General features: G+C 36.0%; 5 protein-coding genes and 2 long non-coding RNA genes across 7 annotated transcripts; 6 read left to right on the forward strand and 1 right to left on the reverse strand.

Annotated features, from left to right (window-relative positions):
- Positions 1-620: 620 nt before the first annotated feature.
- On the reverse strand, positions 621-1,788 carry LOC114360277 (uncharacterized). Its single transcript, XM_028314906.1, has 2 exons — positions 1,530-1,788; positions 621-748 (listed from the first exon to the last, which is right to left on the reverse strand). The coding sequence occupies exons 1-2, from the start codon at positions 1,767-1,769 to the stop codon at positions 644-646; spliced, it is 345 nt and encodes a 114-aa protein (XP_028170707.1). The 5' UTR covers positions 1,770-1,788; the 3' UTR covers positions 621-643.
- Positions 1,789-2,119: 331 nt separating this feature from the next.
- LOC114360278 (uncharacterized) lies at positions 2,120-2,865 on the forward strand. The gene is made up of 2 exons (XR_003656499.1): positions 2,120-2,210; positions 2,359-2,865. It is a non-coding gene; the product is annotated as an uncharacterized LOC114360278 (long non-coding RNA).
- Positions 2,866-6,719: 3,854 nt separating this feature from the next.
- LOC114360253 (homeobox protein Hox-D4a-like) lies at positions 6,720-8,842 on the forward strand. Its single transcript, XM_028314872.1, has 5 exons — positions 6,720-7,603; positions 7,713-7,784; positions 7,868-7,954; positions 8,065-8,146; positions 8,265-8,842. Exons 1-5 carry the CDS (start codon positions 7,535-7,537, stop codon positions 8,840-8,842), a joined length of 888 nt encoding a protein of 295 aa, XP_028170673.1. The 5' UTR covers positions 6,720-7,534.
- Positions 8,843-21,639: 12,797 nt separating this feature from the next.
- LOC114360209 (homeobox protein Nkx-3.1-like) lies at positions 21,640-24,259 on the forward strand. The gene is made up of 5 exons (XM_028314817.1): positions 21,640-21,980; positions 22,569-22,688; positions 22,881-23,000; positions 23,086-23,158; positions 23,301-24,259. Exons 1-5 carry the CDS (start codon positions 21,915-21,917, stop codon positions 23,813-23,815), a joined length of 894 nt encoding a protein of 297 aa, XP_028170618.1. The 5' UTR covers positions 21,640-21,914; the 3' UTR covers positions 23,816-24,259.
- A 3,500-nt stretch (positions 24,260-27,759) lies between these two features.
- LOC114360275 (uncharacterized) lies at positions 27,760-68,214 on the forward strand. The gene is made up of 4 exons (XR_003656498.1): positions 27,760-27,934; positions 47,616-47,676; positions 53,447-53,488; positions 68,161-68,214. It is a non-coding gene; the product is annotated as an uncharacterized LOC114360275 (long non-coding RNA).
- A 5,052-nt stretch (positions 68,215-73,266) lies between these two features.
- Positions 73,267-78,026, forward strand: LOC114360254 (homeobox protein ceh-2-like). Its single transcript, XM_028314873.1, has 2 exons — positions 73,267-73,315; positions 77,614-78,026. The coding sequence occupies exons 1-2, from the start codon at positions 73,267-73,269 to the stop codon at positions 78,024-78,026; spliced, it is 462 nt and encodes a 153-aa protein (XP_028170674.1).
- A 13,359-nt stretch (positions 78,027-91,385) lies between these two features.
- Dfd (transcription factor deformed) lies at positions 91,386-102,311 on the forward strand. The gene is made up of 2 exons (XM_028314880.1): positions 91,386-92,390; positions 100,741-102,311. Exons 1-2 carry the CDS (start codon positions 91,856-91,858, stop codon positions 101,382-101,384), a joined length of 1,179 nt encoding a protein of 392 aa, XP_028170681.1. The 5' UTR covers positions 91,386-91,855; the 3' UTR covers positions 101,385-102,311.
- The last annotated feature ends 41,868 nt before the right edge of the window (positions 102,312-144,179 follow it).

The following is a 144,179-nucleotide window of genomic DNA, read 5'->3' on the forward strand; positions in this document are numbered from 1 at the left end:
AATCAATAAATACTACAATAATCAATATTAAGTAGGTAACCTTGAAACTGTTGACATCTAGTAATCATTGAAGAGATTGTGTGGGATCAATATTTTCTGTTTGCCAATGATACTGCACGCAGCTCGAAGCATGTGATGCGCCAACCTCTGGTGGAGAGATCGGCTCATAAAAGTCCGAGTCGCTGTCAGTAAGATCGACAAACGGCACAGGCTTTTCAGACTCACACAAGGCAGACAAGTCAAGATATTCTGGCAGGCACCTGTCGATCGCATTGACCAGTTCGCTTATTGCAGGCTGGTCAAGTGTCACAATCCCGTCTTCGGCTACGCGTTCCATGAGCGACTCCGTGTGGAACATGTTGTCTTCTGGAGCTGGTTCAAATACCTTTGTGAAAAGCAGCCGGTGGTTTTGAAACCATACCTTAATAATGGCCTGCTCCTTCTCATTTCATCTTCCAGCTCTATGATCCTTTCGTCGGTCTTCAACGTGCGTACATTGTGCGTTATCTGGGCCAGTTTTCGTTGGTGGTGGTAGCTGTTCCGCCTCCGGGTATTCTTAGCACCCCTCGCCCAGCCGTCACTCTGACCGCTACCGCTTAAATAATCAATATTAAGTAACATTGAAACTGTTGACATCCAATAATCATTGAAGATATTGTGTGGGGTCAATATTTTGTGTTTGCCAATGATACTGCACGTGCACGCAGCCCGAAGCATGTGACGCGCCAACCTCTGGTGGAGAGATCGGCTCGTAAAAGTCCGAATCGCTGTCGGTAGGATCGACAAACGACACAGGCTTTTCAGACTCACACAAGGCGGACAAGTCAAGATATTCTGGCAGGCACCTGTCGCTTGCATTGACTTAAATGAAACAATAAAGTTACATCATACATGAATTTATTGCAATCAAGAATAATGTAACATTGTACGACGTACGCAGTATCCTACTAGGACTCATCTATCTGACTAACAATAACACTTAATTATAAAAGAAATACATAAACACTTCATTTTTAAAATATATAAAAAGTAACTAACCTAAGAATGTTCAGTATTTACAACTATTTACAATTTAAACAACACATCAGAATTAATAGATACAAATACACAACACTGAAGACACAACAATAAAGTTACATCATACATGAATTTATTGCAATCAAGAATAATGTAAGTACAGTACATTGTAGGTACGTACGCAGCGCGCAGTATCCTACTAGGACTCATCTATCTGTCTAAAAAAAGCAATACATAAACACTTATTTTTAAACTATATAAAACTAACTAACCTAAGAATGTACAGTATTTACAACTATTTACAATATAAACAACACACTAGAAATACAAATTTTATACACAACACTGACAAATATTAAAAAATGACCTTAAAATTTACTNAATTTACTATGAATATCGAACAATCTTTATAAAGATTGCTTGGGATCAATTGGTTCCGTTTGCCAATCATACTGCAGGCAACTCGAATTATTTGACGCGCCAACCTCTGGTGGAGAGATCGCGAGCGCGACCTCGTAAAAGTCCGAGTCGCTGTCGGTAAGATCGACAAACGGCACAGGCTTTTCAGACTCACACAAGGCGGACAAGTCAAGATCTTCTGGCAGGCACCTATCGATCGCATTGACCAGCCCGCTTGTTACCTGCTGGTTAAATGTCCTAATCCTGTCTTTGCCCCCGGGTTCTATGAGCGACTCCGTGTGGGCGAACACGTTGTGTTCTGTAGCTGGATCAAATGAAATGGAGGAGGCCATTTCGTTTTAGAAACGCAGCCGGTGGTTTTGAAACCATACCATAATGGCCTGTTCATTAATTGTGAGCCGCTGCTTCAGCACGCTCCGCTCTTCCCTGGTGACGTATTGTTGGGTCTAGAATACCTGTTCCAGCGCTATGATGCGTGTGTGATGCGCGTCACCACCTGATTCAGTCCATCGGCTGAAGTTTCAGATTTTAACAAACTTCTCAAAATTGTTTGTACAATGCAGTCAATTACACTGTTCATTGAAAAATAAAGGTGGGAGATAAAACTTTTCTGTTTGCCAATGATATTGCATGCAGCTCGACGTGATGCGCCAACCTCTGGTGGAGACTCGGAACAGTTTTTTCTGAGTGGCACAAGTCGATCAAATCAAGGCTTTTTGGCAAGCACCTAATTTCCTGCTGGTCAAGTGTCACAATCCCGTCTTCGCCCACGCGTTACTTGAGAGACTCCATGTGAGCGAACACATTATGTTATGGAGCTGGTTCTAATACCTCCTCCTCCATTCCCTTTTTGAAACGCAGCCGGTGGTTTTGAAACAATACCTTAATGGCCTGTTCGTTGATTGTGAGCCGCTGCTAAAGCACGCTCCGCTCCTCCTTGGTACTTCCGGGTTTGGAATTCCTGTTCCAGCACCATGACCTGCTCTGTGGTGAACGCAGTGCGTCTGCGTTTGCGCATCACCACCGGATTCAGTCCATCGGCTGAAAGAACGACTGAAAAGAATATTATAGGTAATCAGATTAAAAATATATATTAAAAAATTAACGCTTTTTATTAAAAATAAAGATGAAACACTTTTATTTTGATATGGTGACATGCTGTTTTGGAGGTAAAAGAGGCCCCACCGCTGATGCCGCTAATGTCGTATAGAAGTCCGGAGTCTGAAATAACATAAATCAGTATTTAATTGAGATTTTGAAAATTTAAGACTTGAATAAATAGTATTATGGAGAAGATGACGAAGAAGATTTTTTCAAGTTATTTATAAAATATTATGAAGAAGGTATATTTTACTGTTGTCTTGGCAGGCGTTGATAAATTGAAGAGAAAAACTTCCCAGTAGACCAAATCAAGGTTTTTTGGCAAACACCTATCAATTGCATTAACCACTTCCATATTATACCGTCTTCGGCTACGCGTTCCATGAGCGACTCCGTGTGGCCGAACATGTTTTGTTCTGGAGCTGGTTCTAATAATATCTCGTCTTACATTTCCTTTTTGAAACGCAGCCGACGGTTTTGAAACCAGACCGCAATGGCCTGCTCGAATCTTCTCATTTCTGATTCGATCACAAAAAGGTATAGCCCAACGTAAAGAAACACAGAGCATAGCCATAGCCCTCTTCACACTGTGCAATTTTGAGCTTCTTTATAGGACTGTGCGGAGCCCACGTTTAACGACTACTTACACAAACCGATTATAGACCATTGTTTTAGGGCTAGTTATCTATGGTAGGTATTTTTTTATTTATTTAGTGTAGTGTATGTAAGTCTATGTAATTATTATGGTTATTTATTTATAGTTATTTTTCTTTTCTTAAATTAGCTTACTTATATTTTATTTTCTCTTTGTTTGTTAGTTTCCCTAGCTTAGTTTGTAAAATGTATGTTTAATAATAGTAAGAAGAATTAGACGTTTTGTAAGTATTACATGTTGTAAGGTTTCAAATAGATCTGTTATAATATTATACCTGCTGTTATTTGAATCGTATATGTTTACCAGTAATACACACATAATATTATGTAAAGTACACACTTAAAATTAAGGTTCAGAAACGTGAACTCTTTTTATGGATTTTTTATTGAAGCTCATAGTTTGACTGAAATCTTTATGATGTTCAATGGTGGTTTTGTATTTTATTAATGTGATGATTAAATGGAATAAAATAAAGTTTCAAAATTACTTTACAAGTTGTCATTATCAGTATCCGAATACAGGTATTTTGTCATAATAATTATGTGAAAACATGCCTATTTCACAGAATGTTACCAAAACTTCCTTATAATAACTGTAACATCTGATCAATAATAAATATGTGGGTGTATAGGTAAGGTCATTTTTAAAAATACAAGTTACTTGTATTTGCCCATTTTACCCTAAGTGAGCTACTTTTTTTTAATTGATACTTATTTTTGTTTTTATTTATTTTTTTCCGAAATTTGACCTGAAAACTGCTTCAATTTTTTTTTCTCGCGTGTTTTCAACCGCTTTTTTATTTGACATTAAAATCGAATGTCTTTAGTAGAATAAAATATATTTCAGAGCCAGATAATGATTGGATAGCTAGTTACGAACCGCCAAAGTTTAACCAAGGTAACTACATAACTTTTTTGTGAAATCAATAGTTTAGGCGTAGGAGTGCCGCATAGTATACTTCTGTATGCGTTTTGACCGAAAAATTTATTTCCACCTTACCTTGAGTAAAGTTTAAGTAACCGATACGGTGTTTATAATTAGACACCTGGTAGCTGGTATGTTCAGCCCAGTTCAAAGAAAATGAAAATGGCAATGCGTNTAAACTTTTTAAAAGCTCACTGCTTAGTGCCGAATTGATGAATGTGCCAGTGAATATTCCTTTTGGCCCTGTATACTCGTAAATCGTCAGTTTAGTAACGTACTACTGATTGCAACAGCGTAACTTATTGTTATTGGAGATTCTTATTTTATTGATTTTATGAGTGTCATATGGATAAAATTAGCCCAGAATTATAAAGAAGGGTAACAACGGTGATTCCTTATTTTTTTTTGCAAAAATGTGAAAAATTGATGACTTAGGTTACTCATTTGTAAAAACTTTGTATACCAACATGGACAATAAAGAATTTGAATTTGAAAAATGAAAACGTTGTTTAGTAAATATTTATACGATTATAATTAAATTTTATTCAAAATATTGAAACATGGCCGATTTTTGTGATGACTAGTGTATTTTAGTATAGTGCCATCCCAATAAGATAACAAGGACACAAACGAAATAATTAGCTAATTATAATCCCTCGATTACTAAGTGGTTACCTGAATGGCGATAAGAGACAATGCAAGTTTGGAGTCACCGGGTCTGCTGAGAGAAAGGGTGAGTCATTAAGGGTTTGCTGAAAGACCTAAAGGTCGTTGTAAGCTCAAGTCGGGCTTAGCAGAGCATCAGTCGTGCCTAGTGCTTTGACGTGAACGAACACCAGTAATCCATAAACTTTTTACAATGAGCTCTATCGACATCATGTCATGCTCAGTAGATGAGTTGCTAGCGGATATAGAACAGCAGTACCAGGTATGTTCTTTATTTTATATAATAAAATATTTGTTACAAGGTTGCAATAATCATGGCGTGATTGAAAATTGTGTTTCATTTTTTTAATGATTTTTTGTTTTATTTACAGAACGTGAGCGCTCCGCAATTTACTCCCGGCTATGCTGCTGAAAATGCAAGCCCTTCCAATACTATTTCTAATGTAAGGTTTTTGTTGTTATTACACTTTTATACCATTTAATGTTGCATAGAAACTCTGTTACTTATAAATTTTGTTTTCCACAGGCCCAGCCTCCTTGTCCGAACCTGTTCCACGAGGGCGCCACTCACGCCGACTGGGATCTCTTCAATAATTTATCAACGGCCGCCAATGTAAGACTCAATGCCTGAAGACTAGAGTGTATAACCAATGTGTGTTACCAGTGATAACTTATGGCTCGGAAACGTGGCCTCTCACTATAGGCCTTATACAGAAGCTCAAAGTTGCACAGCGTGCTATGGAGAGGGCTATGCTTGGTGTTTCTTTGCGAGATCGAATCAGAAATGAGGAGATCCGTAAACGAACCAAAGTCGCTGACATAGCCCGACGGATTAGCAAGCTGAAGTGGCAATGGGCAGGGCACATAGTACGCAGAACTGACGGCCGATGGGTCAGAAAGGTTCTGGAATGGAGGCCGCGTACCGGAAAACGCAGCGTGAGACGTCCGCCTACAAGGTGGACCGACGACATCGTAAAGGTAGCAGGGAAGCGCTGGACGCAGGCCGCTACCAATCGATCAACATGGAAAGCATTGGGGGAGGCCTATGTTCAGCAGTGGACGTCCTGTGGCTGAAATGATGATTGGAAATAAGCTAAGGCGCTTGCCGTGGTAGGTGGGATAAATACCTCCCTTACTGGTAATGTATTATTCTTTTTATACATAAATATAACGTCACTTTTGCCTGCAACTTGTAAGTATTTTCAAGAACTCATGGTTATAACTTCCATCATCAAGCTGTATCTCTGGTCAAAATTTGTGACTGGCAATTTAACAATAATTTAACTACTTTTGTGCTGCGATAATGCCATTAATTAAAATTAGTGCAAAAATTTGATTAGATGTACTTAAAGTGTTTTAATATTTATAAGTAGGTACTTACTAAGTATTCTTATTTGTATAACCTGTCGAATAAGTCGGATAATTAGTTAATTATCACATTATAACCTTGGTGGTTATAGTGCTGTGTGCTATTATTACCAAATAAATAAATTTTGAATTTGAATTTGAATTTGAATTTTTTNGTATGTATCTCTGGTCAAAATTTGTGGGTGGCAATTTTTTTCACGTTGTTTATCTAACAATATTAGAAGCAATTAATAATGTCATCACAAAAAGTTGATCCACCCTATTTTTACACTGTTGCTCTCAAGTATTTCAAATCAAATCAAATCAAAGCAAAATTATTTTTATTTGTACCTATAGACTAATTAAATTAGTACTTACACATACATCGTCAAATGCTCTTAAGGAGCCTATACATTTCATGTCTCATTCTTTTTTTTTGCCCTGCCAGATTTCAAAGATGAGCGTTTACAAGGTAGGTATGTTTTGTTTTTGTCTAGCGTTGGATATTATGATGTTTGACATTTAATTCTCATCAGTCTTAACGCAGATGAACTTCGCAAACTTTTANAAGGAGCCTATACATTTCATGTCTCATTCTTTTTTTTTGCCCTGCCAGATTTCAAAGATGAGCGTTTACAAGGTAGGTATGTTTTGTTTTTGTCTAGCGTTGGATATTATGATGTTTGACATTTAATTCTCATCAGTCTTAACGCAGATGAACTTCGCAAACTTTTAAAAGCTCACTGCTTAGTGCCGAATTGATGAATGTGCCAGTGAATATTCCTTTTGGCCCTGTATACTCGTAAATCGTCAGTTTAGTAACGTACTGATTGCAACAGTGTAACTTATTGTTATTGGAGATTCTTATTGTATTGATTTTATGAGTGTCATATGGATTAAATTAGCCCAGAATTATAAAAAAGGGTAACAACGGTCATTCCTTATTTTTTTTGTAAAAATGTGAAAAATTGATGATTTAGGTTACTCATTTGTAAAAACTTTGTATACCAACATGGACAATAAAGAATTTGAATTTGAAAAATGAAGACGTTGTTTAGTTAATATTTATACGATTATAATTAAATTTTATTCAAAATATTGAAACATGTCCGGTTTTTGTGATGACTAGTGTATTTTAGTATAGTGCCATCCCAATAAGATAACAAGGACACAAACGAAATAATTAGCTAATTATAATCCCTCGATTACTAAGTGGTTACCTGAATGGCGATAAGAGACAATGCAAGTTTGGAGTCACCGGGTCTGCTGAGAGAAAGGGTGAGTCATTAAGGGTTTGCTGAAAGACCTAAAGGTCGTTGTAAGCTCAAGTCGGGCTTAGCAGAGCATCAGTCGTGCCTAGTGCTTTGACGTGAACGAACACCAGTAATCCATAAACTTTTTACAATGAGCTCTATCGACATCATGTCATGCTCAGTAGATGAGTTGCTAGCGGATATAGAACAGCAGTACCAGGTATGTTCTTTATTTTATATAATAAAATATTTGTTACAAGGTTGCAATAATCATGGCGTGATTGAAAATTGTGTTTCATTTTTTTAATGATTTTTTGTTTTATTTACAGAACGTGAGCGCTCCGCAATTTACTCCCGGCTATGCTGCTGAAAATGCAAGCCCTTCCAATACCATTTCTAATGTAAGGTTTTTGTTGTTATTACACTTTTATACCATTTAATGTTGCATAGAAACTCTGTTACTTATAAATTTTGTTTTCCACAGGCCCAGCCTCCTTGTCCGAACCTGTTCCACGAGGGCGCCACTCACGCCGACTGGGATCTCTTCAATAATTTATCAACGGCCGCCAATGTAAGAAGATTTTTTACAGCCACCTTTTTCATATTAGTTAATATGATTTGAATTTGAATTATTTCAAAAATCTAGGATAAAATACTGATTTATAATTTGTGTTGTTTCAGACTCCAGACTTCTCTGCGCCATCGGCGGCGCCAGGTTTGGGGCCTGCTTTGCCTCCAAAGCAGCATGTCGCCCAAATTACATGTAGGTTACAAAATAAAAGTGTTTTACTTTTTTTTTTTGCATAAAAGTGTGATTGATTGTTTCGCAACACTTGTGTACAATAAATAACCAACTAAACTGATTTTAATATTCTTTTCAGTTGTTCCTTCGGCTGATGGTCTTAAGCCTCTGGTGACTCGCAAACGCAAACGCACCGCGTTCTCCACCGAGCAGGCCTTGGCGCTGGAACAGCTGTTCCAGGCGCAGCAGTTCGTGACCAAGGAGGAGCGGTGCACGCTGGAGCAGCGGCTGGGGGTCAATGAGCAGGCTATTAAGGTCTGGTTCCAAAACCGCCGCCTACGTTTCAAGAAAGAAACGGAGGAGGTGGCATTGGAACCAACTCCAAAAAACAACATCTTCGCCCACACGGAGTGGCTCATGGGACGTGCGGGCGAAGATGGGACGGTAACACTTGACCAGGTGGCAATAAGCGAGCTGGTCAGCGCGATCGACAAGTGCCTGCCAAAAGATCTGGACTTGTCCACCTTGTCCGAGTGTCAAAAGCCTGTGCCGTTTGTCGACCTTACCGACAGCGACTCGGACTTTTACGAGCCGATCTCTCCACCAGAGGTTGGCGCGTCAAATAGTTCGAGTTGCCTGCAGTATGATTGGAAAACGGAACCAATTGATCCCAAGCAATCTTTGCAAAGATTGTTTGATGTACATAGTAAATATTAAGGTATTTTTTAAATATTTGTCAGTGTTTTATGTGTATTTCTATTTATTAATTCTGGTGTGTCGTTTATATTGTAAATAGTTGTAAATACTGTACATTCTTAGGTTAGTTAGTTTTATATCGTTTAAAAATTAAGTGTTTATGTATTGCTTTTATAATTAAGTGTTATTGTTAGACAGATAGATGAGTCCTAGTAGGATACTGCGCGCTGCGTACGTACCTACAATGTACATTATTCTTGATTGCAATAAATTCATGTATGATGTAACTTTTTTGTTTCATTTAAAACTTCAAATACAAAATAGAAACAAGTCACACACTAAATAAATAAGGTACCTACACCGTAAAATACCCACACGCATTCAAAAGCTTCAAAACATCTTAATTTCAATGAAAAGAAAATGGAAAAGCAAAAATTTTTTTTTTTTTTCATTTTAGCATCTACTTACTCGATTTTTATAATAGGTGAAATTTCATTTCATTTCATTTATTCATTTCAAAAACAAAATACATTGATTGATACAATGATTTGAACTTATAACTTTTACTTATTGAAAATTTGTAGCGGATTCGATTCCCGCACAGTACAAACATTATGAACATACTAGCAGCCGCCCGCGACTTCGTACGCGTGGATCCCGTTTTACCCGTCTTCATCTATCTTACGCGGTTTAGATTTTTTCATACAAATGTTTTTTCCCGCTAACTCCCGTTCCCGTAAGAATTTTGCAATATCCTGTTGTATCTAAGCTTTAAGTTTACTAAGGTACCTACATACATGCCAAATTTCAAGCGTCTAACTTAAACGGTTTAGATTTTTCATACAAAAGGATTTTCCCGCTAATTCCCTTTCCCGTGGAAATTTCGGGAATTCCTTTCTTAGTGCACCTCTACGGTACCTAAGCTACGTCCCTTCCAAATTTCAAGTGCCTACGTTTAGCCGTTTAGGCTGTGCGTTAATATGTCAGTCAGTCAGTCAGTTTCTCCTTTTATACAGGGTGTCCCGTAATGTAACGTCAAGCCGGAACTGGGTGTTGAGGCAAGTTGTGCTGGTTATCAGAAAAATATAAAAAAAAATCTATGTGGCATATTTTAAAAATAATAGGCATTTAAAAAAAATCTAAAAATTCTACTCCAGGTGACGGTCCTTTTGCTCGTGTTGCCACAAATCTTCACTTTTTCCAAATTTTTTTTTTGTTATGTAACCCTGAATAATGCTTCTCTAAATTGTTATCAAAATTACAAAACCAGCTGCTCCAGCTTGAATGTAAAAAATAAATTTTTCCCAAAAAAATTTTCAAAATAAAAATGTTGCCTAGTTTAAACTGACTGTACTGAAAAAAAATTGTACTACGCGAGTGTGGCAAGTGACGTCACAATTTGGCGCATTTAGTAAGGATTCCAAAATGGTATAACACTTGGTAAATTCTTGCCACAGTATATATATGAGCTAAAGCAGTACGGAAACTAGGCCCTTTCGGCGAGTTAAATACCTACACTTCAATTGAGTGTGAGGGTTGTCGCGCGGAGTCGTCCGCGCGCGTCCCTTTATCTGAAGTTTTTAGAGTGACTAGATATTCAGCTCATTGGCTATAACGATACCGTTTTTTAACGTTTTAGATTTTTCTCCATTAACAGTACTTAGTTTTTAAAAAAATGTGTAAGGTAATAAAAAAAACGTCCAACAATTCAACATAAATACGATGTCTTTATTTTTTGTTAGTTAGGTATAAGAAGTTACATAAACTAGCAAATCAAAATCGAATCAAATTACTTATCAAATAGAACAGGTAAATTGTTAAGAAGCGTAATTACGTAATTAATTAAGCATTTTATTTAAAAAGTAATTCCAAACTATTTTCACGCAATACACTCCATGCTCGGCTCGTGGCATGTTTTTAAAAATACAGCGGACAGCGCATGCAATACAATTATTATTAAATTAAAAACACAACGCGCGCGACACTCGCGACGGATGGACTGCGAGGTTCGCTTAGAGCTCGTGTAAAGCGTGCGTCTGTGTGCGTGAGTCTGATTTCGAGCGTTTGTATGAAGCTTCCGTACTGTTTGATTTATCTACTGTGTTATAACTGTCACGTTTTTGCCACTTGTCTAGAGAGGCTGTTCTAAATGATAAAGGTTAGTGCTTTTTTTTAAACTCTAGCATCAAAAATGTCCTATGGTTTGCTACTGTTTCATTTTTATAAGCATTTTTCTTACAAACTGTAGAATCAAACGATTAATAACCGATTCTTCAAATTATGTTAATCTACATCGACACTAATATTGTAAAGTGGAAAGATTGGATTGTTTGCACTGAATTAGCTCTGTAACTACTGGAACGATTTGTAAAATCTATTACCATTTATTACAATTCTACATTATTGGGATGAACAGAGGATGGCATCAAGTTCACCGAGTCAGCTTAATAGCTTAACTATAATTAGTTATCAATAACTCTAAACAAAAAGTTTACGAAGATTTTCATTTGATGAAAGTGTTACTTTAATCCATACATTACCTAAGCATAAAATGCTTACGTATAATTAGAAATGCTATTTTCTTAATTACCTTGTTAAAATTGGAGTAAACTAAATTAATCTAAAGATACAAGCCTACGATGGACTCCCTGCCCGTCAGTCTGAATTTCCCACCCAGTTTGAATGGAACGTTTCACTTAAAACTTTGTAAGAAAGTACTTTGTTACGTAAAGGAGGTTCGATATCGGCAAAGATGAACATTACAGAATGGTCACTCGATTAGGTGCAGTATTGGAACAGAGTGTTACCTATAAATGTAAATATTTTACCCAATTATTTAGGTAACTAATAAGAAAGAGTTAATGGATATAACCTGGTTGCGGGCAGCGCAGAATTGATGATTTGTGGAAAACCTTGGGGGAGGCCTTTTTCCAGCAGTGGACGTCATTTGGCTGAAACGAACGAACGAACGAATCGATATGAATGTGTGTATGTACAGGCTAATAATAAAAATCCCAATGGAGATCATAAATGCATCCACTGCTCGCTACAAGAAAGTACATCGGAAAAGCTAAATTGAAAAATTTTGTATCCTAAGATTGAATTTACCAAAAAATAGGTACCAAAAGTGTCAACTAAGAAAAATAGGTACCAAAAGTGTCAACTAAGCACGCGTAGGTAAAAAACGAAATCTTTCAAAGACTAAAAGCTGCTTTCTTTTATTCTTCTTGAACCTGTTTCATATCTGGATTGCTTTAATAACTTTTCAATGCGAATGAAAATTCGCAACACTTAAAATTCTCTGATTGATGCCGCCCATTTATCACTCCCCTCGTTTCGCGAGCAAAACTTTTAAAATGGGTCACAAGGTCCCATCTTGATTGCTCGAGGCACTTACTCTTTGTGTAATTAAAATCCGAAAATCGATACCGGGAATGCGAATGAGAATAAGGAATATTTTATTGCTGCTGATGATGGAAGATTGGATTTTGGTCCATTTTTGCTTTAAACAGTCTTGGTTCTTGGTAAAAATGAGCCTCACGAAACTGACTAGAAAGGTGGTTAGATATTTCATAAGTGTATCACTAGCATTGTCATCTGGTCCATTCGTAATCGTAGCAGTCATCTACAGTTGCGTTATGAGGTCTATGGTCTACTTCGAACTCTCACCTGCATATTGCATGCAGCTTATGGACATGACGTTTTATTTATAGAAAGAAAGGCTTAACTATAAGGTTTAAGTATAAGAGACTAATTAGTTGAGACTTTGTGGTGAGAACTATTGAGCTGAATGAAACTACGAGCACGCGGATATCAGAGCTTAAAATAACTAGAAAGGGCGTTTATCCGAACTCAAAATCTAAGTTCGAATTGAAACAAATGAAATAGCTATCAAAATTTTATTCTGTGCCTCTACCATGAGTTTACCTACCGAGCATCTCGCTATCGAGGACGTAAAAAAATGTATGGCAAATTGTACAGCGCCTCTAGCGGTTAGTAGCTGAACCACAGCAAAACTAAAAACACTACCATGAGTTCATCTCAAATCGTTAGGTAAAAAACCTATCTAAATGAATACGATAGCGACTAAAGTTTTTATTAAGTTTCATACAAATAACTTACCATGAGTTGCAATTTTCAAAGATGTCATCGAAAAATACCTTAGCTGTCACAGTAACGTAACTCACTGGCTTATTGACGTGTGAAAAGCAAAATAAAATTGTGGTTTTAGGTCATTTTAGGTGTTTTCTTTATTAAATTATGTCGGAAAGAAGTTTATTACGATGGAACATGTTATCAGCATGTGGGCAGACCTCCCACTAGGTGGACCGACGATCTGGTGAAGGTCGCGGGAAGAACCTGGATGCGGGCACATTGTGGAGATCCTTGGGGGAGGGAGAGGATGCTGCGTTTCCCAGAGATATGCGAGGGAATTGTGTCGTGCGAAGATGTCTAGCTGTCATTTCTTTTTGTATTTTGTAGACAGCAGTTATGTATCTAGAAAACTGGACCGAAATTGAAAAATTTTACTCGACTTGGCGGTTGCACTACCGTGCCCCCAAATATTTTAGTTTTTCCTTGATTCATACACCAAACACTACTTATATTCCAAATTTGAAGCTTCTAGGTCTGCTAGAAGTGCCTTAGAGTTTTGATGATCGGTGAGTCAGTGAGTCAGTCAGTGAGTGACAAAATTAAGTAACTTTGACCCGTTATAATTCTTAAACTACTGGTTCAAATTGAATGAAATTTTAAATATACCGTGTCTTTACAATGCCTGCATAGCTAATGAAAATTCAGCCTTCTAGTTTTATCCACAACGAAGTTACAGGCGGTCGAAAATGGCCTGAATTGCTTTGAGAAAAGGATGGTACGGCCGTGCCGCTTTTTTGCTCGACTTGGTGGGGGCACTGCCGTGCCCCCAGATATTTCAGAGCCAGATAATGATTGGATAGCTAGTTACGAACCGCCAAAGTTTAACCAAGGTAACTACATACATAACCTTTTTGTGAAATCAATAGTTTAGGCGTAGGAGTGCCGCATAGTATACTTCTGTATGCGTTTTGACCGAAAAATTTATTTCCACCTCCCTTGAGTAAAGTTTAAGTAACCGATACGGTGTTTATAATTAGACACCTGGTAGCTGGTATGTTCAGCCCAGTTCAAAGAAAAAGAAAATCGCAATGCGTCAGCTGTGTGTAATATTCAACAATTTCGAGCTATTTTTGACCCCTTCACAACTATAAACCTTTTATTGTCCTTAGAATAATAGTTACCAAGCCGATGACAAGTTAGTCAAAAATGGTATAGTCTCTTATCTCTTTAGGTGCGCCTCCATTTGCCAGTAGGTAAGCATTGTATTTTCCATAATCCCTTCTAAGATGGCGATACAATAGCTTTGTTTATGTTTTCAATGTGTTTCCATGAAAACAATATTGTAAAAGATTAAAAAAATGATAATACGTTCTCACGAGCAAAAAAGATTGTCTTGTGGCTTTATGATTGGGCGATTGGAAATAAGCTAAGGCGCTTGCCGTGGTAGGTGGGATAAATACCTCCCTTACTGGTAATGTATTATTCTTTTTATACATAAATATAACGTCACTTTTGCCTGCAACTTGTAAGTATTTTCAAGAACTCATGGTTATAACTTCCATCATCAAGCTGTATCTCTGGTCAAAATTTGTGACTGGCAATTTTTTTCACATTGTTTATCTAACAATATTAGAAGAAAATAATGTCATCACAAAAAGTTGACTGTTGCTCTCAAGTATTTCAAATCAAATCAAATCAAAGCAAAATTATTTTTATTTGTACCTATAGACTAATTAAATTAGTACTTTTGTTTGTATTGGACTGGGTGTTTTCTATGCATAATTAAGTATGTATTTACAAAAAAAAAGTATTTAAGTATGTTTATATCCGTTGTCTAGTACCCATAGTACAAGCTTTGCTTAGTTTGGGACTAGAAGCGCAGTGTAAAATGTCCAAGGATATTTATTTATTTATTCAAAGTATTTTCTATGTATAGGTGCAAAAGGTACACAACATAAAAAAGTCGATAAAAAGTCTTGCTGCATTTTTTGGTAGCTCGTGCTAAACTTGTTTTTCTATTGTCCTTAGAATAATAGTTACCAAGCTGATAACAAGTTAGTCAAAAATGGTATAGTCTCTTATCTCTTTAGGTGCGCCTCCATTTGCCAGTAGGTAAGCATTGTATTTTCCATAATCCCTTCTAAGTGGCGATACAATGGCTTTGTTTATGTTTTCAACAATGTGTTTTCATGAAAACAATATTGTAAAAGATTAAAAAAATAATAATACGTTCTCACGAGCAAAAAAGCTTGTCTTGTGGCTTTATGATTGGGCGATTGGAAATAAGCTTAGGCGCTTGCAGTCGTAGGTGGGATAAATACCTCCCTCACTGGTAATGTATTATTCTTTTTATACAAAAATGTAATGTAACTTTTGCCCGTAACTTGTATTTTAAAGAACTCATGGTTAGTACTTCCATCATCCGCGCTCCTGCACACGATGCCGCCACCGCGCCGCCGCCGCGCTGACGCCGCGCCCCTACACTGTTCATACGCGCCGCGTAAAGCCGGGTTGAACTTGATACGATAAGAGTCAGTTCGGACCGAGTGGACTCGGATGGACTCGGATTACTACTCGGACGCTACTCGTATCGTGTAAACATGTAATCCGAGCGCACTCGTACGAATGTACTATGACAGAGCGGACTAGGACGCTACTCTATTTTTTCTATCACTCGGATCTGAGCTCGGACAATTTTAATTAAAAATAATGGCGGCGTCAAGGAAAAAGTGGTCGGAACGTGATACTGTCAGGTTCGTGGAACTGTATGAAGAAGAAGAAGTGCTGTGGAACGTGCGTGAGACTTAAAGAGTATAAAATCAAAGATGCCCGAAATGCCGCTATTGAGCGCATTATATTGTTCAATTCTTTTATTAGTATATCTGCAACAACTGTGATACCTTGCAACAGCAGATCAGTCTGTTCCATGTTGAGCAGATCAGTGTTTTCCGAGAGTTGACACAAAAATGGTGCAAAATTGAATGAGCTTTGATAAGAGTACACTATGAACGTGTAAACCACTATAGGAGTACACTCGTATGACGCTGACTCGTACGAGTGTACTCGGACGTGACTCGGTCCGAGCTGTCTCGTAACGTGTCAACCCGGCTTTAAGCCCGCCTATTCATTCACGCTGCGCGTATGAACAGTGCAAAGGCGCGGCGCGCCGCGGCGCGGCTGCATCATGACGTGCAGGAGCGCTTCAAGCTGTATCTCTGGTCAAAATTTGTGAGAGGCAATTTTTTCACATTGTTAATAATTTCATTTTCTGCCATTAACAGAAGTCGTCGCGCCGCAAAATAAATATTTAATTTTGGTCATCAAAAAAATCGACCTACCTACCCTGTTTTTGCACTATTATATTGCTTGCTGACTTCAAAGATAAGCATTTAAATGTATTCAACTTACCTATGTTTTTTACCCCCGACGAAAAAACGACGGGGTGTTATAAAGTTTAACTAATAGTGTGTCTGTCTGTGGCATCATAGCTCTCAAACGGGTGAACCGATTTTGATTGTGTTTTTTTTTGTTTGAAAGGTGAATTAGTCGGGAGTGTGATATTTTATTTGGTAATATCCATTATTGTGGGAGTTGTTAAACAACTCCCACAATAATGGATATTACCAAATGAAAGGTCTTGATTAGTAGAATAATGTGACAATGTAGAATTAAGGATTACCAATTACCTACAAAAAGTAGGTACGAAATTAAATTGAAAATGTTAAAAACCCCCGACACAAAATAAAATAAACTCTGAAATAAAAACTAACAAATAATAATGGCACTGAAAAATCTGACTTACGCGGCACCCCGACGCGACATTATAGCGCCATTATTATTTGTTAGTTTTTAGAGTATTTTCTTGTATCGGGGGTTTTTTAAATTTAAAATTTTGTTTATTATGGTCGGATGAGAAGTTTGAAATTAATTTGATCCGTATCTAAAAATCTTAACACACACAATTACATGTTAGCGCCATCTATGAGCGCAAGAAATCAACGCATGACGTCAAAGGCTCGGAACCAGAGTGAAGATCGCAGCTAACTTCGCGTCGCGCGGCCCTTCTGTCAACGTGAAATGGAACGTTTTTAGGGTTCCGTAGCCAAATGGCAAAAAACGGAACCCTTATAGATTCGTCAAGGATTCGTCATGTCTGTCCGTCTGTCCGTCCATATGTCACAGCCATTTTTTTCCGAAACTATAAGAGCTATACCGTTGAAACTTGGTAGGTAGATGTATTCTGTGAACAGCATTAAGATTTTGATGCAAAAATAAAAAAATAATAATAACTATTGGGGGATCCCCATACTTAGAACTGAAACTCAAAAATTTTTTTTTCATCAAACGCATACGTGTGGGGTATCTATGGATATTTCTTCAAAAATGATATCGAGGTTTCTAAAATATTTTTTTCTAAACCGAATAGTTTGCGTGACAGACGCTTTCAAAGTGGAAAAAAGTTGCTCCCCCCCCCCCTCTAACTTTTAAAATAAGAAAATGAAAAATCTAAAAAAAACTAAATCTAAAAATCTAAAAAACTACCAACAAAATTGTTTTGAACGAGATCTAGTGAGTAGTTTTTTTTAATACCTCGTAAATCGTAAACCGCTTATTACCGCGTTATCTTTCATACAAATAACTTAAATTAAAAAAATAAAAATTAATTTCATAAATCAATGGTACGGAACCCTTTGTGCGTGAGTCCGACACGCACTTCACCGGTTTTTTTTCTCACCATTTTGATCTTGTTGCAGTTTGTAAACCTACTACGAAAAACTTAAAATCAAATAATAAATTGTCATTGAAGAGACCTTTACTCCAAATATACTCGAAAGTCTGAGCTCCAAACAACGCACAGATGAGGGTACATTTTTTTTTTTAAGTACACTGTGCACTGCAATGCCGGTTTTATTATGAATGTGTCAGTCAGTATTCACTTTGGCCCTGTTTAATTGATTAGTAAGTTTCGTAACCTAGTGTTTGCAACAGTGTAATATACTTAGGTACCTATCTAGGGGCACGGTCAAATCGAGCGCGTTTGTTATTGAGGATTCTTATTTATTTTATTGGTAATCACTGTAATTTGGATTTTATTAGCCTCTAATTAAAAAAAGGGTGAAAGAGGTGATTTCTTTTTTTTTTCTTTTTTGTGAAAATGTTAAAATTTCTAAAAAACTGACTAATTTGTAAAAATAAAGACGTTCCTATATTTACAGAACTTGACTGTGTGCTCCGCAAAATGAAAATTTTGCTATTACTCCCGGCTGTGCTGCTGCAAATGCTAGCTATTGCAATACCGTTTCTAATGTAAGTTTTTTGCAGTCATTATACTTTGTACCATTTATTCTTCCATAGAAACTCAACCCTCTGTTTATACATTTTGTTTGCCACAGACCCAGTTTCTTTGGCCGAGCCTTAGCGAGGGCGACTTCAATTTATCAACGCTTGCCAAGGTAAGGAGGTTTTTTTAAAGCCACCTATCTCATAATTACCTACTATTATTTGAATCTCAATCATTTAAAAAATCTGGGATAGCATACTGATTTACAATTTCTGTTGTTTTAGACTCTGGACTTCTCGACGACATTAGCGGCACCAGGTTTGGGGCCTATTTTGCCTCCAAATGTCGCCCATATTGTCGTGTTGTCGGCCGTTTGGTGTAGTGGTTCGAAACGGACTACTATTCCGGAGGTTGCGGGTTCGATTCCCGCACAGTACAAACATTTGTGTGCATGAACATATTTGTTTGTATTGGACTGGGTGTTTTCTATGTATAATAAGTATGTATTTACAAAAAAAAAAAAGTATTTAAGTATGTTTATATCCGTTCTCTAGTACCCATAGTACAAGCTTTGCTTAGTTTGGGACTAGAAGCGCAGTGTAAAATGTCCAAGGATATTTTTATATTATTATTAGATGTACGTTTCAAAATAAAAGTGATTTTTCTCTTTTTACATAACAAGTGTAATTAATTGCATTGTTTTTCAACACTTGTGTGTAATAACCAACTAACCTGATTTTAACATTATTTTCAGTTATTTCTTCGGCCGATGGTCTGAAGCCGGTGGTGTCTCGCAAACGCAGTCGCACCGCGTTCTCTCAAGAGTCGTGACAGAACCAACAGTATCTTACCAGGGAAGAGCGGAATATGCTAGAGCAGCGGCTGACGGTCAACAAGCAAGCCAGTAAGGGCTGGTTCCAAGACCTCCGCCTGCGTTTTAAAAAGGAAATGGAGGAGGAGGTTGGAACCACCTCCAAATCTCCATGTTCGCCTACACGGAGTGGCTCATGGGACGTGTGGGCGAAGATGGGATTGTAACACTTGACCAGCTGGCAACGAGCGAGCTGGTCAATGCAATCGATAGGTGCTTGCTAACTGAATCTTAATTTCGTTGACTTATGGCGAGTAGACAGTAGGCTACACTGGAGTTACAGCGCGGCGGTGGGAATTAGAGGTCTGGTTACACTGGAGTTGCAGCTGAACGAGAGGTGGGAATAGTCCCGTAAATTTGTGCGAGTCAAAAAGAGTTGTGCTGATCACCGTCGATCATACTGACAGCGACTCAGATGTTTAATTTTACGAGCCGATTTTTCCACCAGAGATTGGCGCATTCACAGTTTCAATATTGCCATTGTTACGTAATTTTGTAAATATTTAAATAATGATTCTGGTTTTGTTGTTGTTATTATTTTGTATTTTCTTAGGATAATCATTTGAGTTTTGTGTCTTCTAGTAGATAATAGTTTGAAGACAAGTACGTAATAAGCGACCTGGTCAATGCAATCGATAGGTGCTTGCTGCTAACTGATCTTAATTTGGTCGACTTATGCGAGTCGACAGTAGATCCTAGCTACACTGCAATGGGGATGTTGCCTGGGTCAAAAAGCAAGAGTTTTAATTAGTCCGTCAGTTAACTTATCAAAAAATACTCTACACGTATTTTTCACTTTTTCAAACTAATGAAAATTTAAAGAGATAAAGCGCCCCAAAGTTCATAAGAAGAGGCCCGTGACGTCAACGCTTGCTTAAAAATGCCGCACGTTGTGACGTCGTGCGCAACTTCAACGCACCATAACTATGTAATTATTTGTTAGATTGACAAATAAAATTATACGTGTCCAATATTTTTTGATATTAAACATTACGGACTAAAAAAATTTTTTTAGGCAACTAGCCTATTGCAGCAGTGGGAATGGGAGGTGGGAATAGTCCCGTAAAGTGCGAATCAGAAAGGTTGTGCTGTGCTGTCGATCTTACTGACGGCGACTCGGACATTTAATTTTACGAGCCGTCTTCTCCATCAGAGGTTGACGCATTCACAGTTTTAGGTCATTCTTTAAATGACCTTAAACTAGCAATTTTGCCATTGTTATGTTAATTTGTATTTATTATTGATTCTGGATTTGTTAATTATTTGTGTTTTTTTTGTCTTCCGGTAGTTATTTATGTATTTAGTCAGTAAGTCAAGTTATTTTTTTGTTCTTTTTCTGTGTGTGGTTTATAATTAAGTGTTAATATTATTGTATAAAGTTTAAAAGATAAGTGTTTTTACTTTGATAATTAATTTATTTTTTATTTTTAGTATGATGGATTTGTACATATGTAATTATTTTTTACAAATATTTTTTGATTGCAATACATTTATGTACTTATCATATAACTATTTTGTTTCATTCATTATTCAGCTTTTGTATGCAAATGGAAAAGTAAAAAAGTATTAAGAATATTGTATTTCAAACATTTTATTATTATTACAAGCACCTACTCGATTGTTAGGTATAATTGAATAAATCATTAAAACGTATAATAATCTTAATGTATTGGCAGTACAATAATATTTTTTTATCGATAGTATTCTCCGTTCCGCAGTATTATTTACTTGTGTAACATACAACGTTCAAAACATTAAGTATTGGTGAAAAAGTAGTCTTGCATTTTTGGAAGGCACTAAAGCCGATTACGAGTTGGTGAAAACAGGAACCTAGTCTCTTATCTCCCCTTTTTCCAATTATTAGTACTTAAGTATTATACATAATCTCTTCTAAGATGACGATAAGCTATTGTATCGCTATATTTGTTCATGTTTTCAATGTGTTTCCATGAAAACAATGAAAAGGATTAAAAATGATAATTTTCTCTTGCTCGCAACTTCATAACGAATGTTTATGATAGTTTAACTTAGGTATCAAGGCAGGTGTACCTAACCTAAACTTTACTAGGTATTATATGTATTATTAAGATCTCATTGTACGAAGGTTAGCATTACGGTGAGATTAACCACTAATTGCAATAAGCAATTTGAATTTGAAGCTTTATTTCTGGTTTTAAACACCTGAAAGAGGGCTTAAATTTTATTTCGGCCCTAAGCCACTACATAATGGATTCAAAATATATTCAGCAGTTTTGCTTAACTTTACTTTTCCCACCTCTTTCTTTATTATTTATTAACTTCAAAATCGGCATCGCAAAGCTATTTGCAAAAGTTCGCATACAAGAAGATTTGGTAGGTATAGACGTGTTTATAAAAAAAATATCATTTTTTACTGATGATTCATCACCATTCAAGACACCAACAAAGTGATTAGATAAGGACCTCCTTACAAAATGCATTTATTGTTTACCAGAATCGCCTAGAAAAATGGTATTTTTGTTAAAAAGGTGTAATCAGGAAAAGAGTTCATTAAGGATCACTTACCTAAGCTGCACCATTTACAATACAGTGAAACCGGATTCATTACTTCATTTCTGTCATTCACTTAGCACGTTACATTCTCGCATAAGTATTTGTTGAACCTTATTAATACTTATACCCTGAAGTGAACAAGACGTAGTGTGTGCAGGCCCCCCCACTAGGTGGATCGACGATCGGAAGGTCGTGGGAGGTGCCTGGGTGCAGGCGGCCCAGGACCGGCCGTTGTTGAAATCCTTGGGGGAGGTCTTTGTCCAGCAGTGGACGTTTTTCAGCATTTTGCTGAAACGATAGTCTGAAGGCCTGACATGAATCCATTCTTCAATGACATGTCTGACGAGACCGAGGGTAATTTCGTAGAAATGGAGGAGGAGGTAAGTTTTACTGTTTTTAACCACAATCTTGGCCCGCTGGAAAGTGATGATTAGGCTCAGCGTTGCCGCCAAATTCGGAACGTCCCGATTTTTAAATCAAATTTAAATGTCCCGCGCGGGACAGGCTCGGTCCCGCTTTTCGGAGAGACACTAAACTTACTTCACCAGACTATTGTTTGAAACGCCATATTATTCTAAAGAATAAAACTTTTCTTTTTTTATTCTAGAGACGAATTTAACGATAGGTAGAGTAAAACTGATTTAAAATATTATTTTTTTGTTAAAATACATTTTCTATGGCTACCTACTTTTGCTATCTATTGCGTAAAATTACGTAAACGTAATTTTAATTCAAATAAATATTTGAAAACCTTTGATTAAATAGGTTTTTTTACTATGTCCCGCTTCTGACGGAAGAATCCCGTTATTTTCACTTAAAAAGTACCAAAGTCCCGACTTGGCGAAAAAAAAAACTGTCAACGCTGATTAGGCTGCAGATGGGAGCCGGCTCCGCTAAATACCTAATATAATATGGTGGTTTCTACTTTTTCGTGTGTGAGTATTTGAAATTATAATTTATCATTACAGGCGTGGCGATATGCCGTGAAAAAAAGAAGTTCTTCCAAAAACCACCAGAACCATCAAAACCACCAAAAAGACCAAAAACATCAAAACCACCAAAATGACCAAAATCATCAAATTATAAAGGTAACTGAATTTCTTGCGCAGCTTCTACTTAACACTGGTCCATTTATTGTCCTGAGCAGTGGTAATAAATTGTAATTACTGAGACGTGTAAACGTACTTTGTAAAGGCTTATTTGCAGTAATTAAAATATTTTATGACTTGTATTAACCTCCATTATCAATGCTGTTCACTGTACTTTACTTATTTTTATAGACCCAGCCGACTCAGCAGAGTGTTCCTAAACCAGTTCACACAAACCCTACTGGTGCTGGTGACAATTGGAATGCTCATCTCTTGCGGACACTTCCACCAGCTCATCCAGCACAAGTGCAAGTAAGGAATTAGGAAAGTTTTCTTACTTATCTTTATTTTGATTTAATAATAGAATGTTACTCATGGTACGTTTCACATGTTTCAGATCCCAAATACGTCTCCAAACTTACAATCTACTATAAGGAGAATTGCAACACATGATCATGACCATTACGCATGTATGTATTTCTTTTGTAATTTTGAAATAACTATATTTCTTTTTATTATATTGCTTATACGAGTAGATACTCGATGGATATAATTATATTTTTCCACGTCTGGAAGTGTAAATATAATTAGATCTTTTTAATCCTTTTCCAGTTATTCCTACCGCTGTTGGCCTCAAGGCGGTAATGACCCGCAAACGAAGACGTACAGCATTCAACACTGAACAGGTGGCGATTCTAGAAGAAGTGTTTCGAGGCCGCCCCTACGTCATCAGGGAGGAACGAAGCAGACTGGGAAAGAAGCTGGGCATCAGTGAGGACGCCATCAAAGTGTGGTTCCAAAACCGACGTCTGAAAGAAAAAAAAGAAAGAGAGGAGTTAGAATTAGAGCTCCTCCAAGAATACACGAGGAATAACCCATTTCCTCACACAGAGGCGTTGCTGCAGCATCCAGACCAAAATGGTTTTGTAACACTAAATCAGGAATCGATAGATGAGCTAGTAAACGCCATTGATGCGTGTCTGCCTAAAAACCTAGATTTGACTAAATTAAGCAGCAGTTTGGGCATGACAGTGGACCCACAACATAGTAGTCCACGCGTGTCAATTCCTCCTCAAGGGTCTCCACTAATGTCAAGTATACTCAAGAATGGTCTCATTTACCAATGATCCGTAGGTAAATTGATTCATGACATTCGCATAGTCTTAGGGTTTAGGCCTGGAATATTAGGTTTATATTGGAAAATTATATTATTGATTTTGGAGCGAAGGCGGAAGTCAATAGCGATGTCTAATATGAACTTGTCTTTCTATGAGTAGGCATTGTTACATCAAGCACTTTTAGTATTACTGAATTGTATTAAACTATTAGAGATAACCATGATAGATCCTTAAAATTATTAAAATATCGTCGTTTCAACCAAAACATGTCCACTGCTAAACAAAGGCCTCCCCCGAGGATTTCCACAAAAACTGGTGGTACGCTGCCCTTCCAGATGCTTGCTTCCATCAATTTTTGAAAAAGTTTTGAAAAATTACCATAATACTCGTAATACTAATTGATGTTTAGTTTTTATAAGGTAAATCGTGTTTTATTTTATACCCTGCACAAATGAAAAAATAAATGTAATACCATAAACCGTGTGTGTAGAATGTAGATAAAAAATGCCGTTCTGGCAGACTCATGATTTTTTTTAAATGTTTATGTTGAGATATTTGTATCGTATGTCCTTTTAATATTATGACTTTATACTTTATAATTTTATTGTTGATAAATAAAATAAGTGTTCAAATTAATTATTTTTGTATCATTATTTCAATATTAATCGACTTAATCGAACGAATTAAAAGCCGACATCACATTAGACACACAATTGAATAATCGCAACATTGTTTAGCTATTAACCATCATCATCATTTGCAAATTATAAGTTATAAATTAATCATAATTTGTAAATAAATATAAATTGTCTCGCATCAATGGCTTTTTCAGTTTGGTCGTAGAAAATTGCGAGAAACTGTTCTACTCTCTCAAAACTTAATAAAAGTAACTTAAATCATTGCTTCTGGTAGCAAAATAGGAAGTAGGAAATACTTAGGGCAGTGAAAATGTAACATACTACCCGTTCGCGCTAAGTTTGCCGGTCCGTGGAATTCGCGTCCCATCCTCAAACCGCGATTAAACGCAATTAGTTAGTGATTAAACGCAATCAAGTGTTTTATTTTACGCAAATACACAATTTTTATAAATATTAATAAATAAAAAATATTTTTAATATAGTTTGCTATAGTTATAGACGCTTTCCTTCGAGTGACGTCATATCGCCAGCGGCAAACTTATCGCGAACGGATAGTATTATTTTCGTGAAAAATAATGGAGATTATTTAATTTATTGTTCTTGTCCTATTTTTATAGGCTTTTTAAAATAATATTTTATAAATAATCTCTGTCTATCAAATCTGCGTATAGTCCGATTTTTAATTCAACGGAATTCTGACAGCTGTCATTTTTTGACAATTCAGATGTAATAAGCCTTTTTTGCTTTGAATTATTAATAAATAATATGAAATGAAATTTCATCAAGTACAATTTACAAGAATGAACTATTTTTTGTTTTGTAAATTCAATGAACACTAATTATTATGTACATTTTAGAGATTAAATAGAAAAAAACGTGTTTTTAACGTAGTAAAACAACATATTATCTTAAACGAAAATATGTATTGATCATCAATCATCATTATCGTCATCATAATCAACTTGGATTATAAAATTGGCATCTTGTTAAGTTGATTATTTTATGAAGCTAAGATTTTATTAACAAAAGGATTTTCATAAAAAAGGTTTGTAACCCATGGATTATTGGCCAGGGAGACCAGTAATAGAAAAATAATTTCCCAATTTTTTTTGTAACTTCAAAAGTATGATAATAAAAATTCAATTAACCATTTTGAAATGATCGGTACATTTTTAAGCCTTAGTTTTTCAAGTGAAACCTTAAATTCAAGAAAGGATTATTTTTTAATTCATGAAAATGCTCTCCATTCTTAGTGGGAATGTTTCAGTGTTGACAACACTTCTGAAATGTCAAAATTCCGTCGAATTAAAAATCAGAGTTTAGTTAGTTAGTTAGACTAACGCCCGTATTCACAAACGATGCTTGCTTATGTGAATCACCAAATCGAACGCACAGCTTTGAATGGAGCTCTGTGATTGGTTCGTGTGTCACCCTGTGCGTCCACGCGCACTGGGGACCAAGTAGATAATGTTTGTGAATACGGGCGTAAATCTCTAGTATTTTAGTGACAAAACAGCTGGATCAACTTTTTTTTAATACGACTGCCAACCAATCCCATATTTTATTGCTGCATTATTTCCCGAGGCGGTTGTGTCCACAGCAGCGTTGCCAGCCAATTTTGGCAGGACGTCCCGATTTTTAAATCAAATTTAAATATCCCGCGCGGGACAGGCTCGGTCCCGCTTTTCGGAGAGAGACACTGACTTCACCAGACTATTGTTTGAAAACTTTTTAATTTCGATTTTTTGTTTTTTTTTCTTTTTTTATTCTAAAGACGAATTTAACGATAGAGTAAATCTGATTTAAAATATTTTTTTTTTGTTAAAATACATTTACTATGGCTACTTTTACTATCTATTGTCACGGAAACGTAATTTTAAGTCAAATAAAAAGATAAATATTTGAAAACCTTTGATTATATACGTTTTTTTACTATGTCCCGCTTCTGACGGAAGAATCCCGCTATTTTCACTCAAAAAGTACCAAAGTCCCGACTTGGCGAAAAAAAAAACTGGCAACGCTGGTCCACAGTCAGCTGCTACTGCGCGTAGGTACGCAGCGCATTGTACGGGTTGATAGATGGCCGGCGTCCGTGAGATATCGCTTGCACCTCGGCTTTGGGGTAACTGTCCGTTTCCACTGTATTGCGTTGTGCCGATAAAATAAGTTAATCATGTGTCCATTTATTGTTAGTATCATCATGTGGTTTCATTTTTATATGCAAATGAATAGTTAATTTAAAACTAAAAAAAAGGGAAGTAATTGTGGTAAATCTAAAAAAAACCACTTAAATCTTAAAAAGATGACCAAAATTTTTTCATTAAATAACTTTTCGGCTCAGGCCTGATGTTTGCATTCCTATTTTGAATGTCTTAAATTTTTTTTTAATTTTTATAATTTCAGCGAATATAAAGCGAACATTGTATAAAAACTCTCATTCTTAGAGACAGACAATTTTTAAATACCTAGTTGACATCTTGATAAGCTGATATTATGCAAAAGACGTGCTCACATTCTGAATAGCAGACATTTTGTGAAAAATACGTTTCAGGAAAATCTTAGGCCTGTTGAGCCAATTTTTCTTTCTTTAATGCTTTTGAATCTTTAAATTCAAAAGTTTTGTAAAATAGTACCTCTCGACCAACTTCCGATACTTCACGGCCTCAAACAGAGTACAATATAATGGAAACAGTCACTCTGACGTCACCACGATTTATTTTCTAGCTGTCAAAATCTAGTGACGATGGTTGAAGATACAACTTTAGTAATGTAAAATAATATTACCTATAGTTTACATTTTAATAAATTAAAGCAATGATCTCTGTGACCATGCCATGACTTGTTGCGGATAGCTTATTTTGAAGCCTTTGCGATAAATTACCTACTTAATTAATTTGCCTTAAATTTTACAACGAAGTTTAGTAAAATAAAATAAAAGTTCCTATAACTTTGATTATTGAAAAGTAAATTAAAGTAAGATTTTGTTGAACAAGAGGAACTTCATTGACGTTCCCCAGAGTTCATAAATCTGTATGGTTTAGACTTAAATTTCGCCTATTCTGCTCAGAAACCGTTACTCCAATAAATTTTAAGGCTCGGACAATGAGTTGCTCCGACGACCCCAGGTTTGTACGTCAAAGCGATGATATATTACGATTTGCTTAAAGGGGACCTTTTTTTTGTTCTCCCAGTAATGGTTTTACTTAATCGACACCAGTGAGACAGGTATACACAATGTTGGGAGTGCGAAAGAGTCAGAAGATTTAGAGTGCATCAGTTCCCGCCAACTGAGGATCATTCAGACAAATGTTTGGTTATAGTCAACAGTTTCTTGTGAGCTCTTCATTGAGATTGTTGTGGATTAAAATCAGTTTTTATTTTTCTATGAATGTAATATTTAGTGCTGAAATGGAAGAAGCCTATTTGCAACTTGGTGATTAACCATCAGAAGGAACAACTATGTAAAAGGATTTCTATGATTGTGGTGCATGTAAGTAATTGTCATAACATTTTGATTTTTCTTGTGTGAGTAATTTGAATAGTACCTTCCCTTCAATTTGACTTTGGTGCAAGGAAAAGCAATTTTATATTCCGTTGTCATGAAATAGTGCCCTCTGTGAAAAATTTTGTGTATCAGTACAGCTCGGAGGCTCTAGCTTCAGAGATGGGAAAACAGTGGAAACTGGAAGGCTTCATAGGGAATAAGTTTATGTTGTTCCGAGAGATGGCGTTACTGGTACCGTTAAGTTTTCTAAAAAAAAAATATTCTTTTGTTTTTATTATTATGTATAAGTTGTCGGTGGTTGCGAGATTATAAAGACTGCTTGGATTTTATGTAAGAGTATAATGTATGTATAAATTAAACTAATATCTTTTATGTGAATAGCCACATTTCCTCACAACGTTTTTATGAAGGCCAGTAAGGCCACTAATATTACATTTTTATAGATTGCATTATCGTTGCATTATTTAATAAATCTAACCTAACGTAACGTAAACTCATGGTAAGCAAACCGAAATCGAAAATATTTCATCTGTCCTGCAAAATTTTGCCATAAAAATCCAGCTTGCAATCAGCGTCAACAGCAGCCGCAGTCTGTTGTCCCGTTCCAAATTGCATTGCACATGGCAACATAAATCTGCAAAGAAAGTCGAGTGTTGCCACAACACCTAAATTAATTCCGCCTTGCAAATTTACAGGCTGCGTTTACTTGATACCCGTAATAGTTCGTAGCCAGCTCTGCAGAGGAACTTGTGAATGGGGAAACTTCTTGGTGCTTGTTCTTATGCGATTTTGTGTGGTTCAAGTTGTAGGGAGCAGCGTATTAAAGTTCCTATATACGTAGGTTGACTATAGTCAATATACCATATGACTGCTCAGAGCTGAGTTGCACCACCTAAACTTTGACCGTAACTATAACGAAACCAGTGGTTTTTGTATGGAGTTTGACAGATTTTTGACGTAATTTGTCAAAGCTAAAGTAAGATGGTGGTGCAATCTAGTCTAATTGATAGATTTTATTGGAGCACATAATTTGAGTCCATCATTGGAAAAGCTCACCATCCATACACCTACTTAATGTTGAATGGATCATTCGATAACTACCCAAATAAGATGGCTATAACCGTTAACTATTTTCTAGGTAAAATTACCTGTGTAAGCTCGTCACACTTCTTATTCTTTCTTTGTGACTAATTGTCGCGCACTTACATATTCTCTCGTTTATGACGAATACCTAATCTGATAATACGAATTAGTAACTTCTTATAACTCTGAAAAACGTAGTTTAAGCATTACGATCCGTTATACATCTCGTAGACTTCGCACGCGATGTCGCCGACCAGGATATTAAATTAGTCTCCGAACATTATCACTTTTCTCGTATCATCCTAAAATCTCATCATTTTCCTCACGAAAAGTACTTTGGCTTAGCTTATAATATGATGTTTGCGTTTCTAAGCTTTTAAATCATCGTCACCATCATCTTCAGCCATAGGACGTCGACTGTTACGTAGGCCTCCCCAATGCTTTCCATGTTGATCGGTTGGTAGCGGCCTGCGTCCAGCGTTTCCCTCGACACAAGAGACTGGACACGTGAGTCCAGTTGGTGAAACTCAAAATTAGTATCACTTAGTATTTCGTCATCTCTACACACCTAAGATTTTTACATGGATTTAATCACTTTCACACGTGTGTACTGGACACACGTCTCACAACACACACTCTTGTGCCAAGTTGGTGAATAGCCCAATAATTTATTCGCAATTGGATAAAGGTAGCCTGATAAAGGTAGCAGGAAGGCACTGGATGCAGACCGCTACCAACCGTGCGATGTGGAAGTCATTGGGGGAGGCCTATGTTCAGCAGTGAACGTCCTGTGGCTGAAATGATGATGATGATGAATTGGATAAATAAACTTCAAATACGATATAATAAATAAGCACGATAGGAGAATTTTTTCCCGCGCGCATTTTATTGGGCAGACAGATGTTGGTAACTGCACCCATTCTGGTCAGACCCCTCTACTATAGTTTAGTAACGCTTGAAGTTTAACTACGGCATAGTTGTTTAAATATGTGCTAATATAATCGGGGCAAAGACAAAAGTTTTCATTTCGCGTAGCACGTGCGCTATAAGACAAGGCAGCTGCTGGAAATGTGAGGTCTATAAACTCTTTTTACTGCTGTGTATGATCTGTATTGCGTCTCTCAGATACTTGCTGCGAAGAACATAACTCTTGAAGAGATTTGCTGGCTGTATATAATCGGGGAATATCTAAAGGCAACGATACACAATCTCGATCTACGTCCATATACATATTTGATTTATGAATTACAAATCAGTCATTGGTAAAAGAGCATAAGTTAATGGATTTTTAAATGATAACTCACTTAACTTTGTGGATTTACAATTTTCTCTATATTACTTAAGAACAAAATTTAATTTGTGAAGTATTTTGTCCACATACGAAAGCTTTGAAAGCTAAAACACCACAACCTGTATACGAGGTAGGGGCAAACAGATGACAAATACGCGCGTTAACGCCTCTGTCTGAACTGCTGCCAACGTTGATGCGATTTTGTATCAACTCTTATTTTAGTGGATTTATAATTTTCTCTATGTTACTTAAGAACAAAATTGAATTTGTGCAGTCTTTTGTCTACAAACGAAAGTTTTTATAAAACACCACACCCTGTATACGAGGCTGGGGCAACCAGATGCTACAAATGCGCGCGTTAACGCCTCTGTCTGAACTGCTGCCAGCGCTGATGCGATCGTATCGACTTTTATAGAATCAAGGTTCTGCTTTCATAATCTAGGTTTTGAAATGGTTTAGAATCAGATTTTCAATGTTTGAAAATGAGTATTGATAGTGTTAGACTGAGTTATTGAATTAGCTTTAACAAAAGTTTGAGTTTCATTTCTTTACAGGTTTAATGCGTTATTAGGAAATGAAAGGAACAAAATGTCAAGTCTCTGAGTGTACCAATATCATACGTCTACTTTCTGAATAAGTGATTGTAAGTCCTGTAGACCTGTCTTTCTTTTATCTAAGTTTTAGCTTTATTCTAGAAATTTTTCCATACACAAATTTTTAAGTGACTTTGCCAGCATAAAAATACCAAAACGTTGCAATGAAAGTGTTGATTTGAGCAGCTATTTGCACTGTTTTATGGTAATTTTACGAGCGCCATAAAATTTTCGGTCCAATTAAAGGCGGGATTATTTATTTTTTATGTTCCAGCCGGTAATCTGGTTTCGAAGAAACAAAAGAACACGCTATCAGTTTGGTTTTACGATAGGAAAATCACATTGTATCAGAAATGATCCAGTATAGACGTCAAGAAAATATTATTTATAGTAAATTCATGAGGATCCTGCTTGAACAGTTTTTTTTTCATTTTTCCTGAAAAAAATAATATACGGGCAGGCAGCAATGTAAACAAAATTTAAAAAAAAACAAAACACTGGCTGAAAATAAAGAACTTAAAATAACAGAAGCACCACACATAATGTTTACGGGGTTCGTTGCCCCCGTCTGTGACAATTATGATCCTAGCTAGGGGTCGGTCCCTGAGTTAGCCACTCCGGAATCTGCGTGGCCAGCATAACCTAGCCTCCCAGACCCTCGAACCCCCTTTAAATATGTATCACCCCGGCGGGTCTTCATAAAACAGTGAATGTGCGAGGGAGCGTGCCGCATGTGTTAATGTCTTTTTTAATGCTTCGCACTCGACGCACCAGGGCCGGATTAACCAACTCGGGGCCCCTAGGCACAGCTCGTTTCGGGCCCCCCACAAAACCGCAATTTGGATTTTTTTTCTGTCTACATTACGAAATAGAATGAAAGTACCATCATCATCAACAACAGACTTCAGTCATCACATTGCAAAGGTATTATACGCCTTCCTTCAAGTGAAAAGACTTTCGCCACTATCTATCTAGTAGGTACAGCACGAAGTATCGGAGTCATTTAAAAATGAAACAAAGAATAGGAAAATCTTGCATATTTTTATAAAACTAACATAAACATTAAAAAATAAAAATGTACATAAAGTCATGTAAACCAAAGCAGTAATGCCAACTAGGCCAGTAGAATAAGACATGAAAATCAATCAAATCGGAAATAATTCCTACAAAAGGTTTTCTTGTTTTAACTAGCGTTTGCCCGCGGCTTCACCCGCGTGAAATTTCGTTTGTTACAGATCGTCATAAATTATAGCCTATAAATGTTATTCTGGGTTTTAAACAATAATACTGTAAAGATTCATAAAAATCCGTTCAGTAGTTTTTGCGTGGAAGAGTAATAAACATCCAGACATCCAAACTTTCGCATTCATAATATTAGTAGAATGGTTTCATTTGTTGCTCTTTAAGACTATCCAAATTTTTCGACTTCAACCGAGTTGTGCGTAAGTGGTGTAGCCACATCAACAACAACAGGTTCATATTAAAACGCTGAAGAGTTTGTTTGTTAGTTTGTTTGAACGCGCTAATCTCAGAAACTAGTGGTTTGATTTAAATAATTAGTTTTGTGTGTACTAGCTCGTAAATTGAGGAAGGTTATAGGATATATACCATCACGCTACGACTAATAGGGACGAAGCAGTAAAGAAAAATGTTGCAAGCAAGGGAAATAGTATTCAAACTATTTTCACGCGTATGAAGTTGATTTTGTGGCGTCGAACCTTGGACCAGGCGTACGGCTAGGCAACGCAGTCGTGCAGTAGGGTGCAAGGAAGAGTGGCAGCCATAGTAGATAACACAGAGTCGTTCAGGAGAGTGCAGAAAAGAGGTGCAGCAACCGTAGTTACGGATGAAGGGGGAACACGAATCCAACTCGTGAGGCTTGACAGGGATACGCTGGTTGAGGCGGCCCTTTTCAAGGTTTGGGACCCTGCGGGTATATTTTCTTTCTACTTTGTCGAAGATAAGCACGATAACAGTTTGTCAAAAACATATGAATTTGGTCTTATTCAATGCAGGATTGAATGTCCTTCAACCGTCATGAAGATCAGTTTTCGATACAGTAAGTCCTTTACACGGTATAACAGTAAAACCGCAAAAATGGCCCTTACGAGGGGCCCCACCACTTAAGCACAACTCCGCCGAAGTCGAAAATCTAGGATAGTAGGTATTAATGGGCAACAAATGAAGCCATTAAAACAATAAAATCTTTTGTAGGAATTATTTCCGATTTAAAATCTAATTCTATGGCCTAAACGTTACGAAAATGAATTAACTTCCACAATATCGAAATATGACGATTAAATGTGTAAACCAAAATAAGGCGAAGTTTTAAGGTGGTTTGAGTTTTGTTGCATAAAAATAATCTTTAACATAATTTTATTATGTTTTTTTTTTAATTTTTTTAATCGGGAGTGCTGGGCCCCTGGTCATAATGGGCCCCTAGGCACTGGCCTAAAGTGCCTTATGGATAATACGGCACTGCGACGCACTAAAATCCTTGGTTAGTGTTAGTTTTCGCAATTAAGTTTTATTGGCGGGTTTTACTTTTTAAGTTCAATGGTTAACCTGAATTTTAAACCAGTAGCAGTACCTATGTAATAAAGAGTCATATTGTAAATCGTGGTATGATAATTTATAATTATTTTCGAGCAACTCGTGTTTTCAAATATTTTTCAAACTTAAATAATTGGAATTTTAGACTTAGACTTAGTTAAAATTATTTTGATTAATGTAACATTGTTATTACGATTCACATGATCATTACTATTTATCGTGTAGTATTAATCCAATTACCCTGAACGATTCATTTAATTACGCCATAATTACCACTGTAACGCCATAACTATAGCAAATCGACCAGTTTCTATTTCTGTCACGTTTGGTTTATGGCAGCCAATGGCCACTATGGTTAATAGCACATCTAAATCACGTCTTAATTGTCCCACTAGTTGGAATGTGCCGCGAGATATGCCCTGCGAAAGCATTAATTAATTTAACAGCGAGTGATAATGCAGTTTCGTGCCGGTTTAAACGACGATATTTTTGACGTTATACGATTTTAAAAACGTTTGAAAGAAATTCAGCCAGCATCCTCGCTTCTTTGCGCTTATAGTAGACGCTCTTGGGTATTTCTCATCGCCACGGTTNCCCTCTTTTGTTTTGAAAGTTGTTCATTTCATAATATTAGGTCGTAATATTAAATAGAAAATACCTTGGTATACCTACCTTTTTAAAGCATGAATGAACATGTTAGAATCTAATCCATTCTCAGGTATACCAAGATGAGTAGGCTGCCTTTTGAAAATGAAGTAAATCGATAAGTTGTGATAAGTGTGTCTATTTATTTAGACTTAAGTACTAACTGAGCTTTGTCTACGACATCACTCGTCTCCGAAACTCTCGCAAAATTTTGCTCTATCCTTTGATGAAAGATTTTACTTCAGATTAAAGACACGTTTTACCCCCTTCATCTATCTTACGCGGCTTAGATTTTTCATAAAAAAAGATTTTCCCGCTAATTCCCGTTCCCGTGGGAATTTCGGGAATTCCTTTCTTAGTGCACCTCTACGGTACCTAAGGTACGTCCTTTCCAAATGTCAAGTGCCTACGTTTGGCCGTTTAGGCTGTGCGTTGATATGTCAGTCAGTCAGTCACTTTTCCCAAAATTTCCCTTCACTTCTCTGCTCTTAAGTATACTATAACCTGCCCAGGAGTATAAAGAATAATTGTACCAAGTTTTGTTAAAATCCGTCGAGTAGTTTTTGTTTCTATAAGGAACATACAGACAGACAGACAAACATTTTACTGATTGCATTTTTGGCATCAGTATCGATCACTAATCACCCCCTGATAGTTATTTTGAAAATATATTTCATGTACAGAATTGACCTCTCTACAGATTTATTATAAGTAGGAGATAAATTGCAGAATTAGAGAATCAGAATATGATCTCTGTAAAATAGAAAATATCATTTTTCGTGGTTATAGATTTATTAGAATAACTAGCTTTCCGCCCGCGGCTTCGCCCGCGTGGAATTTTGTCTGTCACAGAAAAACTTTATCGCGCGCGTCCCTGTTTCAAAAACCGGGATAAAAACTATCCTATGTTCTTTCCCGGGACTCAAACTATCTCTATGCCAAATTTCATCAAAATCGGTTGCGAGGTTTAAGCGGGAAAGCGTAACAGACAGACAGACAGACAGACAGACAGACAGACAGAGTTACTTTCGCATTTATAATATTAGTTGGGATNTAGAATAATTTCCAATTCTTTAATGTACGCTATGTTTAGTAAATAAAATAACTGTAAGAACTTTTCTTATAAATACTCAGCGTTATATTTACAGGGAATGAAACACCATAATAAATTCAAAGGGTAAAGATCAACTTTGTATCTTCGCGAAAAGAATTTAAAGCAAACATTTCCAGTTAAGTCAAGTGAGAAAATATTTATCAAGCCGAAAGTCTTAACTCGTGCGTCTTATGTCAAAGGAGTAAGTCTCAAATTGGCGTAGATATTGAACCATATTAACAGAACATGGCCGGTGTTACTTCTAACCCGGTATTAAGTTGCGCTTAATAACCCTCTAAGGAGATAAATATTCCGATATTTCCGAGTGCTCCCGACGTAGCTTCAGAATTAAACTGAATTATGTTAGAAAATGAGAGGAATTAGTGCGGGAACGAAATAATCCTCCTCAAAATGGGAGCGGGCGTCGTTTTTAAGGAAAACGAACAAAATACGATAAGCGTAGTTTATTGCAAGGCTTTCATTATTATAGAAGTTGCAGTATTTACTATTGTAGATAAAAGTAGTGTAGATTACTATTTGTAGTGAACATTTTTGTATTGGCTGTAGATATAAACTTTAATCTGCATACACAATAATTTTCCCTCCTAAATAATCCGCGTATCACGGGCATGCCAACTGCGAATCGACAAACAGAAAACATTTCATGTTTAAACAAGAGCACATATTCCAAACTGATTCAGTAGGTCCATTCAGAGTCAGAACCTTCCCGTGTCCGTGAAATAAAGACAAACATTAGCGAATCCTCAAACTGTATGGCCAGCGAGCGAAGTGTAAGCCAAATCATCTACATACCATTTAAGTTTCTTGTATTTAGGCTAAGTTTTTATTCAATAAATTTATCTTATCTTATCTTATCTTATCTTATCTTATCTTATCTTATCTTATCTTATNTCGTTTTTAAGGAAAACGAACAAAATACGATAAGCGTAGTTTATTGCGAGGCTTTTATAGAACTTGCTGCAATTGCTATTGTAGATAAAAGTAGTGTCGATTACTATTTGTAGTGAACATTTTTGTATTGGCTGTAGATATAAACTTTAATCTGCATACACAATTTTCCCTCCTAAATAATCCGCGTATCACGGGCACGCCAACTGCGAATCGACAAACAGAAAACATTTCATGTTTAAACAAGAGCACATACTACAAACTGATTCAGTAGGTCCATTTAGAGTCAGAATCTTCCCGTGGATGTGATAAAAGGGGACAACGAAGGGACCAAATTCACTTATCACCACTTAACATCAGGTTTCAGGTGTAAGTGCAGTCAAATGTTTGCTTTGTATTGGATAAAAACATGCTAACATCAGGAATCCTCAACCTGTCTGGTCAGTGTGCAAAATGTAGGCCAAAACTTGCCACTGGTAAGGAGGGTCAAGCTGCTGCAGTGGAGACTAAAAATTAACCTCATGATGATATCCCTCTTGAACGTAACTGTTCGTTTTAGTAATAACTGCTGGACAAGAACCCCCCAAGAATTGATCTTGTCCTTCCGCGACCTTTACTAGATCGTCGTCATATAGATATATCACCCGTTGTCCTAGTTGAGCGTTGGAACGCGACAAGGCACGACGTGACGTAAAGCGACTAATACTTCACGTGACGTTTGACACATGTCAAGAGACACGACTACGTAGGCCTATCAACGACAACTTGATAAACATTTTCACAGCGCGTCGTTGTATCGTGATGCCGCATTTGACGATCATTTAAATTATAACAACGAGTATTGGTGCAGAGATCTTACTGACTCTTTCCATTTTGTGTCAGGACACGAACATGGCCGCCGATACATGCCGGATTAATAACGAGTGCGTTTAATTTATCATCCGCTAACAAATGACGCGCCCAAACAGGATCAGTTCGAGATAACATGCCTTTGTTCCTGGATTTGTTCGTTATTAATAGAGAAATTATGTTCTTATTAATAAAGAAAATCTGATAAAGACTCTAGTTATTGGTTAAAGGTACCTTGGTTAAAGGGAAAGGTATTTGAACATGGTGATTTTATTTAAAAATTGTTTGTTGTAATCTAAGTATAAATATTATGTTACTTGTGAGTGAGTTTTCCATTAGCTGTTGAAGTCGAGAACAAAGCCAAGCTATCAGACTAGTACACCAAAATTAATACCATGGTGNTTTATCTTATCTTATCTTATCTTATCTTATCTTATCTTATCTTATCTTATCTTATCTTATCTTATCTTATCTTATCTTATCTTATCTTATCTTATCTTATCTTATCTTATCTTATCTTATCTTATCTTATCTTATCTTATCTTATCTTATCTTATCTTATCTTATCTCTTATCTTATCTTATACATTCCTCTTGTAAAGTAAGGAGGGTCGTGCTCTTGCAGTAGAGTAATAATTACCTGGTGATGATAATAATATCCCTCTTGCTTTTGACTCTACGCATGTAGGTACCATTCATTCAGCTATAAATAAATGACGTCCACTGGCTGGTTAAAGGCCTTCCCTAAGAAGTTCCAAAACTCGTTCACCCTTTGCATTTGTCCTAGGTGAGCGTAACGACGACGCGACGTAAAGCGACCAATACTTACTTCACGTGACGTTTGACACATGTCATGACACACCACTACGTAGGTCAATAACAACGACTACCTCCTTGATATTTTCACAGCGGGTCGCGTCACATCGCATCGCGTTTCGCGTTGTGATGCTGCATTTGTCTTTCGCCTAGGGCAATGGGTTATCGTGAAGAGACCTTTCTGTGATTACCATGAGTTTACTTTAGGTGTGCTCGCTAGCGAGTGCGTCAAAAATCTATCAAGAATTTAGTTATTGAAAGTAGCCGCTAGGAGCGCTGCACAATCTGTCATACATTTAATGACATTTTTTACGCAGTCGCTAGCGAGCACACCTAACGTAAACTCATGGTAAGCACACTGTATCTTTCCATTTTGTGTCAGGACACGAAAATGGCCGCCGATACATGCCGGATTAATAACGAGCGCGTTTAATTTATCATCCGCAAACAAATGACGCGCCCAAACAGGATCAGTTCGAGATAACATGCCTTTGTTCCTGGATTTGTTCGTTAATAATAGAGAAATTATGTTATTAATCAAGAAAAACTGATAAATACTCGCCGTATTGATTAAAGGTAAGCAAGTATCTTACATTACCAATGCTAAGGAAAAAGTATTTGAACATGGTGATTTTATTTAAGTACTCGTATGTTATGAAAATTGTATTTTGTAATCTAATTACGAATAAAGTGATTCAGTTGCTGAAGATGAAACGATTTGATTAATTGTTAGCTACATCGAAAAGCATTGTAATCATAGGGAAACCTTGGAAATGTTTTTCAATGATAACAGGTTTGTGTAATGATCATTGAGGTACAAATATTTTACATTTTCTGTTGAGGTCGAGAACAAAGCCAAGCTATCAGACTAGTAAGTACACCAAAATTAATAAACATGGTGTTGTATGGTGGAAGTTTAACTTGTACGTTTAATTGCGTATATCGGGACATGGGGTCCCAGGGGCGAGCGGTACAGGTTTAATATTGGCGTTATTTTTTATCACCCCCGTTACGTCGGCCCGGCCAATGGCAGCCAATATTAAAATACATATAGCTCATCCTTTTGCGATGTTTTGTAATTTGATTTGTACGTAAAAGGCCTCTTTGATGTCGGCATTTACCTACTTTCGGAACTCTTATATGGATGCTTATAAATAATATTTTACATTGAAAAAGAGACTCATAAAATATGATCAATTCTGATTTAATATTTGGTTATTGTTCGTTTCATTTGATGATGAGCAAAAAGTTAATTGTGATGTTATTTGTTGTAACATTCGTTTTTCTCCCAAAACTCTGCAGACAAACAAAACAAAAGAAAAACAAAGGGGTTATTTATTAGCAGATGCGAAGCTAAATGACGAGAACGATGAAGCCTCCGAAATGCTCATTCTCACCGCATCAAAAATGCTAATTCACACCAAGTTCCACCTCATCCTCGCTTTGCGGAGCGTTTCATTAAAATACAGAATGACAGCCAAATAAAAGGCTTACTTTTTTGACCCAGCCTCGGTACATGGCCGCCTAGAAGCGAAAATGCCGCGCTCTAAAATGGCGGGTGAAAGATCAATATGAGCTACCAGAGCTCTGTCTCTTTTCCACGTATTCAGACCGCTCTTCTCTCTCAGTCTGGCGCGACGCCGTGCCACAGATACGATATGTCGTATGGACAGATTTCAGCGTCGCAATTTTCGCGGATTCCTCTTCAAACTGAAACCCTTTAGAGTTCCTGGTCACTAACTCATATTTGTATAGCTATTAGCAATTTGCGGGAATGTCATTACCCCCAGCCAAAGATAATGCTTGATTATGAAAATTTCGGTCGCTTAAAATTATTTTACGGACTGTAAACATTTAATTGACGGTTTTGTTAATTGAAGTTTGGTGGCACCCGGAATTAAAATTGCTACATGGACGGTTTCACGGGAAGCCTGAACAAATAAACAGAACACTCCCTAATCCTTTGACACGGCTGGTGTTGACTGAATTTTCAGTTATTTTATTTGTGGGCGCAATCATTTTATAAATCTTCAGCAAATGTCTACCTAATTTAATTTCAGACCACAGTTTAAAATACTCATTTTCTTAAAATAATGTCGCATTATGAACCATGATGATCATTACTTTAAAGAGCCTAACAAAAACTAAAAATGTTATATTATGAGCACGTTGAAGACGCTTATTTCAAATCTGTGTGCTTACCATGAGTTCACGTTAGGTGTGCTCGCTAGCGACTGCGTAAAAAAATGACATTAATTATATGACATATTGTGCAGCGCCCCTGGCGGCTACTTTCAAGAAACAAAATCTTCATAGAGATTTTTGACGTACTCGCTAGCGAGCACACATAACGTAAACTCATGGTAGGTACACTGAACAACGATATCGACTTCGAAAACCTTGGCCTTACTAAGGCAATAAATCGATAGTCCCTATCTTGCTCCGATATAAGTGGGGAGCTAGTCTGCATGCAAACTACCGTTTATAAATTGTCGCTATGTTCTTCTGACATCGGGCAATGTAATTTGAATTACATTTTGTCGATTCTGTTCATAACGCCATCCATTTTTTCATTAACAAAATCTAGTTATTCCATTCTAATAGAAACAAGATTTATTCGAACTAATAAAAAATAGAAAAAATTGTAATGTGTAAGATATTTTTTTTTAAATTAAAAAACAGGTTTATTGGGTGACATAAAAAACTGGCGAGTTTAAGGATTTTGTTCAAATATTCGAACAAAGAACACTGTGAATTTGAATTAGTGTCAATGGCCAGTATCAGAATAATTCAAATATTCAAAAATAGAACACTGAATTTGAATCCGAAATATTTTATTGTATTTTCTTTATATCCAAATGTCACTGGCCAGTATCAGAGCTAGTTCCATGTTCATTAAAGCTTCACATTAGGCCCTCGCGGGTCGCCGGTAATCGAAGAGTTAGTGTGACACCCGGGCCAGATTTATGTCGGGATCTGATCGATCCACTTGGGGCCGGGTGAATCTGAAAAACGAAGGGCATTGCATCAATCAAAGGCTTGTCCTTTTGGGAAGACATTTTTGAGGGAAGACTGAAAGTATTAATTTTTAAGTAGTCAGCATTGCGTTCCCTTATAAGGCACTAACAAGTTTAAGGCTGAATTACACCGGGTATTGAATTAAACATTTAACATTATAAGTATTCTGTTAGTCGACCCAAAGAAGATCCCAACTAATATCCCAACCAACTAATATTATAAATGCGAAAGTAACTCTGTCTGTCTGTCTGTCTGTTACGCTTTCCCGCTTAAACCTCGCAACCGATTTTGATGAAATTTGGCATAGAGATAGTTTGAGTCCCGGGAAAGAACATAGGATAGTTTTTAACCCGGTTTTTGAAACAGGGACGCGCGCGATAAAGTTTCTGTGACAGACAAAATTCCACGCGGGCGAAGCCGCGGGCGGAAAGCTAGTAACATAATAATAGGAATTTGGTGTCATTAATCAAGACGTTGAGCGTTAGGTTTATTTTACATCATTTGAACTTTGAAATAAAATACAAATGCCAAGAAAAGAATACACTATCTTATCACTGTATCGCAATTCATAAAGTGTCTATCCAAAGTTTTATGTAATGATATCGAAACACAAAGAGAATTTTTCTTAAAACCGCTTAGCGTTCCTCCGAAATTTTCCCGTTCCGTCATCCTGAACAGGCCGAACACTTAACAAAAGCTCTTCAAATCCCACCGCAGGAGTAAAAACAAGAAATCTCCGCTCGTTACTCATCGAACACATCTTTGTGATTACTTTCGCTGGAAACTCCACCCTAACACCACCAACGTGGGGTTTAAAATGAAATACTGCTGATGTAATGGTTACGTCATTTGAAATGAGACAAAAGATCATCCCGGGAGGAGGTAAAAAAGTGAATAATTCGCTTACATATCTCGCAACATGGTAGGCGTCTTGGGAGACGCAACAATTTCCTATTTGCCAGACTCGGTACCGCCATAAAAATATGCTATTTGCCAGAACGAATATGTGACTATGCGATCGCGAAAATATGACTTTATACGCCAGTGACGGTTGGCTCGTTTTATAAATATTTGGCCTTATAAAAAGGTTTGCGCTGAGGGAAATGTGTTTTATCTGGGAAATGGCACAGACTTACCATCTCATAATTGTATCATGTTTAGAAATGAAACTACTTACGTATTGTTACGGTAAATAGCCATAACAATATAAAATTTAAAATAACAAACAATAAAAGTGTTTTAAAATTTCACTAAGGAGATTCCAATTCAAAAGTCTTAAACTGAAAACTTGAATTTGGTCTTTTAAGGACTTCTAGTTTAAGAGAACAGCACTATACTTAAGCAAGCGAGAGAATAAGCCTCTAAAACAAATCCAATTTCTCCAGCGTTTGATCTATTGAGATGTGTTTAATTGATAGCAGTAACTATTCGTATTATAGTCATTAAAAATGGAAGTATCGTATTACTATACTCGTGTAATAATTTTAATAGCGCCCTGTATTATTTCCCACCGAGATCGTTAGTGCACACTAAAACATAAAAGCCACTTGTAGTGAATCATGGTGACATGCTCGGTAGCCTCGATGAAAACATATTATTTTTATGACTCGTTACTCGCTCTATTGCGTTTAAGATGCCTCTATAAATCGTGGGTGATATTGGTTTATCTACGTTGCGTTCATACGAAGTAGAATTGTATAACTCGTACCGAATGTGAGTCAATTATATGAAGAAGATTGTTGATAAATCTTTTGACGAACTTAACGAAGAAGCTGTAGGAACAAGCATCGAAAAGAGAACAGCGCACTGCATTTGACTAATGGGGTTGCAGATTATCATCAGTCCTAAAAAGATACTAATTAGGGTTTTGTTTTAATTTTGGAGAAAGAAACAAAAAATACTTAAATGAACTGAAAAAACGCGTCATTAAAGAAACACACGCAAGTTAAATAAACAGCAAAACAAAATAACCGCTCTCGCAACTCATAAGGATTTATTCATCTGCATATTTACTTGGACAAAATCCTGTCAGGGCATTATTAAAGGGTAGGATTGGAGCGATGATTCCTTTGCAAGGGTCGCCCGATAAAAAGGGTGGGCCAATGCGGAAGATGTGGGCCCTCACTTTGCGTATCTTGACCGGACGGCGCTATGTGCTTTCTTTGTGATAAATTCCTTCCATACATTGTGTATTGTGTAGGTCAAGTGGGTGGGGGATTAGTTACTTGAAGGTGATTATGTACACTATGTATTAGCTCTATTGGGTGTATGATACTTTGTGCTTTTAATAAATAACTGTTAAAATATTTACAACCTATGACAGATCAAAAGAATTGGCTTAATCTATGCCAAAAAAGTAAATTTCCTTCACCATGATAAGTAATTTTAGACACTTTTTATTTTTTTAAATACCTACTTTCGCGTTTTTTTAGTCTTAACGTTGATTTGATATTCTTGGCTTGTATCTAATCTGAGGGAAGGTGATGATCAGGCGTTACTTTAAATAAACTGCCGTTTTGTCATCAATGATCCCATTTACCGTTTAGAATTTTGCTTCAAAACCCTTTACATAATTTAAGATCCCAATAACCCGGAAAACTATAGTTCCCGCACGTTATCATCCGAACACATCTGTTGATCTGTAACTTAATTAAACATTATCCGACCCGTCCTTAGCGATCGGATACACCCTGTATGAAATATTTACAAGGTACCTAACGGTCGGCTTCATCTCGCAGAAATGAAAGGACAACGAATCCTCGGGCCGATGTTATTCACATGAGTATTCCAATAAATGTAAGGAGGGATTGCACGCGGGTATTTACCTACCATGATACGCGTAATCTCTCGGAAAAGGGTACAGCCGAGGATGCCGACTTGGATGACGCACGCGGCCTTTCTGCGGAAAAAGGTATGAGCAGACCCAAAGAAGAACAGCCAGATATGGTATGGTCGACGCGAAGGCATTTTAATGATGCTATAGATGCTAAAAGCTATTGCGTATCAAAGGACGTATGAAAGGAAAAATTTAAACAAAAATGTGGTCTCTCTACTTAATTGCCCACGGGTTGAAGTTAGCTGAAAAATTTGCATTTCCAAGAGTTTGTGTCTGGATGCATGTGATGTACTACCCTACCATTTACCAACTGTCAAATTACCCATGTAATGCAAATAAATGATTTGATTTGAAATCGAATCGAGTCGAATTAATTGGAAATTGATTTAGAATTGAGCTGGTTTGGGTGTAACGTCACAGAACTGCTTGTGGCCGCAGTTCCTAATAATAGTATGCGAATATGGAATATAAGAACACGGATATTTCGAGTGTGAAATGTACAGGCTGTTATGTCCTGACAAAAATATAGGCCGAGTCGCCGATTCTGATGACGCCTATTCTGTGGGGAAACAAGCTTTTATTCCCCACTGTCCTAGTTTTACGTGTTTTGCAAGGAATAAAAAGCGGATGTTCTTAAAAGTTTCCAAACCTGTTGCTTTCTTGTGGTATTGCCAAGTGATCCCGATTTCCTGGTTAGTTGTTAATCTTTCCCGTTTGATTGTACGGTTGGGAGATCTGCTCGGATGCGGTTTTCCGAGAACAACTTAATACTGATATCGTTTCTACTCCATCAATCATAAGCCCTGTTGTTCTTTATTTGCGGTTATGGGATTCCCTTATGTTGAGTTTTCTTCGGAGCTGATCGCAACTAATCATCACGTGTTTCGTCTTGATTAGGTGAAGTTTTATGTAAATCTAGTAAGACCGATTTGGTTTTGAATTTTTCTGTATAACAAAATCATAAATGATTTAAATGTCTATAATTTTCAACGTAGTCTAATTTATGTGCATATCATAAAAGGAAATGTTATTCCTAAAATTTTTCTAGAGTTCAAATAAACTACTACTGGAGCAAAAACAAAAATAAATATAGAAGTCCAGTCAAATCCTGTATTCCACGATTTATTTTCCAAAACCACAATAGCATTTGTCGGACGGCAATACATCTGTTATAATAAACATCGAGTCAAATAAATTTAGCTCGAAGAAGTTATAAAAGTATGAACATAGTTTTCCAGCGAAAATCGAACTGGTTGGTTCGAACAATATTCGTTGAAAATATCGGAATATAGTACTCGTATTTCAACGATAGAGTATAGACAGCAGCGAAATAATTTCTTGTTTTTATAAATACTCTTGTTTAATGTAGAGGCATGTAATGTACTGACGACCGTATCCACAAACATTACTAAGAGATCTCACAGTGCGCGTGGATGCACTGAGTGTGACCCAGTGCATCCACGCGCACTGTACATGAACCAAACACAGAGCTATATTCAACGCTGTGCGTTCGATTTGCTGCTTGCTAAGGCAACCATTAAATCTGATATGTCGAAAAATTAAGCAAAGAGCTGGCCACGAGAAATAAGATTGCCAATGAAATAATCTAAGAAACTAAGTAGATCTAGAAAAAGAAAAAGATGCTTTATTTTCGTGTTTTTTAGCGACATGGGAAAAAAGACTTGATTATTGAAACATCTACCGTACCATTTAGTCAAAAGACTTGATATATTTCTTAGTTGGTCACGCGCATGGTGTTTTATGGTGCAATCTCGCCAAGTGTTTGGGGAAGCTATGGGACAGTTAATTGAACAACAGAACACGTATATGGCGTACTCAGGTTGCTATTTAATGGTGTAAATTTTCCTGTATTTAAGGAATGGACTTCTTAGACGGTTTTCGTGAAGACTACGTTCTTGGTTATGTGCCACGTGAGTTTTGGTTTAACAAAAACTTTAGTAATTTGGAGAGATTAGAAACCAGTCTCAGCAAACTTGTCAGTGTTCGCTTGGTCGATAGGCCAACGCCCTTAGAAAAATATAAGATTTTAAACTTTCGCGTTCCATTTCAACTTGCCCTTAGAAAAGCTGGTAAAGGCTGGATGAAAAAGAGCATTGAGACGTTCCTTGGTAAATTATTTAAGTTCACAATTTTACTAAAATAATAGAATTGCTGGCTCTGTACTTTCAAACCTTAATCGAAATTCGGCAGATTCATGTCTCTTATTATTAGTGTCATATTGCAAATAACATTAGGTTGTTTCTATCAGACACCTTTGTTTGGTGTTATGACTACAAATGGTGGCGCACGAGTATAATTATTATTGAACTGATTTATAGAGACGGTCTGACGTAGCGACAGAAAAAACACATAAATACCTCGAAATGACGCTAAATAATAGTGAAACATTCGAAGGTTTATTATTAATGTAGGTCGTTATAATAGGATCTTTCAGCTCAGAAAACATAATTTCATTGTTATAGCAAGACGTATACTCGTAGGTTATTTTGTAATATCGCAAGTGGTGAAACCAAATTGAAGTGTAATAAAAATTGCATTTAGGTAAAAAACTCACAAAGAAGGTTTTCTTGCAGCAAACTAGGAACTACTGGGATGTAAAGAGATAAGGGAATTAGTAAAGTGAACCATTTTGTAGCAATGTAATTACGAGAAACAACTCTTTGAATCGCTACCAACGTATTGTCTCAGACTAAGAAGCAGTGGAGCCACTTTATCAGTCATGGTCTGCAGAAAATTTTGAAGTTAATTACTAAAAAAAATAGCACAAAACGACACCAATGACACATACTTACAACACGGTGTTTTTGGCACAGCATTGTCATGCTGAGTATGACAATGTGCCCTTTCAGTGATAGGGATTTATGCGTTGTTTTTATTTATGGTGGGTATGTTGTAATTTTTTCACTGAATAAAGTATTGTATTTATTTCTTTCAACATTCCGTTTCCTACTGGTCATAATATGTTTACGTTGCGAATTGAATAGTCTGAAGCTTGAATTTTTAGCATTTGTAGTTCAAATGCCTATTTCTTGGGAAGTTGACATGAATGACAATTTTAGCGTTTTGTAGAGTTTTCGGAAACTGACATAAATAAAATCAAAGCACAATTATTTCACAAATATTTTCGTCTTTTTTGCTGTCGGTACACAATGTTTGCCGCTGCACTATTTCTGCATCAATTTAATGACGTCATAAATTCCCAATTAAATTCAGGCTGCGTGTCCCCTCGCAGATACTGACGGTATAACGGCGTAAACCTAATTAACTGCGTTCGTTAAATATTGTGTTTATATGCAGTTGTCTGAACGCAGTATTATGAAATAATTTGGTTTGGGAACAATGAAAAATATGAAAATATTTTTTGCCAGAATCAAATAATACAATAGCAAAAAGACGTCCACACGAAAAAATAGTATTTTAGGTCATATTATGCGCCCTTTATACTCATACTGGGTGGACCGACGATCTGGTAAAAGGTCGCGGGAAGAGCCTGGATGCGCTCAGCGCAGGACCGTGCATTGTGGAAAACCTTGGGGGAGGCCTTTGTCCAGCGGTGGACGTCATTTGGCTGAAACGAATGAACGATACTCATACTGAAATGATTAAAAATTAATACATTTACAAAACCTAGATACGCCATAAATAAAAATTATCTGAGAAATAGAGTCTTTGTTCTTTTAATTTGTAATTTTTACAAAGAAAAATTTTTAAAAAGAAAATCTTGAATCATTGTTAAGTTCAATTAAGTATTAGTTTAATATGAAGATAATAAATATGATCTGATAGGTCCTACCCAATAGTTTTTCTATGACGAACGAAATTACAAGTTCGATTATATCAATCGTCTTTATTATTAACCTGTTTGAGTATTTTGAATTGTTAATATTAAGCACCAATTCAAACCTTGCAAGACATTGGCTAAATATACCAGTAACATCACTTTTTATTTTTCATTTTCAGAATAACTACAGCAACTTCAGAAGATTGCATCGTAGAAACTGGAAACTTCCCGATAAAAAAGGTATTTTTTTTCCTGGCTCCTCTCGTAAAAGTTTCTTTGTTCTTGCCGACTTTTTTCCGAGCTGCATTAAACTGCAAAATCTTTGGGAAAGATACTCTTTCTAATAATTTTATGCAGTGAATGGGCGAATGTGTACTTAGCTACTTATATAAAAGTTTAATATGTAGTTAGGTAATAAACTGTACTTAGTTTCTTCCGCCACTTCTCACCACCAGATGTTGTCCCGAAGTGGTGGTAGGGTAAGCTGTATTTGGGACATGTAATAGCGCCTTAGACAAAGTCTAATTACTGAATTAAAGATTTGAATTGATTTGAAAAGTTTAGTGACCAATTTAAATTTATGACCAATTTAAAACATGCCGAAACTGTATATTTGGATTTTCTGAATATTTTTGGTCAATTTTCCAATTCTTGTGAATCCAGTCTCTAAATATATGAAGCAGAAGCGATTTCGCCAAGCTCTTAAGGTAATATCTTGAGATGCACTTGGCTGTAAAGTTGGGATTATTCGGAGACAAAAATATTGCTATTGCACTGAGCTTGAGACCGTGTTGAAGATAGTGCTGTGGAAGTTTTGATGAAAACGGGAAAATGTGGAGAAAATTTTTGGGTTTTGCCTCTTGGGTAAAATATTTCGGGCCTTTTAAGTTTAAGAGTATGTATTTAGAATTACGTCTTATTACTAGGTAAGTATCCTCTGGGTTTTGTATTAATAATGGTATTACTCTATTACTCTTATTTCTTACATATTTTATTAACTATTATTTATGTGTATGTATGAATCATGAAATACATATTTATTACCGTGCACCATATTGAAACTGCGGCCGTCTCACTTCCTTAGTGCTGCAGTAAATTCAGTTCACTAATATTCCTTGCTGCTGGAGAGCATTTCTTTTGGGTACTATAACTGAGAATTGAGAATATTCTGTGAAGGTTTCCCATGAAAGTATAAGTAATTTTAAATTATTATACAAATTATGACAGGGGCCTAAAAGTCAAGCAGGCATGTTTTCTTGCTGGGCAATCGCGTGATGCTTACTAAACTTGAAAATCTCTTAATAATAATAGTACATTTAATGAGCTTTCTATTGATAGAGAATAGAATTTCTTTAGTTCAAACTAACAATGCGAATAGTAATATTTTTTTTTTAAAGATTATTAGCAATTTGTATTGCACAAATTACTAATAGTCCCGTTAGCCCCTCGTGGTAAGCTAAATAAGCTTGTGTTACGAGTGGGCTCACCACAATAGTCGAGCGCGCGGCGGTGGGATTCGAACCTGCGTTCCTCGGATCTCGAACGGCCACTCCGACTCCTTCACCGTTCGACTATCGTGGCTATTATTAGCATAATGTTATTTACTTGTAGGATTAATACACTCCTTAAAACGTACAAAAATTAAAATAAAAGCTTTTTCAGGTTTCTCTAAACTACGTTTCCAATTAGCAGACAAAACACATAAATCCAGCTTATCTAGGAACAATGCAAATACGAATGCATACGTCTTGTTAATTTTAATTAGTATGTCTGGGATTGTTTACATAGTAACACAAACTAGCATTTTGTTACGAAATTAATACTAAAATAACAACTATCATGCATTCAAAAGTACTTAGTACAAATCTCTATTTCAAGATCTAGTACGTAGCATTAGTAACTTACATGAAATTTTGAATCCATCTCGGAATTAAAAACACCCCACTATCTTTTAAAAGTTTACATTTGTTAATTTATTAATACGCTGTGTTCAATACTTTCAATGTATGATTACAATCAAAGTTTTCAAATAGCCTAATGTGCAGAAAAATCTTATACTGTTCCTGTAGGTGTTTATTCATTGAATAAGCATTTTGAGACAATAATTCCGACCGAGCTGTCTCCTTCGAAACTTTTAAATGTATGTAATATCTACAGCTAAGTTATTACCTACGTATGGTAGTTATTTCAAAATGGCGGCCTCGTCCAAAACTCCAATATCAGCTGCCAGGCGCATAGATGCAGTTCGTTATGTAAAATTAAACCGCCCAGCGGCCCAGGCTATTGACGATGTTGACCTGGTTCCATTGGAGCGGTATATTCTGGAACAATGTAAGCTAGTATGATATCTGCCTGGTATATTACTGCTCTTGTAGTCTAGTAAATACGACACGGTTCATAATCATTATCATTATCGTTCAGCCACAGTTATGCTGAACATAGGCCTCCTCAAATGATTTCCAGATTGAGCCGGTTAGAAGCGACTTGCATCAAGTGCCTTACCTTTATTAGGTCGTTTGTCCAGGTGGACGAGAGAGATCCCGTATCTCATTTTCAATAGTACCTACTACTATTCCAATATAATGTCCACCAAATAGCTTATCTGCTGAAAAGCCATAAAGACTTCGAGAAAATGCAAGTCAGAGAAATGACCTGATTTTGAGAAGCTCTTAATTTCAGGTTTTCCGTAGTTTTCAACCTATGTCGGTCTCAACTCCCATCGAACTCTGTCAAACACTGTCAATAAGTCATCATGATGATAGCTACCTTTATTTCCAAAGACTCTAATGGCTCTTATGCAAAAACTGTTATTCCTTTAATGCTTTTCTTCCTCATTTAGTCTAGGAACAGTCTAGAACTTTTTGCCTTCTTTAAAATCCCCAAGTTTCCCGCCATTTCCTAGAATAGGGCTCTTGACCTCCCATTTGGACCGGCACCAAGCTCTCCGCCTCAATTATCATGTACGTAATAAAACTAATGGTGTAATGCTTTTTTGTTTTTACATGTCCTGTTTCGCTGCCAATGGGAAGGGCTAATTCGTAATTAGAGTCTCTAATTGTCTCCGTCCGTGCTTTGGTACCTGATTTGTTAATATACATCGCGTTTTTTCTACCTAAGACGACATTGTTTTCGTGTGATACTCCTTTGGCTAGATTTTTATGTGTTTGCAAATCAATTCTCTTGTATGTTGTTTTCGAAATTTCCACTAGTAACTCTTATCGATGATTTTCAATTTCCAATAGTAAGTTACTTTAATGACGTAATCAATGATTTTAAAATTTTTGTTATTTACTACCGAGTATAATGCCCAAAAACAGTTGGTTAAGACCTATTATTTTCTCGCATTAAAATGAATAGTGCTGCTAACATAGTATCTTAAACAATCGATATTTATTTCATTGAAGATGTAACGAAAACAAATAAACCGTTTATGTAATAAGGTAATGTAAATACGATATTGTAACTAATACCCGTATAAGTAGTCGTCTAACTCCATCGAATCTCAAAAGCAAATACCGCTGGCTCCTTATCGTGCATCCTAACTCAAACATCGAGGAAGACGATTGGGGACAAATAAGCCGCATTTCACACAGAAGTGTTGCCAAAAGTGGCACTGGCAATGGTTTATCGATATCAAAACCTATTGAGAGGTCCCAAATCTGTCACACTATGAATTTTTCTATTTTGATTACTGAATTTGGCTTGATTTGAGTGAGAATACTGAATGGAAAAAAATCATAACATTCATTACTTAATATTATACAGATGTTAGTTTGTTAGTTTGACTGAACGCGTTAATCTCAGAAACTTCTGGTACAATTTGAAAAAGTATTTTTGTGTTGGATAGCCCGTGTATCGAGGAAGGCTTATAGGCTTCATACCACTACGCTATACTTAATAGTATGTGTCCTTGTCACCACTAGATCATTTTAAAGCTTACACTTAGAAGCTAATCCTTTTTGTTATATCCTACCTTGTCTGGAGAGATATAAGTACTATCGATTAGTCGACAAAATATTTTTCACGTCACTGCCCCTCAGGCCCGCTCAGCAAAAGCCATTAATTGAACAAGCTTGGGCTTTGGCCAATTTAATGTAAGCTGGCACGGAGACGATCTGACGTTCAATGGGAATTATGCTCGCATACAGTTGCACCGATGCGCTGCCTCTAATGGCTCATAACAGGCCTAAATAGCTTACTATCTCTAATCCTTTTAAATTAAGGCATCGTTCACTGTGATTCAATGATGGTGTGCCTGCCAAACGCGATTTGGCATGTGTATTATGTAGATACAAAATATCATATAGCTCGACTGAGCTTGACATTATTATTAAGAATTGAGAGCATTATGATTGTCTAACTTTTGTCAGTTGCTTTTCTGCAAAAAATGACGATCTTTTCGAGTTCTGAATGATCGACGTCACGTCATGATGACGCAAATAATGACTTATATAATTGACAGAGAAGGTCAATGGATTAATTCCATTAATTCCGAGAAAAGTAAATTAGTTTATCTACCGGCCAATAGAAAACATGTGTGAGAATTACAGCGGAAATGTTATCGGTTTTCCATTTGGCACAAGTGTTTCTAGTCTTGCTCGCGATTTTTCCATATTTTCAGCTATTCCTTGCAAACGTAATGGGCTACTAAGAACGTCCTGATGTGTCTAAGTTTATGATATTTGAGCGAATGTTCCGCTTTCTCGTACATTTTGGCATACGCCCAACAAGTGTGGGCCTAAGCCTTTCTCTTATTTCAGTATGTGCAGCCAAATCGACAGCCTATTCTACGTCCAAGACTTGTAGAATCGTAGCTTATGAATAGCATTTGCCTTTATTGTATTGCATTCATGGATTTCTATATTCAACTGTTTTATAGAAGAAATAATATTGTTGAGTAATTTAGAAAATGTGATGCTATTTTGTTCAGATGTAAGTAGCAGGATACAGAAAGAGTTTCTCAATTGAATAAATTCGGTTCTTTTGCAAACCTACACTTTCCATACCTAACCATTTCAATTTGACTTTTATTGAATGCTGTTCACCACTAAAGGGTCTGACTAAAGGCAGGTATGTATTAAGCAAAACAAAACAAAAGAGAATTGAATACCTACGTTTCCTACAAAACATCTTGCTTCGCAGATAATGTAATGAGGGCGAATTCAATTACTCGACGCTCTTTTGTTATTTTTTCTTTCCAAAAACAGTGAGGCCTTGATAAAAACTGTGATGGAAAGTGCACATTTGTTGCTGAACTGTACATTGCCGATTTGTACCGTGGAGCGTGTTTCCGACACAACAGCGGGCGCCCCCCTCCCCCCGCCGCGGGAAAGAGCTGGCGAGGTCTATTCAAATATCCCCTGTCTGTTCACACCCCTCCGCACCCGCCAGCGCCTCGCAGTCTCGTTCATATTTCGTGCTCCTATTTTGCGCAGCATCCCCGGGTACCCAAATGCAGTCGGCAGACTTCGGAGCGCCGTATCTACCAAATTCACCACTCAAATATCAACCTTAAGTTTACTCAATAAGGTTCAAAATAAAACGGAGGGTGTCAGTACAGTTAAGCTCAATCGCGCATGTAATTTATCGCCTCCCGAAGCTCGGTATAGGGGTAGAGATTCAGTACAAGTAGCGTGTAGGGGCGCGGCTCGCCGCAAAGTTAGACGCGACTGAGCTGCTGCCGTTAGCGACACTTCATGTTGCCCAGAGATTTTAAATTTAATATTTCAAGAATATCCAGACTGGCTACATACTGGCACATTCTAAAAGGTGAGTTTCTTTGAATGTCTCTCGCGTTTTCCTGGTTTCTACGAACGTTTTGGGGTATAATTTGATTGTACCAAACGCTCCCTAAAGCGATTTCAGTCCCTCGCTCGCGTGACGTGCTAAAGTGTTGTTGACTAGTTGTTTTTCTTTTGTTTTCGGGTGTACCGACACCCGTTTTGTCTTGTCACTTTGACCTTTTCTTCCAATTTGGCGTGATGTGTGAACACTTCGCTTTATTTTACAGACGCTGTGGGGTGGCAGATGGCGGTACTAGTGGTCGGCGCAGGTAATGTATAAACATTTTTTGTATTGTTTTGTTTATCTATTTATTTATTTAATTTGGTTTATTTTCGGAATCTGTTGTAATTAATTTATTAATTTATTTTATGCTGATTCGTATTTCTTATCATTTTCCTAACTCTTTTTTCGCATTTATTTGTTGTATTTATCTCGATTTAATTTCAAAATTGTATCTTTCTTTTAAATTTAAATTGACATAAAAGTAATTACTCATTAAAATACTGATAAACAATCAATATTATGATTAAGATATGACTTAATTACTTTAAATGATTGAAATAACAAATCAAAGTCGCGGTAAATGTTATGCAAAACTAAATTTCCACAGTAACTGGTACATCATTTAATAATTTCGTCTCCTAATCTGCCACTAATTATATTCACAATTTTTAAACAATAATTTCAAATACATTTTACAAGCAGACCTATTTCACACGAAACTATTTATCGGCACTCAAAAGCAAAAAAGGCCTAACACAAAGGGCTTTATTTATGAATACCTTTCATATAAATTTCATTCCAAAATCCATAGTACGTTGCAATGTCACGGCCCACCCTCCCCTTTGAACGTGACATGTGTCCCGAATAGCCCCTTATCAGGGCGGCACATAAACTAAAACGAGACGCAGATAAATAAATAAATTTGGTGTACGTGGCCATATTTTACTCGGCACAAAAAGGGTGGTTTTGGCGTAATAATTAATATTAAAGCTAAAGTATATTAGGTAGAATTTTATTATGCAGATATTTTTAGAGAGAGAAGATAATGTCTGCGTTTGGAAAAAATAAGACGTAAAATAAAAAAAATTACTTAACGTATATTTTCTATAAAGTTTATTGACAAATAATAAATAAACAGTTTCTTATTGGAGTTCCATAGATGATCATTTAATCCTAAATATTATTATTAATTGATAACAAACATTGCCTGTGCTATTATGTTTCTGCGAAATAAACATAAAACTAAATAAACTGATATTCCACTTAATTATTTATTGAAACAAGTATGTTCAAATAATTTCTAAAGAATAATGTCCCCAGTAACTTATAAATCTTTGTCGTGCACCAAAATCTCTAAATTTGTCCCACCATTGTCTCACAATCTAATAAATATTTGCTGAAGCATAATACATAAACATAAGGTTTCACAAAGAGTTTGTATTTCAAAAATCTATTAATAGTTACATTTTATATGGCTTTAAACAAATGGTAGGTAGCAAACATAGACCTTGTTTGGTCAGAGTGGCTAAGATATAACTTACTCTGGAATGTAGTGACTAAACGTCGCAACAAAAAGTTGGCAGAACAAATAGTTTTCGTCACTCCCTCAGTTAGGCCACTATTGCCAACATCCCATCATTGTTTCACAGTCTAATAATGTTTGCTAAATCATATTAAATAATCATATTTCACAAAGAGTCTGTATTTGAAAAATCTTCCAAACTATCAATAGTTACCTACATTTTATAAGGTCTTAGAAAAACTGGTTTGGTCAGAGTGGTTAAGACAATAACTTACTCTGGAATTTAGTGACTAAACGTCGTAACATCTCGACTTGGCAGATGGGCATTACCTTGGCAGAACAAATAGTTTTCGTCACTCTCTCAGTTAGGCCACTGTTTGCCATCGTCCCATCATTGTTTTGCAGTCTAATAATGTTTAAAAAATCATAATCATATTTCACAAAGAGTTTGTATTTGAAAAATCTTCCAAACTATCAATAGCTATCTACATTTTATAAGGTCTTAGACATACTGGTTTGGTCAGAGTGGTTAAGACATAACTTACTCTGGAATGTAGTGGTGACTAAACGTCGTAACATCTCGACTTGGCAGATGGGCATTACGTTGGCAGAACAAATAGTTTTCGTCACTTCCTCAGTTAGGCCACTATTGCCTTCACTGTTCATTATAGTGCCCTCGGGGAAGAACCGGGATTAATTCGCGATTAGGGTTGCCCAGCGGTCGGGATTTCAAGGAATGTCCCGGAATTACTTGCGAGGTTCCGGATTAATTCTCTGGTATTTAGATTATTTATCAAAATTCACATAATTCTATTAACTAAATCCAAGTATGTATTAATGATAAAACAATGACATTAAAGGTAAAAGACAAATCTGTGTTTCGAAAATTTCTGCAAACATTTTGCTATTGTTTAGGTCTGAAAGACTAAGTATAAAACATTTAGGTAAACAATAAGTAGGTAGTTGCATGTTTTTTAAATCAACCATAATTACATACGGTGTCATAGCTGTCTGTAGCAATCGTATTATTACTCTATAATAATACGATTGCTACAGAAAGTCCTACCAATATCACGACTTAATATGTACTCAAGCGGCCCTTATGTAATGGCAATTAAAATATTTAATAAGCTGCCAAATTCAATAAAAGGAGAAGATAAAGATAAAATATTTATTAAAAAACTAAAAGTCTTACTAATAGAAAAAAGTTACTATACAATTCAGGAGTATTTTAATGATAAATTGTAATAGGAAAGTTACAGTAAAATATAATTATACATAATATTAATGTATAAATAATGAATATTAAAATAAACAAATTAACGACTAATACTTTTATAGTCCAAATTGTGATAAATTAAAAGTAGATCCTCCTCTCTTCTAATTGCAGTGCCCGACAGGGTCCATAATGATCGATTTAGCTTTAAGCCTTATCTATCCTATGTTACATTATGGTGATGCAAATAAATATCTATCTATCTATCTATCTATCTACTCTTATCTAAGGAAGTGGAAAGGTTATTAAGTTTTTGCATGCTGAGGAACTAGAACAATAGACAATTCTTTGGGGTTTAGCACTGACCTCCACGGTGTTCAATTTATTTTAAAATACATTTTCTAAATGTCCCGAAAATTCTCATCATCTGGTAACCCTCCTAGTAATATTCGTCTATCTAGCTCGCTACAATCCTCTCGCGGCCAAGATATGGTTCAACCAATTTTCCGTACTGATGTTATAAGCCTCCGAGGATTCCTTTTGTTTAGGGAGCATGGAAAAATTTACGCGACGTATTTTTCCGCTTCTCTAATTAGATGGCTGAGCGAAATTGGCTCCTGTAAGTTGTTCATTCGTGCTAGATTTTTTGTAAGCAAGATAATAAATGGGCCGTTTGAGTTAACTTAAACTTATATTTTTAGATACTTTGGTAGCATGAGTTCAGATAAATTCAGTTTTGAATTTTCCTTACTCGTTAAATAATTTTAAAAAGTAAGTTTTAAAGCTCCTCAAATTATATCAATTTTAGCAATTTGAGCATCTCTATCTAAACTTAAGTCCCAAGTCTGCGATTGGTTTCATTAACATTTTATGAATTCTTGCAATTTAAATCTTGAAAAATTTAAGTTATGATTGAGCTTTCAGAGCATTTCTAGAACACTAGACAAGCAAGTAGGTACTATTACTTTATTATCCATAACAAAAACACAAAGAAAAAAAAAGTCCCATCAAAGTTATATTTGCTTTCTAGAGTACTATGCTATGTTTATTATCTATAACAAAAAAGTCATCAAAGTTATATTTGCTTAGCACAGGGAGCATTCCACNGAAAATTGTATCTTTCTTTTAAATTTAAATTGACATAAAACTAATTACTCATTAAAATACTGATAAACAATCAATATTATGATTAAGATATGACTTAATTACTTTAAATGATTGAAATAACAAATCAAAGTCGCGGTAAATGTTATGCAAAACTAAATTTCCACAGTAACTGGTTACATCATTTAATAATTTCGTCTCCTAACCTGCCACTAATTATATTCACAATTTTTAAAAAATAATTTCAAATACATTTTACAAGCAGACCTATTTCACACGAAAGTATTTACTATCGGCACTCAAAAGCAAAAAAGGCCTAACACAAAGGGCTTTATTTATGAATACCTTTCATATAAATTTCATTCCAAAATCCATAGTACGCTGCGATGTCACGGCCCACCCTCCCCTTTGAACGTGACATGTGTCCCGAATAGCCCCTTATCAGGGCGGCACATAAACTAAAACGAGACGCAGATAAATAAATAAATTTGGTGTACGTGGCCATATTTTACTCGGCACAAAAAGGGTGGTTTTGGCGTAATAATGAATATTAAAGCTAAAGTATATTAGGTAGAATTTTATTAGCCAGAGATTTTTGGAGAGACAAGATAGTGCCTGCGTTTGGAAAAAAATAAGTCATAAAATTAAAGAACCCTTGAGAACTAGACCATTTCCCACTATGTTTATTGCTAAATTATAAATAAATACCTACTTAGTTACTTGTTGGAGTTCCATAGATGATTTTTTAATCGATAATATTATTAAATTATAAAATTATCTAACATTGCCTTTGCTATTCTGGCGATCATTTTAAACTTATGTGAGATGTAGCAAATAGTCTTTTTTTCTTGCGAAATAAACATAAAACTAAATAAATTGATATTCCAATAATTTATTTATTTCTTCCTTCATTGGTTGGGTTTTTGTGGCGGTCAAGCTGTAGATCCTGGCTACACAGGAGTTTCAGTGGTGGGAACGAAAGGTGGGAATAGTCTCGTGAATTATTTATTTATTTCAACAAGTTTGTTCAAATAATTTCTAATTATCATGCACCAAAATCCCTAAATTCGTCCCATTATTGTTTCACAGTCTAATAATACTTGCTAATAAAAATATTTCACAAAGAATTTAAATTCCCGCCTTAGGCAGTTCGATTTTTTCAAGTTATTTATAATTTTCAAATTTCACAAAGAGTTTGTATTAGAAAAATCTTCCAAACTATCAATAGTTAATCTACATTTTATAAGGTCTTAGATAAACTGATTTGGTCAGAGTGGCTAAGATATAACTTACTCTGGAATGTAGTGACTAAACGTCGCAACATCTCGACTTGGCAGATGGGCATTACGTTGGCAGAACAAATAGTTTTCGTCACTTCCTCAGTTAGGCCACTATTGCCTTCACTGTTCATTATAGTGCCCTCGGGGAAGAACCGGGATTAATTCGCGATTAGGGTTGCCCAGCGGTCGGGATTTCAAGGAATGTCCCGGAATTACTTGCGAGGTTCTGGATTAATTCTCTGGTATTTAGATTAAATTATCAAAATTCACATAATTCTATGAACCAAATCCAATGACGTATTAATTATAAAACGATTACATTAAAGAGAAAAAGATAAATCCATGTTTCTAAAATTTTTGCGAATATTTTGCTTAATCACACGGTCTGTCAAACATTTTGGTAAACATAATACCACAAATAATACTAAGTCGTCATAGTTGTCTGTCGGTAGCAATCGTATTTTTTCTCTTATCACGACGCGACGTGGAGAGGTTATTAAGTTATTAACTGCCCAGAAACGAAGTAGAACAATAGACTACTTATCTATTCTTTGGGGCTGGGGAAAAACCTTTTTGGGCTTTTCATCATCATCATCATCATCATCATCATCTTAGCCACAGGACGTCCACTGCTGAACATAGGCCTCCCCCAATGCTTTCCATGTTACTCGGTTGGTAAAAGTTGGGCTTTTAAAAGTATTAAAATAAATTTTATAAAATGTCCCAAAAATTCTAATCATCTGGTAATATTCGTCCATCTAGCCCGCTCGCTACAATCCTCTCGCGGCCAAGATATGGTTCAACCAATTTTCCGTACTGATGTTATAAGCCTCCAAGGATTCCCTTTGTTTAGGGAGCATGGAAAAATTTACGCGACGTATTTTTCCGCTTCTCTAATTAGATGGCTGAGCGAAATTGGCTCCTGTAAGTTGTTTATTCGTGCTACATTTTTTGTAAGCAAGAATAATAAATGGGCCGTTTGAGTTATGTTAAACTTATATTTTTGAATCATTCAGTAGCATGGATTCAGGTAAATTCAGTTTTGGGTTTATATTACTCGTTAAATAATTTGAAAAGTAAGGTTTAAAGCTCCTCAAAACAGTAAAGAATCATATTAAAACAATTTCCAGTCGCATTAAACTCAATCTGAACTTAAATCCCAAGTCTGCGATTGGTTTAATTAACATTTTATGAATTCTTGCAATTTAAATCTTGAAAAACAGTTTTAAGTTATGATTGAGCTTTCAGAGCATTTCTAGAACACTAGACAAGCAAGTAGTAGGTAAAGTAGTAACTACTATATTACTATATACTTTATTATCCATAACAAAAAAAAAGAATCATCAAAGTTATATTTGCTTTCTAGAGTACTATGCTATGTTTATTATCTATAACAAAAAAGACATCAAAGTTACATTTACTTAGCACAGGTGTTTTACTAAAAGCTTGATAGTTCACCATTTAAGTTAACTTCTAAAATTCACACCTACAGCCAGTAAACTCGGAATGCATAAAATTAAAGCTATAACTAAGAAAATGAAAATGAATAAGTAATGAGTGTGCTCAACAAGTCTCACAAAGGACTTTTATAGCCGTCCGCATAAAATCGTTTTATCTCGCCCCATCCAAGCTAAGGCCCGGTTTCCACCAAGCTGAGCGGAGAAGTTTTTTGAATAACCAATCAGATTTCATTATTTCCACATCTTCTCTCCGCTCCATACAGCTCTGTTCCTCGCCGCAACGAATCACTCATCACAAAATCTCAGAAACTATAACACCTACATACCTACTTGAAATTTGGCGAGTAGGTTCCTTATAATGTGTAGACATTCACTAAGAACGGATTTTACGAAGCTCCACTTCACTTTTACGGGTCCACGCCTACGAAGTCGCGGGCGGCGTTTTTCTATAGAATTTGACAGCAGCGGCAGCGCGGTGCCGGTCTGAACGAAGCGGAGAGAAGATGTGGAAATAATTAAATCTGATTGCTTATTCAAAACACTTCTCCGCTACGCTTCGCCTTGGTGGAAGCCGGGCCTTAAACATCCACACTTTTATTCTAATCCCCAGACGTCTTAATGAAGTTTCTTCTTTATTTCCTTGTTTAATATTATTTCTTTTATGCTTTCACGGCTATATGGGAATGATTAAAAAGATTATCTACTTACTGATCGTGGAACACCTTTGGCGAGCGAAATTAATTTTTGGATGAATCGAAATTATTTTTAATGAAACATTTTTTTTTAAATTATTTTAAAAACAAGTTAACGATGGTTCTTTCTGGTATCCCATACCTTATCTTTCAAGCAAGGAATTTAGAGTGGTTAAATACAGTAACAGTCAGATAACAACATAGAAACAATCGGAAATATACATAGGTAATGCTGCCTAATAAATAAAGGTTGTAATAACTTTTTCATTCAGATATCTTTATCTGAGCTCTTTTAACCAAAAGTTACAATTTTATTTGTCAGACTTCAAGCTGTGTTTTTGAAGACGATGTTTCAATTCAGAAATACGGATTACAGATAAAAGTTTCCTTAAAAAAGTAACGATACAATCACATTGGCTTCGGCAGAATATCTTTCCGGCACCTTTATTCCCAAGTTTGATAATTAGCTTATTCAAATTCAGGACTCGTGTTTGAACGAAGCTAATCTTCTGGTGATTCCTTGGAAACGTAAAAATAAATGGAGTTGGCTTTCTGGTGGAATTCCAGGGGAATGTGCTAATATCGGTGTTCATTACATAGGCGCCATCTTGTACTTGATTACTTACGTTTATTTTGGGCTTGTTATAGTAATTTTCATTTGATGATAATATTGGGGTCTGGTTTACATATTTGTAATTTAGGTTAGATAGATTTTATGGCGCACTGAACTTTGTTCAAAAATGTACACCAGTTTTTTGTTGTTTTTTCTCAAAGACTACTATCATATACCTACATAATATTATAGCTTCAGATTTCACAAGTTTCAGCTACATCGATAATGTTTGTTTTGATACAGTTTAAACTTCAAATTGACTTGTGTATTCCTTGAAAATATGTTTTTTTTTTTAACTGGTATTTTGCTACCAGAATCAATGTTTTTTTTTTTTAATTGGTTGTTGTTATTATTAGGTTACTTTTATTAAGTTTTGAGAGAGTAGGATAGTTTCTCGCAATTTTCTACGAGCAAACTGAAAAAGACATTGATGCGAGACAATATTTACAAATGATGATGATGGTTATATTTGCAAATGATGATGATGGTTATATTTACAAGATATTTTTTTTTAATTATTATAATTTTTTATATATGTTACTCATATTAAAAGAAATATACGTGTCTCTATCTGATAAAATAGAAACCCCTCTTTTTCCCGATTAGTCCAATTTCCTAGATCCAAATCGTGAGCAGAATCCGCCACCCATCGCAATCTAATACGTATGCTAATTTATGATAGCTCGGGAATTATAGATGTCGCCTTGCGCGCGAAATTACGACCTAAGGCTGGGGCTACACTTGGGAAAATCCATAGTCGGACGTGGCATAGACAGTCTCGATAATCTTTAGGGATATTGTCAAATATTGTTTGGGGTAATGACTTAATAATTAAGTCAAAATCGCAACTATTTTTGAGCAGATAAACTGAAATAAAATATTTATCTGTTAATCGTACGTGATCCATTTAGCATCACAATTTATTATAAAAGACAATAATAAACAAAAGCAAGTCCTCGACAAATATAGTTAAGTCGTGGTTACAATTTTCATGACCGCGTTGTCCAATAAACATTAAATTATGTCACATTCTGGCAAATTTTACGAACCGTCGCTAACGAGGTAACGACACAACAATAAGCAATGCTGTTAACGCTAATTGTACAAACACCGCACTAAAAACTTCCGAGCGAGTGAACCCAGCTTTACATTTCCAGCGGCGGCCATCTTGGCGTTTGATTCAGCGCACAATTAAAATGCAGTAAGCCACCTACACTAAAGTGCTAATGTGCTTTTTCAGGCGCGCCCATTCGTTTTGTCGAGTATGGAAATGTTCCAACGATCGGTTTTTTTAGTTTGCAGTCGAAAAACGTGGAATTGGATAGTGGGATTTTGTGTTGAGCGTTAAGCAGGCGATTTATTGCAAGCTTTTGTTCAGCTATAAAGGATTTTTTGTCACGGTTTTGCAGCGGAATTTTAAATTCCGTTTTTGCAGCGGCATCCAGCCAACTGTGTTCTGCAAAAAGCTTTTGATGAAATATTTTAGCTAGTGATGTTTTCAGTATGCATAGTGCACGATAAATTTNGTAAATTTATTCATTTCAGAATATAAAAGTTATAAATGATACAATTACGTCGGAAAATTCTGAAATGTCCCGTTTAAATTCCGTATTGATGCTTAAATTAAAATACATGCTGTCGAATCCGGACATGAATATTTTCATAGTATTCGCAAACAAAGAAACACCACAATAAAGGCTGCAACATTTCACAGTTAAAACCCTGAAAGCAATCCCCTGGGCGTGGACGAAACAAATTAAAATAAGTTTTATAAAACGCAACGGCGCCGTAAATTATTTTCATAAAAGTCATTTTATTTAACTTTATATGTTTCTCGTGTCACATTAATTTTGCCAACGCGCTGGAACTTGTATAAATATGAAAAACGACTTTCGCAAGTCGACTGCTAATGTTAAATTATTTCTTGTCGCGCTCGCGATAGTTTGGAGAAATGTTCTTTCCGAGTTTTCAACGGATTGGAATCTGAAAAGATGGGAATTGAAGTGAAATATGTTATCCTTTTCGATTGCTTCTTCTTGCGAGCAGTTTAAAACTTTGTTATAGAATAATTTGAATCTTCTTCTATAAATTAAATAACCATCATTGATATCGTATGCATCAATGATAATGATGGTCGTCATACATAAGCCTACCACTTAAAACTCTGAGAAATTAATTTTTAAGGACTTATTAACTTGGAAATGGGATTTTTTAATTGATAAGAAAAGACAGATCTGTAGGTATGAAAAGTGACTGGCGAAGTAATTTCTTCATATTTTAGAAATCTTGGACATTGTCAGAAACGGCCTCAGATTCCTGGGCACAGCAGTAAAGTATCAAAATTGATCTCTTACTTTTTGAATACATAAATATTAATTAGATTGTAATGGACACTTGAGGATTAGAAAATGAAATAATAAAAGTCTTTTATATGNATAAATTTATTCATTCCAGAATACAAAAGTTATAAATGATACAATTACGTCGGGAAATTCTGAATTAATGTCCCGTTTAAATTCCGCATTGATGCATAAATTAAAATGCAAGCTGTCGAATCCCGACATGCAGATACATTCATATTTTCATTGTTTTAGCAAACAAAAACCCACACAATAAAGGCTGCAACATTTTACAGTTAAAACTCTGAAANCTCTGAAAGCAATCCCTGGGGCGTGGACGAAACAAATTAAAATAAGTTTTATAAAACGCAACGGCGCCGTAAATAATTTTTGTAAAAGTCATTTTATTTAACTTTATATGTTTCTCGTGTCACATTAAAATTTTGCCAACGCGTTGGAACTTGTATAAATATGAAAAACGACTTTCGCAAGTCGACTGCTAATGTTAAATTATTTCTTGTCGCGCTCGCGATAGTTTGGAGAAATGTTCTTTCTGAGTTTTCAACGGATTGGAACCTGAAAAGATGGGAATTGAAGTGAAATATGGTATCCTTTTCGATTGCTTCATCTTATGAGCAGTTAAAAACTTTGTGGTTGAATAATTTGAACCTTCTTCTATAATCAAAGGCAGCTTTAAATAACCATCATTGATATCGTATGCATCAATGATAATGATGGTCATACATATGTACCACTTAAAACTCTGAGAAATTCTTAGGGATTTATCATTTTTAGATCTCTCATTTTTAGNTACAATACTAGTAAGTAAGAGGTTATGATAACAATATTGCTATCAATAAGTTTATAGAATTGGTCCGCCAGGAATAATTGTTCTTACATAAAGATTTGTGTCATTTAGAACCTAGAAAGTATTTTTTCGGCACTGTTGATCTAACGGCGAACAATGTATGGAGAAAGAACATTGTCCTTTCGCAAATCATACTTACGACTTTTTGCTAAGTCAGTAATATTTTGGCCTTAAATTTTGGCGCAAGTGCCGACAAAGCAATTCAGAAATGCAGAATACTATTACAGTACAAATAACGACCAAGACTTAGCAGTTTCCCCACACAAAGGCTCAGAACTACGATATGCAAATGCAATTTCAGCTAACAACACTCTTGTGGGTTGAGCCGAGGTCGCTGCCAGCGCGGACCGTGTGAAACTTGTTGTAAAGTAAATAGGATATAGGTATGTTTTGTTTATTTATTATACGTAATAAACTGAACAAACATGTTGTTCAAGACTACTAGATATTTCACGTATAAATCTCATAAATAGATCCCAGGTACTTCGCGGTTTTTGTCCAAAATATGATCGATATTTAGTCATCACTAAAATTTACAAAATCCTTTGACTGCAGCCATTATAAGGGAGTTAACTAAGATCACGTCTTTTAAAAAGAAAAGTTATATTAATCATTGTCGCACTTCAAAATCATAATAGCAAAGTAGAAAATTCGCACTTGCATGAGTGCACAAGCACTTGAGCACAAATTTTCATGGCAGAAAGTAAGCCACGACCACTGCAGATTAACAAAATTAGGTACAGGCACCAAAATGAGAGATAGTCTAGACTCTGTATCTCACTCTCTACAATGAAGTTTATCTCTAACCACAAGATACGGCGGCTTCCAGTGAGCTAACTCTACGATATCCATTTACTAAAGCCTAAGAGATACATGTGCAAATGCGGTCTGGCTTAGGCAGATCTGGAGATAGCTAGCTTGCTAATAGCCTAGCTTAGAACTAAATTATCCCTCGGTGCAATTATCTCATCTGCATACTAAGTTATGCGCTTAAGCATTTAAATGCTCTTGCTGGTTGTTGCTCCGTTAACCAGCTAAATTAACTAAGTTAGAAATCGTCTAGTTCGAAGAAGACTTANAATCGTCTAGTTAGAAGAAGACTTAGCTTAATTTACTAGACGTACTAGGCGAAGCTTTTGCTGAGTTAAAGTATAAAGGTATGAAGTGTGGAATTTTTAATATTAAAACTTATTCATTTTTTAATTTCCTGGACTTATTGTATTTCAATGTAATCTTGTTTGAAAGCATCCTCGAACTTTACAAGTAAGTTTAATTTTGGGTTTTGCTGAAACTTAGTTAAAGTATAGTTGACAGTTATTAATACTCAAAACATTAATCTTTCAGCAAATAATCTTGTAGCTTTACAAAGTCTCCGGCTTTGGGACGGTGCTATCCACGAGTCTGCCATTACGGTGACTTTTATGTTCTTTTATTCGACGCCACTTTTAATTTCCTTGCCACGCTTTGTTTGCGTTTTGAAGAAAAGCGCTTTCCCAACTTTTCGTCGCTTCTGCGAATTTAATTTTGCTTTTCCTTAACATTACCCAAAATAACTTTGAAGTCAATATTTGAAGATTAACTTTAAGGTTATTTTCAAGCTTAATTATTATTCTAATAATAACATGAACTTGGTTATAAAAAATGCCGTTTTAGGAGCTACACAATATAAAGTTTGACGAAAATTGCTTACGACCCCTGGCATCTCTATAAAATAAATGCCAAATTATCACACAACTTAAACAGAAAGAAACCTCGTCTAAAGATTGATTGATAAAAAGTCTGTTAGATTTGTGAACTTATTTTCAATCCACAGAAGATTATAAAGACTTTTCTGTTTGGTGTAGTCTTGTTCTGTTATGTTTTAGTTTATGCTACAGCTATACAATGCAATAGTGATGTATATTGTTCGATAAAACTGTCGATAAACAACAAATCCCACAACAGCGGCTGAATATACGAACATGTAAGCGATACAGTCTTATTGATTGGAGCACGTACTATGGTAATATGGTTGACATAAATCTCGTGTGGTTGGCTGGCCGCTCGCCAAGCAATGGCCTGAGGGCCCCGTATGTAACGTTAAATTGTGTTTCAGCCCCGCTTAATGGGTTTAATCCCGGTTATGTTAAAACTGGAGTGTTATGCTCAGTTAGTTAATTTCGGATATTGGATAAGTGGATAATGAGTGCAAATTGCATGCTACTTTAATACCGTTTTAGGTCACAAATTACGCCATTGAGTAATAAAGTTTGAGTTTGTCTACTATTTTTGGAGTAGACAATAAAATATACAGTCATTTCTTTATTAGGTACGCAATTCACTCAGTCTTCACATTTAACAGGGCGTCGCGGCGCCGTACTAGTTTTGATGTGACCTCAGATCATAGAAAGAGAATAGATATGAAGTCGCGCGTAACTACAACGAGAACCAGTGTCCCCACATTTCCCCTACCACAGCTCCCACACACACATTCAACTGTGTAAAAACAAAGCGACTGAGAGTCTACGACAACATGTGCAACCGGCTTAAAAGTGCTGTGATTGGCCAGAAGGCATGCCTTATGGCCAATCAATGGTCGCGTGACGTGACGCACACATTGAAAACGCTAGTGAGAGCGCAAGCTGTGTTTTTAAGACGATGTACGATGAAAGTTTCCTTAAAAAAGTAACGATACAATCATCACATTGGCTTCGGCAGAATATCTTTCCGGCACCTTTATTCCCAAGTTTTATAATTAGCTTATTCAAATTCAGGGCTCGTGTTTGAACGGAGCTAATCTTCTGGTGATTCCTTGGAAACGTAAAAATAAATGGAGTTGGCTTTCTGCTGGAATTCCAGGGGAATGTGCTAATATCGGTGTTCATTACATAGGCGCCATCTTGTACTCGATTACTTACGTTTATTTTGGGCTTGTTTTAGTAATTTTCATTTGATGATAATATTGGGGTCTGGTTTACGTATTTGTAATTTAGGTTAGATAGATTTTATGGCGCACTGAACTTTGTTCAAAAATGTACATCAGTTTTTTGTTGTTTTTTCTCAAAGACTACTATCATATACCTACATAATATTATAGCTTCAGATTTCACAAGTTTCAGCTACATCGATAATGTTTGTTTTGATACAGTTTAAACTTCAAATTGACTTGTGTATTCCTTGAAAATATGTTACTCATATTAAAAGAAATATACGTGTCTCTATCTGATAAAATAGAAACCCCTCTTTTTCCCGATTAGTCCAATTTCCTAGATCCAAATCGTGAGCAGAATCCGCCGCCCATCGCAATCTAATACGTATGCTAATTTATGATAGCTCGGGAATTATGGATGTCGCCTTGCGCGCGAAATTACGACCTAAGGCTGGGGCTACACTTGGGAAAATCCATAGTCGGACGTGGCATAGACAATCTCCATAATCTTTAGGGATATGGCCAAATATTGTTTGGGTTAATGACTTAATAATTAAATCAAAATTACTGCTCTGTTTGAGCAGCGATTGACTGAAATAAAAATATTCTTGTGTAAATCGCACTCAACCATAATCATAATCACGATTTATAAAAGATAATAATATAAAATAACCAGTTTGTCGAGGACCAATAGAGTAAATCGTGGTTACAAATTTTCAAGACCGCGTTGTCCAATAAATATAAAATTATGTCACATTCTGGCAAATTTCACGAACCGTCGCTAACGAGCTAACGACANCGTCCACCAAACCTCTAAACTTTAAGCATGAGTTATGTCGTATGTCCAAAACATATTGCTTCCCCATAAAATACGGCAAAAGTAAAGTTGTTGTTTCAGCATATTGAAATGTAACATTTGTCCCCGAATGTTTCAGGCACTGGGGAAAACGCAGATGCGAAGATGGCGGGGAAATAAAACTTATCCAGGTGAGATATTTACTGTTTTCTTTAGAAAATATGAAAGAATATGGTTTAAAAATACGTGCTTGTTAAAAATAGAGAATCACTTGTTAGATATTGAGAGGTATAAGCAAGATCTAGTTTACGGTTAGCTTTAAATTCGTGATATATCGGAGACCACGGACCCTCTTTTTCTAATTTTTCGACTGTTTTCCGCAGCTTTCCTTTGACTTTAGTAACAAAAGCTCGATAATGGGACCTGGCAACCCTCAAAGAACATACATTGAGAGGTGCTGAGAGAAATAACGCACGCCTTGTTTTTTGTCACATCAAGAAGAAAAAAAACTTTTGTTCATTTATTTTTAGAATACTTTCCGGAGCCTGTTTTGAAAGATTAATGTATAGTCGTATCCAAATGACATGTACTTTATAGATGGGAAAAAATACGACTGTGAAAACTGATTAAAACTTTTCATCACTTTAGTAGTAATGATACTTCTTGTTATTTTAGCAGATATGATTAATTAATGATTTTAAAGCTCTTGTTAATGCTCTCATCTATTTTACAAAATCTACTTCAAATAAAACAGAGATCAGCCTTTATGCCAGCCATTTTGAAGAGCAATAATAGTTTCTATAGATTATCTAGTCTATTCACTTAAAATGAAAAGGGGATGGAAGCCTAGGCTTTGGTTGGGAAAAGCGATAAAATCTCCCAGTTGTGTACGATTCCTTTGAAAGCCGCCTCTGGCAGCTTTAGGGATTTCAAGTGTCGAGATTATTATCGATTATCATAAACCGAGAAGTTTAGTAACAATTTTACAATTTAATTTATTTGCAACAAACGAAACAATATTACTACCGTTCATTGTTTGTGTCAAGACTCGTAAAATTACTTCACTTGAAATGAAACAACACGCCGGCATCATTCTTGGAAAATGTGACCACTTCATGCAATTAACTGCAAGACCCGTTTTCATTTTTCTTGGCAGGTTACTGTTGTTAGGTACGAGTGTGGTTCTGCTTATTCTCAGCACTAAAGTGCCGACAATTCTTAATTTGCACATCCTTTGATTATTTCATATACGTAAAAGGAAATTTAAAAAGTATATTGTCTCTTACATGTTGATTGAATAGTAGAGCTCATTACATGAAAACAACATTATCACTCTTCTATTATTCATAATTAATTCAGCACCGAGCTATCCATTAATTATCGCCCTCACCCGTTATCGTTAATTCTCGATATTAGCCAACATTATCGACAGAGAGCAGCTCTAAACTTGGTTGAGAGGACTGTTTGCACGCCGTGCAAGATTAATGATGCCGCCAGGACATTGGAGGGGGGAGGGCGAATCCCGGATTTTAGTACGATCCCTCGACAGAGCTGGGAGTGTTGTAGGGATGTGTTTGGTATCGAATGAGAGTACAATATTGGCTTCAATAGTTAATAGTTTTTATAAAACTAACAGTTGAAATTTGGAAGACTGGAAATAAAGCTGAACAATTGAAAAAAGAAGCTTTAATGAATATTGAGATTATTTCTTCTGTTTGCAATGTTCTAACTAACCTGTCATAGGTAAAACAACGTAGGTATGTTTTGCCTCACCGACTGTTACATTTTTTAATTCTTCGCTAACATACAACATTTTTAACAGATTTATTGCGTTAAAAGAACCTCTTTTTCTGAATTATCGATATATCGACAATCCATTTTACCGCACCGAACTACAGCGTTGGTGGCCCCATTGTAACTAATTGCTAGTAGATATTTACTGGAGCACCTATGCGGGTGCTAGTTAGATTTATAAATGAGCCTCGATTAGGGACCTCCATTCAGTCCATTTTGCCGATACATTAGCAATGTATGAATTGCTTTGGGAGCTAAATTGTAACAATAGTGTTGCTTTGGATCATCAATTGAATCATACCTAATGAATATGAGCATAAAAGACAGAAATGTGGGCGTTGTAAATAGTTTTTGTTATTGGTCAACTAACAAACCCGGCGGGAACTCCAATTTATAAAGATTGATTATACAATTCTATCTTTAGAAGTGCCGATCGATCACCGATCCCCATCGAATCTCAATCGCTAATCTGTCTAACGATGATACCGTAAAATCGCCAGTCTTATCCAGTCCGATCCGGTTTTATCCAGATTAATGACGACACGAGTTGCAGCGAAAAAGCGAATTAGGTCCGCGGAACATCGCGGCACTCAATCGTTGTTCGGGAATGTTCCGTCAATCTGAAGAATTGATGAGTCAGGGCCCACAAAGGCACGGAAACAATGCCACCTCCTTTCAGAGTTCCTCCCCGTGCAATTAAGCGGGTCTTTTTGCGGAGCGTTTTCCTCCACTACATTATGGGAATACAATGGTGGCCATGATTTGCGGGATTGCCGAGATTATTTTTTTGTGGTTCCCTCGGGTGCCGATGCCTCTGATTTGTGATTCCTCGTCATGCTAGCTCTGAGTGTTGTATTGTTGGCGGTAAATTGAATCTGCGAGTAGGGTAAGAGTGATAACGTTCCGATAAATGGAGGGCAGAGGTTGCAGGGTTTTAATGTAATACCTATTCTGTAGCTTCTAATAAAAACCATAATCTAATTTAACGATATAATGGATTTGAAATATGTACTCGTATTTTTATTAGATAGTTTTCAATTTTATTATGTAGAAGTATTTTTATAGTCTTTCTTAAAAAAAGCAATTTCGGCATACTTCGCCTGAAGATTTCCCAAGCATAATATTTAGAAAATCGTTTGTTTCACTAAACATTTAAACTAAACGCGTTTACAAAAGCCAATTGCTCCAATATTATTTATTTTTTCTTCTTTTATTATTATGTGCCACTGTCATGTCTATGTAATTGCCTGTATTTGTGTGATGTCCACTGTAATAAATGTATCTTTCTTTCTTTCAATATTAATTCATATTTTCATAATAAGCAGTAAGAAAGAAGAAATATACCTACAATATAGGATTTAGGTTTGTCCTAAAATTCAACTAGTGCCTCTTTCCATCCTTTTCCACACATTGAAAAGTTAAGTTTAAGACTGAATGAGTTAACTAGTTTATCAATCACAAGTATACAAATTCATACACAGACCAACGAAGTTACAATTGTCCTAAATCTGAAACTGTCTCACCCAATCCCAGTGTAATTAACAAAGCTAGGACGTGATGTTTGCATGTAATAAATTAAAGATGGCGTCGTTGTCGCCTTAACTAGATTTCCATATTAAACGCGGTTATTAACGTCCTGTCATGTTAATTGCTTACATTACGGGCGATATTAAATGCTTGTATCAGTATTGTTATTGATATCTAGATGGTAGCATACGTGTTAACTTATGGTTTACGTGTGCTGATATTATCAATTGATCAATGCTGTTTGTACAGGCGATCTTATACTCTTTCGATATCGATACTAGTATAGTTGTGAAAAATAAACCATTCATTTCTATCTTCTTCCTCGGTCCTTCACTGATAAGGATCGCGACCACAGTGTTCCTCCATAGACTGCGGTCATAAGCTGAGTGGACCGCACGATGCAAACTCCTGCCCACCGTCTTCCTCACCGCGTCCGACCATCTCGTGGGTGCCCTGCCCAACCATTCATTTAGAGGCTTAAAAAGATGAAAAAAATATTGAATTAGATTTGAAAAAATATTTTATTTAAGAAGCACCCTTCACGCATAGTCGCATAATCAATATAATATCATCATCATCTTCAGGTCATTCAGTCTCCATTCGTGATCCTTTAAATTACCAGAGGTGAAGAGAGGATTAAGCCTACACTACCCATGCTGCATAGCCGTATAAAATCATTATGAAGTTGTTTATCATCGAGAAATAAAATTAGATTTAGAATAAAATAGAGTTAAAATATTGTTTCACTTCTGTCAAACATAACACTTTTTGTTCAATATTTCGCAGCACGTCCCTACGAGCTAAACTAATAGTTACTTCCAGCTTTCCAGCAGTTAAAAATGTGATACAACTTCCATTTACAACACGAAACTCTTTTTTGTTGAAAAAAAAATGCAGGACATCCTACGAGTTAAACTAAAAGCTATTTCACGGTAAAAAAGTTAATTCAAACTGTCTACAACTTTCAGGTCCGGGCTGAAAAAAACTGCGGTTGAACGCTGTTCCAAAGAAGTAGAAGTTGAATCCTAATGTAACAAGAAGAGCTGGGAATTGCAAGAAACTTGGAAGATAGAAAATAGAAGATAGAAGCTTGAAGATGAAGTTTTAGGGGCAAATTCAGATGTAGACTTTTTAGTGTTAATTTATTTTCCATTTTTAAATTAATTGGTCTATGTTTCTGCTAATACTAACCAGTCAGAACTTAAACCAACACTTTTTAAATTTGAATCATCGCATGGCGAGAATGTGATTAATAGGTACTTATAGCGCATTCAAGCCTTATTCATTAATCAAATAATGTTTAAAAGTATCAATACAAGTAATTATTTAAATGATTTGCATACTTCGTTTAAAACTATTAGTTGGGAGTTAGGGTATTTTGTAATTTTGATTAATGTAGAAACACAATTTTTTTTGTAAAGTTACTCGTATACTAAGGCTGAGTTGCACCATCTTACTTTGACTTTAACAAATGTCAAAAACTGTCAAACTCGATACAACAACACCGGTTATTGTTATACCTAGTTACTTCTTCTTGTCGTGTCGACAACAAACCTACACAGCGTCGGCCCAAAACTCCGCCACAAGAATGGCGTTGTCAGTAGCCTTCATCAAATCTTTAATTTATAGTTACTGTTAAACCAAGATGGTGCAATCCAGCCTAAGTCTAGAATTTTCACAATGCTTACATTTTGCACTTGAGGTTGATGACTGTACATGAAGATAGAAGATAATGAAGAAAGAAGATAACCAAGAAAGAAGATAATGAAGAAAGAAGAAACCTATTGGCACATTCGTGATCTACCCTGTAGATCCGGGCTTTTGTAGTTAAGACAAAATCAGAAGCTCGTCTCTACAGGTATCTCACGGCTGGAAGACCTCGCTACTTTGCAACACTCAACATTAGAAGAAAGAAGATTACACCATGAAGAAAGAAGACTTTGTTCTGATTCTGAAGCTGGCGCAGATCCTCTGTAACGGGCGCGATGGGAATGCCAACCGATTGTGATTTCATACTTTCACACATACATTTGCATCTGCTTTAATGATTTATGTTAGCACCTGATTACACCCCCTCCACACTTGGTTGATTTTCACAACAATTTTTGACAAAGGATCCGCGCCTGTTCTGTAACTATTTATTTGTATAGACGATAGCACATCAATCTTTATCTATGGCGTGTTTATCTAATTGTAGTCTATACGAATTTGGAATAAAAAATTATAAGTGTAAGTAATTATATTTAGTTTTCACTTTTAATATTTATGGACGTATTTTATTAATCAGGTATATTTTTACAATTTGATTGCTTGAAATAAATAACTGGTTATACAATGTACTACATAGGGCCTATAAACGGAAGTTTATTGGTCCATAAATTGCTTACATCCGTTGCTAGAGTCGAGTTTATGGTCGAGCCAAAAGGTTATTAAAACAAGTACCTACATTATTTTGTTGCACAAATGATTGGATCTTCACTTTCAGTGAAAATGTTGAAAGAAAGCTGAGTTTAATAGTTTACTAAAAGCTAATAAGATTTGCTATAAATCAGTAACTTCTATAGCTTAGAAAATATTAAATTTTAAAAGTGTAGTACATACTTCTGCAGACCTGTGTAGTTTGAAACTACAGGACTGGATTTCATACAGGACCTGTCCTGGTGTTTACTTGTATGTTTCAGATCCATCTGATTACCAGCGGTTTGGAATGATCTTTACATTGTTGGAAATAAACAGAAATAAATAAAAGTCGTTAATTTTACCTTACCTGTGTTGAACTTTTCTTATTCCCACTTTTCTGCATAGAATATAATAAAATATATAGAATCATTTAAAGAAAATAGGATAACAGTGGTTTTATTGTAGTAGGTACAGTAGTTTTCTAAACATTTTGAAGTTGTACATATTATTATTTTTGAACGTTTATATAATTTAGGGTACTTCAAAATTCTTTCAGATATTAAAAGCGTTTTTACATAATGGTATCTGAATACTTATAATGAAATACTATAGTTAATACCTTAATAGGATTCATTTCAAATTTTATTAGGTTAATATTCAATTAATGAATAACTAAATTATATAAGAAGTTGCTATAATATCCTTAAACTGAGCTTTAAAACAGATAAACGAAAGCATATTTTTATTCTTAAATAGTGACTATGTACACTGTAGTTAGGCCACGTCCTAGTCGAGGAGGTACAGAGTTCGATTTCCAGTTGGGCTACATAAATAGTGTAACTATAAATTGTACAGAATAATTTTGAATGATAACTAATAAATAATAATAAACCCTATCGTTTATTGAGAGATACTCAATGTATCTTTCGTGCTTCGGATGATCTCATTGAGCCATTTTTCAATATAAAATCCACTGTGGGTTCGATTCCCAGCTGAGGCAGTTGATTTTTCAATATCACATTCTATATGAAGAACATAATGTTTATAATATTATTACTTTTGCAATGATCGCGAATAAAAAAAGTAGTTTACTAGACTTAAGACTTGGGAAAATTTAATAATTGTCTAAGACGAAGACTAAAATATTAATTTTGCATAACAAGGCAGGTATTTGATCGCAATCGCACCTGGTGTTAAGTGAGATGCAGTCTAGGATAGTAAATATCTGCCCTGTAAGTGCCTATTCACTCTCGCCTTGAAAAGGTCCCGATTATAGTGTTAAGGAAAGACACTACTTAAGCACAGAGAAAGTTCAAAGTTTCTAATATGATTGACAAAATACCCTTCATGTTGATTTAATGATTTCTTCATAATAAATACGAGTACACATAATGACTGACGAGCAAAAATAACTGAAGATTGGAGTCCTACATAAAAGCAGGTTGAAGATTTACTAGCTAGAGGCTACACGGGATGTTTATAGTACTTACTTAATTCTTACGAAATTATATTTCCTACAAGTCATCTTCTACATAATATTAGGTAAGCAACCCGGGTAATTTTTGGTTAACCATCAAGTGAACACGCACAAGAACAAGTAAAAGTTATTTTTAAAAATCAATAAATTGCGATCTGTCTGAAAACTGAATTACATACCAAAGGAATATGTACGTTGAATTCACTACTCGACGCTAGATGTCGTTGAAAGATTTCCGTAGCTGGTTTTCGTTTACATTTTTGTTTACCATGAAACCTGAAGTAACGGCATAATTCCAGCAGATGGCGTTACAAGCAGAAATATTCCAATCACAAGGACCATTTCTGGTAACTTGTAGCACAAAAATATTTCGCTCTTTCCCAATTTTAGTCAAACAGCGAAAAAGAAAAATGTTGTTCAGGGGAGTTATTTATGTTTCCTTTTTTTCCTGCTTCCCAAAAATTCCTAGGAAAAAAACATCAAAAAGAAGTAAATTAAAGTAAAGTAGATTAGATGAGTTCTTTAGAAAATCTGTTGCATCTACACACAAAAATGTATAATCAGATGTGCTGCCAACCGTAGGTACTTCAATCCTATCACCAGTACTAGGGAAAATAGTCGATGCCCGATAACCGTATTGGCTATTGTCTGAAAACCGTCATCGTACAGCGTTCACTATCTTATATCGCTAATATACAGCCACTACTTTATCCTGAACTCCCTTTCCCCCCTAACTCCCTTTGAAATAGACGCGAAAAGGGAACATTCGAAGGGCTGTAGAGACCAAGATATAATGGTTAATCCTCGGACTCGGACTTATGAAATAAATCACCAGGTAACACAGAATAACACGGACCGCCCATTCTGAGTTGTCTTATCGAACATTGATTAATAGCTTATGACAGAGTCACTCTTTAATAGTACCTAAAACTCTCTAATCTGGACCTACACGAATATTATCGAATGCGATTGGACAATGGATATTGTAGGAGCAGGACATGAAAATAAATCTAAAACATATTAGGAGCAACTGAACACTATCAAAATGAAATATTTATAATATGAAGACTTTAAAAGTCGATATTGTTGTGGAAATGTAGAGCAAGTCATTAATAAATGTGGGAAAAATAAAACGTAAAAAAGTATCGTTCGTTCGTTCGTTTCAGCCGAAAGACGTCCACTGCTGGACAAAGGCCTCTCCAAGGATTTCCACATCCAGAGCCGGAAGACCTGCCCACTAGTTGGCCGACGATCCGGTGAAGGTCGCGAGAGGTGCCTGGAAAAAAAGTATAAAAGATTCTAATTTAACGATATGAAATTAAACCTCAACCGATGTGGCCAGCATGGGGAGTGTCTGTCAAAACCTCCATAATTATTTTCTCTGATGATGATTTAAAAAAATCCTGATGATGATGGTGAAGAATCGATATGACTGTGAGTTTGTCGACAACAACCTTCGTGGACTTCTTCTCATTGGGTTTTTCGTTTGCTGCCATTCCACTGTATGGCTTGTGAATGCTATTTTTCCTCTTCTTTCCTTTCATCTTTTCCAAATAATTTACAAATATCGTCACAAATACAGCTCTATATACATCCCAGTTGCCCAAAAGTGTCCCCACGGTAGCGATCGGCAGTCGTCGACGTCGATAACGAATTATTAATGAGCTGAACGTACTTTGTACCACTTTATTCGTACCAGTGCTTTTAATTCGTAATTAATTCGGAGTTAGTACGCTTGATTGAAGAGGCATTAACACCTCAGTTAAAGGAAATGGTTTCTTAATATGTCTTGGAAATAATGAAATTCTAAATATTCTATTCGATATTCTAAAAAGGTTCAGTAGGTCTAACAAGTGGCACTTTGTGATCGAATTGAAAATCGATGTAATTCCATACAAAAAAACAGCCTTTCGACCGTCTTTCGACATTATAACCACAGTATATATATGAGCTAAAGCAGTACGGAAACTAGGCCCTTTCGGCGAGTTAAATACCTACACTTCAATTGAGTGTGAGGGTTGTCGCGCGGAGTCGTCCGCGCGCGTCCCTTTATCTGAAGTTTTTAGAGTGACTAGATATTCAGCTCATTGGCTATAACGATACCGTTTTTTAACGTTTTAGATTTTTCTCCATTAACAGTACTTAGTTTTTAAAAAAATGTGTAAGGTAATAAAAAAAACGTCCAACAATTCAACATAAATACGATGTCTTTATTTTTTGTTAGTTAGGTATAAGAAGTTACATAAACTAGCAAATCAAAATCGAATCAAATTACTTATCANGTTTCAAAATAAAAGTGTTTTACTTTTTTTTTTCATAAAAGTGTGATTGATTGTTTCGCAACACTTGTGTACAATAAATAACCAACTAAACTGATTTTAATATTCTTTTCAGTTGTTCCTTCGGCTGATGGTCTTAAGCCTCTGGTGACTCGCAAACGCAAACGCACCGCGTTCTCCACCGAGCAGGCCTTGGCGCTGGAACAGCTGTTCCAGGCGCAGCAGTTCGTGACCAAGGAGGAGCGGTGCACGCTGGAGCAGCGGCTGGGGGTCAATGAGCAGGCTATTAAGGTCTGGTTCCAAAACCGCCGCCTACGTTTCAAGAAAGAAACGGAGGAGGTGGCATTGGAACCAGCTCCAAAAGACAACATCTTCGCCCACACGGAGTGGCTCATGGGACGTGCGGGCGAAGATGGGATGGTAACACTTGACCAGCTGGCAATAAGCGAGCTNAGATATGAAGACTTTAAAAGTCGATATTGTTGTGGAAATGTAGAGCAAGTCTTTATTAAATGTGGGAAAAAATAAAACGTAAAAAAGTATCGTTCGTTCGTTCGTTTCAGCCGAAAGACGTCCACTGCTGGACAAAGGCCTCCTCCAAGGATTTCCACATCCAAAGCCGGAAGACGTAGCGTGGGCAGGAGACCTGCCCACTAGGTGGACCGATGATCTGGAAAAAAAGTAGGTATAAAAGATTCTAATTTAACGATAAGAGATTAAACTTTCCCAACCGATGTGGCCAGCATGGGGAGTGTCTGTCAAAACCTCCATAATTATTTTCTCTGATGATGATTTAAAAAAATCCTGATGATGATGGTGAAGAATCGATATGACCGTGAGTTTGTCGACAACAACCTTCGTGGACTTCTTCTCATTGGGTTTTTCGTTTGCTGCCATTCCACTGTATGGCTTGTGAATGCTATTTTTCCTCTTCTTTCCTTTCTTCTTTTCCGAATAATTTAAAAATATCGTCACAAATACAGCTCTATATACATCCCAGTAGCCCAAAAGTGTCCCCACGGTAGCGATCGGCAGTCGTCGACGTCGATAACGAATTATTAATGAGCTGAACCACTTTATTCACAATATACTTTGTACCACTTTATTCGTACCAGTGCTTTTAATTCGTAATTAATTCGGAGTTAGTACGCTTGATTGAAGAGGCATTAACACCTCAGTTAAAGGAAATGGTTTCTTAATATGTCTTGGAAATAATGAAATCGATATTCTAAAAAGGTTCAGTAGGTCTAACAAGTGGCACTTTGTGATCGAATCGAAAATCGATGTAATTCCATACAAAAAAACAGCCTTTCGACCGTCTTTCGACATTACAACTGTCACGTTTTTGCCACTTGTCTAGAGAGGCTGTTCTAAATGATAAAGGTAAGTGCTTTCCTTAAAACTCTAGCATCAAATATCTAAGTGGAGTTTGCTACTGTTTCATTTTTATAAGCATTTTTCTTACAAACTATAGAATCAAACGATTAATAACCGATTCTTTAAATTATGTTAATCTACATCGACACTAATATTATAAAGTGGAAAGATTTGATTGTTTGTACTGAATTAGCTCTGTAACTACTGGAACGATTTGTAAAATCTATCACCATTTTTAGAATTCTACATTATTTGGATGAACACAGGATGGCATCAAGTTTACCGAGTCAGCTTAATAGCTTAACTATAATTAGTTATCAATAACTCTATACAAAAAGTTCACGAAGATTTTCATTTGATGAAAGTGTTACTTTAATCCATACATCACCTAAGCATAAAATGCTTACGTACTATAGTTAGAAATGCTATTTTCTTAATTTCCTTGTTAAAATTGGAGTAAACTAAATTAATCTAAAGATACAAGCCTACGATGGACTCCCTGCCCGTCAGTCTGAATTTCCCACCCAGTTTGAATGGAACGTTTCACTTAAAACTTTGTAAGAAAGTACTTTGTTACGAAAAGGAGGTTCGATATCGACAAAGATGAACATTACAGAAGGGTCACTAGATTAAGTTCAGTATTGGAACAGAGTGCTACCTACTAATGTAAATATTTTACTCAATAATTTAGGTAATTCATAAGAAAGAGTGTTGTTACTTTAAGAAATTAAATCACGTTAATCGATATAACCTGGATGCGGGCAGCGCTGGACCGTTTATTGTGGAAAACCTTGGGGAAAGCCTTTGTCTAGCAGTGGACGTCATTTGACTGAAACGAACAAACGAACGAACGAATCGATATAAATATGTGTATAGGCTAATAATTGAAATCCCAATGGAGATCATAAAATGCATCCACTGCTCGCTACAAGTACTTACATAAATACCGCGGAAAAGTAAAATTGTAAAATTTTGTATCCTAAGATTGAATTTACGAAGCATGCGTAGGTAAAAAACGAAATTGTTCAAAGACTAAAAGCTGCTTACTTTTATTCTTCTTGAACCTGTTTCATATCTGGATTGCTTTAATAACTTTTCAATGCGAATGAAAATTCGCAACACTTAAAATTCTCTGATTGATGCCGCCCATTTATCACTCCCCTCGTTTCGCGAGCAAAACTTTTAAAATAGGTCACAAGGTCCCATCTTGATTGCTCGAGGCACTTACTCTTTGTGTAATTAAAATCCGAAAATCGATACGGGGAATGCGAATGAGAATAAGCAATATTTTATTGCTGCTGATGATGAAAGACTGGATTTTGGTCCATGTTTGCTATAAACAGTCTTAGTTCTTGGTAAAAATGATGATGCATTCGTAAGTTTTTAAGCTATATTCAATTTTAGCTTAAAATAGGTATTTTCGTGAGCCTTACGAAACTGACTAGAAAGGTAGTTAGATATTTCATAAGTGTATCACTGGGATTGTCATCTGGTCAATTCGTAATCGTAGCAGCCATCTAAAGTTCCGTTATGAGGTCTATGGTCTACTTCGAACTCTCACCTGCATATTGCATGCAGCTTAAGGACAGGACGTTTTATTTATAGAAAGAAAGGCTTAACTATAAGGTTTAAGTTTACGAGACTACCTACTTAGTTGAGACTTTGTGGTGAGAACTATTGAGCTGAATGAAACTACGAGCACGGATATCAGAGCTTAAAATAACTAGAAAGGGCGTTTATCTGAACTCAAAATCTAAGTTCGAATTGAATCAAATGAAATAGCTATCAAAATTTTATTCTGTAGGGGAGACCGAGGGCATTTGAAACAATTTTGACAATTTGTTTCATACACAAAACGCTGTAGGCAGAATTTATATGATATTAGTACCAATCGATAGGTAANCTTATTTTTACTTAACTTACCTTTCCATAAATTCTACAATCGGTTTAAACGAATAGGCGCAGGTTCTCATTTTCCTATCGTGGTTAAAATCCAATTTTTTGTGGAAAATTATTCATCAATAATCCTTCAACAAAACATGTTTTGTTATATGTTGTCATGACAACAGCTGCGTCAAAGTCGCAATGACAAGAAATAAACAATACAAATTTAAAATCATCATGTTAATTCAGCTTTAAGCACTGTTCTAGGACACTTAAATTTTGCAGTGTTATTTTTGTCATTTTTGTTATTTCCTACTCTATCTTTTCTATATAGTTAGAAAGGAGCAGCACTCGTTCTTTCATTCATCCATTCATAGAGTGTGAAGTTGGATACGTTAACATGCTCACCAACATTACATCACAAAACCATCGAATTATCGCTGGCGAGTAAAGTATACGGTAATTGAACTCATGGTATGATTTTAATGCAAACTTCATCGATCCACGTTTAAACTCTATCGACTGTAGTATACGAATACAAGTTTTCGATGGCAACTCATGGTAGAGGCACTGAACTTAAATCTAGAACACACTGTTTTACTGGCCACTTTTCAATACATAATCGATGATCCTTAAATTCTAATTTCAAAAACACCAAATTCAAATCGAAAACAAATGCAATCGCTCCAAATCCCACGGCCTCTTGATTGACTTATCTCTCCATCTCCAGTTTGCGCGGGGGCGCTCCTCGAGCCATCAGATATCGGCCTGACAGGACCACGTCAGTGTTTTGATGAGGGCTTACTATGTAATCGCTGGTAAATACAACTCTTTTTGTTCGCCCAATCAGCTAAGACCAGGCAATCTGATCTGCCATCAGGATCTGTCTTGTGTTCATTGAAGTGTTCGATGTTTTGATGATAGAAGGTTTGTTGGTTCTGGAATTTGATTGCTTTTGTTAAGTGACATTCCAAAAAGCAGTATTTTTTTAAACACTTTGATTATGAAGGAAACAACATTGGTCAGTTTGCCCTCAGAATGCAGTTATACGACGAGAATTATTATCTCGTGACTTAACACTCGTCGTGAGCCGGCAGGCTACTATAATAATTATGTAGTATGAATACAATTGGTATTTTTATGAAAATACAAAAAAAATCTTTACAAGAGATTTGCCTTCTCCACAACGCATGTCAGCAATAAGAAAAACAGTGGAAATTTAAAATCTTATTGTTCACCTTTAGGAATTTTATGATAACAGGTTTGATAGCAAATAGTACACTTTAGTTAACTTTTAGCGCAGTGTAAAATGTCCAAGGATATTTATTTATTAATTTTATTAATTGAATCCGGAACTTTAAGAATAGATGGTCCAAGGAAGTTACAGTTTTTCAAAATAACTTTATAATAGTCTCTATTTTTATCCTTTTAGGGTTCAAGCATCCGATGTTAGAATTCAGGGTTTAGTATGAAAGAAGCATTCGACCATGTGCCCTACTGGCTGCCACCGATATCATTAATTTTGATTTTTTTCCGCTTAAATGTGTCTTTACAAACCTGTGTCAGTTGACGAAATAAGGTACGGTCCGCATACAAAGATGTAACTGCAGCTTGAATAAAAAAAAATGATCGCTATGATTTTTTGTTTCACAGATATGTGTGGCAAATGTAATACGATTGAAGATAAAATTTGAAGGTAAAATCAGTCCATATTGGGGAAATTCACTCCACTTCTACTTATAACAGTTTTTTTAATTACTTAATTGATATCCTATGAAAATAAATAGAGTTTGGTTTTTGTAATTGTAATAAAGTGACCCAAAACACAAAATAAATACTCCCTAGTGGTGAAACTAAATAAATAAGAAAACACTAAGAGACATTTAAAAAAAGTATCTGTGTTTTAACACTGTATTTTAATACACGAGTGCAAAAAACTTTTTTAATGTTCTGTGCGCGAGTGATATCGGGGGAGGAGGAAAGAGAGAGACGGAAACTTCTTCTCAAGAGGGAAGTACATTTGTAAAAATGTAAAATATTTGTTTATAAGTATCTACATGAATTTAAAAAATATTAATTAGGTAGGTATCAAACTAAAAAATTTAAATGACTTTTTCTGCTGACGCTACTAACACAATAATTACCCGTCCTCGAGTTCCGTGCAATGTCGCTGTATCGAAAAAGTTTTAATTTAGCCAAGTCCATTGTACGTCTTTTAAAGCTTCGAGTATTGTATGCATTTAACAAGGAGCCCGACAGTTATTAATGGTTTTTCTACTATTTTTCTCGGCAAAGGATCGGCTTAGTCTTTGTTCCGCCGAATCGTATAAATGGATGGATTTTTGTAAACTCTTAAACCTTTTAAAACAAAGGTTCTAGTACGTAAATGCTGGCCGGAAAAAATAATCCTTGGCCTTTTCAAAAAGTTTGCGCTTGTTCTGTAGGTTTTTGTAAGAGACTGTTGGAGTCCAAAGTTGAGTAAAAACCTTTTTGTCACGTAATATTATTTACCTTGTACATTATATTTTAGTGAGACACTTGAATACGCTTAGCTTGGTCTCCATATCGTCACCCCTTTAAAGGAAATTACTTAATACTTATCTAAAAATATCCACCAGATCGATAGAATGAAGACCTCAAGGAGATTGGCAATGTCTGGATGAAAAAAACGGGAGATAGTGTTCACTTTACGTCTAACAGTGAACTAAAATGATTATGATAGACTTGGTAAGACAATCCGTATCCATAATAAGTACTTAGCAAATCTTTAATACCATAACAACAGAACTGTTGTAACCATATTCTTTGAAATAAACTATTCTATTCTATTCAAAACACCAAATTTTTCCGCCAATATGCCAGAATATCTAATTAAATAAGCCTGTAAAAAATCTACGGATTGTTGTTAGATAGATAATATCAAGCTGAACAAAAACAAGAGCAGCGGCCCCTTTGAAACTTTCCTTTTTGGCGCTCAATTATACGAGTTTCAATCGCTGTCTTTGTCTACTGCTGAGGAGGACGTCGCGGGAGAATAGTGTGGCCAAATTGTGGGAATTTACAGGAAAATGGAGGAAAAATTGAGTAAGTAGCAACTAGAAGGTTGTTTCACTGAAACTTAATTTGAAACTTTTAAAAGATCCTTATGATAAGGAGTAACAGTATTATTTTCTTCAGATTTGAAAATGAAAAAAGAAAAAGAATTCTTAACATATTTTCAGATAATACGAGTTTGAGTTGTAATCATTTGTGAATTCTAATTATTGGAAACAAGTATAAGTACACGGACATGTGAATTTACCTCAGATCATAGATTCTATGATCTGAGGAATTTACACTACGTGTCTCCAACTACTGGAGTAAGAAGGTTTTTAAAAAAAAATATAAAACGGTAATGATTACTATGCTAAAGTAACTTACGATTTAGTTTCTAATTCTAGAGTTGTATATTTTACTGAAGAAGTTTACAGTCTCACTCACTTTAAATCTGAAATCGTGGTGGATGCGAGCAACTAATGCAACAGAAATAAGTAGCTATCTACTTTATACATAAATAGATAGATAGATAGATATTTTACACCATACAAGACAAGACAGAAAAGAGACAGAAATATAAATAATATATCCTTTTAATGACTGAAAAAGATTTATACTCGTACATTTCCTTATAAAAGAGAACTATCGGTCAAGTTTGTTTCTAGGTTTTGTTACTTAACCTACTGTTTTCAGAAAATATATCAGAAAATGAGTAATGTCTATTAAATCCTTCACCATGGCCACCCTACCTGCGCCAGAGCATCATTAGTCACCCGGAGCCCGGTGCAGAGAGCCGCTTTTTGCACTGATGCAACGCCAACGTGCAGTTGGCGAAACGTTTCAAATTTTGAACCGGAAACCGAAGAAGAAAATTATTTCTGCCAATCTTGAAGTTGATTGATAGGAAGTTTGGTTTGAGGAAGATTTTTAAGTATCTCAAAAACTGAATAAAAGCGAGGTTTCCATTTTCATCTTAGTAAAAACAAAATAAAAATGCTTACTAAAACCAGCTCATGTACAGTATTGGGACGATAAAGATATTGGTATGTTTATCTTCAATGTGCTTAATTTTCGTGAAGAGGGTTTGGTTCATAAATCTTGCAATGCGATGAAGGCTGAAAAATGACTGACTTTACTTAGAGTCAAAGGTTTTCTTGTTATATTCAATAATTTTAATAAGGTTTGTTTTAAAAGTCATCCATTCCTATTTATAATAGGATTCGTTGGCGTTACTGTATTGTTTTCTCATTCGACAAGTAAAGATGCAAGTCAAATTCTGTTTGTTGATGTTTTTCTATTATTTCAACCTCGTAACAAAGTGGAATGAAGTTGCAAACTAAAACTTAAAACCATCTTTGTCGCCAAAAGCATTATCGGTAGTCCCCCCAAGGGATCGCAGTCCGTCTCCAAACGTTCATTGTTCACTCCAGCTACCGAATTCCGAATCCTCGCGAGACCGATCTATCAGTATCTCAAAATATTAAGTTTTTGACTCCCCCCAACAATCCGGAATTATTTCGAAAGCGATTGTTTCGCAATACGATGCTCGCGATCTGTCAAAATATTTACGGCGATTTGAACGATTTTCCGGCCGATCGATCAGTACGAAAGCAACATTCGTCTTAAAGCGTGAAATTGAAGTTTATTTCAGAGTAACACATCACAGAAGATTGATCGGCGAATGTTCTACTCGATTGTTCGGCTGTTCGCTTATCGCTACTGTCCAATATGATTTGAAGTAAAATGATTATGACTTATTTTTGAATGGCAATGAACGGTTTATCTGAATACTTTTCGATTAATTTTTTGTCATTCATAATAGGTAGGCTTATTCTACGCCAGTGAATAATCCATTATTGATCATATCATTATTGAATGGGCATTCGGTTGGATAGAAGATTAGAAGTCTTTTATACATTTGTCATTGAAATTCCAGGTTTTACAAATGTTTGTACTCTTAAAGTCACTTTTAATAAATATTTTCGGCAACAGTAGCAGAGGTCTTTCTAAAAGAATAGAGTTTATTCAGACCAATAAAACAATTAATATTAATTACCCACACTACAGCGAACTTATTCAGTTCTATTTCGTTCAAAGCTCAGTCATCCGTGCCATTTCAAATGCACTACACATTCTCCCAAATAAAAATAAAAGCAGTGACAAAAAAGGCGACCCTCTTTCGCGGAGGGTTTTGGGATGGAGTGAAGAGTGAATGAGTGAGGGGAGGAGATAACAGATATATTTATTCAGAGACCCGCGAACCGAGGCACATAAGTTAAATTATGCATTGAAATGCAAATTTTCGCCTGCCTTTTAGATTGGAGAGCTAAGTGTGGGTTGAATGGGAGATGGAAGATGGATGGGTTATCGATGGGAGACTTGTGCTGTTGGATTAAAAGATCTTGTGACTGATGTTAGTCATCAGTCATTTAATACTAAAGTCCCGAAACCACATTGAAACTTAAATCAGACTCAAGAACAAGATCAGTTCAAACTTATGAATAGTTGGAATTCTTTAATTAGATCAATTAAACGTTTGAATTTGTTTCTAAATGCACAATCATAAAGGCATTGATTAAAAATATGGCTTAAAGCGGTAGCACATCCACAAACTGGTTATAGGAGAACTGTATTTTACGATTGAGTGGATTTTTATGACTTCAAAAATCATAGTAGATCCGGAACTCTAGATGTGTTTCTGATTTATTATCTCTATTAAGTTCAAATAGAAAATGTTATACTAAGATCTATTGGAAAAGACAAAAAGAAAGTGACCCGATTGCGAGTCGAACCCAGGGTCTCTGCATCATACATCATGACAAATTCTGTTGTTCACGTCGAGCTACAACTACATTGATTAATTAATACAGGGAAACTCGCGGATCAATTCTCACGTCATGCATGGGGTTATTATGTAATTCGCAGCGTGGTACAGTCGGATACAGTTACCTAAATAATCTTTTTACTTAATCACACGTGATAGTTTTAGGCCAACTAGATTCTGAATTCTTGGGAATCATCTTGGGACAAATGAAAGGCAGACGTGCTCGGGGCAGGGCATCGACGAGATGGTCGGACGCGGTGAGGAAGACGGTGGGCGGGAGTTTGCATCGTGCGGTCCACACAGCTTATGACCGCAGTCTGTGGAGGAACACTATCTGTGGTCGTGATCCTCATCAGTGAGGGACTGAGGAAGAAGAAGATTCTGAAACATGTAACTCTATTATTACACTATGCTGTAATGGCCAAGTTGCTATGAAATTAATTGCCAAGTTAACTCAGATCTCACTCAGGTTTAGCAATTAAAATTATGAGAATCAACGCAACCAATTTGTATGTAAATATCGAAAATAAAGTTAAATCCATTATTGTACAAAGCTATAGCTTGGTAAAATATTAATTTGCTATGGGTTCATTTTACATTCATATGTTTCCATTTATTTAAAATCCTGCCTTTGCCAATGTCTAGAGGAAAAAATGGATTAGGCCATGAACTAAAATTGTATTGTTACAAGGAAAAAACACAATAAGTAGGTATGTTTGTTTGTGACTGTACCTACCTGCTTCGAGAACCTAGTCACGATACATACACAGAAGTGTATCTATGCTTAACATAAAACATAGAAAGTTGGTGATAATAATCTTGGTGATAAAATTGTTAAGAGTAACGTAAAAAGAAAATTATGGTGGTGGTGAGGCTCATGGGAAAACTTTTGACTTACTTGGTGAACAATCAATGAGGTAAGGTAATGGAAAATACATGATTTAATATCGAAGGTTTTACTAAATAGTATCATTTATGTTCCAAAAGTTTTATTTTCACTGAAGACATTGAACTATCTGATTTCGTGTCTATGCCTCCATTTACTTACACTGAACTACCTCATTTTGTATATCCGCGCCTCAGTACGACCAACGCCGTTAATTACGTAGATACCTAGCACAAATATAATAGATACGTGCCACTTGTTAGCTACTTCTATCGATCGACCACCCAGTCTCAGCCGGGTTCGCAGGAAATCGTGTCCAATATCCAATCTAAGGGCGAAAGAGGAAAAAAATTGAGCCACGACGCCAGCGCCGCTGCACTGTCGCGGCCGTTCGCTGATTAATGAAAGCTCTGCTCACTCAGCTGGAAACCACCCTATATATCTTTGAGAATCTCAAGGGAAAACCTAACTTAATGGCAAAGATATACAGTCCATTATCAATCGTGTTTTATAAAAACTTAAGGCGTTCAGGAACGGGAGAGTCAAGAATACCAAACGTTTCCCCTCGACGCTGTAACATTTGACGTTTTTGTGAAACATACACACACATAAAATGGCAATATGAACTGGAGTAATCTCGAGCAGTACTTGGATTTGAAATTGCTTTATGATTGTTTTGGTATTTCTGTCAACGATGCCAATGTTACCAGGAATGGTGATCATCATTCATTTAACTTACCTTTTGTTTTGGTTCTGATTGAGGATTCTGTGCCACTTTTTGGTTGGATTAAGGCAAATAAACAAACAAAGATCTCGTAGATTCAATTTTCAATAAATACGAGTACAAACAGAATAGAAGTTTGAGTGTGAATGTCAATTTGAAACCTTGTTAGGACAATATTATAGGAATAATCATATCAATGACTATGACTGAAATTATCTAAAAGTACTATTGAAATCTGGGGAACTCATGTTCACGGTCAGAATAAAATATTTTTTTGCAAAAACGGAATCTACTACATGCCTAGTCAGGTTTTCATAATTCTTCTGAAAGAAGACATTATTTAAGTGCTTATACGTCACCGAAAATTTTGATTAGACATCGAAAATTGTAAGCCCCAGCGGGTGATGGGAGGAGGGGGGAGGGTGGTGTCAAACAGCTGACATGCGATGACGCGCGCGGGAACTCGCGTGGCTTTCAAAAGCTCTGTAGCGTTGACGAAGCTTTTCTGTAATGTTTGCAGTATGTTTGGCAGTAGATACTAAAAAGTTGGAATGAGTTGCGAATAAATATTTTAGGAAATTTTAAAAGAGAGCGGATGTTTATGAATTTGTTTATACGAAAGGTAAAGTAACAGCTCCGTAAGTAGTAAGTAACATTACGAATACAAAAGTAACGATAACTTTTGAATTTTGATATTTTATTTATTTGCTTAAAAATTCAGGTTTGTTAAAACATTATGATTTGAAACAGTTTTCAAATAAGGTGATATCCGGCTTTCTAAAAAGAACATTGTTTTATAAAAACAGACACATTGAAAAATAAAGCGAAAGAAAAATATATTGCAAAACACATGTTGCACCCATAACATAAAAAAGAACTTATGTGCATCCCATTATGTACCCCATAAATTCCCAGCCCTCGGGAGGGGATACAAAAAAGTCGGCACGTTGCGCCAAAGATAGGAAATGCAACCGGCCATTATAGAAAATTGGCTATCCGAGGGATCCCTTTCATCTCGATCGCATTAACGAGACTGCTGAACCCCAATTTTAGTTTTGCAGCAAGAAAAAACATTTTGCTAACGAAATCGCGTGGGAGGGTCAAAAGTTTTTGAAATAAATTAGAAACTAAAAAGAGGGTATCAACAAGTAAGTAAGTATAGGAGTTAAAATAATGTTGCATAAAGAATTTATCTCATTCTGATGATTTGAAATTGATCCACAACAATTATGAAGTAGCAAACTCACGACATTGTAATTGAAGCTTGAATGTTCTTCAATTCAAAATGTTAATAAGACTCACGCTTCCAACTGTTCAAAATTAATTGGTTGAACAAGCAATGTATTCAATATTTAATGAAATTTCATCAGGTACCTTTTGTATGATTTCTCTTGGAGTAACAGAACATCTCATTGAATTTCGCCTTAGTCACCTTTCTTAGACAGAGGCGAAGGCAAAACAAGAAACAAATAATACGATCAAAGTCAACTAAATAGGTTTTTCTCAAGCTAGAAATTCCTATGAAAGAAGTCGCATGTGCAAAAATATATTTAACTGAATTTGAATCCTATTTAAGTCCACATAAAGTAATGTTTAGACTACCAGGGATTTTAGGAAATCCAAAGTTTGATTAAGGACCTGTCGTATTGTTCATTAAACTTGGATTAAGTTGGTGCTGGCTGGAACGGCTGGCAGGCAGTTAGCGGCTGAGAAAAAACACAACAGGGAACTCGCTAAGGGAGAAAGTTTACCGGTAACGATGTCTGCTAGATAATTTGATTTAAACGGCTTCTTTATTGAATTCTTCGTCTTCAATCTGTTGATTGTGAAAGAATAAGACACTTTTTGCCTTATTAAATTTACGAAGCACAGCCACAATGATGATCATAGTAGGAGATAAAATGTCATTCTTTGCAAAATTCAAGAATTTCCAGTCTATTTGTGGTAAAATAAAGACTACCTGATACCAAAGATCACCAAATCAAGACTTAGTGTGGTTTACACATCCAGAGCTATAACATCTATTGATCAAACGCCCATTGATCGTGTGTTACCACCTTTTGTGGCTGCAGCTTGGCAGCCGGTGACTCAGCAGAAAGTGCACGCTCACTGTGATCGTCTAATTCAATAAAATCACCGGACATTTTTGTCTATTTGCTGTCTAGCGGCTCCCTTGTCGGCGGTCTTAGTGTTGTATTAGCTGCTTACTGTCCATGATAGGCAATGACTGTGCTCGTTTGTTTTTGTTTGTTTTCTTGTCTGTTACGAGACGTGTGCTGTTACACCGATTAGTTTGGATTACACGGGTAGGATCTGTGTCGTCTTAGTGCAGGTTCAAGTGATTGTCTTTAGTTTTGGTAATGGTTCCACTTGACTGTTAAAAAGTTATCTGATTTTGATACAATTAATGGTTAGTGAAAATCTGAACAGAAGGATTTTAAAGACGAAGAAAATTTTAATTAGCACAGTTCTAAGTTTTGAGAGCTTCATTGCAGTTAAATTTTTGGATCATTTGAAGCCAATTATTTAGGGTTTTAATATTTATCTCCGGCCCTTAAGTGATTTCAAGATACTGATTTTCTAATCTCTATGGCATTTAAATCCTATAAATTATTTGATCTCCTGTTAAAATATTTTGAATAATATTAATTAATTAGTGTAAATAATATTTTACTAATTAACTCTGTCTTGTTGGTCCATTATAATAATGAAACTTCTCATAATGAAAACTAAAGGAAATTGCATATTAAATATTTAAAACGCCGTGTCGTTACGAACAGAGACCATGTTCATTCTGTATTATTATTGAGGCAGCTTCTTAATCCGCTATACGCCATAAACCTGAATCGATACTTTGTCTCTTTCATCAATTAGTTCGCGCTCATACGCTAGAGCGAGAACGTTACTGGCCTCTACTTTATGCCTCTATCAAACTTTGTTGTTTCTATTTCAGTCGCACGCATTGACTTGTTTATGGGTGGAAGGGGGAACATTATTGTTGCGGTTTTATGCTTTTGATGGAGCGTACAAAGGTAAATGAGTCTTATGCGCGCTGTAAATAAGGTCTTGATTTTTTTGTAGGGTACTAAGTAAGACAGTAGAAGAACAGCTCCGCCTTAAAAATGGAAGGTGGTATGTAAAAATTGATGAACATGTATAGGAGTCCTTAAAGTGACAGAGTGCGCTGGCGTGTCGGCCAGTCAGTGTATATTGTCTCAAAATGTCGTCGCAGTATAGCGCGCCTTTAACTCCATTGTTTATTATCAAAAAGTGATAAATCAAATGACTTTGCAATAATATTGTTGTTGGTAAAAACTGTGTGCAGATACTGATGTTGGTGATAGTGATAAACAATTTTAGTGACATTATAGTGTGTGCGTTATTGTGATTGTTTTAATGACGATTTAATTGCTACAAAACATAAACTTGTGGAACGCTGTTGATTGTGAACAATAACTTTTTCTTACCACTGCTAGTAACATAGGATACGAGTAACCAAACGACAAAAATCTGACTGATAAGGTTTTAATTTTTTGTTGTTTTATACTTGAAACTAAACAAATAACTACAAGCTGATGGATTTTTCAAAGAGAGTAAGGTGATGCGCCGACTCGACCACGCCCACCATGAGTTCCTTCCTCATGAACGGTGGATACCAGCCGCAGCCGGACCCCAAGTTCCCACCTTCGGAAGAGTACAGTCAGGCGGACTACATACCGCCAGGGGAGTACTACCAGCACCAGCATTTGCAGTATGGCTATCAGCATCAATACGCCCCTGTCCAGATTGGGACAGGGTACGGTTACGGAGGGTATTACCATCCGTTGCCTCAGCACCCTCCCGTTGCTCCTCCACCAAGACCGCCAGAGCCGTCACATCCATCAGACGCAGATCACGGCTACGTGCCGTCCCATAATGGGGAAGTAGCACCAGGCCTTGCTGAGCTTGGGCTCAGGCTAGAAAGACATATAGAAGAAGCGGCTCCTGCTGGTAGAAAACTCCATGCCCTCGGTCGGGAAGGATCACCTGTATCAGAAATGGATGACGAGCGGCTACTGCTGGACAGCCCGCCCGTCGAAGATGACGATTCTTCTATATGCTCGGATAATACTGACAGGGTCATCTATCCTTGGATGAAGAAGATACACGTTGCTGGCGCATGTAAGCTATTTACATTATTTATTATGTAAACAATATGTCATGTACTTTCATGAAACAAAGATAAATTGTTAGGCCCTAACTCTACAATAGTAATCCACATTCAATCAATGAATCTCATGATTAATGATACCGCATACAAAGAACATACACTTAGGTAAAAAATCCAAAATTTGTACCTATTCTATTCCATTTTTACTCGGATAAATGACAAATTACTATGAAATTATTATCAATCCTTTATTAGGCCTTTAACTTTTTATTTATGTATGTAACTAGTAACTAGGACACCGAATGGTCTTCGTTGCTGAAGGTGTCACTGAATCTTTTATGACAAATTACCTATTTACCTACACCAATCAAAATGATACCTACTTCAGCAACCATTTATAACTTTTGCAGTACATACCTTTTGTTTAACTACTATGTTGATTGTAAGCTGTTAATGTCTTAATTTCATCTTGATAATTTTCTTCAATAACACTATTTATTGATCCAGACCATAATAATTGTGTGACCGTCATTGCATTGTCCCGTGGCCTGAGCCAGGTCTTCGTTTATGCAGGCGCGTTTTGTCTGTTCTCTTTTCTTTCCTGTACATACCTAGATATTTTGTTTATTATAATTATATTGTTGACATTGACCTTATGGCAAATTAATATGTCAACAAGATTTCATATTTATTATTAGACTCAAACCGTGCTAAGGATAAAAAGATATCCAGTTCTACACGGTGTAATGGTAGAGAGAACTCTGCCATATTTTTTTAATTTCTATTACTGATCATAATCCTAGTAAGTTAACTCAAAAAGTGTGACGGGTAAGGACCCGAAGGAGAATATCCTTACCCGGAACGGAATACCGTTCTGCAATAGGAATGGTAACGAGGACTCTACCATTCATTGTGTTTTAATAGCTTTTACACATTATAAGTAAGTATTTTTAGTAAGTTGTTCTTTGAGATGCGGTGTAAAATATCTATAGGAGTAATTTATTCAATGCACGTATAATTTAACACAATAATTCATGACATCCAACTAAGCATTTTAAAGAAGAGGGCAGGTAGCTTCTTTTAAAACAGGATTTCTAACTTGCTAGGTGTTAGATACAGTTTGTTTTAGAATGCTGTTATGATGATGTTTTAACGAAAACGACGTGCGTTGGATTGATAAATAATTGAAGATATTTTAATGATAAATATTAGTGGATGTACTAAATAAAAACAGACAAAACCAGAACTGCTGATGGTAGAGTTGGTCAAGAGACCAAAACATCAGTCTGTCTGTACTGTAATCAACAAGATTGAAGTGAGATTAATAAACCAGACGTCGCATCATTCATGACTAGCGATAAATTCAATTTACAAAAGGTGGTAAAAATAAAAATAAAAAATCCTCAGTGGTAAAGGTTCACTCATAAGACATAAATATCAATTTTTCACCTTTTCTAATTAAAAAAAAATAATTATAATAAAAAACGCTATACAACCTCTCAAAATTTTTGAAAATATGATTAAAAATCAAATTACAATGTACCTACTTTGTTTTTTCTGTAATTAATTCCTTCTTGCCAAATGCCATGATTGTAGGTATATAGGAGTTGTTTATTTAATAAAATTATAATAAAAAACCGGCCAAATGTTCTCAAAGAAATTAAGTTTGTGAAGGCTGTCACATAAAGGTGTTACATTACTTAAATGTCCTTAATTTTTGTTAAATTTAAAATTAGTTAAGGACTTTTGTTCTACATAAAGAGTAAGACTAAGCAACAAAATATTTAATCAATGAAAAAAAGCAAGTACCTACTAGAGCTTTATGAATAATAATAATATGAAGCTTAAGTTTAGCACTAACTACAATTAACATTGGCTAAAAATTGTCTACAAAAAAGCAAAGCACACACAAATGAATGCCTAGTTAGATATAAATACATATTTTTAAAGTTGCAATCGCCCTCAGCGTAGAAGATGGCAATGTGATATCTTTTGACGGTTGACTAATATGAAACAAGTTTACAAATTATACATAACATCATTTAAAAAATACTCACAATACGATCTCTGGAGGTACTTTTCGAAACAGACCACAAAATATTGCGAAAGAATAGAAGAAGAAAAAATTGAGCGCGCCCAAAACCATCAAATGAAAGAATACTTGAGATCCACAAGATTAATTTGACAACATTAATTCAAGCTTTGGCGCTTCAACAGACAAAAGTGCTTGAACTGCAAAATGATTTTTAAACGGGCAACGTTAGCGGCGATTTAAAAAGGAAACAAATCGCTCGCAATCAATAACTTCTTTGCACACTCGAAATCCTTTAGGCGTGTGTCCTTTTGATGTGTTTTGACAGTTTACTAATGTGATGTCATTAGTGCTGGAAGACGCCGGGGCTTGTGCGTGACAATGGGACCCAACTCTTAAGTTAATGAGCCCCATTTATTTTTATTGCTTTCAAATAGAAGTTTGTGGTCGAGAATTCGACTTGGAGATTATCGATCTAAGTTTTTGTGTCGTCGGGATTTTATTTTTTATCATCTTCTATTATGTTAATTGTTGCAAATTGATTATGATTTGTCATACCAATAGGGTTGCCAACTATACTGTTTTGAACAGTATTATACTGTTTTTCACTAAATTATACTTTTTACTGTTGAACAAAAATAAAGTATACAAAATACTGTTTTCAGCTAGCATCACTAGTATCCATAGATATTTTTAAAAGTAAATGCCCAACACCACATTTAAGTACGCGTTGTAGAGCTATACTGTTTGTTTTTTTTTTAATACTGTCTGTTTTCCTTCTCCGACCTCTGATATACTTTATATTTTGAAAGAAAAGTTGGCAACCCTACATACCAACGACCTTTTCTTCAAGTATTTCTATGCATTTGAGGACTACGAGCATGTTTATAAAATTAAACGTTGAATATTTTTTTATCTTACACTAGCTGACCCGGCGAACTTCGTACCGCCTTAGCGTAGAGATTTTCTTAATATTTTTTTCCGTAAGAACCATCCTTGGACTTCCACAAACATTTAAAAAAAAGAATTATCGAAATCGGTTCAGCCGTTCACACGTGATGCCGTGACAACGCGAAACGGGTTTCATTTTTATATATATAGATTTGTTACGTTGAGTTTTGACATTGGCTTAAGCCTAATTATCAATGTAGGACACTTTCTGTTTGGTTTGAGAACAACAATGAACTAATATTTTACTAGGAATAGTACTGAAGATGTAGTAAGTGTTGATATTTTCCATCCATCATTAAGTTATTGTTATTCTAATTTATGTTTCAGTCATAGAATCCAAAGTGAATCAAAAAGGCATTTTTCTTTAAATTATACTAAACATTTTATTTAGTTCATGTAACTGTTGAAAAGTCCACATAAAATAAGTATTTGAGTTCTGTTTAAATACCTACGTACCACATTAATGTATTTATATTTCTATGCAAGCGAGCTAGTAAAGCTGGTTAATGCATTTATTCATTCAAAAATAACTTACTTATCTTCTACATCCTTTTTTTATTATGGTTGCTTTACTCATGACGTTTCGTTGAACTTGTAAATACGTAGTTCTGCCAACAGTATGTATAGAATGGTTTCAAATTGTTCAGAGTTGTGATTTTGCGGAATGTGGATTTTTTATGTAATAAAAAGTCAATCTCGTCTCTCATCTACCGATCATTATCCATATCTAATACTGTACTGTTATACCTACTTTACTATGATACAAAGGACGAGAATTGCAAGTATCAAGTTATAATCTATTGAAGTCACACCACTTGATAAGGTCACTGTTCATAAAGGCTTCACTTCAATATCGACGTTAACATCACCATAATATTTCTTGTCCCGCTGACAGCTCCCACAATCGAAATTATCGTAAATTATGCATATTGTATTCAACAAATTCAAAATTAACTTGTAAGTGACGCGACATAATTCTGTTTTGAAGTAGACACAAATACTAGAATTGTATGTGTAGTTTTGATTGGTGAAGCAACGTAAAGGTATTCGATCTTTGGGTCAAGTTCGCTGATGAACCGGTTCGTGGTGGTTCAACAAATTGCTAGAATATTCGCTGAGGATTACACAAAAGCTGATGTGCTGGAGACTGGAGTCTTATCGACACCTGTCACTGGGGTAACATTTTTCATTGGTGGACAATGGTTGGTTTTAGCTTTAGATCAAATGTTCGTCGTAATGAGGCGGGACCACCGTGCGGGATTGATAGCGCATGCGTCGCGAGATCGACTGGAGATTAACAGATCGGTTATGAGACCACACATTCGTCGCAGGTAGCCGGTAATTCAATGGAGATTGTCATCGTGTCGATGACGTGATACGGCTAACGAAGCGAAGACGGAGCGTCCGTCCGGTAGCCGTAACGGGTATCTGGTTTTGCGGCCGATGATTTATAAAATAATGACTTGTACAAACAAATTGAACTCATTAGTAGCTTGTCTTGTTAATTAAAATTGTTCGTGTTTGTTCACGTGGTCGCAAGTGTTTCTTCGTTTTCTTAAGAGTATACACCAGTTTATATTTATATTTAATTCTATCGGTTACTACCTATTTTTACATTGCTCATTTATAACGTTCATGACGTATTTAATCGCAGACGCGCATCATTTATTACACTAGTAGACACTCAGTCAGTTTTAGTACTCAAGAATAGATATTCAAGTCTGTGATTGGTCCTAATACCTACCTTACCATTGAGCGAATCGTATTCAAAGTTCAAACTCATTGATTTGAATTTGTTTTAGTGTCGTTTCGAAATGCATTTTCTGCTGCATTTTCAATAATGGAATGAAGGATAGAGATTTCGTCAGATTTTTTATATTACAAGTAAAGTATGATGCCAATCATACATAGAGTCACATCTAAAAAATTACCATAGATTTATAGATGACTAGCTTTCCGCCCGCGGCTTCGCCCGCGTGCTATTTTGTCTGTCACAGAAAAACTTTATAACACCCGTTCCTGTTTCAAAAACCGGAATAAAAACTATCCTATGTCCTTTCCCGGGACTCAAACTATCTCTATGCCAAATTTAATCAAAATCGGTTTAGCAGTTCTGGCGTAAAAGCAAGATAGACAGACAGACAGACAGAGTTACTTTCGCATTTATAATATCAGTGTAGAAATATTAGTATAGATAGTATAAGATAGATATTAGACAAATACGTATATGACCTGAAACTGAATTAAACGACTTCAGAATCCATTACATTTAGGGCAGTAAATAAGCAAAGCCTGTAACTTCCTTATATCTCGCCAAATGACATTCCCCGTACATAGGCCGGGATCAATGTGGGTTTGTCAGTTTGACCACTAGAAATCTCGGGCTGCGGCCAACCGCACATACCAGGCTTGTGCCCGGATTCCGGAGGAATTCCCGACTGTTCCCGTATCCCTGTCTCGCTCTTACAGGCTGTGTGGGCGTTGCTTGGAATCAGTACAGACAAGCTAAACTGTAGCATTTTATGTAGTTGTGTTAAGTGTTACTTTGCAACAGAAATGAGAGGTTGAATTGATGGACTATATGGATTTAGGATAGGCGTTTTTGTTGTACTGTCTGGGTTTCGACTAGGGCTTGATTGTAGGTATTTTCGCTGAGAATATTTTAGGTGACATGTGAAGCGTTAATAATGTTTTAGTGAATGACTACAGAGCATGAATAATAATGTAAGCCCTAAGTTGAATCCCTATTTGCTTACGTGTATAAATCTGAAAGTTATCGTAGTAAATTTTCAGATGAGTAATATCTTTTGAGACTTCCTGCAATGGAGTCTCCACAAGAACTAGACTGTGACAATGATGATTTGAATCTAATAGATCTAATGATCGTATTAAAAACTCGATTCAATTTCAATATCAAAGATTTGGTCAAAAAACTAAAACAATGAAAAGCCTTCATTGTAATCTTCCAGTGACTTGGCCCAATTTTAGCTTGGTCCACGGGCAAATCGCTGGATTGAGTTTTAAGAATATTTTTTCTTCCAATAACTGGGCCCACCTTCAATCTAAAATTAATAAATTAAACACCAAATCAACAAAATCTACTCTAGGATCTTAGAGTGGAAGATTCCAAATTGGATTTATTTTTATCTTTGTTTTAGAGTTTACAAACTTCATAACATATTTTGAGTAAAACTACACAACATTCTCACACTTGTTCACCATCAAAGAATAAAAGCAATTGACAAATTATACGTACAATAAACGACTCTATTGGCGAACGTCGATAATGCCTTTGTGGACGTCTTTCAAGTTGATGTAAAACTAATTTCCTTGAAGTGAAATAGGAAATTGCTTCCAACTTTCCTTCGGCGATGACTTTATTATGGATAGAGACTCTCACGAGCTCATTTTGTTGAAATAAATGCTTTGTATTTGATATCAACGGACTGTTCTCTTGTTTTACTTATTAAAAATTTTAAATTTTAGGCTTATGCCCAACTCGGTACGTTTTTAACTCGACACGCAAGATAAATATTAAGGAAATGTATCGAGTTGAGAACGTACCGAGTTTGGCATAAGCCAAATTTTCAGTTGTTTAGCGATATGTGGCTATACTGCTATAACCTAAAAGTCTGTCTTAATTTCTGGTTTACAGTCGACAGCACATTAAGCTTTACATTTTTGATGCAAAACCTAAAATATTACAATGTAACTCCTCTTTCTGGTTAAGACCCTTTAGTGATAGTCTTAGTCAGAGTTGCACTATCTTATTTTTACTTTTACAAACGTAAAAATCTGTCAAATTCCATACAAAAAGCACAGGTTATAGCCAATGTTATGGTTAAAATAAGGTAGTGCAACTCAGCCTTGATGTTCTATCGTCTATACATTAAGATTTAAGATATTTCGAATGAACATTACCTATATATACCATAATGAATATTTAATCCCACCAAAAACATAAATGTAAAAAAGGAGAACCAAGTTCAATACAAAAATTATGCTTGGCTGTGGGCTTCGCCGCAAAAAGAATGGAGATCTAAATGAGTGCCAAGTTCTATGCAAAATCCAAATATGTATTTAAAGAAACAAAATAACATTAACAAGGTTAGATTTGACTTGGCCAGACCTGCCAGTTTGCTGGTGTTTTTCAAATAATCTTTATTATCATCACACATAAATATTTAATACTGAGTATTATTTCATTTGAATAGAACCATTTCATTTCATTTGTAAACTCAGAATGAGATAAGACGTCAAGCAAACAGCTTCACATACAATACACCAAGATTATTATTTCCTCATCAATCAATTTGCGGATGATCAGGCATAGTCTTGCAAACAAAGTGCATCTGCGTGTCTAGTGCATAATCACTCATCTTCGTTGATATAGTAGGTACTTTAGGGCCATAGTTATAGGTCTAATGCCCGTTTTCACCATCAATCCCTGAATTTTAAGTGACCCCTATGTAATCAACATTCATTTTTCTAAGTGTTACCATAGAGGTCACTTAAAAATTAGGGATTGATGGTGAAAACGGACAAAAGTTACTCAGATAGCTAGGATGCTAAGACGGAATGCTTTGCGATATTTTAGCGTTATAGATGCAAAGTTGTGACAATAATGACCAATTTCATAGATGTGTTATTACAGTGATGAACGTGCACATTGGTTACTTAGAAATAAACTTGTGCTCAATTACTGTGCGAATTATTTTATGGTTTCTTTGAAGAATATTCTTTTATAAATTTCCAGGTAATATAGCTATTCCTAATTTGAGTTATTGAGTCTACATATTTTAAATCAGTTAAATTGGTATACAAGTTAATCTCGAAGAACCTTTCCCAGCACATGAAATAGTCTAAAATGTTGTAAATAAGTAAAAACTAATCAATAATGCAAAGACAGTTTGTTTCAGTCGGTGACTATATCGATGTGTACTCACTTTTAATCCAATCTATTTGCCGTAGATTATACATATTGTTTGAAAGCGAACTAATTTGCCAGGCACAATTAATCAAACAAAAAAGGAAGCTCATGGACGTGCATGTGTAATTATTATGCACATTAATTAACGGCCTTCGAGGCTCTACATTATTCAGGACCGGTGCCCTCACGCAACACGTCACGATATAGCCCACATAACCATGGCATAGTATGTGTGCTTGAATAATAGACTTTATCATTTTGACATAGCGTTCTTTGTATGCGGTAATTTGATTAAACTTGTCCATGGAACACTTTTGTTTATTAAAAAGTTTCCATTTATAACGTGGATAGCCGATTCTGGTATTAGCCTCAAATTAAGTCTACAATAATGACTGAAAAATAATTTACAGCACCATCACAATGACTCATAAAAATACTTTGTCCACAGCAAACGGCTCGTTCCAACCCGGAATGGAGCCGAAGCGACAACGCACCGCGTACACGAGACACCAAATATTAGAGCTGGAGAAAGAATTCCACTACAACAGGTACCTAACCAGGAGAAGACGAATAGAAATAGCGCACACTCTAGTCCTGTCTGAACGACAAATCAAAATATGGTTCCAGAACAGACGGATGAAGTGGAAGAAGGACAATAAGTTGCCGAACACCAAAAACGTGAGAAGAAAAACGAATCCCGCTGGAGTGACCACGACCACTTCTAAAGCGACACCAAAGAGTAGATCGAATAAGAATACCAATAATAACGACAAGAAGAAATCGAATAACAACGGTCGACCAGATAGTATAGAGAACGTGACGGATAACATAATGAATGATCTTCACTGTGTTGGGGGGCAGAATTTGTCTCATGATCCGGCGATTAGTCCGATGTCTCATCAGGGGCAGATCAATGCTGGGCATATGACGCCGCACCATTTGCATATGATGAGCTTGCATGGTATGGATCCTGCGATGGTGGCGAGCCTGACTGCCCACGGGTCGCCAGTTGGCTCGGCCGGTTGCGGCACGGGGCTCAACCCCACATCCCAGCCTGTCATCAAATCTGACTACGGTCTCACCGCCTTATAATCTAAGTAGACCCTTCTCGGATCACCCATGTAAAGATGCTATATTTTCACTAACAAACTCTCGTAACAACCATTCCTTCGTGTCGATAAGGTGTAATAAAGTGATGATTAAATTTAAATTAACGTTAAGTATAATAATTTGTGTAAGTATTCCTAGATTAAACAGTCATAATTCGATGTTTGGATAGTTAAGTGGAAAACTTTACAATGTCAAAAGTGTGATTATTATTATTTTAGGGTAGATATAAACATCTGAGTGTCGGATTTGTACATTATAATTTAAGTCATTGTCGTGAGCTATAATAACAATATTTATAAATGCATTATAACTAGTTATTTTATAATTAATTTCAGTATTGTCGTTTGTAAGTGAATGGTTTTGATTAAAGGGTACATCCTTCTTTTTGCAACCTGCAGAGTTACCATTTTTGAATGAAATTGTAAATAGTAGCTAGCTAACCACTATACGATAATATTTTACCAATCTGATAATAGATATTTTACGGAATATAAAACAACCTTAATTACTTTGCACATAATATTTAGGAATGCCATACATACCACTGAAAACATTCTTACAAAATACCTACACAAGTGTGCGAAAATTTTTTGTAAAATACTTCTGAAATAAATTTTATTATAGTATAGCGCCCCTTGCAAGATGATACAGGCTTATTAAGTTTTTCAGAAGCGTAATATTGTGTAGAAAGTAAGTAATCTTCTAGATTTCTTCAACATAATATGTTACAAATAAGTACAGTATTCATATTTATTTTTATAATTGTTGTTATAAAATAAACTAACGAGATATTAATGTCACTGATGTTACTTTATCATAGATTACAAATGGGTAGATGGTCGCATTGTATAAAGTATTAAAACGTTTGTATAATACATTGTATAATCCCTCTGCTAGACTTGCACGAAGTTATTATACTTACAAGTTAGCTCTTTTAGTAATTTTTCTACTTAAAATCTAGTAATTGTCTTATAACCATAATAGTATTTCCTACAGCACATAATTTATAATACCTTCATAACAGTTTTATACGAAATTGTCATGGTCATATTTTTATCAAGTAATATAATTTCGTGCAAGTCTTTAACTCATCCATAAACAATTATGTGATGTAGACAATGACTTAGGATTAGGTACAAAATTGTGAAATTTTATTTTAATCGGGAAAAATTGTTTTGTAACTAAAATAGGAAAACTGTGAATACAAAACCAATAAATATAGTAATAATGTGAACTTTGCCTTGTGATTATTGCAATCCTAGAACTGATAGTGAGTCATCCGTCAATCATCATGGATTCTAGGTAATACGGAAAATACTTGAACAAATCATACAGTACCTATCATCTTGCACCTACTCAACTCTATGCGTAGTAAAGTATCAACATGAGAGCCATATGGACGATTTTAGTCACTCAGAAAATACTTCCTTACATTCACTTCAAATTCAAGAGAGGTTGAATGCGAAAATGTAGAAAACGAGTTTATTCTATTAAATAAATGGGTTTTTCTATGATGATTCAAGAATTGCCAACAGTATTTGTTAAGTAATTGTAATTGTAACCGTTGAATCATGTTGATGTACGAGAAGCCATTTTATACCAATACATCGATTAAGCGTCATCACAATAGAAACAAACAGAGTATCAACAGATTGAATACCAACGAAGCAACCTTTCACAATCTGCACATCGGAAATCGCATCCTACGCGATTCATAACATCGATATCATAACCTTGTGACACTCGTATCGGACGAAATGAAAGCAAAAATCGTAATGTGTCCGATGAATGCGCTCCATCGATCAACGTCGCCGGCTCATTGTGTGGCCACGAACGTATCTTCACTCGCGGAGTGGCCCGACATGGTTTTATCGTTCGAATGGTGAGATGACGGTTGTTGTTTAAAGTGACCGTCCGATCTCGATGTGTGCTTCACATCGTTCCATAGCTAGTAATCTTGGAGATGAACGGATGCACGATTGTGGAGCGAAGCGAGTGCCTTTGCATAAAATGTTATGTATCTCAAAATAGAGACTTCGCTTTCGATAAGAATACATATTACAAAAATAAATATGTCGTTAAAAAAAGCTCGTCGACCATTTACGTGAAACGATGAAAAGAACGTTATTGAAATTAGACAATGCTGGATTGAAAAAAATATTTGCTGAAAATTACAGGCTGGAAGACGTAGCGTGGGCAGGCCTCCTACTAGGTGGACCGACGATCTGGTAAAGGCGCAGGACCGTTCATTATGGAAAACCTTGGGGGAGGCCTTTGTCCAGCAGTGGACGTCATTTGGCTGAAACGATGACGACGATGAACAGGCTTCTTCATGAATCATGGAACTACATGAAAAGTTTCATCAAGTCTATGAATATTATGCGCGGAATTTATAATCGATCACAATACTTAAGTTCGATCGGTGTACTGTGCGTACAACAAAGCTTGGCCTAACTAAAATTCCTTTGCCTATTAACTGATGAGTATCAAGTTAAACTGTTGTTTACGGAAAGTTTCCTGGATTTTTCTGTCTAATAATTAGAAAAAATCTATGCTATTCCAAATTGGTTCCATCAAAAAATGAGGTGACGATGTAGTTTGTAAGAATTGCGGCAACGCTTCATCTCGCTCAGTAAAAATGCGAGTTTCAATAATTTCTGCTGTGTAACGGGCATCCATTCCAAACAGACAATAAACAATTCAAAAATATTTTCTTCAGCATTCCGGTCCCGCATGACAAGTCACTTTAAGGCAATAAAGGTGGCGGCAAAAACAAAAAATAAACAAAAAGGCAAATTAGTCACAAAATAGATTTACGATTTTGCAAATCGTCAGTTTAACAATAACCCTTTTTGTGCCGGCGCGTCAAAGAGTTAAGTTTTGGCAATAGACAAAACTCATTGTTGTGTCGTTTGTATGCAAATAACAGGATTTTGCTACCGTAGCTTTTGAAGGATTGGTAGCGCAAACTACCGCTAGTACTCTTTTGAGATAAATCCCTTTGGGATAGTTTTGAGTTCGGTAGCAGGAGTATTAGAAATAAAAGAAATATTCAGAAGAGTCTCTCTCAAGACGACGATGAGATTGTAATAATGATTACCAACATTGTCATTATTACCTATCTCAAAACCAAAATGTAAGTACTTATTTATAAAAAATACATAGACATCTAAGTAGACAAAAAAATTCAAACAATTAACCTAATAGCCGTGCAATTGTTTGTTTATCATTATTTTTAAGATTGAACATAAAAGAAACAGACTAAATATTAATAAAACTGTGATCAAAACACATTATAGTCAAAAGCACATCAAATACAGCTTTGTGTCCTGCGTACGGTCCGATACGGTGTTTAATTTCAACCAAAGATTCCTAGAATCGACATCAAAAGTTATGCCGATGATGTTTTATTTTCTAGCAATTCTCTAAAGACAGACCAAAGTGGTGAAATAAAAGATTCAATCCAGCGTTTGGCAGGTGAGGCAGATTCCCCCGGGACTGGTTACTGAGTTTAGGTGGACGACGTCTTTCCTACGATATTATAGAAGTTATGACGCGTGTATTAAACAAGACAACTTTGTGTACTTTTTACGTCTAACTAAAGTAAAAGAAATGTTATTTAAAATAACAATAACTTTGGGTGGGAACTGGGATTATGATGAAATTAATCCAAATTGGTATAAAAGAAAATGTAGAGTCATCCGATTTCCTCACATGTGAAACTTTCACTTCTAGCAAATAAATATAAAAGCCTACAGGCCTTTGACAACTACCTAGTGTCTTGCCCTAAACTCTTCGTTCACAATCAATGTGTTAGTGGTTTTGAAGCATTCCAAAATCAGTGAAGTCTAGCAAAAAGTAGAAACTGACCTCAGCTCAGTGGCATTAGAAACACAAGTTGATGTTTTCATATTTATTAATTACGTGTTGTTACTCAGATAAATACCAATGTTTTTAACTGGCAAACTCAGGTGAAGGCTACAAGAAGATAAGTATTTGGAGGCATTTGGCAGCTGGTGAGGGCATACCTTGGGAGCAATTAGGTTACTGTTTTAATGTATTAGAAACGTCTAATTAAATAGAAATATTATTAATAATAAATAACTACAGCAACGTTGAATACAATTTTGGTGAAATTGAACCAAATTGGCACAAAAGAAAATGAAGAGTCATCACAAAAGTAATACCGTAGGGTATAAAACAGCCAAGTCTAGCAAAAAAGTAGACACTAGAATTTACAAGAGTATAGTGATGTGGTCATGCTATAAAGGCAAAAATTAATGTCATGTAAGATTTTTTTAACCATTAGAAGAAGGATTTTACAATTTCAAAGGGCAAACTCAGGCGAAGGCTACGTGAGGATAAGTATCTGGAGGCATTTGGCAGGTGAGGAACTGAGGATCCCTCAGGAGTGGCTAGGTAACTGTTTTAATGTAGGTATGTATTACAAACGTGAAATCAAATAGAAATAATAACTACAACAAAATTGGGTACGGTTTTGGTGAAATTTAATCAAATTGGCACAAAAAAAATGTAGAGTCATCACAAAGCAATCTGAAGGGTAATAAACAGGCAAGTCTAGCAAAAAAGTAAAAACTAGCATATGACAGGAGTTTAGTGATGTGGTGATGCTATAAAAGCACAAGTTAATTGTCATAAAAGATTCTTTGAACCATAAGAAGAAGGATACATATACCAATGTTTTCAACGGGCAAACTCAAAGCCAGGAGAAGGCTACGAAAAGATAAGTATCTGGAGGCATTTGGCAGGTGAGATCCCTCGGGAGCGGTTAGGGAAGCCGCGGTGACTTGCGGAACTCGGCGGCTCTTAAGTAAGTAGACAATACGGTTAGTCTTTTGTTTTTGCTGAATTGCCGAACTGGGTAAGGTGGATTTCTATCGTTTGAAGATATTTTGCGAAATGCGTATGAAGATATCAGAAATCGAGTACCTAAGCTATGATATGTAGGTGCATTCTTTTAGGTACACCTTTAGCATGATTTAAAAGCATTTTATTTTCTGGCTAGCGGATATCAACGAAATAGAGATAGTAAAGTGGTAGAAACTAAATAAGAAGCGGAAGAAAATCCAGCTGACAGAAGAAAAAATACCTGATAAATTAATAAAAACAGTATTCTTTATTAATAGATAATTGCGATTTGTCGACAACAAAAGTTTTAGTACTTTCGTCTGATTGAATTCGCCAACGCCAACGGCTCAGGCGATCTTTGAATTAAGGAGCACAATAACTTAATAGAAAAGGGAAGCATTTCTAAAAGTAATATGACTAATCAATGTAACATTATGAGAAATTAAATTTCGTCAGCTAAGTTAGGAAAATAATATGTCTTCTACACTCGTCTATCAGAAACCAAACTAATACAAACTTGCACAGCAGTCAATAACTTTATTACTCAGCACAACGCCTGCTCTGGGTCTGAAGCCGCGACGCCGAGACGACAAATTTCAATACATCGGCGAGACGTGGGGAACGTACCCTTGTAAATATGGCGCATATCTCGTGATGGTGCAAGTGGAAAATATTGCAAAATATAATATAAAGAAACATTTTTATTTCAAGAAGAATTGTTAAGTTAGTAGGTACTTGAAAGTGCTTCGCTGAGAAGATAGAGAAAGAAGATTAAATACGGTTGAGGTAAGATAGCCAGTTCCTCTATGCCCTCTATTGAGGGTGACGGTAGCTTCCACCTGACATCACTTTCCATCAGGTAAAATACAAGCCAAGAGCTTCATCATAGTGAATAAAAAATTAGGTAGGTACTTTGTGTTCATTTTTCGTTTCAGGAAAAGGTATTAACTGTAGTTTCAGACGACCAAAAAATTGTAAGTATGTTTAGTGATCACAATAAATAGTGCAAATCCTACTCTAAAAAGCTTGTAGGATTGAATTCAATTAACACTTGAGGAATTGTATTAAGAGCTTCTACAACGCTCTAAAATATTATCTCTAGTTTTCAGCTTCAGTATTGTGAACTCTATCGCCATCGCTTTCATTTTTGACAATTTGCGCACACCCATCACCAGTCTTAATAGACATTTTTATTGCCGCATCAATGATGGCTACAACACAATGTAACTATGACTACTGATAGCGATTTACGATAAGTTACAAGAAAACTATTGCTGTTTTCTTCAAAATAGAGTCTAAAGTCTATGACCTCTACTCGCTCTCTCTTCTACATTACACCGATGCTTATAGGGTGGCTCAAGTCGTCGGGTGGCTGTAATCCATACTCGAGTTATTTGAGAGCTGTAGAAACGTACGTGAGATGACGAACTCGAGGGTGACTTGGTACAATCACTTTTCTGCGGCTTGATTTTTTATTCACATGTATGTACATACTAGTGTATAGGTACTTCAGATGCAAAGATTACGACTTTAAATGACTTTTGCGTAGCACAGTTTTACGAAATAAAGGCAAATGAAAATTGATTTTAATAATAAATTGTGAAGTTCTTCCATTATTCTCTGAATCTCGAATCGTCTTCTTATAACCTGTGGCTTACGGTTTGAATGCCATGTTACATATTTGAAGAAGAAGAAAACAAAATACTGTGTAAAACCTTTTGCCTATTATATTCGTAAGTAATAGTAGTAGTTTTAACAATTTTTGCTTATAAAGCTAGTAAAATGTGATCTACAAAAGCCTTTAGAAACTGTTTTAATTCAGACTATTTGTAACGAAATTCAACTCCAATTCTATTGTACTTTCCACGCGTTAAAGAAATCAAGGAATCTTTTTTGGGTCACAAAAATACAAAGAGACGGCATTTCTTTCCCAACCCAAATCCGTACAATACATAGCGCAACGTACAAACTACATAGCCGGCTCATATAGCACATGTCTTGGCGGTAGTCAGTCGGCCAAGCTTTTGTGCCCTTCAGTGGGGCTGGCTCGTGTTTGTGTGCACACACACACACGCAACGCATGTGTTGATTTCCCGACGCCGCGCCCGCCCGGTATGGCACTCCGGGTATGGATGGTAGAAAGTACTGAACAGTTTTTTTTGTTGAATATTTTTTATAACTAAGATCAGCTGATTTGAAAAAAAAATTCTACTACAAGATGAAAATCTTTTTTAAAATTACAATTAAAATTGTAAGAAGATTATGTTAATAAGAGTATTTCTTCAAGAAATTAACAATGATACTCTTTTTTGGTTTATTCTTCACGATTATTTTTTCAGTATAAAAAGTGTCTGCTTACGAGTTTACGGCAATGCTTGCTTGGTAATAATGGCATTTATTCTTATCATGTAACAGAGATTATAAACGCCTGGTTGCCATGCAATGCGATAAAATCTTTGACTTAGGCAATTTTAAAAAGGTACTAATGTAGGTGCATCAGAACTCTTTTCAGTAAGTATTTAATTTCTTTTCATTTAATTTTACAATTGCAAAAGGAATTTAATTTTTACCAACAGAACCATCCAGAATTTAAAAAAATACAGAGCAGGACTTTCGTGCACCCATTCGCAGCTGTCAGCCGTTCCATTCGGAGGGCACTCACACGTTGGCATTCGGTGTCTACAGCTCACACACACTGGCGCAATCCGAGGGGTGTGCCTAAGGGAGGCATGGTGGGGACTGTATTAAGTTCCTTTCTTTTCACTAAAATAATTTTAGGGGATGGTTTTAGTTCGATATTTTTTCGGAGAGCCCTCGGCTCCCGTTGAATGCGTTCAATTTGAGAAATGGCCGCCTTTGTGGGGTGCATTCGCTGCTTGAGATGTTTATGTCTGCGATAGATATTTTAGTACTTTTTCTGACATATCATATTTAATCAAATTGTATGGACATTTCTACGCTCAATAGGTTACATAATTATTTAAAATAAAAAAGTGATCTTGAAACTGACTGCTCCTTGCATTAAGACAACCGACTAATCTAGTTGTTCTTAAGTAAATCAGTTAAAAAAATCAGTTGTAATAACTGAAAGAAATAATATTCCTTAATTCACCCTGTAATTTACACAAAATGGTTCCGACGCAAAATGTCTAACAACTTGCGAATCTCCCATCAAACTACAACTTTACCCAAAATTATAGGAACAGCATTATTATAACAAAAAGGTAACCACGCCCGATAGCATCGCATCGGGACTCCTTGCTGAAATATTTTTAATCAAAAGTTTTTACCTGAACGAGCCGCGGGCGGCGGGAACGAACCGACCTGTCAATCTCTCAAATGTTAGATTAAAAACATCATCTTTACTTTTTTTGGCATTAAGAGGATCAAGGAATTATGTTCGAAAAAAAGTTCTCAGGCAAAGACGTATGATTATAAGGACGGTAGATAAAGTTTTGACGAAGGTCGATTGTTGGAGGTGCAGCGTTTTGTACATAGCCGTTTTTGTGTGCAGATGGCAACACTATGTAGGTATTAGGTAAAGATTAGGCAGGTAAGATTTTTTGAGATTTGGAATTATAAATATGAGATTGATTATTCATACCTACTGTATGAAAGAAAAATCCCACAGTGTCTTAAAAAGAAATCCATCTTTGATTAGCTGATTCTCCACATCAACCAACGGAGTACCTAGTACCACTAGTACCTACACAAACTACGATCAAACTGTAGTAAAAAGATATCTATACGAAAACAAAAGTATATCTACTATGAAACATTAATGGGACATCATCTAAAAACGCTTTTAAATACCTCTATCTACCTAAAAATATGCTTTAAGTACAGATATACAGGGTGGAAACGTTAAGTGATCTCACTCGATCATTTCGAAACTATACAAGATATCGAAAAACTGATTACTGATTCTGAAAGTGCTTTACTAGCTCTTTCAAACGGTACCAATAATAGGTTACAGAATAAACTGGATCTATCCGAAAATTCAATGTTTCCAGCTTCCATACATTTATTAAAACCACATAATATTAAAAACTATACAAGATATTCAAAAACTGGTTACTGATCCTTAAGGTGCTTCACGAGCTCTATCCAACGGTACCAATAGTAGGTTACAAAATAAACTGGATCCATTCGAAAATTCAATGTTTCCAGCTTCCATACATTTAGTACAGCCACAGTCATGGCACTCATGTCTTGTTAATATTATAGCAAGTAAAGCCTAAAACCAATGTTTTCAAAGAATAATTTTAAATAAGAATGCAATTTACGAGTTCATTTTAAGTGTTTAATATTTAATTAAAAAAATGATACTTCTAATTTTGTTTGGCGGGCATACATTTAGTATGGAGGCTGAAAACATTAAATTTTCGGATAGATCCAGTTAATTCTGTAACCTAATATTGTTACCGTTGGATAGAGCTTGTGAAGCTCTTTCAGGATTAGTAACCAGTTTTTCGATGTGTTGTATAGTTTAGAAATAATCGAATGAGATCACTTATCGTTTCCACCCTGTATACCTTTTTAATGAAGTCCCCAATTAAAAACAGAAAAATCCCGGTTGAATTCTATTTGTTTGTAAAGCATTTAACCAGGCCTATTACTAAACAGTTGCGTAACAAATTTATCGATACCCTAATTAACAACAATGATGCGATATCGTTATCTACATCCGAACTTAAACCTTTACCTACTAAACTATCCACCCAAAAATCCACCCTGTTTCTAAGACCAATGAGTTTAGATTTCAATGACATTGGTTACAGCGGCAGGTGTGACCAAAATTGCTGAGTCAGCCCAGTGGCACCGGTAGTCCGTAGTAGCCAGTTCGAGTCTCAGCTCGGTCACGATTTACATGTCAGTCGCGCCGCTTGATATCCGATTGTTGTAAATGCGAGTCATCCTTGTCTATGATTCTTAGGAAATGCGATTATGGTAATATGGATTTAGGTATTAAAGTGACGTAAGGTTGTAAAAAAAGAAATTGGTGATGGGATCTTGATAGGGAGTATCCCAAAAAACTTTAAGCACGTTACCTTATCTACTTGTGCTTTTTGAGTGTTTAAATATTTATTTGACAGAGGAAGATAAGCAATAAAGAAGCAATGGGTAGTAACCGTTTATTGGGTAACCTTATCCTTACACAACTGATATACAAAATTGACTTTATGTGTTCCCTTAGTTACCGAGCAGGAGTCGAAGAAAGAAGTTACATTTTGAATTTTTTAAATTAGAGTTCATATTCCATGCAATGAGTGGCGACCACGAGTCGGAAGACGTAGTGTGGGCCTCCCACTAGGTGGACCGACGATCTGGTGAAGGTCGCGGGAGGTATGTTGTACAAAAAATATCAATGACACTCTGTTACGAACATAATAATTTGAAGAGATCTAAAGTAACTAAAAAAAAAAACAAAAATAACATAAAATAAAATAAACCAATTACAACGCAACAGCTGTAATATTTTATAATATCGTATTATCCTGCAACTCCAACAATCAGTGGGCTGGATAATCCGATGGTTTCCGCTGCGAAGACGGACATGTCAATTTGGACCAATAAACTATTGCTGAGCAGCCATTTTGTTATAATGGGGCTACCCAAAAATGCTTGCGTAACTTATTTTAAAAGCAAATATATTTTTGTGCTTCCTGTATGTATTAAATGTTTTTATGAAACATCATACCTACATGGAGTTTGTAATAATATTATGTACTTATGTAAAGAAATACTTTCAGTATTCAAAGTCAAAGCAAAGCATCATGATGATTATAGTATTATAAGCTCTGTGTGTGTGATTAAAGGTCAATTTTATTTTTAAATAGCTTGACGAAATAATTAAAGAGCTAGATGCTCTATCCAAACAATGAACAAACTTCCCTCAATGAAGAAAGCAACCAGAATTTTGGCGGTCGAGAGGAGTGTGTCTTGTCTGAGAAACGTTTGAAAATGCAACTATTTTCCAAATTACTTATGAGAAAATGCAACTTTTGACCATTATTCCTAAAGCCATAAAATTGAATTTAAAATTCTTTTGATTACAAAATAAGCTAGCATTCAAATACAAACTTAAACAGAAATCGAATCTAATTCGCTTAACGAGCTATACAGTGTACTTCATGCTATCATGATCTGACTTCTGTCCCAGTTGACCCGTAAGGCGGCGCTACCGTCGCCCTCGTTGCGGCCATTGTGCTTTTTGTAATATCTCTGATTGGCTCTGAATGGCTTTATCATTTATTTAGCGATCGATGGATTGAACAGCAGCCCGCGGGTGCGTTCACGTGAGAAAAATCGCGAGGCTTTGTTTACTGGTGGCTAGAAACAAAACGCGAATTAGCATCATTTTTGACTGCTGCAGCGCAGAATCAGGCATTTATTTTCTGGAAATTGGCTTTTAACAAGCGCTTTTACACGTCTCAGTACATATTACTGTAACTCTACCATTGCTTCAAGCCAATAAATGGGCCAATGTTGAGAAGAAGCAGCCCAAGAATGGTTGTAGCAGTAAGGCATTTGAAAGAGGATCGTATAGTTACTGTGATATTTATGAAAAGTTATTGAAATCCTTACAAACAATCACATTGTAAACGTGAAAGTTTCTTAAGTACCTATAGATGAAAAGATATCTACGTTGTCTCCATGAAAAATCTGCTGGCATTTATGTAGGTACGAGTATTTTACAGTTCATAATTATGTCAACATAATTTATGAGAAATGGACGCAGAAATAGTAAACAATTAGGTATCAGGAGCTTATAATGNCATTGCTCAGCAGCCATTTTGTTATAATGGGGCTACCGAACAATGCTTGCGCAACTTGATTTTTAAAAGCAAATGGATGTTTATTTGAAACATTCATGCGATTTGTAATAATAACATGTGATCATGTAAACAAAGAAACTTTCAGTATGTACCTAAAGTCATAACAAGGCATCATATGGTTATATAAAATACTACGATTTTCTTTTTGACTTGACGAAAGTAGCATTGCTTTCTGCCTTCCTCAATCAAGAAGACAACCATAAATTTTTGGCGGTTAAGAAACCGTAAAACTCCATAGGAGTGCCAAAAGCCTTATCTGAGAAACGTTTGAAAATGCAACTAAAAAACTTATGAGAAAATGCAATTTTTGTCCAGCATTCTTAAAGTCACCTATTTGAATTAAAAGTTCTTTTGATTACAAAATAAGCTAGCATTCAAATACAAACTTAAACAGAAATCGAATCTAATTCGCTTAACGAGCTATACAGATACTTCATGCTATCATGATCTGACTTCTGTCCCAGTTGACCCGTAAGGCGGCGCTACCGTCGCCCTCGTTGCGGCCATTGTGCTTTTTGTAATATCTCTGATTGCCTCTGAATGGCTTTATCATTTATTTAGCGATCGATGGATTGAATAGCAGCCCGCGGGTGCGTTCACGTGAGAAAAATTGCGAGGCGTTGTTTACTCGTGGCTAGAAACAAAACGCGAATAAGCATAATTTTTGACTGCTGCAGCGCAGAATCAGGCATTTATTTTCTGCAAATAGGCTTTTAGAAAGCGCTTTTACACCTCCTAGTATTACTGTAATTCTACCATTGCTTTAGGTCCTAAAGTTTAGGACAATAAATGGGGCCAGTGTTGAGAAGAAGCGGCGCAAGAATGGTTGTAGCAGCAAAGCATTTGAAAGAGGAACCTATAGACTGTATTATTTAAGAAAAACTATTAAAATCCTTACTAAATAATGTGATTGCATTATAAACGTGAAAGTTTCTTAAGTACCTATAGATGAAAAGATATCTATGTTGTCTCCATGAAAAATCTGCTGGTATTAATGTAGGTACGAGTATTTTGCAGTTCATATGTCAACATAATTTATGAGAAATGGACGCAGAAATAGTAAACAATTAGGTATCAGGAGCTTATAATGATATAATGACAATTTGGAAGCGTAAAAATATCAGTTGTCAGTTTAAAATGTCTGAAAAACATGGAACGCCTGTAAAGTAGCGTTTGAATAGGTCAGCGAGCATCACCACATGCAAATGATTGTTGATGACCAGCAACTATTCCATTTACAACTAATTATCTCGTCATCTCAACCGCTTCTTCACAGTTTGACCCAATTTCACGCGATGATTCCGTGACCAAAAACAAGTGAATGGCGGGCATGTTTACAAACATCCTAACCTAGGCTAATGATGAACGACAGGGCGCACTCGAAGGTAATCAGCGGGCCGTTGACCCCTGATAATGACTGCCCGATGACGGTGCACGTACGGGGCACGTGGCCACCGGTACACTTACGTTTTTTGGCGGTGTGAAACGCGGCAGATGCGTTCCTCTTTTGTTTGATACGCACCCGTTGCTGATGGAAAATCGAATTTAGAAGAGTTTGATTTGAATTATCGATTGGCATTTGTTTTTATTGGTAATTGTATGAACATTTTTAAGTAACAATCTATATATATAAAAATGAAACCCGTTTCGCGTTGTCACGGCATCACGTGTGAACGGCTGAACCGATTTCGATAATTCTTTTTTTTAAATGTTTGTGGAAGTCCAAGGATGGTTCTTACGGAAAAAAATATTAAGAAAATCTCTACGCTAAGGTGGTACGAAGTTCGCCGGGTCAGCTAGTAAATAATAAAAATGTAAATATCCCCTTTTGAATAGACACTCCTCATTTGGATGTGAAGGTTGTGTTCTAGTGGCCTACACCCACGTGTGCTGCTCATACACAGAATCAATGTCCGAGGGCGCCCGCGAGAGTTTTAGAAGAACCCCCTTTAGGGTTTCTTTCTTGTAAGAAAACGGACGATTTTGTGTTTCTTAGAAAAATCTTCGCTTCTGAATCTATACTAATATTACAAAGCTGAAGAGTTTGTTTGTTTACTCGAACGCGCTAATCTCAGGAACTACCCATTTATCGAGGAAGGCTATAGCCTAGGCTATATACCATCACGCTACGAGTAATAGATGCAGAGCAAAAATGAAAAATGTGCGAAAACGGGTTTTCACGCGTACGAAGTCGCGGGCACAGCTAGTCTATTATATAAAAGAAAGTCGTGTTAGTTACTCCACTTATAACTCAAGAACGGCTGAACTGATTTAGCTGAAAATTGTCAGGGAGGTAGTTTAGAGCCAGGAGAAGGACATAGGATACTTTTTATCCCGTTATTTATTGCCATTAAGGCGGAACAAAGTTCGCCGGGTCAGCTAGTTCCAAATAAACAGAGATTGAAATTGGAAATTAATATGACGTTTTCGTTTAGAGCTCTGGTTTTCCTAATTATTTTTAATTACTCAACAACAGAGAAACTGACTATGTTACCTCTAACTATCAGAAAACACAACAATGCCGTTAACATTGTTGATAAAATCAAATATAGCGACCGGCTTGAAATAATAATATGGTAGTAGCTAACCCGACGGATTCAGAACAAGCCCTACCACCAACCAATACACAATGTTACATTGTCTACATCCACAGATGTTAAATACGTCAACGAGCTTATAAGCTCTATACCTAAAGCTTCATTTATGATAACAAGAAAATTTTTTAACTTCAGTTTTATTTAGGTTACATTGCAATTAGGTTGATTTTTCGTTTAATAGGGTACAATTTCATGTCACAGATTTGTGTCTCACACGTTCCAGGCATTGAGACGTCAGAAGAATGAAGACTAATGCGGCCACCATGACTCTCAGAAAGAAAGCGCTCGCGCAAATTAAATAAAACTCAGTTACAGCGTTCTCTATGGTGGCCATATCTGTAATGTGAGGATGTTTTTATTAGTATGTTACATGGTCTAAAATTAAACAACATTCGTACTATTTCGTCTAATGTTTTTTTAATAACTTGAAAATAGCGAACTGCCTAAGGTGGGAGTCGAACCCACGACCTTTCGCTTGCCGGGCGACTGATCGATTTTTTCAAGTTATTTAAAAAAATAGTTAGATTGAGAGGCGACTCTTAACGCCAGAAAAAATATTTAATAACTAATGTAAACACTTTTGATTCATGGTTTAAACCACCTAGTTATTTTTTTCAATTTTGTTTCTGGAATTAGGTTAATTGTTATTTTACACAAATGATGCTGTCTGTATGTGTGATGCTAGAAAATATTGAATAACAAAGTGATAAGCTTATTTTAAAACTCGGGTTAATTTTTTACGTTCTGGGCGGCGTTCAAAATTTTGCGGTGACATTAGATAAAGCCGTATCTTCATGTAACAATACGATGTTTCGACTCAGAGAAACACATAAGTACACAACAAAAAAAGAAACAATCTTTATTAGCTTCTTTCATTACGATAGTGCGGTGCGACGCCACATAGCAGCATAACTGTAGGAAAAAACCCATAATAACATTGATATTTCGCGATATTTTTGTATGATAAAAGAAAAAAATATTTATAACATAACCTACACTCCAAAAATTCTCACATCCATCACGTTTCTTGTACACATGCCTTTGATTTTCCTTTCAAGGCGACCTTGTTTGATCCTACGCACGTTAACAGTTACGTCTCACAAAAACCGAATAAATCAATCTATCAGGCGGCCACTCAAATATGGAATTTATTACCTGTCATTACGAATGTTTGGCTAATCAATTTATTGTGAACTAGCGGCNCATTTGAATTATCGATTGGCATTTGTTTTTTATTGGTAAGTTTTTTAACATTTTTACTTATCAACTCCAAATTAATTTAGATTTAACTAGGTACTTAAATTAGAAATAATCTTTTTTCGTTAGTACTCTAGTTTTTCTTATGTATTTAACCACAAAGGAACTCACTATCGTAGGTACCTCTAATTGCCGAAACACAACAATGCCACTAACTTGTTGATAATAATATAGCGACTGACTTAGGAAAGATGGTGGTAGGCTGTATCCATCTTCTGTACCACATTTAAAAGCAAATAAATGATGATTCTGATTCTGATTCTAGATAGCCAGGCGGACTCAGAACAAGCCCAACCATAAACCAATACATAATGTTCATGTTACATTGTATCTATGTAAGTATAGGTATATAGGTCAATTTAATAAGCCTCTGTTTAGAAATTAAGATACTTTTAAAAACTTTTCACATCAAGTTTCATTTAGGTTACATTGCAATCAGGTTGATTTTTCGTTTAATAGGGTACAATTGCATGTCACAGATTTGTGTCTCACACGTTCCAGGCATTGAGACGTCAGAAGAATGAAGACTAATGCGGCCACCATGACTCTCAGAAAGAAAGCGCTCGCGCAAATTAAATAAAATGCAGTTACAGCGTTCTCTATGGTGGTCATGTCTGTAATGTGAGGATGTTTTTATTAGTAGGTTTCATGGTCTAAAATTAAACAGCATTCGTATTTATTTCGTCTAATGTTTTTTTTTATAACTTGATAATATCGAACTGCCTAAGGGGGGACTCGACCTTGCCGGGCGACTGATCGATATTATCAAGTTATTTTAATAAATATTTAAAAAGAAACAATCTTTATTAGCTTCGTTCATTACGATAATGCGGTGCGACGCCACATTAGCAGCATAACTGTGGGAAAAAACACATGAAATTGATATTTCGCGATATTTTTGTATGATAAAAGAAAAAAATATTTATAACACAAGCTACACATAAACATTCTCACATCCATCACGTTTCTTGTACACATGCCTTTGATTTTCCTTTCAAGGCGACCTTGTTTGATCCTACGCACGTTAACAGTTACGTCTCACAAAAACCGAATAAATCAATCTATTAGGCGGCCACTCAAATATGGAATTTATTACCTGTCATTACGAATGTTTGGCTAATCAATTTATTGTGAATATTTGAATTTTTAAAACAGTTTCTTACGAGTTTAGTTCAAGACAGCTTGAACTTAGGGTTGGCAGTCATTTTGTTAATTGATAATGCCGGCGCCACACATTAGGCATAATTTGGCTCCAATAAATCTTGGACCCAATACACCAATGTGTAGATCAATTACCGATTTACACATTAGTGATTGGATCCTAAACTGTAAAAACTTGGAGGAGCCAATATACCTAATGTGTGGCGCCCTTTTAAGAATTTAAATGTTTGACTTTATATTATTTTTCAGGAATCATTGGTGTGACAGTAAATCAGCAAAAGTTCACAGACACAGACCTTGGCATTATTAATATACATTGTACCATAGTGTAGCAAAATCGTCAATTTCAGTGCTTGCTTATCTCCGTTGCTTTCTAGGTTTAATTTTCAGTAAAAAAGCTTATGCTTTTTCTAGAAACGGAAAATATTTATTTACTTCGAACACTTCCATATTACCTTTCGTTTTGCTTCCTACATCTAGTATCAATGTTTCATTTCAACTTTCAGATACAGCTATCGACCCTGGTTGCCTCAATCGTGCGTACGCGCAGCCACCATCAATCACTACGCGCATCGAAGCGCACGATTCTGCGTTCGAATATCGAAGCAGCTTGGTGCCTCACGACCGTCTTTTGTCTTGCCTACGCAAACCGTTTCGTAGATAGCCCAGTTTTCAGATGTTTTGCACAGTAACAAAGGTGTGTTGTAAGAGCTTAAAATAGGCATTGATTGGGTGTCAGCAAAATGAACGAACAGGATTGGCCAAAGGTCGTTCTTTTATTATGAAACTAATCAATTGCTGCTTAATGCAGTAGGTACATAAAATGACTAAATTGAAAATGTGACTTGAACGGACTCACAAAAATATTTTTAACTTACTAATATGGGTAATTTTGGTAGGTTATCATCATCATCATCATTTCAGCCATAGGACGTCCACTGCTGAACATAGGCCTCCCCTAATACTTTCCACGTTGATCGATTGGTAGCGGCTTGATTCCAGCGCTTCCCTGCTACCTTTACGATGTCGTCGGTCCACCTTGTAGATGGACGTCCCACGCTGCGTTTTCTGGTACGCGGCCTCCATTCCAGAACCTTGCTGCCCCATAGGCCGTCAGTTCTGCGTACTATGTGCCCTGCCCATTGCCACTTCAGCTTGCTAATCCGTCGGGCTATGTAGGGGACTTTAATAGGTAGGTTATCAATTTTCCTTATTTTGGAATTGTAGGTACGTTCTGTTTCTTTGCTTTTAACAGAATCGGCGTCAGTCTTGTGTAATGAAAATTTATTGATATTTATTAATCGTTAGACAGAATACCCTCTTATCATATTTATTGAGACCATCAATGATGAAATTTTTTGGAACATGCATCGAACCAATTAGGCACGTCATTGAATTAGGTAACTCCATGTTTTTATTAATCAACATCACATAAACTGCATGTCCCGATACTCAATAACAGAACATCCCACACCCCATATTTCGTTTTCAAATCCCCAACACGGCGTATATCATAATTTACATCTGTGTTGCGCAGACGCCGCTTTGATCTCCGTTACAATCGCTGGTAATTGATGATTGCGCGCAACTCCTTATATAGCGAAACCAATCGGTGCGCGCGTCGATCTACACCACGAAATTCCTTTTATATTGCAATGTAAATGGGACGATGAATATTATACTTAGAAATGTAATATTATGCATTCTATATTTCAGAGTTTTTTTGGAACGAATTAAGTACATTTTGGAATCTGATTTAGATGGAAAACTCTACACACCATCAAATTCATTTATATTGCAATTTAATGGGACTGTGAGTACATTACTCAGAAATAAATGTTGCACTCTACATAATAAAGTTTTTGTAACAAATTAATTAGGTAAGTGTGTGTGTACCATTTTCGAATAAAATTCAGATGAAAAACTGTGGTAGACTTTCATAAATATAAATAATCAAACATAAACTTGAGTATAATTTATAATAGAAAGAAGATTAATTTAGAGCAATTTTTTAGCTTACGCCTTACGAGGAGAATTTTATGAATAAGCCAAAAATACAGCTACATAATGTGAATTATAATAAAAGTCCTAATTACTTACAGAAATGCATTACATTCGTCTGCAGGTGGTAATAGTTAATTAGAACCACATTCTTTTAAAATTAAGTCGGCGGGTCGGTAGCTTTGTTGTGTAGAGAGTTTGAGGAGTTTCTTCGTATTTGAATTAGTAAGTCTGGTTTAAAACCAGAGAAGAAATCCATTCACATGAAAACGTATGATAACCTACTAATGTTTATGCATTAGTCAAAAAGGAGCCTGTGTAGTAAACGAAATGGCCGTGCAAAATATTTTGGCTAAGATGTAGAGTTTGTGCTGTAAAGTTACGGCGTGTAGAATTAAGTAACTTACCTCTACATGAAATCTGAACCTTTTCACAGTTTTCAGTAGAATATTCCTTGCCTTAAAAATATAATTATGTGTATCTGCTGAATTAATATAATATTAAGTCCATTAAATTAATACCTACCTGAGAAAATTTCTCAGAACACACGTGCGTCGGCTATTACACTTAGTTGCACGTAAAACGATACGCAATATAATTTTCGATTCTCCTCCCATTGGTGAGCCTGCATTATGGTAATCGTGAGATGAAGTCATTACTGCCATCAGCCTAATGGATCAACGCTTTTAAAATTTAATCGATCTTCCCGTTTTTAAACGACGATCGGCTTAAGTGTTTTGTGTAAAAACTTTATTTACTTACCGCCATGTCATTAGGTAGATTGAGACTGCAAGACTTGCCTAAGAGCTAAGGCGTTTCTTGCCCGCATGTTATCGATGTCATTTGCGTATAAGGGTATTAAATTAAGTGCCTAAAGGAAGATGTTAATGTTGGTTTTATTAAAACTTTAAGCAACTGTATTAAAATGTATTATCAGTTTATAATTAGAAGTAAAAGTTTGTTTCTTTTCTATGATAAGAGGTAATCGGAAGACATTTGTTTCTTTCATTGAACTCTATGCATAAAACGAATGTACTAAGTAATATCAAGTAAGCTAACATTTAATAAAAAATAACACATGTTTAAAATTAATACATTATTATAAACAATCACAGTAATTTATCTTGTCTCAATCTAACTAAGTATAGTGTGTATCTGCGGCAGAATAAAAATGTGAATTACTAAAACGTATAATGTCACTAGCTAAAATTTTGTATGCTTTACATTGCGGCAAACGTGTAAACGTTTAAATTAATGAATTAAAAATCTTCCAATCTATATTCAAAACCGCCGAAAACCAATNTAAATGTTGGTTTTATCAAAACTTTAAGCAACTGTATTAAAATGTATTATCAGTTTATAATTAGAAATAAAAGTTTGTTTCTTTTCTATGATAAGAGGTAATCGGAAGACATTTGTTTCTTTCATTGAACTCTACAATCTACATAAAACGAATGTACCTACTTAGTAATATCAAGTAAGCTAACATTTAATTAAAAATAACACATGTTTAAAATTTATACATTATTATTTAAAAAACAATCACAGTAATTTATCTTGTCTCAATCTAACTAAGTATAGTGTGTATCTGGGGCAGAATAAAAATGTGAATTACTAAAACGTATAATGTCACTAGGTAAAATTTTTCTATGCTTTACATTGCGGCAAACGTGTAACATTTTAAATTTATGAATTAAAAATCTTCCAATCTATATTCAAAACCGCCGAAAACCAATTTCTAAAACGAACTAGACAGCCACGATACCCGTAATTGCTTTAATCAAACGGAATATTGTTCCATTGTCTTATCGTCCGAATGAAACTTTGTCGTGTCCAACCAAAAGTCGAGCACCAAAAATGTAATAGCTGTCACTGGCCATGATTAATGCAATTAATCCCACAATACCGCATCAGACTGGCGTACACTGCCGGCCGAGTGATTTGCATACGAAAATTAAATATTTTTTAAGTTGCTTACTGTAATCAGGCACTGACAGCTGAAGGGCGTTTTTGAATTAGATTTTATGTTTGTTAAAGAGAACCTTCTATTGATTGAGATTCAAATGTGAGTCTAAAAAGTTTAGAGTGACATGACATACATACATACATACCTTACATATTTGGCAGGTCCAATTGAAAGTTTAAATTAACTTGTTACATCAGATAGACTGTTATCTTAAGATCCTTGTAAGTTAACTGATATTGATACTGTTAAGGTGTTAACTGATTTGAGTGGTAGAAAAGAAAACCACAATATATCATATTTCAAGTGAAGTCTATGTCTTGCCGTGAGATGTAATAAAAGACTCTGTTAAAGAGTCTTCCGTTGACTTGACACACTTTTAGCTTGGCCCACGTTCTAAGTCGCCGTGTTGAATTGAATTAAACAATTTTGTGTGCACACTCGATGTCCGCCACAGCACACCGATAGAGCGGTCTGCTGTATAGATTTCATAAATAACGTGTAGAATTTTAGTACATAGATTTATTACGTTCGGCGAGCGAAAATGGTGGGAGATTGTTTTTCAATTTAGCCGCAGTCCCCCGCTGCGGCCGCCCGCCGCGCGTACCTTCCACATGCCTACCCGACCATTATGTATCACTGCCGCTATGTTCTAAAGCGAGTATTAATAAAGGATTGCTTTGAGGCATTACAAATTTACAATCAGATGGCTTAAAGTTAGGCAGCTGTAGGTCATGTGCAAAGGTAAGTAGTGTAACTGTCCAATTTTGCCCGAAGTTTTACCCGCGATATTGGTAACAGGGAGAAGGTATTCTGAAACAAAAAAAAAACATTTATCAATTTCTAGGACCTTCCACCACATGCCTACCCGACCATTATGTATCACTGCCGCTATGTTCTAAAGCGAGTATTAACAAAGGATTGCTTTGAGGCATTATAATCCGATGGCAAAGATGTCTTAAAGTTGGGCAGCTGTGGGTCATGCATGTGCAAAGGTGACGTTGTATTGTCTACATGTTGCCCGAAGTTTTGCCCGAGATTTTGGTAGCAGGGAGAAGGTATTCTTACCTTCCGCCACGTCATGCCTACGCCGGCCATTATGTATCACTACCACTATATTCTAAAGCGAGTATTAATAAAGGATTGCTTTGAAGCATTTATAGATAAACACGGGTCTCCTCAACGCTCACTCTCAAAAACTCGCGGCCTGACGTTTCGGCTGAAATGGAACGCGAAAGTTCTTGGATGGATCTTAGATGGTATAAAGTTGGGCAGCTGTGAGTAACGCATGTGCAAAGGTGACGTTGTATTGTCTAGATTTTTCCCGTTAATTTTCCCGCGATTTTGGTGTGTAACAGGGAGAAGGTATTCTGAAACAAAACAAAACATTAATATTCTATAGGTATCTCTTGAAAGATGAAATATTAATATTATTTTTATATCTCTAACTTGATGTATTCTCCATACTTTCGTTTTGACCTAAGCTTGACCTGATGGCAAGTAAGTGTTGATGAGATATGAGATTGAGTACCTACACTTGCTTAGTAAATATAAATTCATTAGATTGTAAATAACATGCAGTTGATCGTAGGTAGCTGTATGTACGAGAAGTTAATGGGATTAAAAATTACAGAGAGCAAAACAAATTACTAATAATCTTTAAAAAAAATAGTCCATGCAAATAAAGGAATTTTGACTTTGAATTTTTGATGTGGTTTCCAATCCCAGCACTGCGGAAATGAAANTTAATGTTGGTTTTATTAAAACTTTAAGCAACTGTATTAAAATGTATTATCAGTTTATAATTAGAAGTAAAAGTTTGTTTCTTTTCTATGATAAGAGGTAATCGGAAGACATTTGTTTCTTTCATTGAACTCTATGCATAAAACGAATGTACTAAGTAATATCAAGTAAGCTAACATTTAATAAAAAATAACACATGTTTAAAATTAATACATTATTATAAACAATCACAGTAATTTATCTTGTCTCAATCTAACTAAGTATAGTGTGTATCTGCGGCAGAATAAAAATGTGAATTACTAAAACGTATAATGTCACTAGCTAAAATTTTGTATGCTTTACATTGCGGCAAACGTGTAAACGTTTAAATTAATGAATTAAAAATCTTCCAATCTATATTCAAAACCGCCGAAAACCAATTTCTAAAACGAACTAGACAGCCGCGATACCCGTAATTGCTTTAATCAAACGGAATATTGTTCCATTGTCTTATCGTCCGAATGAAACTTTGTCGTGTCCGACCAAAAGTCGAGCACCAAAAATGTAATAGCTGTCACAGGCCATGATTAATGCAATTAATCCCACAATACCGCATCGGACTGGCGTACACTGCCGGCCGAGTGATTTGCATACGAAAATTAAATATTTTTTAAGTTGCTTACTGTAATCAGGCACTGACAGCTGAAGGGCGTTTTTGAATTATATTTTATGTTTGTTAAAGAGAACCTTCTATTGATTGAGATTCAAATGTGAGTCTAAAAAGTTTAGAGTGACATGGCATAGCGATCTTACATATTTGGCAGGTCTAATTGAAAGTATAAAATAACATGTTACATCAGATATACTGCTATCTTAAGATCCTTTTAAGTTAATTATTGATACTGTTAACTAATTTGAGTGATAAAATAGGATAAGAAGAATAAGTGACACGCATTAAAATGAAGACTCCGTTAAAGACTCTTCCGTTGACTGGCTCACTTTTAGCTTGGTCCACGGCCGAAGTCACCGGATTGAATAAAACAATTTTGTGTGCACACTCGATGTCCGCCACAGCACACCGATAGAGCGGTCTGCTGTATAGATTTCATAAATAACGTGTAGAATTTTAGTACATAGATTTATTACGTTCGGCGAGCGAAAATGGTGGGAGATTGTTTTTTCAATTTAGCCGCAGTCCCCCGCTGCGGCCGCCCGCCGCGCGTACCTTCCACATGCCTGCCCGACCATTATGTATCACTGCCGCTATGTTCTAAAGCGAGTATTAATAAAGGATTGCTTTGAGGCATTACAAATTTACAATCAGATGGCATTAAGTTGGGCAGCTGTGGGTCATGCATGTGCAAACACAAAGGTAGACTATACCTATAGTCGAGTAACTTTCGCCACGAGTATTTTGGCGTGTAACAGGGAGGCGGTATTCTGAAACAAAACATTATTATCAATTTCTAGTACTTTCCACAAGCCTACCCGACCATTATGTATCACTGCCGCTATGTTCTAAAGCGAGTATTAATAAAGGATTACAATCATGGAATAAAGTTGGACAGCTGTGGGTCATGTGCAAAGGTAGTGTATCTGTCAAATAGGTTTTGGCCGAAGTTTTGGTGTGTAACAGGGTGAAGGTATTCTGAAACAAAACAAAACATTAATATTATCAATTTCTAGTATTTTATAGTACCTTCCGCCACATGCCTACCCGACCATTATGAATCACTGCTACTATGTTCTAAAGCGAGTATTAATAAAGGGTTGCTTTGAGGCATTACAATCAGATGGCATTAAATAGAGATACACGGGTCTCAACGCTCACTCTCATAAACTCGCGGCCTGTCGTTTCGTCTGAAATGGAACCCGAAAGTTTAAAATCTTAGATGGCATTAAGTTGGGCAACTGTGGGTCATGCATGTGCAAAGGTGACGTTGTATTGTCTAGACTTTTTCCGTAGATTTTTCCGCGATTTTGGTGTGTAACAGGGAGAAGGTAATCTGAAACAAAACAAAACATTAATATTCTATATCTCTTGAAAGATGAAATATTAATATTATTTCCATATCTCTAAGTTGATGTATTCTCCATACTTTCGTTTTGACCTAAGCTTGACCTGATGGCAAGTAAGTGGCGATGAGATATAAGATAGAGTACCTACACTTGCTTAGTAAATATTAATTCATTAGATTGTAAAAAACATACAGAAGATCGTAGGTAGCTGTATGTATGAGAATTATACAGAGAGCAATACAAATTACCTACTAATATTTAAAAAAAAAATTAGTAAGGTTTGTTGGTTTCAGCCGAATGATGTCCACTGCCGGACAAAGGTCCATACTACCAGACCACCAATATCCACAAAGACCGGTCCTACGTCACCCGCATCCAGGCACCTCGCGCAACCTTCATTAGATTGTTCATCGTCACCAGAAGGTACTATGTACTTACGTACCTAATACCTATCTATAAATAATACGTAAGTTTGGGATGAAATAATGTAAATTATACTACTCGTATTCTAAGATTGAAACAATCAGTTTGACTTTTGTACTAATTGCTAATTAACTTATGAATCCTAATACCGGTAGTAGAAATATATTGGCAATCTTTTAAAGTATCCGTTTTAATTTAAAGTGTAATTATTGCTTTGGATGATTGATTGCGATTTGGCCATACTAACTCGTAAGAACAGAAGCTTGGTAGTAATTGGTGTGATGTTGTAACTTCCAAACGCTACTTTCCCTTAAGTAGCTCTTTAGTAATTACTTTTTCTTCCTTCTCTCCTAGTTCTCCTTACGTCCCCCACTAGGTGGACCGACGATCTGGTGAAGGTCGTGGGAAGTACATGGATGCGGGCAACGTAGGACCTTGAAGGAGGCTTTTGTCTATCAGTGGAAATCATTTGGCTAAAACGAATGAGCGAACTTCTCTCCTGCTTACTCCTGAAGAAATAAGGCAATGTAAAAGAGTCCACCAATTCCTTTTATTAATTTTATTACAAATGAAATTGGAACGGACAGCACAGAACCTGTCTTTGTGGAAATCCTTTGAGGGAGGCCTTTTTTCAGCAGTGGACGTCATTTGGCTGAAACGAACCAACGAATTTCTATTGAGGGCTGTTTGAAAAACTGTCGTCTTATTAAGTTTCTTATGGACTTTCTTTTCTTTCTTATTGTTTAACATGAATTTTCAATTGTCTAACTGTATTCGTCTCTTTTTGCAATTCCAGATTAATAGAGGAGAAGAAACAAATCATATAGGTCACTAATATTATTAAATATTCTTGTCTTCGCCAGCACTTGACTCGTTGAAATTACTTAAAAAATCGTGTAGCACGACACAGCTGTTTCGGCGATATTAGGTAGGTATTTGGTAGCTGTCGACAGCGGCATCCAATAATATGACTGACACACAGATTCCATCAGCAGCATGTCGAAATTTAGTCCATAGCATGAATAGAAATGCCAGCATTTTAAAATGATAATGATAATTATATTTTCTAGGGTGATAAGTGAGGAAAGTTTCAAAATACTTATTTTCTTTAACAAAAAGAGAGGATTTACTGTATTGGTTCCTATAAGGTATAATACGAGTAGAATTAGAATTAACGTTTTTAATGTAGATCAAAATTGTAGTATTTTACATCACTAGCAAGTAAATTAATGCCTTTCTTTTCTAAACAGGTCCGATACAGGAGTTTATATCAACAGGTACCTACTAAATGTTAAGCCTGGTACAAAATGGGATACAGAAAAATGAGTGTACAATGAGTTGGCTGTTCTTTTTAGGTACCGTACCATTACTCAATTCGTTTCCGCTTCTATTCAAACTAGTTTTTCAAAAGCTTTAATGAATATAGAACAAGTTCTATATTAGGTGTGAAAGGTGTGACCTTTACTAACTACCATCAATTTTGCACCGAAATTTAATCAGAGGAACGGGTAGTTAGTAGAAGCATCGAGTTAGTTTAATGAATTAGTTAAATAAATCTCTATGGGTTTATCCATTTATTTTGCGGGCACGTTAGTGTCTTAGCTATGTTACTTTGAGATCACTTCTCCAATTTGGTTAGGAGATTAATGATCTTATTTTAGAGATCTGCAGTCAAATGTAAATAGAGATAATCTTTACTATATCTACGTAGACTCTAGTAACTAAACTCCGCGAATCCTCAGATAAATAAATGAAAAGTAATTTGGTGGTATTAGCATTGTCACAGTAAAAGTTTGAGTAAGATTGTATTTATTACCAAATTAATCAATTTGAAATCACTAACATAGTTTAGTTAAACTTTGTTAAAGTTGATGCAAAAACTATCTACAAAACTGTCTTAGTCGATCGGAGCGGACTATGGAAAGAAGTAAGACGTACCTACTTCAGTCATTCCATGATTAATACCCGAGTACTTACTAAATACCTATAACGTAGGTACGTAAAACTTACTCTGCATAATATGGGGTGGAATTATATCGTTGGAATCATTTTAAACTAAGAATCTACTCCTGATACATAGCATATTACTCAAGTATGAGACAAAACGAAAGAGAGAGTAGTCTTATTTAAATTCAAATTCAAATTTAAAAGGACATAATATGACTACAGCTACAATACTACAAGTACATTCACCATTTCCAACGAAACACCTCCATGAAACCTCCGACCAATGGCGCGTACCGTTGAAAATCAATAACCATCCCGTAATGAAATGTCGCCGGCACGTGGCACATAAAAAGGGCTTATCAACAATCTTTAATTCAATTAAACCCGCCTCTCATCAGGTAAAACCTCGCTGAATAATGCACAACATGTCCATTCGGGAGTTACCCTTCGGTTGAAAGAGAGCCAAGTTGTAGTTTTGTAAGGAAATATTTAATTTTATTTGCGAACATGTCAATTTCAAGTCAAAAGTCTTTGACCAGTGTGTGTTGCCAGTGATGGTATACGGATCTGAGACGTGGTCGCTTACTATGGGCCTCATAAGAAGGCTCAAGGTCACCCAAAGGGCGATGGAGCGTGCTATGATCGGAGTTTCCCTGCGTGATCGAATCAGAAATGAGGAGATCCGTAGGAGAACCAGAGTGCCCTAACTGGGTCCACATTGTATAACTGCCTAAATTGTAAGACCTATAAATGTGAATGCTAATGTTGTTATGCAATAAAAGTATTGAGTATTGAGTATTGAGAGTGATTGACATAGCCCGCAGAATCGCTAAAATCAAGTGGCAGTGGGCAGGGCACATAGCTCGTAGAGTTGACGGCCGCTGGCGCAGGAAAGTTCTTTAGTGGCGACCACGAGCCGGAAGACGTAGCGTAGGCAGGTCTCCCACTAGGTGGACCGACGATCTGGTGAAGGTCGCGGGAGGTGCCTGGATGCGAGCAGCGCAGGTCCGGTCTTTGTGGAAATCCAGCAGTGGACGTCTTTCGGCTGAAACGAACGAATGTCAATTTATAGTTACGTATATTTTCAGAAAAATATAAATCAACAGGGATTAAAAATATTATTATGAAGTTTCCGAGTACAGAAAATGAAAGGCTCTTCAGAACGTTTTGTACTTAGATAGAAGCAAGATTCCTGATCGTTTAAAAGTACTTGTACTAGGTACTAGGTATAAAAGCATAGCTGAGTCAATTGTTATAAAATAAAGCTGATCTTTTCAGTGTTTTTAAGGTAATTGGGGGAGGCCTTTGTCCAGCAGTGGACGTCTTCCGGCTGAAACGAACGAACGAACGAAGGTAATTGATGTAGGCGCAAAACTTGCGAGTTAATAGTCATACAAATGTTACTTGCATAACATTTATGAACAAGTGATACAACATTTGACAAAGACATTAATAATGTCATTAAATATCTGTAGAAAATAGCTATCATTGGAGCTTGGCCAGTTTTCACCCCACCACCTCACTGAGGTCAACTAAATTGGGGCTTGGACAATACTGTACTTTAGGGATTTAGGAGGGTTGAAAAAGAGCACTTCTCAGCGACTACCTACCCTGGCTTAATGGACTACGGCCCTTTGTAGCTATTAATTAAAACCTTGACCAGGGGATGCCCCGGATCATTACCTGGGCGTGATTGCAACTAAAAGTTAGAATTACAATTAAAATAAACTTTTCGAAGGGTTTTGTTTAGTTGTTTCTTTGCGACGATTAATTTTGAACTCACTAATCCAGCCTACCAATCATTCTGTAATTCAAAATTTAGCTGAAGGTACGAGTAGATGTGATTTATATTAATCAAAAAAAGGGTCTTTTTGTAACATTCGTTTTAGATTTCAGTAAAGTCGCATACATTGTTGTTTACTACTGTTTAGAACGTAGATTCCCTAAGTTAGCAATAACGTTCTTTCATCAAAGTAAACTGATTCATCTCTCTCTATATTATAGAGGCTTAAAGATTTGAAAATTATTGAGAGAAACTCCATAACTTTTTTTTTTAACTAATGTGAGGCTGATATACACGTAACAGGGCGTAATATTTAACTTTACGAGTATTAAGATGTACCATCTTGCCAATTCTACCACTTTTCTTCGAGGTACTGTTGTTTACTAAATTTTATTGTAATAAATAAAACAAACTGTAAATAAAAGCGCCCTCTAAAACTATCCCATTTTTCTTCCTTCAACCCTCGCGATTCGTCACGCGTCCATTTTGACTCCTGCTCTTTTCCCCTCTGTCCCCTGTCCCTCCTGTCCCCGAGGTCCGTTTGTCCCCTCAGAGAAGTGTTGATTGGAACTGCTCCATTGGATTACGGTACGATGACCACTTTCCCTGGGGAATTAGGGAATTAACACAAAGATCAGTGGCGTTGGGCTTGGTATTTCTGGCTGATTTGATGGAATAATACTAACTTCAAATGTTATTTTTTATATTTGTTAAATTAATCATCTTATTAATTGACAAAGTAAACACTTCTAGACCGTTTAAAAATAAAAATGTGGCAGACTCGATGGTATTTCAGATAGTGAACAAAATCGTAGTCATAGGTTGATTTTAATCAATCGATATTCATACCTAACGAATCAACATTATCAACATGCCCTGTTTGCATAACAGTACACAATTTAATTTAATAGCCACACAAGTTATTATGATTTGTTAAAAATTCGTTTTGCAAATGTAACAAACAAAGAAATAACAAAGGCGTAAATACTTTAAAAACTCCTGCAAAAAGAACATTGACAAGGTCGTCATCAATACTCCTCACTCGCGCGTGAAAAAATAAAACGGCATCGATTTGAGAAACAAATCGATTAATTTTATTCGATACGGACGCCATCGAGTCATTTTTATCTCGCATCGAAGTTTTCGGGTTCTACGGAGATATTTTATGACGCGTGAAATTGCACCATTGAATTGAATCCGACAGACGGACGATTTTCCCATTTTCACATCGACAATACAATTCCGTTTAGACGTTTGTAGTTAATGATGTTGTTGATGCAGTTTCTCACATTTCGTCAAGTTTTTTACTGTGTATTCTTAATTTTTATCTACACGTGAAACACCATACCCAATTGATTTCTACAAATACATGAAAAATGGTTTCTAAACAATAGCAAAAAGCAGATATTAATTTTTAGTGATCAATCAAGCCTGACACATCTGACGTCAGGTTAATTCCCAAAGAAACTGAACATATTATCTAATGTAATTAATTTTTTTTTTATTAATTTACCCCACCTGGTGACTTAAGCACTACCTAGGCCATACAGTCGTTATTAATTAGTCTACAGTACTTGATAAAATATTGAAAGGCGGAAAAACCACCCCTCATACCACAGGTCTCGCTCCAATATGGGTTAAGTTCTTGATTTTTGCTATGGCAAGTTTATCATCCATCAGCACAAGCACCCACTTTTACTTGCAAGGACGCTCAAAAATATTATTCCTAGAAGTAAATTTATCTTTTCTAATTCCGTAGCCAAAAATATTAATAGGCACATAAACAAACCGTTAATGAACTGAACTAAATGTGCCTCTCTCTGATTCTGCGATTATATTTAGTACCAGATCGGGACATGAGCTGTGATTAATAGAGGCGATGTCACATGGTTCCGACGTCACGCAGTTCATCCTTAGCATATGCTCGTGCTGCGGGTGGATTGGGGAATCTGTTGTTTTGGAAAATGTCTAGAGTTAAACTTGAATGTTAATCATGAGCTTAGTTTATTTCAGATTAGAACAGTGTGACTAATATTATTGGCACCTTAGATTGTAGATTTCTCAACATTCGGCTTGAATGTTTATATTTGTGCTAAGAAGACTTAAAAAATATCTAAGTAATATGGTTCTGCTTCTGAAGAAACATGACAGCAATTCACTACAATTTTCATTCAAAACTTCCTGTCATCTTCCTGCATTCGCTAAAGAAGACTACTGTTAGAAGTTAGACTTGTTTATAATGTTTTATTTCATTTTATATGGAGTTAAATAAAAAGTATTTCGAGCTATAGCTAGTTTGGTATGCTACTGATTTGGCCTTTTAAGTTCTGCCTGCTAAACACCTATCTGCAGTAGAACCCTGCGACATACTCATAAGGAAATGGTTGAGAATTCTTCGAATATCTTCAAAGCAAAGTGAAGAGTTTGTAAACGTTTTAAAGTCTATTTTCAACAAGGAAGTTTTATATGTTTCGTGAATGTTAAAACAACTGTTTAATTGTAAAATTTTCAGTTGTGTTTCTTAGGGGCATAGTAATAGTCATCCCTAAATCCGTGATTTCTAAGCTAATTGAGAATTTTTTTTTTATAAAGACCTACTCGGCCCATTGACATTGCAAAAGCGTCAAGATTACCTTGTCCACAATACGTAGTTATGGCTTACGTCAGCATTAACTATAGCCACTAATTAGCAGTAGCAAAACAACGGGTGTCCGTGAACCGATCGGCTCATTTAAAGGCTTTGTGTCGCAAGCAACTCTACCTAGTAGGTACTAACCTACCTATTAATATNTAAATATAATGAGACCGCTCGGACACCGAGCCCACAGCGTGGTAGGGGTGGGGTTGCCCGCTCTTTTGTTTTTTAATACTACTACGCTGAATATTGTGTGCGGATTGGGTTGTCGTACAGGGGTACTACTACATGGTAAAATAAATCTCTTCGGCGAAAACAGGATAATTTAGATCGAACTTCACTTGGTAAGTTCGTTTGATCATTCAAATATGTATAGTTGACAGCACATCAGCCTTTACGTTCGAACTTTACGGTCGTTGCGAAATAGATCATTATTACAACTAGATAAGATGGTAGTGTTCAGTTTCATGTGACGTTGTCTGTTTGTGACTGTTAGCGTGGTTATCTGGATATTGCAAACTGTTGCACGGTGAACGGTGGTAGAGTTCATAGAAAGCATACAACGGATGGCTTTAAAAACTAAGAACATCTACCTATATCTTGTTAGCTCCTTTAGCTCAATATCAAAGGCTTTGCTAAATATTTGAATTGTTGACTTTTCAAGTAAAGAATTCGTTACAGTTATTACGATTGAAAATAAAATTACAGCTAAATTGGTAGGTGTTACGCTGCATATTATACCTATCCGTAAAATAATATCTTTTGTTCACCAACAATGATGTTATCAACTTTGATTAAGAAAGTTTAGATTAATTTGTTTCCAAGATATTTAATATATTCGAAATTGTGTATGAAAATTAATTGTAAAAGAGTTTGAGTATCATCAGTAAAATCCAAAAGTCGTCTCCCAAGTCGCCTTTCGCAACACAATCGCCGTTGACCCACATCCTTCAGTCATCACTGTATCGTGCTGCTTGAAAAATGGCGTATGAAAAACTCGGCGATTCCGGAGACAAAAGGCGTGGGCGATTTGAATGTTAAGACCATCATTAGTGGGCTATTGTAGGAAATGCCACGGTGATGGGAGCTGCGGTGCTCAAAGTTTTGGAGAAGGTGAAAGAGGTGGTGAACTGCGCAATTGGTGGTGCAAGTGAAAAAAGTACTAAAATCCTGCTGCGAGACCCACAAGATCGTAAGTACAGTCGCGGAATGAAAAGGTTCGTCACCTTAGTGTCGGTTTTCGCTTGCACTCGGTACTGTAAGAGTCAAACCTGCCAACATAACCGTGCAAGAAACAGTGCTACTAACATTTAAATAAATATGACGTTTGCTAACGAATAAGGTTTTGCTTGTTTATTTTTCTATCCCATCAGTGCAATGTTACAAAATGTAGTTTTATTTATTTAATAGATAATGGCAGGTTGAACCAACAAGAAGGTTGTAGTTTAAGTTAAATCGTCAAACAACTTTGATCTGAATAATTTTGAACTTTACTGACGAACAGTTAAATTTTATTTTCTCTAACTCGAGATTATTCTGTAACATAGTTTCAAAAGGTAATATTATGTGCTCGCGATTCGTTGAAGGAATCAATTTGAAAACTGACGAACCTTTTCATTCCGTGACTGTACATTTTGTTATTTTAGCAGATTCTTGTAAGTATTGTTACTGGCTTAACCGTTAGCACACTTGGCCAACAACAATACTTTTATGGACTACTTACAATTTTGTAACTGTGGGGCACTCCTGTGACGTTCTATTTGTTCATTTATCCAAGGCATTCAAATACTTTATGACTTAGTTAAAATATGTAGGTCTGAAACTGAACTGAAATTCCATACGTAAATTGAAAATATTCTTTGTTAATAGCTTTCACGAGCTATCAAATATAAATTGCTTATACGAGGTACTCATATCAAATCCTATTTTTTTAATTTTTAGTTCCTTAAAATAATATACGCAATTAAAGATCGTTACATCTAGATATACCTAACTATCGACAAACTTTGAGAAGCACAGGCAAAATGTACGTCTATCGATATAGGAAAACAGTAACTGACCTACAAAGCGGCGTGACTTGCAAAGAATGAGACCACCTACGTGTGCCATAAATAATCACGAAACTGACAAAAATTGTAACAGTACGAACGGTAGTCGAATTCGCAAAAGGGTTGTATAGAACAATAAATCAGCTAACTGTTTGGGAGCTTGCAATTTTTGACAGTTGCATGCAAATTTTTCAATGTAGGGTTCTGTTAGGGTTACGTTACCTGGCTTTGTTGTAGAGCCTGAATCCGTTATTTTGTTGGCATAGTTTTTGAATTCGAGCATAGATTCAAACTGGTGAATATTCTTATTTAACTATCCAGAACAATCAGAGGTTGTGATTGAGTTTGAGATGAGCTTAGACTAAACTGAGTTAAAATAAATTTTTAGTGCAAATTATTAAACTCTACTGAAGTAGTACTTACTCGTAAAATTATTAAATTCTCAGTTATTTTTATTTAGAAAAATATAGGTAGTTTTGTATACTGTGTGAAACAACTCCGTTCAGTCTCGTATTTTGGCACATATTGTCAAGATGTCAACGAGCTGACGAACAAAATGAAACACAATAAGAATGTGACTATGATTATTTTCAACTACTAAAAATAAATATTTGCACTCTTTCAAACATTATTGTGTGTGCATTGTCTTTCTATTGAAGTAAATAGGTGACAAACTGTCCATCGATAGTATTGTACGTTACTTTACACAGCATACTCCAGTAATAAAACTGGGATCAGGCCCATATGGTGTCAGTAACGGACCGTTCACACTACTGCCCCTGGCGTGAGTCAGCGATTAACCCTTGTTAAGTAACAACTGCAATGCTTAATCATTGTACGTTGGATAGACTGTTGCAATTCGGAATCCTTGTTACGTCATTGCTAAAATTTTGTGCAGTAATTTGATCCCAATACATTTAGCAATGGCATAAAGACAGCTATCCATAAAACTTACACTAGATAGTTCAAAATACTTAAAAACAAAAACTGTGTTGTATGAATCTGGAATTTAGCAAATAAATTATGTGATTGATTAAAATGTTCATCTTATTCAATACTAGCTTTCCGCCCGCGGCTTCGCCCGCGTGGAATTTTGTCTGTCACAGAAAACTTTATCGCGCGCGTCCCTGTTTCAAAAACCGGGAAAAAAACTATCCTATTATCCTTTCCCGGGACTCAAACCATCTCTATGCCAAATTTCATCAAAATCGGTTCAGTGGTTTAGGCGTGAAAGCAAGACAGACAGAGTTGCTTTCGCATTTATAATATTAGTTAGAAGTGTAGATTATCTACCTTTTTAAATAGGCTTGTCAAAATGAAGGCTCGTATTTAACTAATTATAATCAACACAACAAACAATATCATTTTTCATAACTGTCTAATTAGGAACCTCATTACTTTTAACTCCCAGAAAATACACAGCGGGACAATTTCTACTAATTAATTGAATTAAAAGTATACATAATATAGTGAATGATAGATTACGTTTGTTTTCGTAACTGTTAACCTACTTCGTTGTCTTTTACTTTAACGAAGAGATAGGTAGCTGCTATAGATATATCCATGAACGCAGCTAAGAAGATTTATTACCATGGAAAATGGCAATATCCATGTACTTATCTGATAATAATGTAGTTTAATCGAAAATAATTAAGTCAGAGATTAGTTGACAAAATAAATTAAATCAAATATTTATTTAAGAAATTGTTTCGATTTAATGAAGCATTAGCAGTTTTCAGTTTTTCATTAACTCTGTCTCTGAAATTAGTCTACTGAATTTGTAACAAGTAAATAAAGTAAAACGGCCTTTGTGGAAATCATTGGGAGAGGCCTATGTTCAGCAGTGGACGGCTGAAATGATGATGATGATGAAGTAAAGTAATGTTAAACGTTTGTTTATTAAGCTTTTTCTTTGGTCAGAGCTTTGAAAATTAATTAATCAGACTGAAAAAACACGTACTTGAACTATCTGCATAAATACTTTATCTACATAAAATATCTTATATTTCTACATGTACGTAGCGGCGGCCACAAGCAAACGGTGCGGTGTGCAGAGCGTGCAACTAAAACTCGTGATTAATGGTGCGCTGACGGCGGCGGGCGCCGGCCGACGGCTGCGGACGCGCCGCGGCAAACGCTAAGCAAGCGCAGAGAGGTAAGAGGTAACTGTTTCTGCCTAACATTACTATTCTGACTATCAAATTATATAAGGTTTTGCAGAGATAATTCTAGAGATTATAGTCTTTACCACAGGGATTGCATTGATGATTGAGAGCTATGGCTGACGACTGTTGTTCACTGAAGCTAAAGTGAACTCTAAATATCATTCAATACAATACAAATGAGTGCAGCGAAATTGTTTCCTAGAATCATGTTTAGTTATTGTTTTTGCATATAAAATAAACGATGATTCTTTATATTATACACTAGTGAAGGTCGAATCATGACTTGCATTCCCTTACAAATGACTTTGAGGACACTATCACGTTTTAGTGAGATAGATAGATTATTGACACAATAAAAAAATACAAAGCAGAAAACAAGAAATAGGCTTTGTCCATTTGTCAGGGAGAGCCTCACATATCCCACTGGTCTCCCCGGACACTAGTCCTCATGAAAATGCATGAAATTGCATACCCACTAGGGTAATTATTGCATAACCTAAACAAAGGTGGTGCCTATCTGCGTCTATACTAATTACTCTTTGTCGGTAGTAAATCGTTTCTCCAGGACTTGATTAAAAGTTCACTGTGCAATGTTGCAATGGGATTTCGATATAGAAACTTCGATTGGTCTCAAGACGAACCTTTTCAATAAAAATATAGCAATAAACATAATCCAATGTTTTGATGACATCGTCGGATCGTATTATTCATACTTGAATTGCCTGGAATCCAATGATGGTCTTTGCAAAGGTTAAAATAAAATGTTTTGGAAAAATTTGACTCAATAAATCTGATTTGGGCTAGTGGGCTGTCTCTACAACGAAACATTAATCTATTCAACAACCTTCAATTACCATCGATGTGGTGTTCTTTATATGGGGAAACGTGAAATAAATCAATACTTACCTAATACCTACATAATAAATAGTAAAAAAAGATCTGTTTCCCTACAAATACAAAAACTCGTCGACATTTGGCTAATCTCAAAATCCCTTTGATAAGTAGCATTATCGCTGCTAACCCTTCCATGGAACATGCACCGACATGGTACAACAATGGGATTGTGATCGAAATTCAGTTGTATAGAAATGAAACCCAGCATACTGGGGGTTGATTCAGCAATCGATTTCCCAGGCTTGGCGTTAGTTCGTTAGCAGTGTTTTTTAATCAGGATAACAGTGATTCTGGTTATTAAAGGAAAAAAATTAGAACCTTTGATTATTGAAATTATTTTTAACCTCTATTTAAGTATTCCCTGTTACGGAGTGGACAGTATGATATGAAACTGTATGAGAATATTGAAGCCGATGGGAACTGTGGTAAAAGAATAATACAAATAAGTGGGAGCACTGAAATTAAGAAGTATTTTCCACAACTATAAAGTAGCCTATAAAACAATCAAAAAGAACTATCAAAACTGAATTCCATGCTTAGAAGGCCGTTCTGCTGGCCAGTTTCCAACAATGCCAGCTGAACTTTTTGAAAAAAGCTATTTGGCTAGTTCTTCACCTTAGCCTTAACGTAAGTAGAAGTTAGTGCTCTCATCCCTATAAATGTAACAGAACAGTGAACTGAAAATATTAATGCTTGTCCAATCTTATAGAAAGTGTAGAAAAATTAAAGTAGGTGAAATCTTTAGAGTAGGCGCACACCGTTGATTTTTAGTTGGCCGATAGTTGTGCCCGATTTTGATTTGTATGAAGAATCGGTCAAATCGAATCGGCGTAGTGTGCGCACTCCCATACATGCCCATACTGATCAACTGCCCGATTAAACTATCGGCCGACGAAAAATCAATGGTGTGCGCCTACTCTTAAATTCCACGTACTTAGGCTGAGTTGCACCACCTTATTTTAATCGTAACAATAACATTAACCGGTGCTTTTTGTATGGCGTTTGACAGATTTTTGACGTTTGTCAAATTTAGAGTAAGATGTGCAACTCAGTCTTGGTCTACTTTTTGTGAAAATCACTCCGTTTTTACTAGTCTTCCTTACATTTAGATTTTCGTTATGATTCAGTGGCAAAAAAGCCGACGTGTAGCGAAAATATCAAAGAAAGCGACGAAAAACATCGGAAAATCCCCTTGGCTAGAATATCCTGAACTCCCCATAATCCAGTCGCTAATACATATTTTTATAGAAATTTGGGGGTGACGGAGCTCTAATTTGACTGGTCTCTTACACAAATGACAATGGTTTCAGCTGATACTTTCGTGCAAGAAAATGTTAGGCTAAAATGTTATCCCACATTCATGGGCATGATAAGTACCTACTAAGTTATCTAACTAGCAAAATTCCGTAAACAAAATACATTTTAATTTGTGATATTTAAGCCTAAGTCAAATACTATTTTTATTTTCTCAAATACTTACGGAATTGTTTGAAATACTTCAATTGATAGTAGGAGAAAAATAAGTACAATTTTGTCTTTTATGACTAACTTTATTAGTCAACTAGGGTGCACCATTAAGTTTAGTAGGAATATCAATTACCTTGTTACTTTATAATAATAACGTTAAACTAGTTGCTACTTACAACGTATTACAATTAACAAAAATGTTTACCNGAACCTCCTCCTTTTTTGAAGTCGGTTGATAATTGGCGGAGTTATCGCGTAACAAACATAGAAAAAAAAAAACATACGGGTCGAATTGAGAACCTCCTCCTTTTTTGAAGTCGGTTGAAAACACGTACTTGAACTATCTGCATAAATACTTCTACATAAAATATCTTATATTTCTACATGTACGTAGCGGCGGCCACAAGCAAACGGTGCGGTGTGCAGAGCGTGCAACTAAAACTCGTGATTAATGGTGCGCTGACGGCGGCGGGCGCCGGCCGACGGCTGCGGACGCGCCGCGGCAAACGCTAAGCAAGCGCAGAGTGGTAAGAGGTAACTGTTTCTGCCTAATATTTCTTTATAACATCAAACTATTTGAATAATAGGGCTCTATGTTGACAGTGAGTATGAAGCCCTTCTGTATTGCTATTGTTGTGTAAGAAATGTTGACCAGTTAAAACCTTTTCCGCAATATAGTGTGTGTTGTGTAATGCAGTCGCGTAAAAATCGTATAAGTAAATACAAAAGTGTTGCAGTCTGTCATAATGTGAATAAGTATGTGAGTAAAGGCATAAAGTACCTAAAACTAAAGCACACAAATAAGTGACTTAAACAGTTTTGCTAAATACCTATTTCTATTGATCAATCTTTAGTAGAGTGCTTATTTAAAGAAACCATAGTGATTTCGTCGATGATTAAGGACGGTGCCTTACGACTGTTGTTTGCTGAAGCTAAACTGAACTACCATCGTTTATAATAAGTACTTATTAATTTCAGAGAAATTGTTTCTTAGCCTAAGCTCAAAAGCAAAAGACGATTCTTTAGATAAGACAACAACTAGTTGGGGTCAGATAGTTGTCGCTATCAAAACCAAAACAAAGGTGAAGCCTATCTGCGTCTATTAATTACTCTTTGTCAGTAGTAAATCGTTTCTCCAGGACTTGATTAAAAGTTCACTGTGCAATGTTGCAATGGGATTTCGATATAGAAACTTCGATTATTGGTCTCAAGACGAACCTTTTAAATAAAAATATAGTAATAAACATAATCCCATGTTTTGATGAGATCGTCAGATCGTATTATTCATACTTGAATTGCCTGGAATCGAATGATGGTCTTTGCAAAGGTTAAAATAAAATATTTTGTATTTTTACTCAATAAATCTGATTTGGGCTAGTGGACTGGCTCTACAACAAAACATTAATCTATTCAACAACCTTCAATTACCGTCGATATGGTGTTCTGTACTATGGGAAACGTGAAAAGAAATCAATACTTACTACCTACACCTATTAATAGTAAAAAAAGATCTGTTTCCCTACAAATACAAAAACTCGTCGACATTTGGCTAATCTTAAAATCCTTTTGATAAGTAGTATTATCGCTGCTAACCCTTCTATGAAACATGCATCGACATGGCACAACAATGGGATTGTGATCGAAAATCGGTTCCATAGAAATGAAATTCGGCGTAGGTAGGATTGGGGGTTGATTTAGCAATCGATTTTCCCAGGCTTGGCGTTAGTTCGTTAGTGTTTTTTAATCAGGATAACAGTGATTCTGGTTATAAAAGATAAAATTTAGAACCTTTGATTATTGAAATTATTTTTAACCTCTATTTAAGTACTTCCTGTAACGGAGTGGACAGTATTATATGAAACTGTATGAGAATATTGAAGCCGATGGGAACTGTGGTAAAAGAATAATTCAAATAAGTGGGAGCACTGAAATTAAGAAGTATTTTCCACAACAATAAAGTAGTCTATAAAAACAAATAATCAAAAAGAACAATCAAAACTGAATTCCATGCTAAGGATGCCGTTCTGCTGGCCAGTTTCCAACAATGCCAGCTGAACTTTTTTAAAAGAAAGCTATTTGGCTAGTTCTTCACCTTAGCCTTAACGTAAGTAGCAGCTAGTGCTCTTATCCCTATAAATGTAACAGAACAGTGAACTGAAAATATTAATGCTTGTCCAATCTTATAGAAAGTATAGAAAAATTAAAGTAGGTGAAATCTTTAAATTCCACGTACTTAGGCTGAGTTCCACCACCTTATTTTAATCGTAACAATAACAATAAGCGGTGCTTTTTGTATGGAGTTTGACAGATTTTTGACGTTTGTCAAATTTAGAGTAAGAAGGTGCAACTAAGCCTTGGTCTACTTTTTGTGATAATCACTCCGTTTTTACTATAGTCTTTCTTACATTTGGATCTTCGCTATGATTCATTGGCAAAAAAGCCGACGTGTAGCGAAAATATCAAAGAAAGCGACGAAAAACATCGGAAAAGCCCCTTGGCTAGAATATCCTGAACTCCCCATAATCCAGTCGCTAATACATATTTGTATAGACATTTGGGGGTGACGGAGCTCTAATTTGACTGGTCTCTTACACAAATGACAATGGTTTCAGCTGATACTTTCGTGCAAGAAAATGTTAGGCTAAAATGTTATCCCACATTCATGGGCATGATAAGTACCTACTAAGTTATCTAACTAGCAAAATTCCGTAAACAAAATACATTTTAATTTGTGATATTTAAGCCTAAGTCAAATACTATTTTTATTTTCTCAAATACTTACGGAATTGTTTGAAATACTTCAATTGATAGTAAGAGAAAAATAAGTACAATTTTGTCTTTTATGACTAACTTTATTAGTCAACTAGGGTGCACCATTAAGTTTAGTAGGAATATCAATTACCTTGTTACTTTATAATAATAACGTTAAACTAGTTGCTACTTACAACGTATTACAATTAAAAAAAATGTTTACCCTCGACATTTGCTACGCCTAAAACGGCGGGGCTCTCAAAAATCGCATAAGGTAACATTTTTAATTAATAACCTTTAAGGAGTCCTTTCAAAGAAATGGTCGGAACATTTCAAACGTAAACGGCATGAATAATAGTTTTAAATGTATTTGAATAAGCAGTTCATTAATTATGTGCGGGTATAATAGTAATTTCTGACGGGGCCCTTCCTGCTTTCGATGCTTCGGTTCAGTTACACAATTTTTTCGGCAGGGGGCTTGATTCTGGAGGCGAGCGCTTTTATCGCTTTGATCTTTGCTAGAATTGATACGTAATGAATATTTCACTTACATTTTACACAATAACCTGTTCTGGACGTCGTTTGATATTAATAGCTTTTACATTTCTACATGAAAGCTAGAAAGTAAAAGTGTTGTTTCTACATTTTAAAACACATAGACTTGTTATACTCGTGTATCATTATCATTCCTGATAAAAGGTACGTATATCCGGATGTTTCGTAATAAGCTACTATTGTTAAGACGCTGACAATATAATTGTTTCTTGCATCTGTTATTACTTATACTTGCTGCTATAAACTACACGTTTCGCAAAAAACGATATTAATTGCCACTACGGTCCTTTCTGGGTGGATCGTAAACAAAGACTATAAGTTACGCCTTGCATTCTGAAACGAGGTTCAAAACTATATTCCAGCGATTCTTCAGTTTAAAGCAAGTTTTGGCTCTTGTTTTAATACAAACTTATCAATGCGCAATTTTCGCATACTCTGCTCGACTTTCTAGCTATGCCAGAGTAGTTCCCTAATTCCCTGACTTTTTATCAAGTCGGTCGTTAGTTTGGCACAGTTGCCAGTATAATCCTCCTGTTCTCAGAGTGCTTATCCTGAAGGAGTTGCAGTGGCCTTAGGGTCGTGATTAATATCCTCATTAGACGGAGGTGAGCCCGTACGTATGTCAGATTCGTGTCCACGTACGAGCTAGTGCGATTAGTCGGTCTAACTTGGATAATTTAGTGTTGTTTAAAGGTATTTAGGACGAAACATGTTAGCAAAAGTAAGAGGAATATGACGGTCAAGTAGGTACCTACCTTGTGTTTCATAGCAGGAGGTACTTAGTGTCTCTAAATAATGACTTCAAATATTTTATAGTAACACTGATGTTTCATCATTTGACTTTAAATTTTATGACAATAGTTAAAGCATTTTTATTTATAGATGTTAGGTTTTAGATTAATGAAGTTTCCAGAGCATTTAGTGACTTGATCAATTTTAAGTTCAATAAAAATATTCATGGCTATTTTAACTGGTAACAATGTGCATCAGCATATACTGTGTGAGTGGCGACCACGGGCTGGAAGACATAGCGTGGGCAGGCCTCCTACTAGGTGGACCGACGATCTGGTGAAGGTCGCAGGAAGAGCCTGGACGCGGGCAGCGCAGGACCGTTCATTGTGGAAAACCTTGGAGGAGGCCTTTGTCCAGCAGTGGACGACATTTTGGTAAAACGAACGATCGAACGAATGTGCATCATATTGGGCAACTACTATGTTAGCAGTAGCCTAAAAGACTTAATTTAGCATAAATTACCAAATCTATTTGATGATACTACTCGTAAAGTACGAATATGCACACTGCTGTTTAAGGTACTCACATACAGACACAAGTTCCCTGAAAGCCGAAAGGGCTTGGGTCGGCCAATTATGAAAATAGCGCACCTGCGCGTCAAACGCGAGCCCGCGGTTGTCGGCCGTCCCGCGCACACCATTAATCTTACTCGCTCCTTATACATTCCTGGTACCTCGGCGCTGCTGTGAAATTGTTCTAGAAATAGCGCGAGTGGTTTAAAAATCGAACGCTTTTTGGGATTAATTCTGCTAATAAGAGCTATAAGCTATAGGACCTTCTCGCTCGTTATGCATTCCTGGTACCTCGGCGCAGCTGTGAAATTATTTTAGAAATAGCGCGAGTGGTTTAAAAATAACGCTATTTTGGGATTAATTCTGTGCTAATAACA

This window comes from Ostrinia furnacalis, unplaced genomic scaffold (assembly GCF_004193835.3).
Source record: "Ostrinia furnacalis isolate ACB-3 unplaced genomic scaffold, ASM419383v2 OfSCF4915, whole genome shotgun sequence".
Lineage (NCBI taxonomy): Eukaryota > Metazoa > Arthropoda > Insecta > Lepidoptera > Crambidae > Ostrinia > Ostrinia furnacalis.

What these genes read in the sequence shown, in the direction of transcription:
- LOC114360277 (XM_028314906.1), bottom strand. Translation starts at nt 1,769, where the DNA reads ATGGCCTCCTCCATTTCATTTGATCCAGCTACAGAACACAACGTGTTC. An exon ending in GCGACTCGGACTTTTACGAG is followed by an intron (nt 749 to 1,529) that starts GTCGCGCTCGCG and finishes GACTTTTACGAG; the next exon opens with CCGATCTCTCCACCAGAGGT.
- LOC114360253 (XM_028314872.1), top strand. Translation starts at nt 7,535, where the DNA reads ATGAGCTCTATCGACATCATGTCATGCTCAGTAGATGAGTTGCTAGCG. An exon ending in ATATAGAACAGCAGTACCAG is followed by an intron (nt 7,604 to 7,712) that starts GTATGTTCTTTA and finishes TTTTATTTACAG; the next exon opens with AACGTGAGCGCTCCGCAATT. An exon ending in CTTCCAATACCATTTCTAAT is followed by an intron (nt 7,785 to 7,867) that starts GTAAGGTTTTTG and finishes TGTTTTCCACAG; the next exon opens with GCCCAGCCTCCTTGTCCGAA.
- LOC114360209 (XM_028314817.1), top strand. Translation starts at nt 21,915, where the DNA reads ATGAATCCATTCTTCAATGACATGTCTGACGAGACCGAGGGTAATTTC. An exon ending in AAAATCATCAAATTATAAAG is followed by an intron (nt 22,689 to 22,880) that starts GTAACTGAATTT and finishes TTATTTTTATAG; the next exon opens with ACCCAGCCGACTCAGCAGAG. An exon ending in CTCATCCAGCACAAGTGCAA is followed by an intron (nt 23,001 to 23,085) that starts GTAAGGAATTAG and finishes CACATGTTTCAG; the next exon opens with ATCCCAAATACGTCTCCAAA.
- Dfd (XM_028314880.1), top strand. Translation starts at nt 91,856, where the DNA reads ATGAGTTCCTTCCTCATGAACGGTGGATACCAGCCGCAGCCGGACCCC. An exon ending in GATACACGTTGCTGGCGCAT is followed by an intron (nt 92,391 to 100,740) that starts GTAAGCTATTTA and finishes CTTTGTCCACAG; the next exon opens with CAAACGGCTCGTTCCAACCC.